The 119,857-nt window shown below is 44.6% G+C and overlaps 4 protein-coding genes, 2 long non-coding RNA genes and 1 other non-coding gene across 9 annotated transcripts; 3 read left to right on the forward strand and 4 right to left on the reverse strand.

The window, feature by feature from the left end:
• The first annotated feature begins 6,925 nt into the window (after positions 1-6,925).
• LOC140685851 (uncharacterized) lies at positions 6,926-25,761 on the forward strand. Of its 2 annotated transcripts, XR_012059283.1 has the most exons (5): positions 6,926-7,010; positions 7,046-7,128; positions 7,216-7,323; positions 14,243-14,417; positions 25,517-25,761. It is a non-coding gene; the product is annotated as an uncharacterized lncRNA (long non-coding RNA). The 2 variants fall into 2 exon arrangements; XR_012059282.1 differs by having other exon boundaries at positions 6,950-7,128.
• TRNAN-AUU (transfer RNA asparagine (anticodon AUU)) lies at positions 21,087-21,159 on the reverse strand. Its single transcript has one exon. It is a non-coding gene; the product is annotated as a tRNA-Asn (tRNA).
• A 4,177-nt stretch (positions 25,762-29,938) lies between the features above and the next one.
• On the forward strand, positions 29,939-66,374 carry PAIP2B (poly(A) binding protein interacting protein 2B). Of its 2 annotated transcripts, none has more exons than XM_072937583.1 (4): positions 29,939-30,140; positions 55,414-55,562; positions 59,494-59,637; positions 60,648-66,374. In XM_072937583.1, the coding sequence occupies exons 2-4, from the start codon at positions 55,425-55,427 to the stop codon at positions 60,702-60,704; spliced, it is 339 nt and encodes a 112-aa protein (XP_072793684.1). In that variant the 5' UTR covers positions 29,939-30,140; positions 55,414-55,424; the 3' UTR covers positions 60,705-66,374. The 2 variants fall into 2 exon arrangements, with proteins under 2 accessions (XP_072793684.1, XP_006201623.1); XM_006201561.4 differs by having other exon boundaries at positions 29,943-30,140; positions 59,494-59,670.
• Positions 66,375-69,243: 2,869 nt separating this feature from the next.
• NAGK (N-acetylglucosamine kinase) lies at positions 69,244-78,487 on the reverse strand. Its single transcript, XM_072937581.1, has 10 exons — positions 78,232-78,487; positions 76,331-76,415; positions 76,077-76,175; positions 75,131-75,272; positions 74,222-74,332; positions 73,421-73,533; positions 71,879-71,966; positions 70,800-70,897; positions 70,222-70,300; positions 69,244-69,581 (listed from the first exon to the last, which is right to left on the reverse strand). The coding sequence occupies exons 1-10, from the start codon at positions 78,258-78,260 to the stop codon at positions 69,391-69,393; spliced, it is 1,035 nt and encodes a 344-aa protein (XP_072793682.1). The 5' UTR covers positions 78,261-78,487; the 3' UTR covers positions 69,244-69,390.
• A 13,435-nt stretch (positions 78,488-91,922) lies between these two features.
• On the reverse strand, positions 91,923-94,948 carry LOC140685852 (uncharacterized). Its single transcript, XR_012059284.1, has 2 exons — positions 94,873-94,948; positions 91,923-92,279 (listed from the first exon to the last, which is right to left on the reverse strand). It is a non-coding gene; the product is annotated as an uncharacterized lncRNA (long non-coding RNA).
• A 2,085-nt stretch (positions 94,949-97,033) lies between these two features.
• On the forward strand, positions 97,034-102,948 carry TEX261 (testis expressed 261). Its single transcript, XM_072937585.1, has 6 exons — positions 97,034-97,193; positions 98,099-98,178; positions 99,340-99,493; positions 101,300-101,367; positions 102,048-102,150; positions 102,317-102,948. Exons 1-6 carry the CDS (start codon positions 97,124-97,126, stop codon positions 102,430-102,432), a joined length of 591 nt encoding a protein of 196 aa, XP_072793686.1. The 5' UTR covers positions 97,034-97,123; the 3' UTR covers positions 102,433-102,948.
• A 2,059-nt stretch (positions 102,949-105,007) lies between these two features.
• On the reverse strand, positions 105,008-111,162 carry ANKRD53 (ankyrin repeat domain 53). Its single transcript, XM_072937584.1, has 7 exons — positions 111,124-111,162; positions 110,492-111,044; positions 110,159-110,305; positions 109,703-109,902; positions 108,457-108,621; positions 107,944-108,064; positions 105,008-106,384 (listed from the first exon to the last, which is right to left on the reverse strand). The coding sequence occupies exons 2-7, from the start codon at positions 110,678-110,680 to the stop codon at positions 105,656-105,658; spliced, it is 1,551 nt and encodes a 516-aa protein (XP_072793685.1). The 5' UTR covers positions 110,681-111,044; positions 111,124-111,162; the 3' UTR covers positions 105,008-105,655.
• Between the last annotated feature and the right edge of the window lie 8,695 nt (positions 111,163-119,857).

A 119,857-nucleotide genomic window follows, 5' to 3' on the forward strand; every position in this document is an offset into this window, starting at 1 on the left:
TATTTTTAGAATAAAGTAAGCTAGAGAAAAGAAAATGCTATTAAGAAAACTATAAGGAAGAGAAAATACATTTACAGTACTATACCATATTTGATACTGTAACATCACATCTGTTTACAAGATGAATTGTCTGTCAGTACCTAGATCATATTATCTTATATGATACAAAACACTAGATTTTACATGTATTACTAACACTAGACATTAAAAATGAAAAGATAATGTGAAAAAGAAATTCATATTTATTTATACATAGAAATGCTGCAGAAAAAATGTGTTACAGCTCAGGGTTATAGCTCAGTGTTACAGCTCAGTTGTGACGGCAACCTGGATCCAGGCGAGAGACCAAGCAGCACTCGGAGAACTCAGGTTTATTACACCAGCAGGCCCAGAGGAGTTAACACTCCAAGCTCTGGACCCCATCTGCAAGTTTACACAGGCTTTTATAGGCTGCCAGTCTACACTTTGCAACGTCATATGCAAATAAGGTATAATAAAAGTTGACTAATTAGGAACAAGTTTTGTAGAAATGGACCAATCAGGAAGGAAAGAAATAACTGATCAGGAGTGAGCTCCATGTAAATGAAGTACTACAAATGGACCAATCAGAAGTTAGGGAGATGGACCAATCAGGAGTGAAGGAAATAACCAATCAGGAGTGAGCTCAGGGAACCAACAGAATTATAGGGATAAGTTCCACTTTCTTAGAAGTAAGCCATTTCAGAGGCAAAAAGTGAGATAGAGCCTCTGGGCCAGGGAACCAGATGGTGCTCGCAGGAGAGTAGTGGCCCTGCCTGGGGGTCCTGTCTGTCTTCTTATGGGGCTTCCCACCTCATAACAACATGCACTGATAATGAAGAAGCAGCAATATGATTGCTTTATGGTAGCCTAGTGTAATTAACATGATTGTTTGTGGAAACCTAGCCTATACACTAATAATGAAATCATTATAAATTTTTTAACATCTTTACAGTCATATTCATAATACAGTATTGGAAACACTGTTACACTTAAAAAAAAAAAACCACTTTCCTGTGATGATATGCTGATACACAGTTTCTCCAATTAGGAGAAAGACAGAAAGAGATGGGGGAGGGTATAGCTCAGTGGTAGAGCACATGCTCAGCATGCACAAATTCCTGGGTTCAATCCCCAGTACCTCCATTAAAATAATAAATAAATAAACCCAATTACCTTAAAAAAAAACTTACAGATAAAAGAGAGAGGCATACTGTATGATAATGTAATTCTTTGAAATCAAAGTCATAAAACAGTAAGAAAACTGATATATTATTAATTTCATATTAAATATCACTCATCTTATGCTTAAGGATAGACTAGTATTCATATGTATTTTATACCTTCACAACATTTTTTCCTTAATTTTTTCGATATTCCTAATCTACAAAGTTTCTCTGCAAGTGTTTCAAATTGTTGTAAATCTCCAAAAAATTTTCCAGCATATTCATTGAAAAAAATCCATGTAACAGAAAGAAGGAAAGGAAGAAAGAAAGGAAGGAAGAAAGGAAGGAAGGAAGGAAGGAAGGAAGGAAGGAAGGAAGGAAGGAAGGAAGGAAGGAAGGAAGGAAGGAAGGAAAAAAATAAATCTGTGTACAAGAGGACCCACGGAGTTTATCAGTACTCCAAGTGATTTCCTCTTCAGTCAGCAAGAAGGCCTTGTACTCAACACCCCAACCATGAAAAAAACTCTTCTTTTAATTGTCTCTTCAATGTTTTGATAAAGGTCCATCTTTTGACTTTATTTTCTCTTTCTGTGCTAATCATTTTTTTTAGAAAAAACTCTTTTTGAGGATGCTCTCTAGGTACTGATGTGAAATGCTCTCTATGATGACAGTACGTCAAGTGGAAAAAGCAATGGAAGAAACCTGCAGATACACCTAAGAAGGGGAAAATGTAAATCTATTGTGATGTGGAAACGCATGAACTATCTCTGGAGGATAAGCAATAAACTAGTAATAATGATTACCTAGGGCAGGCGAGTTGAAGGAATGGAAATGGAGATGAGGGACAGGGGAGAGAGGAAGACTCTCCCTTGTATACTGTGTATTAACTTTTTGATCTTTAACCCTGTGAAATGACTGCCTACTCAAATTTTTAAAAATATATTGTCATACTTCCTTATCTTGGTGTAAAATTAAAACATCATTATTTTCAATGTTTGGTGAAATAATGAAAATAAAGAAAATAATACCCCCAAACTCCATCTCTCCAGAGATAACTGCTTTTAATACTTTGATGCACATACAGTGCAATCTTATCATGTATTTGGAACTTGCACATTTACATGCCAACATGAGAACCTACCTGCCAGTCTCTTAATCCTCACAACAACAAAAAAAACCCCTACTAACCTATAATAAGATTATAAAGGCTTAAATAAAATAGAAAGTAGTAAACCTTGTGGATTAGCAGGGACACTTGAAAACTCCCCATTCATCTCTAGGGATTCGATGATTATTTCAAAGATACAAAGGTTTCAGCCTAGATATGTGAATACAGCCTTTCCTTTTTCCTTCTTGCAATCTAGCTCAAGGGTTTTTGTTTTTTTAACTAATTAATTTTTTATTGAAGTATAGTCAGTTTACAATGTTGTGTCAATTTCTGGTGTACAGCACAATGTTTCAGTCATACATGAATATACATATTTTGTTTTCATATTCTTTTTCACTGTAAGCTACTACAAGGTATTGAATATAGTTTCCTGTGCTATACAGTATAAACTTGTTTATCTATATATATCAGTCAGTATCTGCAAATCTCAGACTCTCAATTTGTCCCTTCCTACCCCCTTCCCCTCTGGTAACCATAAGTTTGTTTTCTATGTCTGTGAGTCTGTTTCAGTTTTACATGTAAGTTTATTTGTCTTTTTTTTTTAGAGTCCACATATGAGTGATATCATATGATATTTTTCTATCTCCTTCTGGCTTACTTCACTTAGAATGACATTCTTCAGGGCCATCCATGTTGCTGCAAATGGCATTGTTTTATTATTTTTTATGGCTGAGTAGTATTCCATTGTATAAATCTACCATAACTTCTTTATCCAGTCATCTGTCAATGGACATTCAGGTTATTTCCATGTCTTGGCTATTGTAAATAGTGCTGCTATGAACACTGGGGTGCAAGGGTCTTTTTGAATTAAGAATCCCTCTGGATAAATGCCCAGGACAGGATTGCTGGATCATATGGTAAACCTATTTTTAGTTTTTTGATGAATCTCCATCCTGTTTTCCACAATGGCTGCATCAGACTGCATTCTCACCAACAGTGTAGGAGGGTTACCTTTTCTCCACACCCTCTCCAGCATTTATCGTTTGTGGACTTTTGAATGATGGCCATACTGACTGGTGTGAGGTGATACCTCATTGTAGTTTTGATTTGCATTTCTCTGATAATTAGTGATATTGTAACTCAAGGGTTTTTAAACTTTACTATGCGGAAGAACTCTTAAAGTGGCAAGCCTGAATCAATAATAATATTTACTACAATTCAATCTTTTTATACTTCTTTTAACCAAAGTAAAATGATACTCATAATTTTAAAGAATTTATTATTTTTCCCCTGACATTATGACAACTTTTCATTTTGTCAAATTTCTTCCATAACATGATTTATAATGATTGTACAGTTTTACATTATATAAATATATAGTGTGAATTATTATAGTCTATGATTTAAATTATTTTATCATTTCCCTTTTTAGGGACATTTAGTTTTTCAAAGTTACATCATCATAAACAACATTGCAACAAACGTTCCAGTAACTAACCCTGTATACATAGCCTTTGTTATTTCCTGAGAATAAATTCCTAGAAGTGGAATTTCTGGGTCAAATGTATCTAAAAAATTAAGGAATTTTAATAAGTATAAGTGATATGCCTTCCAACAGCCTAATTAGCGATTACTGGGAAAGTAAATATAAGGTACTTAGGGGAAATGAGAGGATATTTTACTAATTCCATCTGTGAGTCTTCAGGTACCAAGTAAATTCCCAAATCTCAAACTGTAAAATGTTGCTCCTGTAACGTGTCAAAAAGTCAAAAAGGAAGGTGACAAACCTTGATATCAAAAACCACAGCTCTGATGTGAAAGCTGCAAGGAAAATCTTGAGGATTCAAAGAGAGATCTCTATGACAGAGAAAACTCTTTTAGCAATGACATGTCACTGAGAGATGACAGAAAGATTTAAATTCTCAAAGCCTTCCAATTTAATTCCATTTTTAAGAAACCCCAGCATTTAATGGTAGTGGTTATAATATTCAAAATTATTAAAGGGTTTTATCACCCCATCCCTTTCTTGAAGGAGAAAATGCCATAACAGTCTCTGCTGGGGCTGACATTTCAATGGAGAAAAATAACATTTTTAATAAGCCCCCACTCTCCCAAATTTCATATTGAACACTATTAACAACATTCCAAATTTGGAACCTGAGTATTTAGTTGTGGGTGAAAGCAGGCCTAAGTAAATTAGGAAAAAAACCTTTCAAAATTGATGATTCTAACAATATACATATTTTTTCTTTTTTTTTCTGTATTTGGCAACTTTTCTTTAAGAAAAGATAGTGTTATTACCATAAAATAAGAAAGCTCACAACTTATTATTTAAGAAACAAGTGTCTATTGCATTCCATTGACTACGGTGACATCAAAAACTATTTCAAGGTGAGATAAAAGCATACTATACAATTCCAGAAATCATAATGAACACAACGTAACTTTTTTCAAAACAGCAAATTCTTTAAATCATTCTATTCTCATGGATCAGTCCTAAATGAATTCTCCTGGCCACCACAAAATGTCCTCAGAAGCAAAAAGCAAAGATTCGCTACATTTTATAACTCCAACTCCCCTCCCTAAAACATACTTAAACCTCAGCTAAAAGTCACTCAGAATCCAGACATCTAGGAACAGTAAAACACAACTCAAGTCCTTAAAGCAGATTCAAAAGAAAGAAAGAAAGAAAGAAATGATAAATTAAGGGTCATTTTTTGATTTTACAAGGGAATTCACAGAAGCATTCACAGTTTTGAAGTGTGCATTTAAAACATTTCACTTTTCCTGATTACTGAATACGAGCACGGCATTTCTGTTTTCCAGCCCCTTCATAAGGACAATAATTACAGTATTCTACAATCTCCAATATGCCCTCATTTTTAAAAATCCATAATTTTCAGAATCTCTGAAGGAGGCAGACTAAATTCCAGCACCTTTTTCTCAAGCCAGCAATCCCCTTTCCCAATTCTTACGGGACAAGAAATAAGCATTCCTTTTGACTCAAACTAACCCACGGGGACTTGGAAAAGGGCAAAGCAGGCTGAAACAATGCCACCAGAACTTGGACTGGGAAACCAGCGCCAAGAAACATGACACAACATCACAGCGTTCCGTTCTGCAAAATGTGTATCATTCTCTTCACTCCCGGCTCTCATCAACTTGCAACAAATGGCACAGAGATTAGGAGAGGGCAGTTATGGTACTTGTATTTAGTATTCTGAGCAATTCACTTAATTACTCTAAGCGTCAGTTCTGCCTGCCTCCAGTGAAAGGACCAGAGGTCAACTCAGGCCACAGAAATGAAAAGAAATAGCCGATGCTGCGAAGTGACCCCCAGACTGAGACTTGAGCAGTGTCCTAAACTGGCGTGCAGCCCGGCTTCCTGGATTCTCTCGGAACATGCAAATCGCTGCAATCAACAACCGGGCCGGGCGGCTGTCCGGAACCTCTCCTGCTCTGGGGAATGACCCGAGTCGCCAGCGCAGCCGGGGTCCGGCACACGGCCGACATCCCTCGGCTGTCCAGTGGAACCCGGGCGGGGGCGCACACGCTTTTTACACCACTCCAAAATCGAACGTGGGTATGTGGTTGCAAGTAAAAGCAAGCCTAAGCAAATGGGGAGGGCGGGGGGCGCATGGAAACCCCTTAACATTGATGGCTCAAAACAGTATGCATGGTTTCTTCCTTTATTTTTCTGTACTTGAGAAATTCCTTTAATGAAAGAAATCTATTACTCGAAAGTAAGAAAGCTCAAAACCTATTATCCACGGAATAGAAGTGTCAGCGTTGTCTTCAAATGACTACCCTGACATCAAACACTATTTTTGGCTGAGATTCCGCATATTATGCAATTCTACAATGTAATTTTTTAAAGAACAATCTTTAGAAAGAGCCAAGTTCATCAGAGCTATTTCACTGACTTCGAAGCGAACAAGAGACTATTTGACGAGACCTCATCACCCTAACCCCACCCCAAAAGCCTGCGTGTAAAGATCATTTACTTAATCGTGGTCTCCCAAGACCCTCACGCAGAGCGCCGCGTCCACTGAGCGTGTCCAGGACCCGAGAAGAGTTACTGGGACCGCAAAGTCGAGCGACAAGTGCCAGTGAGGCGTTCCATGGCGAGCTGACCCACTGGACGCCTCCGCACACACAACTTGCTTAGCGCTAAAGACCAGCCGACTGGGGACTAACAGTCACGGGAGTGGGAGTCGGGGTGGGGGTCCCAACGCCGCGATGTGACGATGCCTTGGCGGGGAACCAGCCGGCCATCTCGCCCCTGCCTGTCCACCGCCTGCCAATTGCCCCTGAACATGGGAAAGGGCAGGGAGCCCAGGAAGTGCTCACCGCTTCAGCGGGTCCGTAGTCCGCAACGCCGCGGCGGTGGCGGAGACGGAGCTCGGAGCAGCGGCCCCGGCTGCCGCCTGGGTTGTAGTCCCGGCAGGAACGTTGTCCCGCGGCATTGCCGGCCGCGCGCGCGCCACATCCGCGCAGCTCCTAGCGCTCCGCGCACGCCGGCCGTTTGGTCCCTGGGCTCAAGGCACCCTGCAGTGGGGCCCGCCCAGCCCGAAGGACGGCCAATGGGCGCAGTCCATTCCCAAGGACCGCCAATGGGCGCGGAGCGCGGGAAGCCGGGGACGGGGCGGGAGCGGACAGGGCCGCCCAGCCACACTGCAGGCTCAGCGGTCCTCGCCCGCCCGCGGAGAGGCGTCCAGGTTTCCGCGTGGCCCAGCTTGGAAGTGTATTTCAGGTTTCCGCGTGGCCCAGCTTGGAAGTGTATTTCAGGTGAATGAGAAGAGGCGAGGAGAAACACATCCCGCAAATACAAGATCTGTGAGTGTCTGAGACGTGCAGGACTCTCTTCTGATTTTGCGGGGTCTCTTTCTATTTTTAATCAAACATTTCATCTACTGTTTACAGAGCACCGATTGAGGGCCAGCCACAGTGCTTGGGGACGCACGGCAATGAGAAACACCTCCTACTTTAAAGAATCCCCGAGTCGGTCAGATACAGGAGATAAGGAAACAGGTAATTAGAGGAGCCTGCATAAGGTGCATTCCAATTTCAAAAGTCCTGTTTTGCAATGGCGGTGGGAGGGAGATTTAGGCCAGGCGAGAACTGAAAATCATGCTACCCTGGAATTCTAGTGGCCATGATTAAGTGGAGAACAGTCCACACATCACTTATTTTCTTTTTTCTTTAAAGACGACTGGGTAGTATATGTAACAGTTAAAGTTTTCAATAGCCTCAAAAAAATATGACATGCAATGAAAAGAAAGTTTCCATCATCCACTGCCCCTAATTTTCTTTCCTTTTAGGCTACACTGTTAACTAATTTCCTGCATATCTTTTCAGAGACATTCTGTGCATTAAATATGCCTGTGTATGTGAATTTTTACTCTTTCCCCAATCTCTCTCTCTCACACACACACACCCACACCCACACCCACACACACCCAGTACTCCACACAGCTTTGCCACCTTGCTTTTTCTTCACTTACCACTGTATCTTGGATAACTTTGATTCTTTTTAATGATTGTATAGTATTCCATTAAAATATTGTTTCAGTTATGCTTCTGCAGCAATTTATCAGGGTACCTGTTTTACTGCATCTCTCTATACAGTATTTATCAAACAATTTTTTAAAATTTCATTTCTGTGAGCATTCTGTTCATATCCTTTGCCTGTTTTTCTATTCAATGTTAGTCTTTTTTCTTAATTGTTGAGATATATATATATATATATATATATATATATACAGAGAGAGAGAGAGAAGGCCTTTAGAGAGGTAACATGAGGTCATGGGGGAGGGGCCATAACCTAATATGCCTGGTGTCCTTATGAAAAGAGGAGGAGACACCAAGGATATGCACACACACAGAACAGGCCATGTGAGGACACAGTAAGCATGTGACCATCTCCAAACCAATGACAGAGACTTCAGGAGAAACCAAAAGTGTGGATACCTTGATCTGGGACTTATAATCTCCAGAACTGTGATAAAATAAGTTTCTGTTGTTTAAACCACTCTGTAATATTTTGTTTTGCCAGCCCTAGCAAACTAATATAGCAAGAATGTGGAGAAATTGGAACCCTCTTACACTGCTGGTAGGAATGTAAAATGGTGCATCTACTTTGGAAAACAGTCTGGTAGCTCCTCAAAGAGTTAGATGTAGAGTTACGACCAAGCAATTGCTTTCTTACATATATACCCCCAAACAACTGTGCACATAAATACTTGTGCTTGAATGTTTATAGCAACATTATAGTAGACAAAAAGTGGAGACAACCCACATGCCTGTCAGTTGGTGAATGGATAAAGAAATATGATATATCCATATAGTGGAATATCATTCATCAATAAAAAGGAATGAAGGAGCAGAGAGGGTATAGCTCAGCGGCAGAGTGCATGCTTAGCATGCACAAGGTTCTGGGTTCGATCCCCAGTACCTCCATTAAAAATAATAATAATAATAAATAGATAAACCTAATTACCTCCCCACTAAACAAAGTCAATTGTATCTCAATAAAATTGGGAAAAAACACAAATATTAAAGGAAAACTCCAGTGGTAAGAAAAACCTGACGTTCAACAATTTATTTAAAAAAACAAAAGGAATGTAGGACGAATACATGCTACAACATGGAAAAAGTTGGCAAAATTATGTTAAGTGAGAGAAGCCAGTCACTAAGAACCACATGTTATATGATTCCATTTGTATGAAATACCTGAAATGGGCAAATCTACAGAAACAGAAAGATTATTGGTACCTAAGGCTGGGGGTGGAATGAAAGGATTGGGAGTAATGACTAGAGGTAGAGGGTTCCATTCTGAGGTAGTGAAATGTTCTAAAATTTATTGTGATGATGGTTTCATAGCTCTGTGAATATACTAAAATTCATTGAATTGTACACTTTGAATGGATGAATTGCATGGGTTTGTGAATTATATCTCAATAAAAGTATTAAAACAGAATCAATATTTAGACTTCACTAGAGAAGGGGATCAAAGCATCTGACCAAATATTTCATACATGAAGAAACTCAGAGCTTAAGGAACTTAATCTTGGGGAAATGATTAGCCTTGCTGCAAGGCTAATTGAAAATTACAAAGGAGAATATTGGCAGAGCTAAGAAAAATGGTCAAACTCATAAACTGACAGTTATTTATTAGGACAACTGTTTTTGAAAGTACTGAGGCAAACACAAGATCTATGAAGTTATTCATATTTGTTCCATAATCCACATTTGGGGATATATTCCCTTAAAAGAATCCAAATGAGAATAATCAATTTTCACAAAATGTTTATAGCAGTACTATTCAAAATGCAAAACAAAATAAAACTGGAAATAACTCAAATACCCGATAATTGGAAGGGCACTTAATAACATAACAAACATGTACAATAAATGGGGGAAAGTGCATGCAAAATAATGAGAAAGTAGAATATAAATGTTTCTAAATTCTGATGACTGTACATTGCACATGGTTGAGTATAAAGAGGAGAAAATTTAGTAATAAATGTTACCAGAATTCTTCTTAGGAAAAACTGTCTTTGGGAAAATATTCCAATAAACTGTTTCTGGTATTAGGTGAGACTTTGAAAACATGGGTGTGAGCAGAAGCCCTAGCCACACAAGAAAAGTGGCTCTGCATGAAAACATGGAAGGAATCTCTTTTTGCTGCTGAGAAAGAGGGAGCGGGAGCTGGGAGAAGAGATGGGCCAAGCGAGGGAGGGATGGGAGAGGAGCTGAGAGGGGACTGAGAGCCTTACATAGGGACAGAGTGACGACATAAAGTCAGTCCGGGCTGCGTTGTAGAGGGAAGGCTGCTGGGAAATCGCTGGTGATTGGGTGGGTAGGAGATGGGACTATTAAAGGAACACAAGTGTCTGGTATACACATTTTAAGTTGTTTTCTCTGATCTTAAAATGTCGCTAAAGGTCTGTGGGAATGGAGTTTTGTAAAAGGGAAGGAAGAGACTGAAGTTGAGGTTAGGACAGTGAAAAGACAGCACCACTGGATGCAGGGGCTCAGGGCCAAAGAAGACGGAAGAAAATGAGCCCCTCAGAAATTACTGGGAATCTTGGGCTGGCCTCAGAACACCCAAACTGATGTTTGGGAGGATCGTACTTAAATTACAGAGGGAAGGGCCGCTCTAGCTGACACCTGCCTTACATAGGGATGGAACAATAACATAAAGTAATTGCAGGTGTTTTAAGTTTACAAGAGGCTTAAATGTATGAAGTTTTAAAAAGTTCCCATTTGTTCTAACAATACTGATCACCATCCACTGACTGAAACAGAATGAATGGATCCTGGCTAAGCCCCTGCCGTGGCAAGTTCCAGTGGAAGTGATGTTTAGGTGCACCCTGGATAATGGCTGAGGGGAATGGAAATGAATACACAAGATGAAAAAATTAACACCCAATCTCAGGTGGCAGCAGGGCTGGAGGGAATGTAGTTGGGCTGTCCAGCTTTTGAAAAAATTGTTCTATGTGTTTGTTGAAGTATCACTGGAGCAAAAATATGATCAAATGTTCAAGAACTGGCCTGTGAGAAAAGTTCACAGGGGAAAGGATTAATATGTAAAGGACTCTCGGTGAGCACATTGAAGTCCTTAATTGCCCAGTTCCAGAATTCAGGACTTCCACTGACTCAGCCAGAGGAGGGTTACTAACCAGCTCAAATTTACAGATGGCAGATCTGTGGCACAAGGCCTAGAAGTGATTTTTCCCAAGGTTACAGAGCTAGCCAGAGGGTGGGCTGAAAATAGAACTGGACCTCACACTCCCATGAAGGCTGTATGATAACTTGTGTACTGTCAGCAAAGAGCTGAGGAATGAATGTCCTGGAGAGATTAGCATAGCTTTATGGCGAAAGGAGTCTTGCTCAACAATTGCAGATGTAACCTGACAACAGCAAATGACCTACCTAATCCTATAAACAGTAACAACCCAAGCACTTAAGCAAAAGTTTCAGAAAAAAAAAATTCCCTTTGACCCTTGCAAGATTTTTAAAATGCACAGCTCCACTATTATGAAGCCTCTACTTGTGTGGAGCTTGAACTGCAGAGGTCACCTTTCACCCTCTCCCTCTAAAGACTAAACTTCCAAATAATAACTTGCAACACTGTAATACCGGCAAGCTTACAGGATCTTGCAAAAGTGTGTTAATGTTTTCATAGAGGTAGGGTTTTCTGGAGTCCCTCAGTGATAACTTTCTATAAGTTTCCTTACAGAATTAACAGAAGTGAAAAGTTGACTGGGATAGTCAGATAGTTAGAACCCCAGGACTTAGCTACTAAATTTACGTCTCTAGGTACCCAGGCCCTGGAGAGATTGCTCAGCTAGCTGCCGAGCTCTATCTGAGCTGCTCTGCTCAGAGTTTTATGCAAACAACTGTTAGGTGACTGTTCTCTAGGGTGCATTTTTATATTGCACTGATCCAGTTATTAGAAAACTTAAATAATTTATGTTTTCAGGAGTGTGGTTAATCCCATTCCCACTTTTCAGAAAGGATTCTTTGAGATGTTTGCTGTGTAAAGTGGGTTAATACTATCAGCCCGGGGGGGGGGGGGGAGCTGGGGGATATAGCTCAATGGAAAAAGTGTGTGCTTAGCACAGGTGAGGTCCTGGGTTCAATTCCCGGTACCTCCATTCAGGACCTCCATCACAAATAAATAAATAAAAGTTAAAAAAATTTTTTCAATCCAGCTCAGGTGGGAATATCACAAATAATCACAGGCTATGGATTTTTTGATTGCTAGTTTCCTCCCTTTCATATAAGGGGTTGCACTATTTCTGTGTTGTGCCTTCTACAAGACCCCGACCAGAAACATAAAATCTAAATGTACTATAGAAGAAAGGAAGTGATAGGTCAAGCAACTATTTCTCAGAGAGCTGTCATCTCACTGGTAAGAGCAGTGGAAGCCAATTCCCTTTCCATAGCATAACAGTGTATTTGAAAGCATATTACAGAAGCCCCATAAAAAGCAGGAACAATGAAACTATCTGGATATTTAAAGTATCCACCAATAAAATCAGGGTTCTTAGAAATGTTACCTTTTGCAGGCAATATTTTATTAATATGTTAACAACCCAGTTATCGTGAGGTGAAGAAATAATCCAAACATTCAAATTTGCATGAAACTTTTTGCTCCTTCGTCTCTTTTAGCATAAATATTTTGGTTGCTACCATTTTTTTTCCCTTTTAAGCAGCACAGTGACATAGGTTCAGATTTTCTGGTTAAATACACATAAATACATAGGTTAAATACATTTGGAGTGGGAGTGGATCTAGCTCTATTCAGATGCCTTTTATGCATTGTTGGCCATTCTGTCTAAATTCTGGCAAAGTGCAGGATTTATCTCTACTCACTCAAACATCACCTATGTTCCACACAGAAGGTGAAGAGTGTGAAAAACTCCAAGGGCTCAACAGTGTATCTGGATTCCTCCTTCACTCACTTCCACTCCTCCCTTTTCAGTTTGACCCATGCTCTGTTTTCCAGTTCTGTTTTATTTTCAACCCTGGTTTAGCAATTTCTGTATGCATAGTTCCAACATACAAACTATTTTAATTGATTCATGAGTTCACCCATCTATCTATTCACCAACATTTTTGTCACTGTAAGAGGCATAAGCATTCTTAATAAGGCTGCAGTTGAATAAGGGAGATAGCCAAGTGACAAACACAATGTAAGATATATGGAATATGCACCCCAGTGTTTGCAGCAGCACTATTTACATGGAAACAACCTAAAGTCCAGACGACTGGATAAAGAGGTTGTGGTATATTTATACAATAGAATACTATTCAGCCATTAAAAAGAATAAAATAATGCCATTTGCTGCAACATAGGTAGACCTGGAGAGTGTCATTCTAAGTGAAGTAAGCCAGAAAGAGAAAGAAAAATACCATATGATATCACTTATATGCAGAATCTAAAAAAAAAAGATACAAATGAACTTATTTACAAAACAGAAACGGACTCACAGACATAGAAGAGCTTGTGGTTATCGGGGGGAAAGGGAGTAGGAAGGGATAAATTGGGAGTTCGAAATTTGCAGATACTAGCTGCTATATATAAAATAGATAAACAACAAGCTTCTCCAGTATAGCACAGGGAACTATATTCGATATTTTGTAGTAACCTATAATGAAAAAGAATACGAAAATGAATATATGTATGTATATATATGACTGAACCTTTATGCTGTACACTAGAAATTGACACAACATTGTAAACTGACTATATGTCAATAAAACATAAAAATAAAAGAATATGTGACATAAGTGTTAGAGGTAAGCCATGAGGTCTGAAAGACTTAAGTTCAAATCTAGCTCTGCCATTTACTAGCTGAGTGACCTTGGTCGAATTATTGACCCTCACCGAGGTTCAGCTGCACTATTTGGGAAAGTGAGTGTGGCAGCTGTCTTTGAAGATGGCCCTCAGTGATCCCGGGATTCATGCCCTTGTGTATCTGCTTGCCTTGACTGAGGGCTGGACCTAGTGACTTACTTCTAACAAACAGAAAACTGCAATTTTTTTTCTATGATGGAGATTCAAAAAACTGACTTACGTCTTACTGGATTTTTCTCTATTGCCTTCTTACTTCCACGCTTTCATGAAGTAAGCTGCCGTGTTAGAGAGCCCCATGTGGCAAAGAACTGAGGGCGGCCTCCAGCCAAAAGACAAGAAGGAACTAAATCCAGCCAACAATCATGTCAGTCAGCCTGGAAACAAATTGTTTCCCGATTGAGGCTTGTGATGGCCATAGTCTCGTTCCATACCTAGATTGCAGCCTGTGAAGCAGGGAACTCAGCTAAGCCAGCCCAGACTCAAACTAAGATAATAAATGTTGTTTAAAGCCACTAAGTTTTGGTGGTCATTTGTTACATAGTAGTGGATAAGTAATACAATGAGATACCATGTTCCTTGCAGAATTATTGGGAATCAAAATATATATGAGGATTATGATGATGATGAAGATGATGAAGGCAACCGGAGGGGACCTAAACTAAGCTTAAAAGAAGACTCGGAACCTGGCAGAAATGCTACAAATGTGAAGAAGATGTTTTTAGTGCTTGAGCCTGAGAGGTGTACAGGAGAGATGAAGGTATGGAGAACAGGGTATTGTATTTCTCATTCAGGCCCTGACTGTGTCTGACTGATGAAAGGGACTTGTGAAAAAACTACAGTAGCAGATGTGTGAGGATTGGCGAACAAGAAATGGTTCTTGGGAGCCCAGGTGACAAAGTTTAGCAAAGAACTAGGGTAAGGTGCATTCTCACACTTCTGCTCAGATTGGAGCGTGGCTCCAGCTATACAGTGAGAACCAAAAGGCAAGGACTTCCTGCCTTGGGAGCATGTGGAGCAGCACCCTTGGCAGGGAGGAAGGGTTCTCTTGGGGGACAGTGGCCATGGTAGAGATATCAAGACCCTCCCACCTCTACTGAGATTGGTGCATAGCTCTTCCTGTGTTTGTGGCTGGTGAACAATAAGAATGAGACTGGGGCGGGGGATAAGTTTCTTCTGTATAGCACAAGGAGCTGTATTCAATATTTTGTAATAACCTTTAATGAAAAAGAATATGAAAACGAATATATGTATGCATGTGCATGTCTGGGACATTGTGCTATACATCAGAAATTGACACATTGTAACTGACCATACTTCAATTTAAAAAATAATTCAAAGAGAAAAAGAAAGAGACTAGGGAAGCGACCCAAGTACACTTGATTCTGGGCAGCTTCTGAGATAACAAAATGCGCTTAAAAAAATAAAAAATAAGATGCTCTTAAAAGAACGGGAGGACCAGCATTACCGTAAGCAAGTGGAATTTGGATTTTAGCTGTCTTAAAGGATGTGCAGGATTCTGACAAAGAAAGATAAACAGACACTCTATACGGAGGGAACAGCACAAGCAAAGATTCAGAGCTGTGAACAGAAATCATTAAGGAAAAGCAAGTAGTCCCGTGTGACTAGGGAGAAGAGTACAAACTAGTTAACATTTCCTATTCTGATTCTGATTTAGTCCCCAGAGCAGTGATTCTCAAACTTTTTGGTGTCAGTTTCCCTTCACACTCAAGAATTATTGGCGACCTCACAGAGCTTTTGTTTATGTGAGTGATATCTTTTGAATATTTACTGGATGAGAAATTTAAATGGATAATTTTTTAAATATTTAGTTTGAAATGATCTAAAATAGCAATAATTAATATGTTAACATAAATAGCATGTTTTATGAAAATTATTTCCCAAAACACAACAAAAATAAGTGAGAAGAGTGGCATTCTTTTGTATATCTGGAAGTCTTTTCTGTGTCTGACTTAATAGAAGACAGCTGGGTTTTCATATTTGTTTCTGCATCAATCTGTTACAATATTACACGTCACATTGCTTCTGGAAAAACTGAGAATGAAAAATACGAATCATGTTTTTTGTATTATGAAAATAGTTTTGATCTCCCAGACCTTCTGAAAGAGTTTCAGGGACCCACAGAAGTTCCTGGACCAACCTTAGAAAATCACTGTCCTAGAACTTTCTCTGAGAGAAAAAGCCAGAATTTACTAATGTAGTAATGATGATGATGATACTAATAGTATTACTGATAATGAACACTTACTGGTTGCTTACTATGTGCAGTTCTAAGTACTCACAAAAACCTAAGAAGTAGGGGGAAGGTATAGCTCAAGTGGTAGAGCACATGCTTAGCATACACAGGGTCCTGGGTTCAATCCCCAGTAACTTGTCAGAAAGTTAATAAGCCTATTTACCTACCCCCACCAAAAAAAATAATAAAATTAAATAATTTTTAAAAAAACCTAAGAAGTTCTTAAAATTATACTTTCCAGATGAGGAAACTAAGGGCAAAGAAGTTAAGTAACTCGCCTGGTTTACACAGCTAGTAAGCGGTGGTAAAACTGGGATGTTCACGCAGGCAGCCTGGCTCCAAAGCCTGTCCTAACCATTGCACCATCGCGCGTCCTCAGCGGACAAAGGCCTGCAGTATAAATGACAAAGGGTTGAGTCATCCCACTCGCCCACCCCTACTCCCTCCTCTCCCTGCCATTTTAGATCTCAATGTTCTTTTCTCTTTCCCTCCCCGTTTAGGGAACTCATGTTTCTTTTCACTCTGCAGTAAGTCCTTGTCCATTGCCCGTTGTTCATTATTCCCACCACTCCATAGAAACTGCTCTCTCCTGAGGCACCAGCGGCCTTATAATTACTAGATTCTGTTGCCAGTTTTCAGTCCTCATCCTCATTGCTGTGAGATGTGGGATATTTTTGACCATTTTCTTTTATATGAAAATTCTCCCTTTTATTGGTTATTCTGACACCAGACACTTTTATTTCTTTTACCACTTATCCAATAAAGAATATAAAAATAAATAAATAAACTGGTAACACCAATCCTTCATTGAGTAAATGCATTGTAAGTATCTTCTTCCAGTTCATGGTCTGTCTTTTCACTCTTTTTTTTCTTTTTCTTTTCTTTCTCTCATTCTCTCTCTCTCTCCCTTTCTCTCTTTCCTTCTTTCTTTCCTTCTTTCTTTCTTTCCTTCTTTCCTTCCTCCCTTCCTTCCTCCCTTCCTTCATGGAGGTACTGGGGATTGAACCAAGGAACTTGTGTATGCATGCAGTCTACCACTGAGCTATACTCACCCTTAAGAATTTTCTTTTAATTCTTTATGAGGTCTTCCTCCTTGGCTTGTCCCTTAAATATCTTCATTCCCCTGTACCCTTCTCTGATGTCTAGTGTTCTGTCCTGACCCTTCTTTCTTCTCATTGTATAACTTCTCAAACTGCCACATCATTCACCTCCAAGACTTTAGTTACTAAACATACACTGTTAACTCCCAAAGACATTATTTACCACCCAGGCCTCAGTCATATGTCCAAATGATGCCTAGACATTCCTCAGACATCTGAAACTTAACACAGACACATACTGACCACCATCTCCCCCCTCAAACTAGCCGCTTCTCTTATGGTCTCTGACCTGGGGAGTTACACCACCATCCTCCCACAAATTGAGACAAAGAGTACAACCTGCTTGGAACCCACTTACCCCATCTAATGTGCACAGGAAAGGAGAACTAGTAAGGACTAAATTGGAGCAGTTAGCTCACTTTCTATCAGTTAGATGCCACCAGTGTTTGAAAGGGAAGTCAAGATGCAGCCATCCTCCAAAAGATAAGTAACAGTCCCTCAGTACGTTCCACTGCCCTACACGCACTCGAATTCTCCCAGCTTCTGGATTAGGTTAGAATGATCAAGAAGCGTGTGGATATCTCCTTTTTGTCTGCCCAATATCCCTTTTTCTATAGGAGAATGTTCTCTTCCCCATCCTTAGTGGTTCTGGTAGTATTCTCAATCATGGTGCCTTCCCCACTTCCTGGTGCAGGGGTGGGAGGGTGACCTAGGCCTAGACAATCGTGGTGCTTCCACCTTCTGTCCCCAGCAGTTAGTCAAATGAATGGGTATATGACACAACTATAGCCAATCCGAGTCACTCCATGAGATGCACTAGACCATAGCTGGAGAGCAAGGCTCTGTCTTTTTCTGGAATTGAAAGTTGTGAGAATCATAAATTCAAAAGCTGCATGTGTCCATTGTTTCTACCAGAGTGAAAGAACCTGCTTAACAATGAAACTACCATAGAGGAGAGCAGAGCAGGTAGAGAGAAGGAGAAACAGGGCCTAATGACATCGTTTGAACCCCTGGATCCAGCCATGCTTGATGCTAATCCTGAGGCTTTCCAACTAAGCAAACCAACAAATTCCCTTTTTGCTTAAGGGAATTTCAAGTTGGTTTCTGTCAGTTGTATCTAAAGAGTCTTGACCAGCAAAGGGCACTGCTGATGTCTGTATCTTGAAATCTGTGAAAGGGAGAACACTAATTATTCACCCTTATCTGGAAAAGATACATTCATTTTTCACAGCCCTTCAGCATCAATTCTAGGAGAGGGTAAGGAGGATGGAGCAATTCTCTTAATTTTTCATGTGGAGTTTCTGGAGAAAGAGAGATGAGGGGCCCTCTGATAAGTCAGTAACTATTCAATTCAAAATATATACTGAGTAGAATTATATAATTAGCACTATGCTGGCCATTACTGAGAGTACAAGATATTCACCGCCATCAAGTAAGGAATTTCGGAGAGACGATTTATATACATGTAACACCTAAATAGCCATCCCAGCTCAACACATTTTACAGGCCAAAATAAAACACGCAAGTGGCATGTACCATAAACATTTGAGGAATTTTAGGATGTCCTGTTCAGATGATGGAAAGCCTCAAAGAGGAGTCTTGGGAAGTATTTGCACGATAAAGCGGTTGGGAAATTTGGCTCCTGAGGGCAAAGGGGCAGGTGGAAACTGGAGACCCACAGTTTATTCCGCTGTTATTTGTATGTTCTCTCTCTGCCCCATAGAGTCTGAAACCTGTCGTTGCTCTTATTTATATTTTGGTCTTTCCCTCTCATTGTGTGTCCTTCAAAGGCAAGAACCATGTCATGTTCACCTGTGAGTCCCCAGCACCAAGCTTTGCAGCTGGTGTAGAATAAGTGGTCAGTAGGTGGGCGATGAGTGGAGGTGTGAATGGATGAGGCAGCATCACCTAGATTCGAGCCCTGGGAGACCCACAGACCGTTCCTGTTTTTACCTCCTTCCTGCATTTTCTATCTAACTTTCCTCCCTACCATATAGGTTTACTCAATACATACGTCATTTGCCAGGATACAGGATGCCAATAAGTGCTGGGGAAGTAACAAATTAGAGCTCTGTCCTACCCATTTCCCTAGGCCCTGAAGTCCTGGCTCTGCCAAGGGCTCCCTGCCCAGTGACAGAAGCTGCGCTCTCTTGCCAGCTTACTGTGCTGACAGCTCTAATTGCTAAATGAACAATCTGCGTTTCTAATGGGGAGAGAGCTTCTCAAAAGAGGATTTGGGCTCCTGCAATCTTGGGAAGGGAGCACACTATTGTGCAATCAGAAACTACCACCTCAGTGGGAGAGGTCAGCCCTGGATTTTCCATTACAGGATGGGTAAATTTGGAAACTGGAAGCATTCTTGGAATTTCGATTCCCAGAGTATGGTGGAACCCTTCTGTCATGGGGAATGTGCATGAGCTTTGCTTTCAGAACACAAACTGCTATATAAACATAATGGTTTGCAAAAGATAAACTGGGTGTGGGCTCTGCAAATGTGTTCACAACATGAATATTTAAAATAAATCCATAAATAAATACTTGTTGGGCACATGCATGTGGGGGAGAAAAATCAAGAATATTAATATATGACCCTTAAAGAGGTGGCAACTTTACTGAGGAATAAATCAGGCAGTCACAATGACATAATTTAAAATGCTAGACAAAAAAATGATACAGATCCCATCATAAATACAAGTACTCAGGAGAAGAAAAGAATCATTACTCCAAATGTCCTTAAAATGGAAGAATTTGCAAATGAATATTTAAATCATTGAAATCAGACAGACCTAAGAAACTGCTAGAGAAATTCATTCAGAGGGCAATGTGATTTGTTAGGTCCCGGAAATTACCCTATAATCCAGAGGCTGCCGGCTCTGAACTTGTCTGAGCCAGTATGGTATTTTATAGACCCTTAGCTTGTAACAAAGTTATGGCGTTGACTGTATCTCAGTGGGGAGGTCAAGTCTGGTAACCTCTACCCTGTGCCCATTTCTCATGGAAGATGACCCCAGTCAAGGTCAAATATTATCTCCAGAAATGGGAATTCCAGCCTAAAATCAACTTTTAGTCACGGTTTCCTAAGGGCTCACATTTAAGGCTAGGGCACACATCCCATCATAGCCTGTAGCATCTGCCACATGCAGAGAATTTCTGTTCACACCAGGCAGCCGCCTCTTTTGAATGGTCTGAGTTTTCAGTCTAGACAGCCGAAACTGCCTGTGTTCAGGGAGCACGTGTTCAGGTTGCTGCTGTGTCACTGCGCTTCCTGACTAGTTTTAATTAGCCCTGAATATAGTCTACAAAGTATAGAATAAAAAAATGACATCCTGTGCATTACTACTACCTGAGACTTCCATCCTGAGGTCAAGGAACACCTGGGAAGTGAGTGCATCCTCTCCAACTCCCAGTGCTTCCTTGCATGTTTTTGACCCAACCTCTCATCATGGACATTTTCCATTATTATCCCCTATCTGCACCTCAATGGCCAATCTGTTAATCAGCAAGGTCATCTTCCTTCAGAGACATTTGACTTCTGACCTAGTCCCCAGTTCGTGTCTCAGTTCTGAAGGGTACATCCTTGTCCACCTGAACGTTGCCCACCACACACCGTGATGACCAAATAGAACATCTCATTCAAAGGCTCAAAGGGAACCAACCATCAACATTGCTGTGCCTCTGCAGAGCTCCCTGTCACTGCAGGGTTTGTGTTCAACAGTTTGTTCCCTCTTTCTAATCAGAGCACCCCCACCATGTTCCCACATCCCCCTGCACTTCCAACCTGCATAGTAATGATGCTCTCATGTCCACTTGACCTGGAGCCTTCAAATCCACCAGACTAGCCTGTGGATCAGAATTGAGAGAATAATAAAGACAAAGATTGCTCACTTTCGGTTCTTTCCCTAGAAATTAACTAGCATCCTCTGAATTTTACTTCCAGCTTTTTTTAAAAAGTACGTACGTATGTATGTATGTATGTATGTATGTATGTATGTATGTATTTATTTTAAAGTGGCAGTTGCTTTTTATTTATTTATTTTGGGGGGGCTTATTCAATTGGCTTATTTATTTTCAGTGGAGGTACTAGGAATTGAATCTAGGACTTTGTGCATAATAAGCACATACTCTACCACTGAGTTATACCCTCCCCCTTACTTCCAACTTGTGTTTATCCCAGCTCTCCTCAGCTCTTGACTCTTGACTTCGCCATCATTTGAGGCTCTGTTCGTGCCCTTTGGAATCACTGAATGAACTTGGTTTTCTGGGCTTAACCCATCGAGTTCTTAAAGACTCTGCCTTGTATTCATTGCTCTGGTATACCAGCCATGATAGGTTGGGTCAGGCTGCGGTAACAAACAATCCCAAGATCTCAGAGCCTTCATATAACAAAAGTCTGTCACTCATTCTATATGTCCAGGGTGAGGCAGCAGGGAACTCTGCTCACTGGAGTTACTCAAGAGACCCAAACTGATGGAGGCTTCATCTCAACACCTGTTACATGATCACTGTGGTAGGAAGAAGGTATGGCATGTAATGTGCTGGCTTTTAAGATACCTGTCCAGAAATAACACACATTGCTTCCACTCACATTTCATTGGCCAAAGCAAATAACATGTTAATGCCCAACATTTTTTAAATATTGATTTATTTATTTATTTTAATTTTTTTAAATTGAAGTATAGTCAGTTTACAATGTTGTGTCAATTTCTGGTGTACAGCATGTTTCAGTCAGACATATACATACATATATTCATTTTCGTATTCTTTTTTGCTATAGGTTACTATAAGAGATTGAATATAGTTCCCTGTGCTGTACAGTATAAACTTGTTGTTTATCTATTTTATATATAGTAGTTAGTATCTCCAAATCTTGAACTCCCAGTTTACCCTTTCCCACCTCCTTCCCCACTCCACCCCCAGTAACCTTAAATTTATTCTTTATGTCTGTGAGTCCATTTCTGTTTTGTAAATAAGTTCATTTGTGTCCTTTTTTTTTTTAGATTCCAGATATAAGTGATATCACATGGTATTTTTCTTTCTCTTTCTGGCTTACTTCACTTAGGATGACAATCTCCAGGTCCATCTATGTTGCAGCAAGTGGCATTTTCTTTTTTATGGCTGAATAGTATTCCATTGGATAGATATAGATATAGATATAGATACACCACATTTTCTTTATGCAGTCACCTGTCAATGGGCATTTAGGTTGTTTCCATGTCTTGGCTGTTGTTAAGAGTCATGCCCAACTTTAAAAGTGAAAGAAAAGTGCAACCTACCATAAGTCTACCAGATAAGCCCTTGTCTGCCTCTCTTCTGACAGCAGAGGCTTAGATACTGAGAGACCCAGACTTGCAGCTGGAGGACAAATACCAAAGCTGTGTCCAAGAAAGGGTGCCAGGGCTGAGGAACTCAGCCAAATCTAGTTGTCATGCAAGGAGCCAGAGGCAAGAAACAGGATCCTAAGAGAAGGTCAGGCAGCCAGGGAACATGAGAGTAAAAACCAGCAGAGCGGATGCTGCAAATAGAAACTCTGTAAACAAGATCCCAGACTCACACCTTTGGGTTTTCAAATTAAATCTCTTTAATCAAAATAGTGCTTGCACATATTTGACAAAATCAACTGGTTTTCCAAGGCTTTCTGGGAAAATCACATTTCGTCCTCCACCCCTGAGGCTACCTTTTCAACTTTCTTTACCTTTTCTTTTGATACATATCCTCATATATTCTTGGATTTGGTGGAGGGGGTGTTAGACTATCTATTTTAGTCTATTAGTTCCTTCCTGCTATGAAATAAGGGGAATTAGCTCTCTTACCCACTCACTGCATACTTTCCCTCTCCTTAGCATCCCAGTGTTAATCCACATTGAGTGTCAATGTGATTCTGAATATGTAAATATTGTCATAGAAGCAACACAGCATAATGAGTAAGAGTAAGAACTCTGGAGATAGATTACCTCGATTTGAATCCTGTCTCCACCCCTTCCTGTGTGTGATAGGCTAAGTAATGTCTCCTCAAAGATGCCCACTCCCTGATTTCCGAAACTTATGAATGTTTTACTTTACGTGGTAAAAGGGACTTTGTAGATGGAAGCACTGTGAGATGGAGAGATTATCCTGGATTACCAGGTGGGCCCAGTGTAACCACCAGGGTCCTATTAAGAGGAAGGCAGAAGAATCAGAAAAAGAGAAGATGTAAAGATGGAAGCAGAAGTCAGAGGGAGAGAAGATGCTACACTGCTGGCTTTGAAGATGGAGGAAGGCGCCAGGAGCCAAGGAATACAGGTGGCCTCCAGAAGATGGAAAAAGCCAGGAACTGGATTCTCCCTTAGAGCCTCTAGAAAAAATGCAGGCCTGCAGACACCTTGATTTGAGCTCATCAAAACTTATTTTGGATGTGTGTTATTTTAAACAATTAAGTTTATGGTAATTTGTTACAGCAAAAAGAGGAAATATAAGTACCGTGTGACTTCATCAAGGTACTTAACCTTTTTGCCACAGACTTCTTATCTGCAAAATGAGTTACTGTGAGAATTGAAAGAGTTAATAAATGTAAAATAGTTAGAACAGTTTCTTGCACACAGTAAGTGCTATATGTGTATTTCCTACTATTGTTTGTAGCTAAGCCACCAAGAGGAGTATGCCTTTTCTTTTGTCTTTTTCTGGCACTTATAATCCCTTAGTCTTCTATTCATTTATCACTAACTCATCTCCAGCTGTATAATTGCCTGTCAGTATGCCCATACATATAAATGACATGTCTATTCACTTTTTTCTGGGAGACGTCACTCCTGGAGCCCCGGGTTCGCCTCTCCACTGCAAGCAGGTCGCCCTCCAGGCCTGCCGCACGGCCACTGTCCCTTCATTGTCCTTCTGGGGACTCCCTTCAATCTTCTCTTCTGTTAGGTCTCCTGCTTTCCTTGGTTCTGTCTCTTCCTCTTTCTTTTTTGTTTTCACTCCACTTTTACTGAGATACAACTGTGTCTTTCTCTTTCTTATTTACTTTCTAACTTTGATGGTGTATATCCTCCAAGAGCTCCTGAAAAAAGGTACCTCAGAGGTAAATTTGCTGAGACCTTGATTGTCTGAAAATATTTTTGTTCCATTCTCACACTTAATTGATAGTACGGCTGGATACCGTTTCTAGTGCCATAAACTGAATGTTTGTGTTCCGCACCCTGCCCCCGCCAAAATTTATATGTTGCAACTTAATCCCCAATGTGATAATATGTGGAGATGGGATCTTGGGAGGTCTTGAAGGTAGAGTCCTCATGAATGAGATTAGTGTCCTTATGAAACAGGACCTAGAGAGATCCCTCACCCCCTCCCCCATGTGAGGTTACAGTGAAAACACTGCCATCTCTGAACCTGGAAGCTGACCCTTCCCAGACACTGAATCTGCTGGCGCTTTGTTCTTGGTCTTCTTAGCCTCCAGAATTACAAGAAATAGATTTCTGTTGTTTTTAAGCCATCCAGTTTATTTTGTAACAGCTGCCCGAACAGACTAAGACATCTAGATTAGAAATAATTTCCTGCATAATTTTGAATGTATCATTCCCCTGGCTCTGTCCTTCTGTGTTACCTATGGAAAGTCTGATTTTCTTGATTCCTGATTTTTTTTGTGTGACCTATTTCTTTCTGGGAACTCTTAGGATCTCCTCCTTATCTCTATTCATCTTTTACATTTGAATGCTGACAGATTTCAGTCCCCACCCCTCCCACTTCTCTTCCTCTGCATGTAGGCAAAACCATAAGCCCCATGGCCCCTCCTTTGGGAAGTTCAAACCATGCAACCATGTCTGTACATGAAAACTCTTACCACACCCCTACTCGCTAACTGCAATTGGAGCCAAAGCTAGTCATTCCTCCTGCCTCTGTCAAGATATTTTCTGACCTCCTTGGGAGCCTGGGGCATGGAAGACCTCATCATGTGCATAACAGACCTCTTCATGCCTTCTTGGTACATATGTGGTATCACTAGTGTTGACATCCAAATCCATTCCTCATCTGCAAAGAGACCACAACACAGCTTCACCACTTACTAGCTGAATGATCTTAGGTAAATTCCATACCCTTTCCCTGCCTCAGTTTATCTGTTTGTAAGTGGGAATAATTGCAGTATTCATACTGTTCTTTTAGAGATGAAATGGGTTAATACTTATAAAATGTCTGGCCCATAGTAAAAATTCAACAAATATCAGTTATTACTGGTGGGAACCATTTTTCTTCAAAGATTTGGGCACTTGTTGAGTTCTCTCAGTTAAGAGATTCAGACGATTTTAGCTATAAGCTATGCTTCTGGTATTGTTGAATTTATACCCCTCCCTCTGTCCTCTACTTCTAGAACGTTTCCTACATTTTGTCTACTGTTTTCTATCTTACTTTCTTTTTATTTCGCTTTATGGGCCATTTCATCAACTTTATCTTCGAGCTCTTCTGCGGCCTTTATATCTAGTCTCTCGTTGGTAATTAATAGTAGAATCCCTGTTTGTTTGTTTTTTTTAATAGCTACTTGGAGATCCAGACTGAACAGCTCATTTTCCAGCCTTCTTTGCAGCGAGGTATATCCATCTGACTAAGTTCTGAGCAGCGGAACGGGAAGGGAAATGATGAGTGAACGTCTCCTTGAAGTCTCTTAAAGAGAAGAAACATACTCTTCTTGTTCCTGTCTGCTGCCTACAATGTGGAAGCACTGGGTTTCTTACTTTCAGGCTTATTATATGGGAGAGCAAAATAAAACACTAAATTTTGAAGAGTTATTTATTTATTTATTTTTGTTGGAGAGGGCATAATTAGTTTTACTTACTTGTTTATTTTTAGGGGAGGTACTAGGGATTGAACCCATGATCTCATGCATGCCAGGCATGCACTCTACCACTTGAGCTATACCCTCCCCCAAAGAGTCTTACATTTTTAATTTCTGAAAAGTCTTTCTTATTCTCTAAATGCTTCTTTTTTTAAAGTAGCATTTTGTTCTCAGTTGGTGATGCAATGTCTTACCCTTAAAGGATATTAATTACAGGGTTTTTTGTTAGTTCGTTTTTTTTCTTTTTTTTTTTGGCTTCTTATATTGTCTCTATTTCTACTGAGTTTAATTGTTTCTGTTTGTTTATTTTGACCTTTGACTGTTATGTTAGAGGCTTTCCTTGATAGTCTGGTAATCATTGACTCTTCATATTATAGAATGAGATGCTGTAAAGATAACTGTGTGTAATGGGGTTTGATCTCTCCATAAGGAATAAAGTAAGACCCAAACATTTTTTTTCAGGATCTCCAAATGCCAATATCTGTATGTCTTTTACCCTGGGCTAATCAGTGCCCCTAAAGGAAGATCATTTGCCTATGGGAGTATAAGCCTGGCTACCTACAGTGGTCAGGCCATGGATGAGTGAATGATGGGAGGATGAAACCCGACAGGCAGTGTTGGAGAGGAAATTCCCCAGGATTGGTGTAGAAGTCCTCCCCATCTCTAGTATGAATGGATAGAATAACTATCTTGAGAGGAGAGGCAAAGAGTTCCTCCGCTTGAGCCCAGCACAGGGCTCAAGGGGCCACATATTCTTGACAATTGCTTCTTGGGGCCCCAGAAGATATCTAGGATGGTCTCGGGTGGCTCACTGCAGCTGGTCTAAGACCCAGCTGGTGTGCCCAGTGACTTCTTTACTTTAGTTCTCTAGCTGATCTAGTTTTCTCCAGGAACCTCTCTAGGTTGTGAAGGGAGAGAAGAAAAATGGATATCCACTCTGATATAAAGTTTTGTCTTATTAAGTCATTTAAATAGAACCTACAAGAAATGCATAGCTCCTTCAGAAAAAAAAAAATTGCTTGTCTGCATAATAGCCTCCACCATATCCTCCACGGTTTCTTTTCCTAAGGTGGCCTTCAGGTGCATGGTGAGAGATGGGCTTACATAATCTCATAGCTTTGGAAAATACATCCTTCAGATCCACATGGTGTTCTTGCACAATCAGAAATACTCTTTAAGTATCAAACGATGCTATCCACAGAGAAAAGGCAATCCACAGAATGGAAGAAAATATTTGCAAATCATACGTCTGATAAAGATTACTATCCAGATATATATACAGAATTTGTACAATTCAAAAGCAAACCAAAAAAAAAACTAATTTTAAAATGTGCAAAGGGCTTGTATATATATTTCTCCAAAGAAGATATACAAATGTCCAAAAAGCACATGAAATGATGCTCAACGTCACTAATAACTAGGACAATCCAAATCAAAACCATAATGAGATACCACTTCACATTCATTAGAATAGATTTTTTTTTAAAATGCAGAAAATAGCAAATGTTGGCAACGATGTGAAGTTGGAACTCCTGTGCACTGCTGGTGGGAATATAAGATGGTGTAGCTGCTGTGGAAAACAGCAGTTCCTCTAAAAATTAAACATAGAATTACCATGTGATCCAACAATTCTGCTTCTGGGTATATACCCAAAAGGACTGAAAGCAAGGACTTGAACAAATATTTGCACAACCATAGTAACATTACTCACAATACTCAAATTCTATTGGCAGATGAATGGATAAACAAAAGGTGGCATATTTCATATATATATGCAATTGAATACTGGTCAGCTTTAAAAAGGAATAAAATTGTGATTCATGCTATACTGTTAAAACATGGGTGAACCTTGACTACATTATGCCTAGTGAAATAAGCCAGGCACAAAAGGACAAATATTGTATGATTCCACCTATATGAGGTATCCATAGTAGTCAAATTCATAAAGACAGAAAGTAGAATGGTAATTTCCAGGGGATGAGGGAAGGAAAGTTATTGTTTAATGGGTATGGAATTTCAGTTTGGGATGATGAAATCATTCTGGAGATGGATAGTGGTGATAGTTGCACAATAATATGAATATACTTAATGCCACTGAACTGTAGCCTCAAAATGGTTAAAATAGTAAAAATTGTTATGTGTAATTTACCACAGTAAAAATAAAAGAGATATCCTTTAAGGTTGAAGATTTATCATCAGAGGAGCAGTAGGATGTCAGGGAGGGTTAGTGGACTCCTCTTGTCTCCCTCTCTCTAACTGACACCATCCCCTGTAACTCCATGATGGGTTGTTGTCTCCTTTCTGTCCCTTCGAACTCCTATCTAGTCTGCATACTACCACCAGGTACCCACAAGGCTGCCTCCCTCCTTCATTGTTTTTTGGCTTCCATGGTTTCCGATAAGTCCGATGTAATTCTTACCTTCTCCTCCAAAATGTATATATCTTTTTTTCTCTGCCTGCTTTTAAGATTTTCTCTTTATTATTGGTGATATCCAGTCATTAAGTTATGAGACAGTGTCAGAGCTAGGAAGCTAACACCAACCCTTCCAAGAGCCCACCAATGCTTCCCCACATCCCATTGCTATCCTGGTAATAAATCTTCAGCTTGAAGAGTATTTCTGATTGTGCAAAGATACCACATTGACCTGAAGACCCTGTTTTTCAAAGCTGTGGACTTATGAAGCCACCTTAAGAAAAGAAGCAGTGGAGGGTATGGGGAATTCATCTTGGAGACAGATTTTTGTTTTCTAAAAGAGGTAAGTGTTTCTTGTAAGATCTATTTAGTCAGATAAAGCTTACAATCCTAAAAGGATATATACCTAATAACACAAGTTGTAAATGCATGGAGCAATATGACTAGTGATTCTAGACTTGCGCAGCTTAACGGCCCTGGAGAGGGTACCCCCTTCCCACTCCTCACATTATTCACGTCTGAGTTCAATGATCCTTCTTCAAACAGCTCTTAAACACTTAAATCAAAAACAGCTATTCTTTCAACCATTCCTTAAACCTGCTTTATTTTTCTTTGTAGTGCTTAGTCAAAATATGACATTTTATTTTTTGGTTACCTGTTTACTGTCAGTTTCCTCAGCTGGTGAATAAGCACCCTGGGTGCATCTTTATTATGTTATTCATATCATATACCCAGAACTTAGATCAGAGTCTGGAGCATCATAACCTGCTCAATAATATTTGTTAAGTGAATGAATTTAATTATTTATATATTTACTTAATTCTTATATTTAATGTTACATATATATTTAAATTACTGTTATTTAATGAGTTTACTTAGCTATTCTTGTCATTTTTATCATGTATCCACTCATTTTGCAATGAATTAGTAAGCCTTCACTTTGTGTTATGTACATATTTAACATGACAGGTGGGGAGATACAAAGATGTATAAAGTAAGACTTCTATAAAGAAATCCCACTTTCTGAAGGATAAAATTCAACGTCCTTAGCAAGCAAAGACTGGACACCCTAAATCCAAGGGGGAAGTAAGGATTTAACAAAAAAATCCAAGAAGCTAAATTTGTCTCTAGAAATGTGGCGGAGTCCCTCTGCTTCCCTCCAGCCCCTCCTACAAGCCCAACTCCCGAATTTCCGCAACGGAGGGCGGCTTCAGGTACCAAGCCGGCCTTGCTCAAAGCACCTCCCTGGGTAATTGACAGCTGGGGAAATCCCACTGAGACCCGCCCCCAAGCCCCTCCTTGCTAGACTGAGTGGCGCAATCCGGTGGGAGTGGCTGCTGGCTCAGCCAATGGAAGGAAATGGGAGCAAGCGCTTGTGTAAACAAACTGAGAGGTGCTGCGCTTTGAGCTCCTCCCCCACGTGGGGGCCAGACGCATCCTTGGCCCAGTGCCTATCCTGGACTACCTTAGCGTCGTTTCAGCCAATCAGAGCCTGTGTCTCTCGCAAGGAGGCGCTCCACCCCAAGGGAAAGACCGAAGGGAGCAAAAAGACAGACATTGATACCAATCAGACGCTGGAACTTCTAAAGGAGTGGGCGGGAACTGCTTCACGTTTAGACCAATAAACAGCACACGTGCCCTTCTAGGTGACTGAGCGGCGTCCTCTTTCGTCCAATAGACGAATGGGGCGGTGCCCAGCAACCAATGGCTTGAGTTCCGGGGCGGGGTGAGGAGTCAGTGTGCAGTTAAGAGGTAACCTGGAGAGTGGTAACGGCGCTCCTCTGGTGCTGTGGCTCACGCTTTGGTACTGGAGGCCGAGACTGTTCTGACGACGGCGACCTCTGCGGCTACAGCTGAGGTTCTCGGAGGAGTGGCGGAGTACGGTCTGGAGGAGAGGCTTCTGGACAGCCCAGGTGGGCAGGGGCGCCCGGGCTGCCAGGGAGGGGACCCGCGGGAAGCGCCGCTCTCCCGGCTCTGGGGGCCGCCCTGCGCCTCCCTTTCCGCCGCCGTCGGGACTGTGAGGGGCATCGCGCGCCTGCCCGAGCTCCCGTGGGGAGGGTAAGCCGGCGGGTCCCACGTCGCGGCGGCCGGCGAGAAAGGGCGTCCGCTGGGGTCAGCCCCTGCCCCTCGGGGGCGCTATGCGGTCTTTAGTCCCTTTCTCCCCCCACTGGCGCGCTATTCTTACCCCACTCCCAGCTTCCCTGGACTCCCTCAGCCCCCTTGTAACACTCGGACTGAAACCTCAGGCTTGCGAGTCCCTTTACTGCCCCGGTGCACCACTGCTAGGCAAATTGACCAGTGCAGCCTCCTTCCGTACCCCACCCCCCCCAAAATGGGGAGGGGGAAAGAGTTGCGCATTATCGGCCCTCTCCCCTTCGCGGGCCCCCGTGCATTATTTGCGTTTCTGATACTCCCTCCGCTTTCCGCGTTACTCTAGCCCTCATTCTTGATACCTAATTTGAGTTACGGACCTTAGCCACTTCGCTTCATCCTTCCCCTCAACGAATGGGTCCTTTACTCCCTCCCACCCCCTAAATTTCATTCTCACCTCTCTTGGAAACTAACATTTTCCACTTGCCCCTTCCAGGCAGCTGGAAGGTGGACGCGAGAGAGGCAGAATACACTATAGAGGGAGCTTTGCAAGGCTGGAAACTTTAATCGGTTTTGTTCATGGTAAACCATTCTTGCCTTCCTTAAAATGGCATTTGATCATTATATCCTTTCTAGAATCTTTGTCCCATTACAGTTGTTTTGATGATAATTTTTGAAAATGCGAATGAGAAGGGTTTGCTGGCAGCAAGACATTTTAAAATGTTTTATTTTTCAAGTGGATAGGATTGGATTATACTTTAAACAGTTCAGCTGGAGTCTCCCAGAGTTTGCAGTGTAAGGGCCTGACCACCCTACTTTGTCATAAAATATAGGATATACTTTAGCTGTATAGCATAATGTGATTTGATCACACCCAGACTGTGGATAATATAGCATTGAATCTGTTTAAAAACAGCATTGTATTTATCTTCATAGTATCTTAGTTTGGGTTTCAATAGTTTTGGTTATAGCCATATGTTTCCAGATAAAAGTACAAACTTTGTTGTGCCTGAATAAAATATGTCAAGAATTTTACGGGGAAAAAGTAACTTATCATACTTAGTTTTGATTGAGACTTCAGAGTTTTGAAAATATTAATTTAGATATTGAACAGTGAGGATTTTGTTTGAGGGGATGGAGGAAATCAAAGTATTGGGATAAGCCTGTTGGGGCCTTTACCCTGTGTGCGTGGAAATGGGAGATGGGGGAGGGGAGAAAACACGGATACAAAGCCTTGTAGGTGCTTAGTTTCATGACGTTACATAAATTGGAATTATTTTTCTTAGTTCCTAGTGGGGAAATGTAAGCAGTGAGTTTAACATCATGTCCACTGTGTTTTGGCCAGAATTTCACAAACTTTTGTGAAAAATTCTCATTGTTTTCCTTATCCTATTTGTGACATATATATATCAATATGCTACCTTGTATTTTACTGCGGTAATACTGTATCTTGTATATAGAGAAATAGGTCTAGTAGAATGAATTAAAAGGAATCTTTACTCTGAGGAGGCAGCGTTGTCTAATGGACCATATGTTTGAGCCCTGTTAATACAAAAAATCACACTGAAAAAAGGAATATCTTAAAACTGTTGTAACAAATGCCCAGGTGTCTAGAACAATAAAAAGATTTATGACAGAATTATTACCAGTCATCAAATTAAAGTCCTAGACAAATTGCAAACCTATGTGTTAGTCACTATTGTGAGTTGGTATAAGGCTGCACTGGAAAACTAGTTATTTTTGTACAGTCTTTTCAAGTATGTTTATGCTTAGTAATTATTTCTTTGCAAATTTAGAGCACTGTGGCTGTGATTTCTTCCTAGATTCCTTGCCTTTAAGGAGCTCATAGTTTAATGGAAAAGAGACCTGTAAACCACGAATTAAATGCAGAGGGAGAGATTCTGCAGTGTAGGGGATGTACAGGACCCAGAGAAGCACTGTGGCCCTGTGTTCTTCCTCATCTCCTACTGCTCTAGACTTTCTAAAGTGCCATTGCCTGAACCTACCTGTTTACTTCACATACCTGGGCCTGTCTGCAGGCACTCTTCTCTCTTCTTTCAAGCCTTTTCCACACCTTATGTGCCTGATGAGGTCCGATTTCAAAATCATCTTGAAGCCTACCACTGCCTACACTCTATCCAAATAATTGTTTTCTATATATTTCTGTTATTTTGTTATAAATAATTAAGTTGACTCTCATTATTGACAGTGATTATGGTCTATAAAGTCACACAGAACTCTAAATTAGCAAATACTGAGCCGTTGTTCCTAAGGAAAATATGTACATTTCTCACATAGATTTTTATCTTAAATCCTGAATACAACCCATCCTGGTAGATTCTGTTTTCCTTATTTTACAAAAGAGAAAATGAGGTTCAGAAGGGTTAAGTGACTTGCCTGAGGCCAATCCCTAACAAGTGCGGAAGTTAGGGCTCAAACCCTGTCCTACTGGCCCATGAGCCCGAGCTCCTTGCACTGCACTACGCTGCCCCCTACTGTCTGTTTCTTAGTCACTCCCGTGAGAGCTGAAATGCAGAGCACTGCTTAGTTTGACCTTAGCTGGGAATGTGCTCCAGGAGTGACTTAAAATTTTTGCTACTCTGTGCCTATCCGTGAATGACTGCAAAGGCACCACGAGGATTGATTTTGGGGTTCAAATAAAATTTTAGCAAGTAAGCAGATTCACAAATAGAGCATACACAAATAATGAGGGTCAACTGTACTTGAAGATCAACCCTGGAGTCTTTCATGGTAACCGTCCCTGCAGTCCACTGTGGAATGTGCCTTTAGCGTCTTTGAGAATTTATTCACTTATTCATTTATTCAACAAATATTTATTAAGCACTTACTATAAGCCAGGTTCTGTTTTAGACTGTGGTGAACAAACTAGAGATTAAGCTGCTACCCTTATAGATGTTAAATTTGAATAGGAAAGACAGATAGCTAACAGCCTGGAGCTCAGGGAATTAGAGATTAATTTGGCCAAGGTGATACCCAGTGTGGCCCCTCCAGCTTCACATGCCCTAGTACACTGATTTCCTGAACAGTTGTGTTTTCCTCTGTGCATATGCTCTTCCTTTTGAGCCTCTCTACTTGTTAATAGTTGGTTTTGAGGTCATTTTTTCCATGTTACTGACAGGATATTCTAAAATAATCAAGTTAGCCAGGTCTTTGATTTCTGCCTTTGCCACCCAGCAACTGAGTGAATTTGGTCAAGCTGTTGAACTTTTTAAGCCTGTTTCCTAATTTCAAAAGTGATGATGTGATGTGCTAGGTCCCTGTGGGTTGGAAGAAAGAGTCACACACGTACTACTTTTGATGATGAGGGTTTAGTGTAAACTTTAGTGGGATATCATCTCAGCCACCATATTGTCCCTTGACCCTAGTGCTTTCAAAACCTTATAAAACAATAATTTAGCAGTATTTCAAATAGGATTTGAGCTCTGGAGACCAGAGCTTGTTCACCCAGAATTGTGTTTCCTATGAGGGAGCATCTGATTGGGTTGGTTTGTCACCTTTTAAAATGGAGGATCCCTACTGAGAAGAATTTTGAACCAAGCCATGTCCTAGGCAATCTCCCTTAAGTTCAAGCTGTGGATTGTCCTTAGAGCTCTGAGTCTGGTCCAGTGGCCAAAGTAGTAGAATTAGTTTCATGTATTTTTCTGTGACACAGACTGTAATATATATGAAAAGACCCCTTTGGAGACAGTTTCTTCAGAAAACAATTGAGGGTAGAGCAGTCCTTAGAGTTTCATGGACTTCTGCCCAATTCAAATACCTTTCTAACATGATTATAGGCAGTGTTTAATAAAACACCTAACAAGATAATTGACACATGTCAAATATTTAAAAGATCTTCGTTTTGGTGTTGCACTTAACATTATTATAGTGTGGTTATTTGTTCGTGTGGCTGTCTTACTAGACTTTGAGTTCCATGAGGACAGGATCAACATCTGTATCCTTCTATCGTTAGTTCAGTGCCTGATATATGGTAATAAATGCACAAATGCCTGACTTGAAGAATTCCCTAACTTCCTGAAAGGATGGAAGGATATGAAAGCTTCCCAGAGAAGGCATTGTTTAAGCTGGTTCTTAAGAATGAGTAGGAATGCTTTCCAGGTGTATAAATCCTTGAGGCAGCATTCCAAGTAGGGACCAGCAGGTGCAAAGGCACAGACTTATAAAAAGATAATGAAGTCTACAGAACGTTCCTATAGATTAAAACAACAAACAAAAAGCAAACAAACAAAAATCACCTAAGGGGAGAATTATCATTGGGCTTGGCCAGAGGGCAAGTCACGACTGAGTTAACCATGACCAAAGTTGCTCACTAACAGATGCAAATTTTAGGGAGAAAGCGTAATATTCTTAAGTTGTTGACGGGGTATCAGTAACAGTTTAGAAAACAAGCATTGACTTCTGGGAACTATTACACTGTAGTAAAATTATTTACTTCTTCATCATGAAGCTTATATGTGTCCCACACTGTTCAAGATGCTGAAAATGTAATCAGACTCATTGTCAAGAGGCTTACAAGCTAGTGTGGAGGACAGATGGATGAACTTGACTTATCACGTAAGTGTGGTATGAGAGATATGAATAAAATGTTACCTAAACCAGGAGAAAGGAGTAGTTAGTAATATGGAGCCATGGGGGAAAATTTCTCAAATGAGGTGATATTTGAGCTAGGCCTTGGTAGGTGAAGAGATAGGAGTTCACAAGACCAAAAGTAGGGACTTTATGAGGAATATTTGTGGTAGGAAAGATTGAGGAATTTTCCATTTTTGCTATATCTGTTGTGGGCGTTCAATTAATAATTATAGTTATTTCAGTAACTTCTCTGAGCGTAAGACGTGAGTAGCTATGCCGTAGCAGAAGAATTTTGTGTCAAAATATGCTGTGTTAAACAAAGATTTCTGTAATGCAGGACTGCTCTAGAGCTTTTATTTTAGTGTCCTTTGGATTGTGGATCTCCGAAAGGGGTACATTGTGTTTAACCATGGCTTCTCCTCTCCTCAACCCCCCACCCCACCCCCTGCAGCATACAAAAGATGTTTATCTTTTGGAGAAGAATTGCAGAGACATAGTTTGAGAAATGATGAATTGAATTAAAATATATCTTTACCAAACTAAGATTATTGATAGTGTCTATGTGCATTGTAAAATAGCATATATAATCTTGCAGAAAAGGAGAGACATTTGGAGAAAAAGAATACATTTCTACCGAAGTTATTATCATCTTGGTCAGTAAGTCCCAAACTTAGAAAAAATTGTTATATGATCACACCCCTCCTTGAAAAGTCTGGCTTATTCATATTTTGAAATTCTGTAAAGTGATCAGAGACACCCTGGGGTGTTGCGGAACCAGAGAAGGAGTCAACAGTGGTGGCAAAGGCAAAAGTCATCTTGAAAGTGAGACTCTTCCAATTTGAGGGGATGCTACTTTTATTCTGCATTCATTTTAGGCCATATTAAGCATGTACCTTGCCAGTTGGGTCTTTTATTTAAGAGCATATTTAAAATACACGCCCTCTTCTGACTCTGGAATTTTGAGGACTGTATGCCAGTGTTCCCTCTTTTCAGTAATACTTGATCATATAAGCATTAAGATCTGAGACTTACTGTGTAATTTTAATTCATTTGTCAAATTATGATTATGTGATTAACTCCCCAAAATATTGTTAAAATTAAGGAAGCAATGATCATGTTTTTGGTAGTGCATTGAATTTGAAGTCAGAAGATCTAGTTCTGAAGTCTGTCTCTGCCAGCTTTCTATTTGAATGACCTTGGGCACAACTGCCTAACCATCTGTGGCCTCCTTTTCTATTTTTTTTTCTTTCCCATTTTGACAAAATAAAAATGCATAGGGTTAGTGTAAGAATTAAATGATGCATATAAACATACTTTATGAATTCTGAAGTACTATACAAAGACAGGTGAAGGAATGTATCCAGCTTAATTTGAATCAATTTTGTTTTTAGTTTTTAATTTTATATTACAGAAATAGTGTGTATTTACCATTGTAAAATTAGAAAGCATTGCATAGGTGAAAGGGGAGAAAAACTAGAGCACCTCATAGATCTACCATACTGAGACAATGATTACCATTTTGATGGACATATTGAATGGATGTATACTTTCTGTACATGTTCTTGTGTGCGTATGCATTTCAATAGAAATGCGTTCATCTTGGGTGTTTTGTTTAGTCACTTTATTTTTATAAGTCCCCTAAGAGTACATTTGCTTGGTTCAAGGAATTGTGAAGTCTTTTACTACCTATTTTTGTATATAATGAGGAAAGGCGCTGCCTTCTCAGCCTGGTGAACGTGTGACCCTTGTGGTAATCTAATATCCTGAGCCATTTCAGAAGCTTCATGAAAGGCACGTTCAGAAATGAACTTGCTGTACGTATGCAGTTATGCTTGACATTTTTGTAATATCGTGCATGAAAAGGATGACTCCAGTGTGTCATCAAGGAACTGGTTAAATAAACATCCAAAGCGTGGAATATTGTATAGTTGTAAAAAGAATGAAGAAGAGAGAAAAAAGGGTAGAATGAGACTATACATTGCTTATAATTGCAAGAAGAAATTCTGAAATGATATATAAGAAACCAATGAAAGAAATAGGAGAAATGGGATTTTCACCATATGCCTTTATACATATTTACATATTAAAAATGTTTTTGAGTCATGTGTTTGTATTACCTTTTCAAAAAATGAGTGAATGAATGGTGAATTAAATGTAGTAAAGAGAGAGAAGAAGAAAGGATTGTTAGGGGCTGCCCATCTTTTTGGTACCAGGTGAATACATAGCAACAGTAGCAAAGATTGGAAGAGAGGCCCCAGGGAGGAGTTGGCAGCCTTATTTTTCTCCTTTTACTCAGTTTTGAATATTTAAAAAATATTTTGAGAAGAATGAAATGATTTAAAACTGCCAGAATGCAGTCCGCATGGCTTGAATAGCTGCTTTCTTTTTCATATTCACTTGTATTTTTTCATATGCATACAAATGAGTTTTCATTTCATTGCACTTTTAATATTTTTAAACTTATCTAATTAAATTTTTTTTCTGTGTTGCTATAGGAGGACCTTTAAAAAAAAAAAGTAGGGCAGGTTTGTCTCATGCACATCCCCAAAGTGGTCTCATCTACCTCAAGAGTCAAGAAATTCTAGCCGCCTATTCTATATGTGACATACTTACATGAGAAAAGATAAGAAAAAGAAGAGATTTAAATATATACAGATGAAAGTAACATATCTTGCAGATTATAAAAGAAACTACTTTTTTATAATTCAGAAAACAAAATATAAAGAAAAATGACCTTTATTTCCGCCACCCAAAACATTGTTTTTTTTTTCCTTTTAAACCTTTTCTAACGCATGTAAGCATTTTTAAGAATAGAATTATATTTATTTCTGGCAACTATTGAGATGCTCATGTAGTTTTTTTCTTTTCCTTTGCCTGTTAATATGATAAAATACATTTTCATATTTTTAAATTTTAGACCTTCCTTGCATTTCTGGGCTGAACCCTATTTGATCAAAGTGTTTTTGTTTTGCTTTAATTTTTAAATACATTGCTTGATTGTACTTGCTCATGTTTTATTTGAAATTATATGTTTCTAACATGGAAGTCGGTCTGTGGTTTTCTTTTGTATTATCTTTGTTCTGTTTAGTGTGCCGAGCTACCTGTATACTAATCATTGGACGGCTCTCTTCATTTGCTTGTCTTCTGAAACAGTTGCATGGGAATCACCTGCTTTTTGAAAGTAGGTGCTTTGTGGAGTGTAGACTGGTCTTGCCTATCCTTTAAAATACATTAATCTCAGAGGAAGTCAAATTTTAACACAGTGATTTGAGTGTAAACAAGAGGAGAACAGAATGTAATTACCTAGTGGGAGCTTGCTTTTGTTTGGAAGTGGTGGTCTCAGTGTCTTTTTGTTCCTTAGGCTAGTGCAGACTTTACACTTACCATCTGAGAGTTTACAAAGCCTGTGCTTTAATGTCAGACAGGTGTAACTGTCTAGTTCCAAAGCATTGCACGTATACAAAATGTGCCTACCAGGGCTCTGCTTTATCCTGACTAAAAGCGAGAAGTAATGCAGTAAAACTCTCCCTAGCTAGAAGCTTTTGAAGAATGGAATGTTCTGGTTTAATTCTGTTAACTTGGGGAGTTTAAAGGTTTAAAAAAATCCTAAATTTCAACTCCCTGTTGAATGCAGTTCTAATATGTAGCCAATAATTCCACTTTTCTTCTTTAGTAAGTTTGATATATTCAGACCTAGTTGATGTTTTATTATAGAATCCCTAAAGTGTGTGAGGTGCACAATAAAAAGATCCTTTTTTAGAACTTTAGATGTGAGAAGATGTAAATGGTATTGTGTGAAATCAGGCTGGATGGGAACCAATGCCTGTTAAGTATATATTTCAGTCTCAATCTCTGATTGCAGCTTGTTTTCTTATTTAACTCATTAAAATAAAACACACTGGATGGAGAGTGGGAGTTGTGAGGAAAGTATATCTTTTATTTGGATGTCTTTATTTCATATCAAGATAAAATATACAGTACCCCTGGTTTTGAACCCACAGAAGGAAACACGTTTTTCTGTTTGGTGTATACCAGTGGTGCTTCAGAAGCACCTGAAGTGCTTATTACTACCCAGATTGCTGGCCCCACCCAGGGTGCCTGATTCCCCAGGTCTGGCGTAGGGCCTGATAATTTGCATTTCTAACAAGTTCCCAGGTGATACTGATGGCTGCTAGGCCAGGAACTGAAGTTTGAAAGCCATTGCTGTATACTAACTGTAAATTCTAGAAATCTGGTTCTAGAAGAAAGCTAAGTTTGGTCTGGGAGTATAAGAAGCACATGGGTTATGGAGCAGATCATGAAAGGTTCAACTCTAGGCTGCTGCTAAGCATTGTGTTGAGTTCAGGTAAGGAGCCAGGTGCACTGAGGTGCCACAGTTCTTGTTTTATGATTGGAAATCTGAGCCAAATGTCAAGTGAGAAATACCGTTTCATTCACAAGGCTTAGAGACCAGGGGGATTCTGATCAAAGAGGATTACGTGAGAATGGGGGTTATTTATACCTCCGTTTTGTCTTCCCCACTTAACATTTAGCCTTGCTTTGGAAAGGCCTGATTTTATTTTTATGGGAAAGAACTTTGAGTGCCTATTAAATAGAAAGTTTTATGTATTTTAAAAGATATTAGCTATATTTATTCTTAAGCTTTTTTAAACAATATTTTAAGAGAATAAGAAATTTTTTTTTAAGAAATCAAAGAATTAAATTATGCTCTACACTGGAAATTGACAAATTGTAAACTGACTATAACTCAATAAAAAAAATCATTGGAATTATATTGTGTTGTAATATGTTGGAGCATATAGTCTGCTTCATAAAACATCAAGCATACGATGGATTTTTTTTTTAAGTGATTTGTCATTACATTGAGGTAATACTAGTAATTCTTGTAATCCCTCTGAAGGTGAAAAATGAAGGCCAAAATCACAGACTTGGCACAGAAACTGGAGACAGGAGACAGCTATGAAGGAATAGATAGATAGACACACACATTTACACACACGCATATATATATGCATATATAAAATACCCATACATACCCACAGTTTTTTAAATTATTATTTTTATTATTTTAGCTAAAGACAAAGATACCTGTGTTGAACTCAGGCATCAGCTCTGGAAGCCACACCTTTTTGTGAAGGAGTTTTGCTTCAACAAGTTTTTCTCACTTGTCTGCTACCTAATTTATGTGGTTCTTCTGCTGACACCGTCAGTTTTCAGGTTGACCAGCTGGTTCAGCATTGACTGTTGGAGGAAGAACTGGTATTACAGACAGTGGTTTGGGCAGATTCCCTACTTGGAAACCTTCCTGTTTTGCTCCCCTGACCCCTCCAGAGGAGAATTTGGAGAAAGAGGAGACTACAGACTAGAGCAGTTCTGAAGCTTGTTGCATCTGAGAAACAACCCTCAAGCTTTCTAATACACAGTATAGATTTTGGGGGTCTCACCTCAAGACCTTCTGAATCGTGATCTCCTAGAATGGAGCCTGGGGGCTGCATTTTTAACAACTTTCTGAAATAATTTTATGGAGCCCCCGGGCTCTGTGCCTCAGACCAGATGAGTGCTGGTCCTAGGTGAACTTTAACCAGCTGTGAAATAAAAAAATTAGGACCACATAGTGTTTTTCATAAAATTACATGTATTCAATATAAAGAATTGGTTTTTGCATTGAATTAAGGTCTTCTTGTATTTTTGGATGTTAAAATATCCTTTTATAAAATTATGTTGATAAGGATATTTTTATCATCCTTATTTAGTTCAAACAAATTGTCATCTTATGTTGTCCTGAAAATATTTGTGAAAATTTACTGGTCTGTGAAATCCTAAAGATTGAGTATCTCTGATCTATTCATTTTTGGAAATTAAGTTTTTAAAATACTTTGGAATACAGATCCACAGAAGATCCAAAATCTTTGGCTAGATAAGTTTTGAAATTCAGAATTTTTCAGATTTGAGAGCGATGCTTTCTCTGAGGGTTTTATAATATCTCAGTGGGTCTGGTGCCGAATCCTTAGTCACACACATTAATATTTCTCAGCGAAACAAGAGTATTCACACTAAGATAAATGAAGCTATATATAGCTTCACATCAGTTCAGGCCAAGTTTCACTGTCAACTGTGTTTTGACATGAAGCATATGGAAAATTTTTAGTTTTTAGAGCTTTTTGTGTTTTGGAATTGTGCATAAGAGATTATAGACTAATATGGGGTCTGCTTTCTCATCCTAAAAGTGCCAGCAAGCTACAAATTAAATGGAGCATTGTATGTTCATAGTAGGGAATACAATGTATTTTGATTTAACACACTGTTGTGTGATGTGACCTTATTTGTATTTTCCTTCCAAAGACCTAGTCCTTTGGTTGAGTGGCATTTTTCTTCAGCCTGGTTCTCCCACTCTTACTCGCAATATTTGAGAAAAATCAGAGTTTTATATCATAGCCATTCTGGAACTAAAGTGGGAAGTGTGAGAGTGTAGGGTAGTGATTAACAGCATGGGCTTTGAGGACAGAAAGACCTAAGTGAAGCCCCAATCCTGGCACTTACTAGATTGCACCTTCCTTTAACAAATCTCTGAACATCAGAGGATTCAGAGAATTCATCTGAAAAGCCAGGATAATAGCACCTACCTCAATAGGATTGTTGTGAAGGTGAAGAGAGAGAATGTTAGTGAAGTACTTAGAAGAGCTGTTACTCTTTTCTCATCTTCGTCCCCTGGTATTTGGCTGGGTTTCTTGCTTCTTCTGTGTAACTTGATTGTCTTATGGTACCCTCTGTTTCCCTTATAAATCTGGGTAAGCTTGCATCAAACACTTTCCCAATTCATGACCTAATTCTGTTCCACCCTTGCAACTTAGACATCACATCTGCCTCTCCACACCAAAAAATCCACAGGCTTCTAAGTTCAGTAGTTTTACTAAAAATGAGTGTTTTAGGAGTCCACATTACAAAATGTGAGACTTTTCACTGTCTGAAAGGTACTGCTCTTACTTTTTTCATCTTTACTTTGTTCCAGCACTGTGACCCCGCTAACCAGGGAACCCTTTCCCTTTCTCCCATGGAACAGTTCTGCTCTTACCTTGGCCCCTCAAGGACTCACTTTCCACCCCAAATTAATTTTCAAGAAGTTTCTCCCACCCTAAATAATATCTTTCCTAAAAAGACTTCCAGTGAATACAGTTTTCTCTTCCTCATTACACATATATTTAAACTGCTTAGCTCCCTTTTCCCCATTTTGCTGTGGAAGATAATTCTTTATTCCCCAGAAATATATCAAATAAAATGAGCATGTGGTCCCTTTTTTTGGTGATTTTTGTTGGGCTTCTTGGTATGGATTGCTTCCAGTTTAGATAATCCACTATGGCAAGATGTTATAGCTAGCCTGCAGGCCGTGAAGAGAGTGTTATAGCCACCTGGTGTTATTAAACGCTAAAATAGTAAACAGGAACACATAAAATATTTTCATGGACTAGAAGAGCCTTTTTTTCCCCTGAAGAGTAATTTAACCTGTCAAAAACAGATTCCTGAGTGATATTGTCGCTGCCTGTGGGGAGTAGCTGTTAATACTCAATGCAGAGTGCTCAGCCCACATCCAGGCCCCTAAGGGCATGCGCTTTCCTTCCTTTTAAGTGAGATGTGTGTGTGTGTGTGTGTGTGTGTCTCCATAGGTAAATTTATTGGAAATGAGATTTAGAATACAGCATTCTAAAAATGGCACTCCATCAACAAATTATTTATTGAAGACCTGGTGGGCACATAAAAGCATGCCAGAAAGTGAAAAGGACTTGATTCTTGCCCTTAAGAAACTTCTAAGTTTATATATAGACAGTTCTCAATCCACATAGTAATGCTTGCTCAAATATACGTACAATCAAACGTGAAACGGGGAGACCTTAGACGGAGATTGTATTTAGGCTTGTATGTTGGTACTTCTAATATTATTGTGCATTTGAAAAATAAGTTACACTGTCATCAGATCAGTCTAAGACATTTAGAGGCTGTTCTTTCGTTATTCAGAAAAGTTACATGTATTTCATATGTAATAATAACATAGGAATGTTTTGATGAATGTTATCTGCTAAAGATTCACAGTTTGCAATATTTCCATGTTAATAGCAAATAATACCTTGTTGGAGCTGAATATAGAGAAGTCAGGGTCCCTGTGATCACCATTTGATGTTATCCTGGGAAAACAGTTGATGAATTTTACCTGGGGAAGTAGAACTTAAGGGCAGATCTGGGTACAGAGAACTTGCCACTGACCGTAGTCAAGCATTGATTCACTATTTGTGAGTACCTTTAAATCCTTTATGGAGAGCATTTTATGTCTGTTCTGTACATTTCCAGTAAGATAATAGTAATATCACAGAACATCCTTAAAGCATTGCTTCTAAAACTTTTGTTAGTTGTTAGGTTTAAAATGTAATAAATAGATAATAAATAAGGCAGTTAATTATTGGGGAAATGCTTGGTAGTTAAACAAGACTTCTTAGAGCAATGAATTTACTTAATCATGGGTTTTTTTTATTAATTAAAAAATTTTTTTTGCAAAGAACGTTCACAAGACTGATGTTTTATAGAACACCAATTTTGGAACTGCTTATGTAGGAATTAGGGCAGTTGGGATTTGTACTGTTCCACATAGAGTTTGCCACTGTATTAAAGAAATTGTTCTCAGTCTTTAGTCTTTCTGTGTATCAGAATCACCTATAGCAGTTAATAGGCAAAAGTACAAATGTTGGACCTTGGCTCAGGCCTGCAAATCAGAGTATCTGAAAGACTCTGACTGTGGAAAAGCTTCCTGGTGATTCTGATGTGCTTCAGAGATTGAGAACCACTGAATAGGAAAATGCATTCTCTTCACTTACTAAATGTATTCTTACTCCTATTTAAGTATGCTTCTGTTTTGTATTCTTGGCTGTGGTCCAGGGACTAGACTATTGCAGTAATTAAGTTCAATATTATTCCTCCCAGAGTGTCTGTATCTAGATTTTCAGATTCCGTTTCATCAGTAGGGCAAATTTATAGGTCAGTATAGAACACATTTTAAATAATAGTAGAAAAGAGATTGTTTTCTATTTATATTGTCTTTCTAATCTGGCAGCCTTGAGTTTAATTTAGAAGATGCTTCTATTTGTAATTTACTTGGGTTTTTAATGTAGTTTACGATTAGGGAACTCAAATGATTTTCTTCTTGACAGCTAGTAAGCTTTTGAAAGCTTCTTGTCAACTTCTAATTGCAGGTAAGTTCAGTTTTCTCTGTGCTTAACAAGCATGATAACATTCTGTTGGCAAGCCCTTTTCTTGTATCCAATGGAAGATAGCTAATGGAGCATTTGTGTATTGAGGTCAAGACAGGAAAGCTTAGCAGAGTGATTACTTCCTTGTTTTCTGTTAAAGGCCATCCAGCTTCTCCGAGAATAAATGAAATGGAAATAGTAGGAACAAGATCATTCTAATTAGACATCGATCTGGAACCTATTTTTAAAATCTCTGTATATGTATCTTATGTGTCCTCCCCAACTACCTCCTCCCAAAGAAGTTGAACTATTCTGCTTTCTTTGCACCTTGATCTGACACCAAATGATGGAGAAAAGCTGATGGATTTATTTACTTAAGTAAAAGACTTTGTAAAACAAGGGGAGAGAGAAATTATTTTAGTGCAAAATATAATATATCATATAAAACTATGTTTTACATTATGAAAGGTAAATCAAAATGGAATCAGTATTGCTAAGAGAGCTCTTTCAAATGGAGATGGAAGCCATTAATGAAGTGTCAACTCAGCCTGGATGGAATCTGACCTTTTGACCTGATGAAGTCATCCAGAATACCTGCCAGAAACTTAAGATACTCTTCGGACCCTTAGCCTAGAATAACTGTAACAGTCTACCTACGCACTCACAGGACCCTTACCCGAAAACAACGTGTGCCTTAAGGACAAATAATCTCCAACTCAACGACAGTTCAGTCATGATTCTCACCAGGCAATGTTTTTCTTTTTCCAAAGTGAAGACTATAATATTCTCTTATTAGTCTGCATGTAACAAGTATAATACATACCTCAATCTTACTGGAATAGTAGAGAAATCTCTGGAGCCAATAGAAAAGAACTGGGAGCTCCATCAAGCGGCAGTAACAGGGTCATTTAGCAACAATTACCATTAAAGGCAAAACATGCATGCATAATTATGGAGGTGAGCTATTAAATAGTAAAATCATGACTTATTAATTATGATCAAATAAAAGTTAACATTGATTGCTTGTGATATGACAGGTGCTGTGCTGAACACTTTATTTTTTTAGTTGGGGTACAGTCAATTTATAATATTAGTTTCAGGTATATAACATAGTGAATCAAAATTTTTAATAGATTATACTCCATTTAAAGTTGTTACAAAATAGTGACTGTATTCCCTGCATTGTAAAATATATTCTTGTAGTTACTTATTTTATACATAGTAGTTTGTACCTCTTAATCCTCTACCTCTATCTTGCTCCCTGCTTCCCTCTCTCCAGTGGTAACCACTAGTTTCTTCTCTGTATCTGTGAGTCTGTTTCTATTTTGTTATAGTTATTCATTTGTTGTATTTTTTAGATTCTACATATAAGTGATAACATACAGTATTTGTCTTTCTCTGTCTGATTTATTTCACTAAGCATAATACCTTCCAGGTCCATCTATGTTGTTGCGGATGACATTTCATTCATTTTTATGACTGAGTAGTATTCCATTGTGTATATATACATCTTCTTTGTCCATTCATCTCTTTATGGACCCTTAAGGTTGCTTCCAGATCTTGGCTATTATAAATATGCTGCTGTGAACATTGGGGTGCATTATCTTTTCAAATTAGTGTTTTTATTTTCTTCAGATATATACATAGGGGCGAAATTGCTGGATCATATGGTAGTTCTGTTTTTAATTTTGGGAGAAACCTCCTGTTTTCCCCAATGGCTGTACCAATTTACATTCCCACCAATAGTGTTCCCTTTTCTCCACATGTTTGTCAACATTTGTTACTTGTGGTCTTTTTGATGATAACCATTCTGACAGTTGTGAGGTGCTATCTCATTGTGATTTTGATTTGCATTTCTCTGATGATTAGCAGTGTTGAGCATCTTTTCATGTTGGCCATCTGTGTGTCCTTTGGAAAAATATATATTTGTATCTTCTGCCCATTTTTTAATCAGGTTGTTTGTTTTTTTTAATATGAGTTGTATGAGCTGTTATATATTTTGGATATTAACCCACTTTAGGTCTCATTTGCACATATCTTCTCCTATTCAATAGGTTGTCTTTTCATTTTGCTTATAGTTTCGTTTGCTGTACAAAAGCTTTTCAGTTTAATTAGGTCCCATTGTTTGTTTTTGCGTTTGTTTCCTTTGCCTTAGAAGACAGATCCAAAAAAACACTGCTACAATTTATGTTAAAGAGTGTTCTGCCTATATTTTCTTCTAGGATTCTTATGGTTTCTGGTTGTATATTTAGGTCTTTATCTGCAATAAGCCATTAAAAGATACACATAACAAAAAGATGTAAAATATGATGTCAAAAACAGTAATCATGAAGAGAAGGGAGTAAAAATGCAGTTGTTAAAATGCATTTGAAGTTGAGAGATCAGCAACTTAAAACAACTATATATATATGTGTGTGTGTGTGTGTGTGTGTGTATGTGTGTGTGTGTGTGTGTGTGTATATATATATATATATATATATATAGCTATAGATAGACCTCATGGTAACCAGAACCCCAAAATCTATAATAGTTATACACAAGAGAAAGAGGAATCCAAATGTAACAGTGAAGATTGTCATCAAATCACAAAGGAAGAGAACAAAAGAAAGAAAGAAAGAAAAAAGAACCACAAAAACAATTAACAAAGTGGCAATAAATGCATACCTATCAAAGATTACTTTAAGTGTAAATAGACTGAATGCTCCAATCAGAAGACATAGATTGGCTGAATGGATACAAAAACAAGACCCTATATTTGCTGCCTAAAAGAGACTCACTTCAGATCTAAAGACACATGCAGACTGAAAGGGATGGGAAAAGGTAATTCCATGCAAATGAAAATCAAAAGAAAGTCAGAATTTCAATAGTTACATCAAATAAAATAGACTTTAAAACAAAGACTGTAACAAGAGGCAAATATATTACATAATAATCAAGGGACCAATCCAAGAAGAAGATATAACAATTATAAATATATATGTACCCAACATAGGAGCACCTATACATAAGGCAAATATTTACAGATATAAAAGGAGACCTCAACAGTAACACAGTAATAGTAGGGGACTTTACCACTCCACTTCCATCAGAGGACAGATAACCTAGACAGAAAATCAATTAGAAACACTAGCCTTAAATGACATATTAGACCAGATGGACTTAATAGGTATTTACAGAACATTCCATCCAAAAGCAGCAGAATATACATTCTTTCCAAGTGCACATGGAACATTCTTCAGGATAGATCATATGCTAAGCCACAAAACAAACCTTAGTAAATTTAAGAAAACTGAAATCATGTCATGCATTATTTATGACTACAACACTGTAAGACATAAATCTATGGGATGCATCATGACCAGGAAAGTTTATAGTGATACAAGCCAATCTCAGGAAATAGGAAAAATCTCAAATAACCTAACCTTACATGAAAGGGACTAGAGAAAGAAGGACAAACAAAACCCAAAGGTAGTAGAAGGAAATAAATCATAAAGATCTGAGCATAAATGAATGAAACAGAGACTAAAAAACAATAGAAAAGATCAAAAGAGCAACAAGACTAAGACCTATTTCTTTGAAAAGATAAAATTGATAAACCTTTTTTTAAACATTTTTTATTGATTTATAATCATTTTACAATGTTGTGTCAAATTCCAGTGTAGAGCACAATTTTTCAGTTATACATGAACAGGTATATATTCATTGTCACATTTTTTTCTCTGTGAGCTACCACAAGATCTTGTATATATTTCCCTGTGCTATACAGTATAATCTTGTTTATATATTCTACAATTTTGAAATCCCAGTCTATCTCGTCCCACCCCCTTCCTCCTTGGCAACCGCAAGTTTATATTCTGTGTCTGTGAGTCTATTTCTGTTTTGTATTTATGCTTTGTTTGTTTTTTTTTAGATTCCACATATGAGCAATCTTATATGGTATTTTTCTTTCTCTTTTGGCTTACTTCACTTAGAATGACATTCTCCAGGAGCATCCATGTTGCTGCAAATGGTGTTATGTTGTCGGTTTTTATGGCTGAATAGTATTCCACTGTATAAATATACCACATCTTCTTTATCTAGTCATCTGTTGGTGGACATTTAGGCTGTTTCCATGTCTTGGCTATTGTAAATAATGCTGCTATGAACATTGGGGTGCAGGTGTCATCCTGAAGTAGGGTTCCTTCTGGATATATGCCCAGGAGTGGGATTCCTGGGTCATATGGTAAGTCTATTCCTGGTCTTTTGAGGAATCTCCATACTGATTTCCACAGTGGCTGTACCAAACTGCATTCCCACCAGCAGTGTAGGAGGGTTCCCTCTTCTCCACAGCCTCTCCAGCATTTGTTATTTGTGGATTTTTGAATGATGGCCATTCTGACTGGTGTGAGGTGATACCTCATTGTAGTTTTGATTTGCATTTCTCTGATAAAAATTGATAAACCTTTAGCCAGTACTCAGCAAGGAAAAAAAAAGAAGACCCAAATAAGTAAAATCAGAAATGAAAAAGACGTTACTACCAACACCTAAAAGGATCGTAAGAAATTGCTTTCAAAAAGCTATATGCAAATAAAATGGTCAACCTAGAAGAAATGGACAAATTCCTAGAATATACAATCTCCCAAGATGAAACAAGGAAGAAACAAAAGGTGAAGAGACCAGTTACCAATAATGAAATTAAATCAGTAACTGAAAAAAAAAAAACAACAACTCAACAAAGTCAGGGACCAGATGGATTCACAGGTAAATTCTACCGAACATTTAGGGAAGAGTTAATACCTTTCCTTCTCAAACTAGCCCAAAAAATTGCAGAAAAAAAGGAATGCTTTGGAACTTATTTTACAAGACCAGCATCACCCTGATACCAAAGCCAGCAAAGATACCACACACACACACACAAATTAAAGGACAATATCACTGATGACCACAGAGGCAAAAATCCTCAATAAAATATTTACAAATCCAACAATACATTAAAAGGATCACACACCATAATCAAGCGGGATTTATCCCAGGGATACAAGGATGGTTCAATATCTGCAAATCAGTCAATGTGGTACACCACATTAACAAACTGAAAAAAAAAATCATGATCATCTCAGTAGATACAGCAAAAGCTCTTGACAAAATTCAACGTCCATTTATGATAAAAACTCTCCACAAAGTGGGTAAAGAGGGAACATACCTCAAAATAATAAAGGCCATATATAATAAGCCCATAGCTAACATCATACTCAATGGTGAAAAGCTGAAAGCATTTCCTCTAAAATCAGGAAAAGAACAAGGATGCCCACTCTCATCACTTACATTCAACATAGTATTGGAAGTCCTAGCCCTTGAAATTAGATAAGAAAAAGAGATAAAAGGACTCCAAATTGAAAAGGAAGGGGTAAAACTGTCACTCTTTGCAGATGACATGAAACTATATATAAAAAATCCTAAAGATGTCACAAAAAAACTACCAGAGCTTATCAATGAATTTGGTAAAGTTGTAGGATACAAAATTAATATACAGAAATCTGTTACATTTCTGTATACTAACATCAGACTATCAGAAAGAGAAATTAAGGAAGCAAATTCATTTACAATCACTTCAAAAAGAATAAAATACTTAGGGAAAATCTAACTAAAGAGATAAAAGACCCGTACTTGGAAAACTATAAGACATTGGTGAAAGAAACTGGAGACAACACAAACAAATGGAAAGATAGAACGTGTTCATGGGTTGGAAGGCTTTAAAATGTTCAAATTTGTCAGATCTGGGTCCTGAATCCTCTTCTCATCTCCCTTTGCCCTTTTTCCTTAGGCAATATATTCTAGTCCCATGACTTCTGTTACCATTTATGTAAATGACTACTCCAAATTTATCTGTTTAGTCATACCTCTCCTATTGATGCATATAGACAACCTACTTACATCACCATTTGAGTGTTTCAGAGGCATGACGCATTTAATATGTCCAAAACAGAACTCATCACCCTTTCTTCCTTCACTCCCCATCAGCACCCAAGAAAAGCTTACCCTTCCCACAGAGTTCCTTAGCTCCGTGAATGACATTACCACCCACCTGGTTCCTTGTGCCAAAGTTATCCTTGATATTTCCCTCACCCTGTCTCCCCTCATCCAGTTCCTCACAAAAACAACCTAAAATAGTTTTGGAATCTGCCTACTCTCTTCTTAATGCCATTATCTTAGTCCACATAGCTACCATTTTTTTTTCATCTGGATTTAGCACATTAGCTGCCTTACTGGTCTCCCATTATCCACTCTTGATCTCTCCAATCCATTTTCCATATGGCAGCCTGATTGGTCTCAAAATTTAAATTGAATTGTGTCACTGGGCTGCCGAGAACCCTTTTTAATGGTTTTCATTGCTTTTAGGGTGATACCCAAAATCCTTCGTGTAGACTCTGATGTCCTGCGTGATCTGGTCCCACCTGCCTCTGCAACCTCTTCTTTCTTCCTTGCCAGTTCTCCCACCAGTTCTCCTTTGACCCTGCAACTTTATACATTCCTATCTTCTTCAGTTCCTGAAAGTTCCCTCCTGCCTCCGAGTCTTCACACATGCTTTTCCCTCTCCTTCTCTGTTGCTTGTGCAGAGACACCTTTCCTAATCGTCCCCTACTCCTGGACTAGGTTGGGTCTTCCTATTGTTTTCTAATAGCCCCTTTCACTTCTCCTTTTAACTCAATAGTAATTATTCTTAATTATTTGCTTATCTCTCTCCTGAGAGAATGTAAATACTGCAGGGCAAGGACTGTGTACCCTGCCAAAGCACCAGTCACAGTGCCTGCGGTTGACAGGCACACAGATTTTAGTGAGCAAGTGCATCTCATTACCTGAGTTGCTGACATGTGACTGGGAAAAGACAAAAGCTGAATCTAGCGGCAGCATATTTGGAGTAAAATAAAAGTAAAATGTAAAGCTGTTTACATTAAACCACAATGTTTAATTTTTAAAATGATATTAACCAGACTGAATGAAGTTTACCAAACTATAGGAAACAGAATAGTAGAGACTAGTTTTTATATCAACGGCTCAAAAGACTTTTTCCCAGTAATTCATTCAAAAGTCCCAAGTATTCTTGACAGTCAAGCTGTTGTCCTGGGCACAATCTAGGTTTATAGCTTCTGAGAAATCTCATTTAGGTTCAAAAATAGCCAGTTTTTGGTATGAGCGTGTTGGATCTGAAAGTTGTGGCTTTTCAAAGTGTTGAACTGATGACGTTTGTATTCTAGAAATATCCTAGATATATTAAAAGTCCTGAAGTTCTTTATGGCTGGGAACCGAGGCCCCTGTTTCAAGCCAAATATCTTAAACACAAACCTTTGGCCATGATGAAGTGTTAAATCAAATGCTTGGCAGGAACTTTGCTTTGACCTGCTTTGACTCTGAACAGGACTACATGCTTTCCCATCTTCAGCCAAATGACATTGTTTTTTTTCCATTTTCTGCATATTTGCCACATGTATAAGAAGGAAAGTGAGATGGAGGAGGAGTAAGTTTCAAATAGTTCTTTGATTTCTTAATGCACTGTAGACACAGACCAGAGACCAACTCCTTTATGTACTGTTGAGGTCTAGTTCTTGAAGAACTTATCAAGCAATGACCTACTTCACACTGCACATCTGTCCTCTTAATAGGTAAGTGGAAAGATGTGGCAACTGGTGGTTTGTGTGACTGAGCTAGTTGTCAGTGTTTGTCGAATACCTACGTTAGTTATTTATTATTATATAACAACTTACCCCAAAGTTTAGCAGGTTAAAACAACAAACATTTATTATCTCACAGTTCCTCGGGGTCAGGAAGCTGGCAGCAGCTCAGCTGGGTGCCTCTACCTCATGAAGTCACTGTCAGGCTGTCAGTGGGAATGACAACCTCATCTGAAGGCTTGACTAGGGGAAGACGAACTTCTAAACTCACTCAGATGGTTGTTAACAAGATTGAGTTCCTCGTCCCCTGGGCCTCTGTGTCGTCCAGCTGACACCATGGCAGCCATTCTGATTTGTGATCCTAGAGACGTAACCACGCCTTTCCCCCATCTGTGGATGCTTCGGGGGTGTTTTCTTTGTCTCCACTACACTAGAATTTCGCAGCGATGTGCCTTGATATGGGAGGATCAAATGAAATAATGAAGGTGAAAGGTCAAAGCAGGGTAGTTTAGAGAAACACTGTGCGCTTGGCGGGTAGGCATGATGGACAGGGAGCTGGAGAGGAGCTGAAAACAGCCAATGGTACGTGCAGTTCTGGAAGCAGGAAGGTCAGGGAAGTTGCAGGCCGTGGTCCTCTCTTACCTGGGGTCTTCTCCAGGTTGGAAGGCATCCTGAATGTCCTGCCTAGGTGTTACCAATCTCCAGCAAAATCTCCCCATTCACACCTGACTGCTAAAGGCAAGGGGTGCATTAAATACCCAGTTCTCTGTCAGCCAGTCGTCCTACAGACCAGTACTGGTATTGAACTAACCCAGCAACTCAATTTGCTTAACCCCTGAACCGGTATCTTCTTTGGTCTTACTATAGCACTGTCTAGGTGTTTTTCCAAAGTGAGGTTGGGCAGATTATGTGCCATAAGTTACAGCATAGGTATGAGAGTGCTTTATAAATTGTTAAATACTATACAAATTAAGTTACTGGGTTGCTGCTATTTGGAGAAAGCAAACTTCCCAATTGTGTGGAAAACACAGGTGGACTGGTATAAAATACAAATCAACACTGTATAACCTACCACGAGAAGACCGCTCTTCTGGTGCTGACAGTCTCGTAGCTCAGCGTTTTCACCTTTCCTAAAGTTTTTGCGTTAAATTGGGTAACATCTCCATGTTGAGTTTCTGGTAATTTTCCATTCCCTTTCTCATGAGCGAGGGTACCCTGCAATTTAATTCTCTGTGTTTTGCCTTGCTCTTGAATTAGCCAGGTTATTCTGTTCTGTCTTCCTCTGCCTTCCCTTTTTCCCTTCTGGTCAGGAGCACTCAGGTTTTATTTTCCGGGCAAAGATAGATGTTTTAGAAAACCAAACTGTGATTCTCTGTGGATGACTTCCATAATGATGGGGAGAAATCACTGTGTTGGTGGTAGACACCTGCCAAATGAGTCTTTGGAAATAGAACTGTGTCATCTGCTACCCAGCAAGGTTCAAGACCCATAAGAGTCTCCGTGATCAAGAATATCCACTAAGGCAGTTGCCCTGGCATTTAGAGAGGCTTGCTACTGTCATTTTTATGCTGCAAATGGAAGTGGTAAAAATAAAGAACTACCCCACCTTTTAGAGCCTTTATGGAATTATTATTCTGAAACAGTGTTTGGAATAATCATTGATTTCTTTTGTCTGTATATAAATATGGTAAACTGGTATATTTCTTACTAGGGGCCCTATTTAAACCAACAGTGAATTAAATGGGTGCTGTCTTAAATTCTTTCTGAACTATCAGTGAATCGTTTTTCCATCTATTCATACTCTTTACAATTTCTACTTTGTCTTAAGATTAGATTTTCTACTGTTCATAACAGGTTAGAAAATTGCAAAAACTCTCAAGGGGAGTAAGCCAACATTTTTTAGCGTACACAGAAGCGGAGAAGGACTTTTTCATGAATGTTGCCAAGATAGAAATGAGTGAGGAAAGAACTTGTTAACACGTAAAGATGCCCCAGGGAGGGTGTGGGAGGGAATGGAGCTGAGATTGAAGAGACAAGCTAGAAAGGAAAGCGGCCTAACTAAACCTGGTGATCCACCTGTTTTTGGAGTTCCTAATATTTAGGTAAGTTACAAATGAATAAACCTCCATCTTGTATTTCAGGAGTTGGGAATCTAATTGGAAAGAGAAAAATTACACACATGAAACAACAATTAAGTAGTATTAACACCATGCTCACTGTGTACAAGAGCTTAGGGGAGGTAGTATAAAGACTGCAGTGGTTTTTGAAGAATAGTTAATATTTGAATAAAGAACAGGAAAAAAGACATATTCCAGATGATAGCAAACACATCAAAATGGATTTGGAAGTTAGAGTGAAAAACATGTACATACTTTAAAAGCCATACACAGACAGACACTCACACAAGCTGTAGACAAAAATTAAAGCCAGTAAAAACTGCCACCAAAAAAATTAAGCAAATACAATAAATAAGTAATTTTTATTTATAAATTAGTTTATGAAAAATAAAAATTATGACAGATGTAAAAATTCTTACAAAGATAAGGAAATGATATATACCCTGAGAAAAAAACAGGTGAAGTACTTTAGCAGAAAAATTACAAAATAAGATGTATGAACGGCTAGTAAGCTTACCTCAAAATACTCAGCCTCAGTAAAAATCAAAGAAATGTAAATGAAAACAATAACTTGCAAGTTTTCTCTTATTATGAGGTTGGCAGTGGTTTATAAAGAAATAACAGGAATGCAGAGACACAGGCACTTACATACTATCAGTGAGAATTTAAATTCATATGGCAGCGTGGCAATAAATCAAGTCTCCAAAAAAAATTCTTTTCAGTTCAGCAGTTCTATTTCTAAGAGTTATCCTAAGGAAATCAGAAAAGATGAACACAAAAAGTTCATCCAACCTTTATAATGCAGAACATGGGGAAAACACCAGATGACAGCACAGCTATATTAACATAGAAACGAGGAAAAGCCAGTGCTGGAGCGTCACGCTGTTACTGTACGAGTGGGCACCTGGGGAACGGGTCTGTGTGTATGCATCTGCATACACATAGGGGAAGTCAGGAGGGTTATATCCAACAACTTTGCTAGCCATTTTTTAACTCTGGATGGTTAGACAACTGTTACCTTACTTTTTTCCCTTTTGCTTTTAAATGCAGTGAACATGTATTATTTTTTTAAAATATGTTTTAAAGAAAAACAGAGCCTAAGAATCAGAATAAGATGCACTTGTTTACAGTGTTTCTTAAGAATGCATTTTCTCTCCCTGTTTAAATGTTAAGAAACTGTGTGATCTTGGTTATTTTCTAGAAGAACCTAGAGAAATTTGGCTTGAAAAGATTTTCCCCGCTGCCAACCCACTTGCCTAGAAAGGCTGACTGAGCCTACACATTTTTTTTCTTTTAACACTTAAAGAATTGTACATCTGTATAGTTGATAACTCCAGGATGTGGCTAGTTTTGTAACAGTCCCAGACTAGCAGTTTCTGTTTATCTGTAGTTAATAACTTTGATTTAGAACTGCAGAGGCATCTGGAGGAATGTGGCTGTTACAGGTTTTTCATTTCCTTTGATCCCTGTTATCATTTTATCCTTTTCTTTTTTGCTCCCGTTTAGGTTCTGTCATAATGAATGGATCCAGTGTGGTGAATACATCACCTAGTGTAAAATCCAAAGAGGACCAGGCGTTAAATGGGCACGATGAGAAAGAAAACCCATTTGCAGAGTACATGTGGATGGAGAATGAAGAAGATTTCAACAGGCAGGTAAGGAAGAGGAAGGTCACTGACACGTGTAACTCAACAGCTGTAATAATTTACTGTCAGTCTGTTCTAAGAGAATGGGTTCATTGGCGTTAGAATAACTTAAAAATACTCAGAAGCCTGATCTGGACTGACCAAGAAGCAATTTCAACTGGTAAGGGACCAGATTGAAAATAGCTTGGAGGAGGGTATTGAAATTTTTCTACCACACTGATTAAAAGAGGATCTAGTGGCGTGGTGTTCCAGTGTAGACTTCTGGGAAACAGCAGTTGTGTGCAGACAGGCCAGCGCAAATAGGACCTCGGGGACCGGCAGAATCCAAGTCTGAGATGGAGAAGTGTATCGTCGGGGAAGGCTAGACTGCTCCCACAAAGGTCCGGCAGTAATTGTTTGTCTTACATCTCTGTGATATTAACAGCCCAAGGTAAGCATTCCAGGTAGACCAGTGACTCTGGGAGCACACGGTTTCCCCCGTGATGGGGCTCTGCCACCCCCCGGGACATTTTATCAGCTGAGTAGGTGAAGGATAACAAAGAAAGGAAGAGAGCCAAAGGCAAAGGTGATGCCAAAGTGCTCATATCCCTTCTGGGGACATTACATGATCAATAGTTACATGGCCATATCCAGCATGGGAGACAGGAGATGTGAGGTTCTTTTTCTTTTTTTCAGGGGAGGGAAGGTAATTAGGTTTATTTGTTTAAATGGCAGTACTGGGTATTGAACCCAGGACCTCATGCATGCTAGGCAAGCACTCTACCACTGAGCTACACCCTCCCCTACTTGGAAACGTGGTTTTAACTGAACAGCCCTGTGCTCTGGGGAGAAGGAAACAAGTTCAGGGGGCAGCCAGCAGTTCCACCCCCTGTGGCTCCCTGTGTTGTGGTCTGTGTGATTAGTACATAGACCATGCTCCCTGTCACACCACTGGGTCCAGTAACCATTTTCTTGGACTGCGCCTGTGAATCAGGGTTGATTTAATACAGAGTCATTAACGCTCTTGGGGAGAGTTGCGGCAGATCTTGAGCAATCCCGTCAAATCTTGTAGTTTGGAAATATTTTCTAGTTGTTGGTGTTTTAAGTACCTCATAACTAACTTACTTGAGGTTAAAAAACAAAGTGTGGCTAATTGTAATGTTACTGAAATAGTATGTTTAAGTCTCGCTACCAGTGACTTTTCCTTTGAATTCATGAGGTTAAATGTATTGGTCAGTTTGAGTGATTATTTTTGCTTGACCAGCCCCCTAGTGGTGGCACCAGTGAGCCGTGACTCTGTCACCAGGCAGCCTGCAGGAAGTGGATGGCCAGACACGAAGCGGGAGGCCTGTTAAAACCACACTTACTCTCCAGAGTGAAGCATACTTTTTACTAAGAGTTATCTGTGCAAAGAAGTGTAAAGTATCCTAGCTATATGTTGCTTTAGTTTAGGGCAACCTCTAAGAAATATGACTTTGTTTCACTATTCATATTATTTCTTCTTGTTTTGAAAGAATACTACAATGATGACATCATTTTCTGTTGGTATGCCAAAAAGTGTTCTTTACATCTTTCTAAGGTTCTGAAAGTATTTTTCTCCGGAAGGGGCCTCATTCCCAGAAAAGTGGGCCAGAAGCTTAGAGTTGGTTTTGATTTAATCTCAGGTATTCAGGTCGCGGTCTAGTTACATAGTTTCTATACCTTCTTACTTGTCAGATGGGACATTTAAGGAGAATTGCTTCTTAAAAAGATTGAGAAAAGAATTTCAAGCTTTAAAATGATTTTCTCTAAGTGCCATATGAGTGGGAAGTATCTGTGTCATGTATCAGAGATGTCAGAAGATCTGTGAAGACCTGGAATTTCTGCTATTTTGAATCACTATTTCCAGTCTTATTTTTGAATGAATTTGGTTGAAAAAAAACTAAAAATTTTATTTTCTCTAGCCTGTCATTAGAAGCATTGTAATTCTTAGTCGATCTCATGGAAGATCTTTTTTTTTAACATTTTTTATTGATTTGTAATCATTTTACAATGTTGTGTCAAATTCCAGTGTAGAGCACAATTTTTCAGTTATACATGAACATATGTATATTCATTGTCACATTTTTTTCTCTGTGAGCTACCACAAGATCTTGTATTTAGATAAATCACAGAGAAAAAAAATGTGACAATGAGTGTGTATATGTCCATGAATGACTGAAAAATTGTGCTGAACACTGGAATTTGACACAACACTGCAAAATGATTATAAATCAATAAAAAATGTTAAAAAAAAAGATCTTGTATTTAGTTCCCTGTGCTATACAGTATAATCTTGTTTATATATTCTACAATTTTGAAATCCCATCTATCCCTTCCAACCCTCCATCCCCTTGGCAACCACAAGTTTGTATTCTATGCCTGTGAGTCTATTTCTGTTTTGTATTTATGCTTTGTTTTTTTGTTTTTGTTTTTTAGATTCCACATATGAGCGATCTCACATGGTATTTTTCTTTCTCTTTCTGGCTTACTTCACTTAGAATGACATTCTCCAGGAGCATCCATGTTGCTGCAAATGGTGTTATGTTGTCGGTTTTTATGGCTGAGTAGTATTCCATTGTATAAGTATACCACATCTTTATCCAGTCATCTGTTGGTGGACATTTAGGCTGTTTCCATGTCTTGGCTATTGTAAATAGTGCTGCTATGAACACTGGGGTGCAGGTGTCATCCTGAAGTGGGGTTCCTTCTGGATATAAGCCCAGGAGCAGGATTCCTGGGTCATATGGTAAATCTATTTCTAGTCTCTTGAGGAATCTCCATACTGTTTTCCACAGTGTCTGCACCAACCTGCATTCCCACCAGCAGTGTAGGAGGGTTCCCTTTTCTCCACAGCCTCTCCAGCATTTGTCATTTGTGGACTTTTGAATGATGGCCATTCTGACTGGTGTGAGGTGATACCTCATTGTAGTTTTGATTTGCATTTCTCTGATAATTAGTGATACTGAGCATTTTTTCATGTGCCTATTGACCATTTGTATGTCTTCCTTGGAGAATTGCTTGTTTAGGTCTTTTGCCCATTTTTGGGTTGGGTTGTTTGGTTGTTTCTTATTAAGTCATGTGAGCTGCTTATACATTCTGGAAATCAAGCCTTTGTCGGTTTCATTTGCAAAAATTTTCTCCCATTCCGTAGGTTGTCTTTTAGTTTTACTTATGGTTTCCTTTGCTGTGCAGAAGCTTGTAAGTTTCATTAGGTCCCATTTGTTTATTCTTGCTTTTATTTCTTCTAGGAGAAAATTTTTGAGGTGTATGTCATATAATGTTTTGCCTATATTTTCCTGTAGGAGGTTTATTGTATCTCGTCTTATGTTTAAGTCCTTGATCCATTTTGAGTTTATTTTTGTGTACGGTGTAAGGGAGTGTTCTAGCTTTATTGCTTTACATGCTGCTGTCCAGTTTTCCCAACAGCATTTGCTGAAGAGACTGTCTTTATTCCATTGTATATTCTTGCCTCCTTTGTCGAAGATTAGTTGACCAAAAGTTTGTGGGTTCATTTCTGGGTTCTCTATTCTGTTCCATTGGTCTCTGTGTCTGTTTTTGTACCAATACCATGCTGTCTTGATGACAATAGCTCTATAGTATTGTCTGAAGTCTGGGAAAGTTATTCCTTCAGCCTCTTTCTTTCTCTTCAGTAATACTTTGGCAGTTCTAGGTCTTTGATGGTTCCTTATAAATTTTATTATGATTTGTTCTAGTTCTGTGAAATATGTCCTGGGTAATTTGATAGGGATTGCATTAAATCTGTAGATTGCCTTGGGCAGTGTGACCATTTTAACAATATTGATTCTTCCAATCCAGGAGCATGGGATATCTGGAAGATCATTCTAACTGCAGAGTAATAACCTCTGAAAGAAAGAGGTGGAGAAAAAAGGTGTGAGTCCCACTGGGACAGTAAGTCTGAGCTCTTGCCCTTGCTTGCTAGGTGGAGGAGGAGCTGCAGGAGCAAGAGTTCCTTGACCGCTGCTTCCAGGAGATGCTGGATGAGGAAGACCAAGACTGGTTTATTCCATCGCGAGACCTGCCTCAGGCCATGGGCCAGTTGCAGCAACAGTTCAATGGACTGTCGGTCAGTGATGGTCATGATTCTGAAGATATTTTGGTAAGAGCATATGTAGTTCCACGTGTGACATAGCAAAAAGAGTGTGGGATTTGGAGTCGCAGGCTCTCCCTTCGGCCCTCCAACCTTGGGCAAGTTCTGGGGCCCTCTGAGCTGCTGTTCCTTCACTCATCACCTGTGCGTTAATAAGAGGGTACATTGAAGATGCACCACTCAGAGCACTGTGAAAGCGTCATTATTGCAACATCACCAGCTTTCATTTTCTCCAGTGGGCTTCTCAAAGCAGAACTGGGATTAAGGATAAAAATTTGAGCATGGAAGAGGTTTGGTTTCAGATTATCATCTGCTGCTGTCCTTTCCTTTTACTAGCCTGCAAATCTGTATTTATAGTTTTGAATGATGCTGTTAGAAAAACTGCCTGTTCATTGTGGAAGGAACATACTCCTAAGAGGCCATTTTTCACATATAATTAGAAGACCGGATAAATGAATTCCCTGCCTTCCACAGTTACGTAATGTCAGAATTCTCTAAGTGATATCATTCTCACACAACTCATGTTTTGAATGATTGTGCCCTGCAGTTTGCCAAGGTTTTAGATATGGCAACTCTCCAAGAGAGTAGATACCAAAGAGAATGCAGCAGAATGGAGAGGAAAAAAAAAAACCAACTAGGGATTGTGGTAACCAAACTGGCTTGCTGGAGTACTCTGATTTTCATTAAGCTAAGGTACTCAATGAATTAAAAAATTATTTTTAGAGTTGCAGTTAACAAGCCTCTAACGAAAGCACCATGAAGGGAACAGGAGTCTAAAGCAGGAAGGAGAGAATGAGGTTAGCAGGACTTAATACGTAGGAGCCACTGAGAGCATCCCAGCAGTGACAGCTGGAGTTGCAGGGAATTTTTTTTTTCCCTCTCCTTAAAGCAGAGAGGAAGGTACTGGTAATACTGGAAGCAGGAAGAAAATAAGTTTGAAAGTGCAGCTTGCCTTGGGATTTATCATCTCTTGGTTCTTATTTCAGAGCAAAAGTAACCTGAACCCGGATGCCAAGGAATTTATTCCAGGAGTGAAGTACTGAGCTGGAAGAAAGCTTTGAGGAGAACTTGTATGTCCCCACATCTGGGGATAGCGCTGCACAAAACGGCAGAGCTGAAGAGAGGGATGGGGTGGGCAAGGGGTGCGCAGCGGGGAAGGGGAACAGTGGTTTAACTTGGCACTGTGACTAGAGTTAACCAATGCGCTCAGTCTGACTCTACAAGCCTCTGAGTATTGCTCTTTTGTTCTACTGATTTCATTCGGAGCAATTTCCTATTACTGTTATTAGCTTTTTGACTTAAGGAAATTGCAGTCTTCTTTCCCCCTTCATCAGGAATGTTCTACTGTGTGTGTTGAAGCAAATAAGCTGACCGAGAAAGCCCAGGTGTTTAATTTAAGAATGCCCTTCTCACCCTGCTGTAAGCTTACTACCAAGGGCGGTGAACGCCTGCAGAACTACTTGTTGAGTCTGGGTGGCGAGAGGGACGAGCGGGAGAAGCAGGTGTTGGAACCAGAGAAAGCAGCTCCCCGACCCCGTGGGATTTCCTGCGATGAACTGGGATTACCATGGCCTGCTGAGCCCGTGCCTCCCTGCCCTGAAACCCATTCAGGAAAGCCCAGGCTTAAAGCGCTGCCTTACTGGGACTTCGGATGGTTAGTGAAGCACCCATTTACGGTAGGTGAACGCTGTAAATCCGAAGGAGAGGACTGGGCCGGTGATTATCACTTGGGTCATTCAGTTGCTGCTGGCCTGCTCTTAAGCCTCTCATTCCAGCTACCATCAGACTCATCACTTACAAGGTAAAAGAGCACAGGGGTGGGTTTGCCACTTCGTCCCTCATGTTGTCCGGTCCCCTGTCTCCTTTCCACACCAGCCCTACTCTGTTTTTAAGAAAAGATGTTGTTGCCAAAGGTATAGGAGAGGTGTGCTGTGCTGGCCATCAGCTTCCGCCTGGAGAAGTCATCTCTGAATCCTGCTAGTTGGAGCTTAAGTTTATTTTGACAGGTTTTTTCCAGCCTCATGATGAGTTGGTCCGCCTGGTATCCTTAGAAAGGTTTATGCACTTGTACAAGTAAATTTATTTTTCAAGACACTAACAAGAAGTTCAGTTTACACGTTGGATGCTTCTCCCCACCTGAGAGAATTGTGCAGAATAACTACACAAAAGCCTAGGAGAATGAGCCCCGCCTGACCCTGTGGCCCTGTGACCCACTGGGGCAGCTTTAGCAGTTAGAGAATTTTGCTGTTCCCACACACCGAAGCTTTTTGAGTTTTCTTGGTTGGACGTTCTGGGTACGTTCTTTCCTGCCTACAAGTCACAGGGTTTTTTTGGTTGTTAGTACTCGTAAGGAACTAAACCGGGCGCTAAGAGCTGCTTTTGTGTGATAGAGGTGTCAGCAGCAGAGTCAGAGCTGAAAGAGCGTATCCAGTCCTGCCCGTCCTCTCAGGACGAGGACTCGCAGGGGCCTGAGAAGGACAGTGGCTTCTGTATGACTGCTGCTGCCGCCGTGTGATCAGCCTGTCAGGGAAAGATGGTGTAACTTGAAATAAAGTCTGTAAATACAGTATGTGGATGTGGGACAGAGGTTGAAAGGAAAAGACTAGGGTTTGGAAAGCTTCAGAATTTGTCCTTTTTCTTATGAGCTCCCTTGTTGACTCTTTGAACGGCCACAGGCTAATGTCGGATTGAAAATATGAACCCACGTCGTTCCCTCATTCAAGTCTGTAGGATGGTGTCATTTGAAAGATGCCCTCCTCGTGAGGTCCCATGTCACAGGGGAGTGGCTTAGGGAGGGAGCTGGTATTGCCAGGTGTGCTCATGAATTCCCAGAGCCTCTACATCAAGAGAGTGAAACGCGCAACTCGTTTTCAGGGAGGGCTACAAATAAAGAAACATCTTAATTCCAGTGCAGCTTTCAGCTGGAGTTGTTACCTTTAATAAGGAGAGGGCCTTGGAAGTGCAGGCAGAGGCCTCTCCCTGCGGGGGCGGCTTTTCCCCCTCCCATCTCCATTCACTTGTCCAAGCTCAGAATTCTAAAGGCTGCTGGAAGTGTATCGGGACTGCAGAAAGAGGCATTTTCCAGCCGGTGGTGTCTTCCATCACAGACAGCATTGTGGATTCTTGTTGTGTGGCTCCTGGTCTGAGAAGTCCTAGAAGGGTCCAGATTAAGCCGTTCCTTCATCCTGGAGAAGGCTTGCTCTTCTGACACCAGGATAAGCGAAGGTGTGAGGTGCAGTCCACAGGGCTTGTCTTTCCACCTGCTGTGGGGTTTCGGCTTGGACGTCAGTCTTCAGCCCGGTTTCACAAGGCATGTTTGGTCAGGACGAAGAAAGCTTCCTGCCGGACGAGCAGTGGAGCCTGAGGGCTGGGCTTCCCAGTCCTGTGCAGAACCAGCATGCTGACTTCAGAATCAGAAAGCAGCGAGCAGTGTGCCCCCCTTTTTAACGCATGGGTTTGTGTTTCCAACGGTTCCTCTTGTAGCCTACTCGTTTCTCCTTCTATTTTACGTTATGAGGTGGGAGCACAGTTGTCACCCAGACCACAGGCTCAGCTACAGTCAGAGTTTGCCAGCTTCTCAGCAGAAAACACATGTGGGTCTTGTTGGCTCTTCACTCAGAAAGGCTGGGAACCTCTATCTCGGACTTTTCCTCATCAGAGAGGTTCTGGGTGCAAGGCAGGCTAGACCCTTTAAGGGTGACTGGTATTGCAAGTGACCCCTTTGATGTTGAGTTTAAGCCACTACAGTTTAAGCTGTTTTTATTGGCAACTAGAAGTTTAAGTATAGAAACCGAATATGTGTTTTTAACAATTGCCAATTCTGGCTGGTCCCAGTGTCAGTTTATTAGTGATTGATTTCTTATTTTTGTGTTTACTGCACTCTGAGACTCCAAAATGAAAATTATTTTATCTCTTGGTCTTCCAGAGGGGGGAAAAAAAAGGAAATGGCCTTTGAACTGTAGCAGAAAGCTTGATGGATGCAGCGTAGGCCTGAGACCTACAGCTGTGGGTCTTTGGACCAGTTTCTGACTGCAGCAGTTGACTTTTGGGGATCATACAAAGTCATACCCAAAAAGATCATTAGGAAAAGGCTGAACCTTACCAACACCTCTAGTTCCCAAAGCCAGAACAGCCAGGGTCTCTTTAATTAGGGTTCTAACGCTAAGAACGGCTTTAAAAATGTTTTTAGTGAAACAATCAGCATTTTTCAACTTGTGCATTGCTATAATCTCAAAATTTTGTCTTGATTTTGAAGAGTTTGGGAAGTAAGGATGTCAGTCAAACCCTGTGACCTCAGAGTAGAAATTAATATAATGTCAGAGAGGAAAGTTGTATGAAGAAGTAGCGAAAGGAAACAGCTTGACTGAATCTTCTTGTGTCAGTGCTGCTGCAAAACCCATGTCTGTATAAACATCAGGAGCCCAGGAGCCAACACCGCTGAGACTGGGGGTAGCAAGTGTTCTTTGATAAAAATCCTGGCATCACAGGTTAATAATGTTGCTTAGTTTCAGTGATGTTGAGGGGTGGGCTCAGGCAGAGGCCTGACAGATTTGACCAAGGTTTGGAGGTGTGCGCCTGGAAGACTGCATAGCCACTGTCCTCCAGGATAATTGCAGATCTCTTTAGTTTGGGAAGCGGGTGGAGAGAACAGAAGGATTGACCTGGATCCGGTCAGGACCCAGAGCTATCAGGAAACTTGATTTCCTCCTGCCTCTGCCCACAGTTCCCCACGTGAGTCATTTCCCCCCTCATTGCCCACAGAGACCATTAGTCCTTCTGGTCCCTGTGTGGTACACAGAGTACTTTTCTGCAGCCACTGCTCCGCTGCCTTGTGAATTTCATCTGTAGGCTTGGTTAGTTACAACCGCTGCCTTGTGAATTTCATCTGTAGGCTTGGTTAGTTACAATTTTGAAAGGGCTTTTTTTGCCCCTTTGTTTTTAATTTTGTTTTTGTTTCTCCCATCTTGAAGCTGCAATTAGTGACAAAGGACAGGGGAATAGGAGGCTGACCCAAGGAAACACTCAACTGCCCTGCTGGCTACTTGGCCTCCTGCCTCATTGCCCAGCACCTTCTGCTGTCCTCAGTCTAGACTTCGGGGGTGGGGGTGAGGGGATCATACAAATAGGACAGCTGAGTACACTGATCTCTACAGGATGCTGCCAAGAGACTCACCACCCTGTCCCCGGGGGACAGAAGAGAAATCGACAAAGGGACAGATGCACCATCTTTATTCTGAAAGAAAAAGCCCCCTTAGATTTTGTTACTAGGAGTCATTTGTGAGGTCGGCTGACCTTTCTTCCCCAATCCTACCTTCTGACTGGCTACTTTAAATATTGTAACTAATGAAGAACACTCTAAACTGTGTACTATGAGCTAGTACAGCGTTTTCCCTCTAGCGCAACACTGATAATCCTGTCCTGTTGGTTGGGAGCCTGCAGAAGTGTTTAATGCTTGATGGATCATTTGGGAGGCAAGGACTTTATTATTTTTTTTAAACAACTTTATTGAGGCATGTTTTACATATCATAAAATTCGCCCATTTCAAGTGTACAATTCACTGATTTTAGTAACTTTCTTGAGTGGTGCAGCTATACAGTTCTCAGTTTTAGAACATTTTTATCTCCCTCAATAAGATCCTTCATGCCTATTTACATGATAATACCTGTTCCTAGCTCTAGGCAACCACTAATGTGTAAATTTGCCTTTTCTGGGCATCACCTCAATGGAAACATACAAAATACAGTCTCTTGGATCTGGCTTTTGTCACTGAGTGTATTTTCGAGGTTCACCCATGACATAAAGCTTGTATTAGTAGTCTGTTCCTTTTTGCTGAATAATATTCCATTGGTGGATATTACCAGTTTGTCAGCAGAGAGTCTTTTAAACTTGGATTTCAACCTCTTGTGGTCTAAATGGAACCCTCAGAACACAGGACTCACGGGGAAGCGGCTGTGCATGTCAGAGGAACGGCTTATCAGAACCAGCTTTGTCATCAGAATCTCCACCTGAAGCTTCTGGAGCCTGAACTGCTGCAGAAATTTTTATAATAATTTTGCAACTTCTTTTTTATATGAAACTCCTGTGCCGTCTACACGTCAGGGCTTCCGAAGCATCTGACAGTTTAATAAGTACAAGCATGTGTTTGAGCGGACAAGAAAGTGAAACCATCAGTACTGTGTTGGATATTTTTTCCTCCCCGACTGGATGGGGGAATCTCTGAACTTTCTCAGTGCAGTGCCGTCTCCGTTACAAAGCTGAACCTGTATTAAAGATCGTGCTGCCTTTGTTGGACCAATTTGGAAGGAAAGAGGGCAGCCAGCAGAGAAGGTCAAGAGGAGAAGGGGAGTGGACTTTGTGGTACAAGGGGTCCCCAGAGGGTTTGTGTACGGCCCACGCATCTGCCGGCGAGGAGGGTAAAGTGCGGCCGGTGCCTGCAGCTGAGCACGTCCAGCGGGCCTGGGGCGGGGCTTTGGACCTTTATCCCTGTTTCTCAAGTTTTTAAAAGCTCTTTCTGTTCCTTTTTTTTCTTTTCCTAAGTAAACATTACATGGTAGTTATTAATACTTCTTTGGGGGAGGGACAGGGCTTTAAAACTGAAGAAAATGATTTTCATAAAAATATCAAAAATGGAAAAAAGTTACTTTTTAAAAAATTTGCTACACAAACCAAATGGCAGCTGTTGAAAATCTCATTAAAATGAGAATAAAATACATTTGCTGGCAGTGGTACCCTTTTTCCTACAGTTGGGTCCTTATATTACAGCGGGTGTATGGTGTGTGTTTTGTTTGGTTTTTGTCTCAATGTAGATCAGTTTTAGTTGTGTAATTCTCCATTGTAAATAGTGTTACAAAGTAGTAAAAGCATTGTCTTGGAAGTCACAGGCCTGAGTGAATCCTACCTCCACTACTTTGTGCCTTTGGCCTGAACCTGTTTATTTGTGATGGTGTAACACCTTCCTCCTGGAGTTATTGTGAAAATTAGGCTGAATTTAATTTCAGACTCCTGGGTCGCATATAATAGACACTCAATCCATGGTAGTAACTGGGGCAATAATGTGTGTAGCTCTGAACAGAGGTGGTAACAGGAAATCCTTGGGCTTGAAGGGAAATTGGATAGCTGTCGTTTTCCTATTGCTGGGCAAAACTGACTCCTGCCTAGAAAACAAAGGGGTTCTATATCTGCCTTGCAACCACTCAACACGTCTGAGCACCTGCTAGGTACCAAGCACTGTCCTAGGGGCCAGGGCTGCAGGGGTTAACAAGCAGACATCATCCGTGCTCGGCTTTATTATATGTAAAAAGATCACAGGACCAGACCATAGCCCATGGGTTTTGCTTTGAGGGCTGTCTTTTCTTTGCTTTTTTCCTACAATCAGGTTTTAAAAAACCTGAGCTCACTTGCCTGTTCACAGCTATAGTTCTGTTTATACAGGGCCTGGATTGGTCACAGCCTTGAAGAAGTGAATGGGGTATTCATTCATTTTAAATTGTCATTAAACTTAAGTATAATATACTACAGAAAAGTGCAGATACTGTAAACTGCAGTTCCATAAATTTTCAACCACTTTCTGTTGGTGTAAGGTGTAAGGGTACACTCATTTTTCATCCTTAGATTAAAACTCCTTAGAGCACTCATCACAGCTAGAAGACATGCAGTGAATGTTTGCTGAATGGTACAGACGAGGCTGTGCCGTCCACGAGATCACACAGGTAGATTAAGGCAGCGCTGGCCTCTTCAAGTCCTTTTCTTGCTCCAAGCTCTCCTGCCTTGTCCAAAGGCTGTTACAAGCTCAGATATGAATCGTATATCCAGCGCCTTGGTAGTGCGGCATCCTTTTCATTGTTCCTGGTATCTATAGGGAAGGAGGTTATACATTTTAAATTAAAGGGAGAGAATCTCATCAAACATCGCTTTATGCATTGCAACCTCCGTGTAATGGAGCCTGACTAGTTGGAGAAAAAGCCACCTCATCACATTTCCTTTGGTCACGGGAACTGGGAACACATCTGACCTTGTGCACGTTAATACCGCCTTCGTTTTTCCAACTAACGTTTAGTCAACACTTACATGTTGGCATTGAAAATCCGTCATGATGTGCTCCTTGCTGTGCTCTAAACCTCCCGTCCAACTGGAACAGCAGAGGCTAGGCGATGGTAAGGAAGTGATGGTTGTATCCTGAAGAACAGAAGTATGTCTCTTATTTATAAACTCATACAGTTTTAGATTCTAAATCCAAACTACTGCTTGATCCTGGTCTTGAGGCCACTCATTAGTAAAGTGTTCTTAGGACTGTCAGATCCTGCCGAGGCCCCTCTGCTGGGTCCCTGTTCTTTGCAAGCTTTTCACCATATGATGTACTGGGGATTCGCTGATAGCTGGCCCCCAGCTGTTGGGACCACACCTAGATGTGAAGAGGGCTGACTGTCCCCCAGGAAGGGATACGGCTTGAGTTCTTATTGCTGTGTTGAGCTAGAGCTGACGGGATGAGAGCCACCACCGTCCTGTTGTACACAGTGAAAGAACAGTGTCATTTGACTTGGGAAACGGGTATTCAAGAGCTGAATCAGAACTCTGAAGTTACCGGATAGAGCTCCCCCAAGTGCAGATCCTGGACCTCTGCAGCAGAAATGATGACCCAAGGTTATTTAGCAGAAATGACAATTTCCCATCTCATCTCATACTTGATCTACTGAATCAGACACCTTACAGAAGGAGGAAAAAAATGAAAATCAGAGTTTAAAACAAGTCTGTGAATAACTGATGCACAGAAGCTTGAGAACTGATGTTTAGGACACAATCCATGCCTTGTAACAGCTTCCACTCTGAACACCTGGAGAGGCAGCCGCTGTGGGTCAAGACTGTCTTCAGTCTTCACCCAGCAACACAGGCAGAACAGGAAGCCCCGGGCTTGTCTTTACTGATCAAACTACAGTATCCACAGGACAGGAATCCTATCTGCTTTCCACTGACGTTCGTCATTTCCGGTGCCACACAACAAATGCAAAGTTGTCATCCTGTAACCAGAGCCAGGCCGGCAGTCTCCAGGAATAGGTAGGCCACCCATTTGTGTCTAGTTGGCCTTCTGGGACCTCAGCCATCCTCATAACCTCTTAAGAACTCATTCATGAGAAAAACTGCAAAATGTGCCGTTTACCTGTAAGTACCAAATCCAGTGAGGTAAAAATTCTCCCAGATTAGATCTGTACCATCCCCGAAATCCTACTGGGACTATGAAGACAGGGTGTGCTATGTCTAAGGTTACTTCTGGGGATGTTGCATGGAGAACACTTAGTTTCACTAAAGATGGTCAGGCAGGGATCTTTACCCACTTGGACAGGGGAAAATTGAGATCACAGGTGAAGAGGCAGCCACACGGCATAGGAGTATGCTAATGTAGGGGGTGGGCAGCACACAGATAAATGACCTGCCTGGCTGCTGGGCGAGCAGACTGCGACCACAGGCCAAGTACCTCAAGTGGGGCTTTAAACCCTGAGCTAAAACCATTTCTGACCCTCTGGGATAACCTCCTGGCAGGTGAGCTGAGGCTGTACACAGCATGTGTGCCTGATAACACCATCCAATTGGGGAGTGGGTAAAGTGCGTTTATTTTCTTCTATATGTGTTTTTTTTTTTTTTAAAAAAAAGGAAAAAAAGAAAGAGCCTCCTCCCTTCCCTTCCAGCACCCAATGTCCATTGGGCTTGGAGGGGGTGGAGCCAGGGCCAGCCCCCTAGGAGAAGGTGTAGGAGTAGAAGGCAATGGCATTGACGCTGTAGTCCATGGGGAGCAGGTGCCCGATGTGCCTGGCCCCCAGGCTGGCCCCGCCCAGGGCGGAGGAGTGCCGCAGCTTCATCAGGGTGAAGCTGGAGAAGGAGTTCTGAGCCTGGATCTCTCTGCCCTGGGTCAGCGCCAAAAGGAAACCTGCAGGAAAGAACGCAGAGGACAGAGATGAGAGACCAGGGAGAAGGCGGGGACAAAGAGGGAGGGAAAGAAGAGGCCCAGGCCCTGAGGCTTTGCGTGGAGGTGCCACATGCCAAATCCCTAACGGATGGCGCCACCAGGTGTGGGAGCCCAGGGACAGCTGTGGGGCCCCAGCACCCAGTGCCACTCAAGGGCTCCAAGGGAGCATCAGAGGCCTTTGAGCTACTTCAGAATGTCTGATGGGAACCACACAGCCACCCAAAACAAGCTGCAAAGGTGCGGACAGCACATTTCTTTCCTTCTGGCCAGGATTATGGTGATGAGGATGTTGCCACATACTGGTCAGAAGTTCCAACTTCCAAAGTTACATTTGTCTTTAATTTTTAAAAGGTGGTGCTTATTTAGTATATTCTTTGGGAAAAAAGACCTTTTTGTGACTTCAAGGAAGCTGGATGGGATGTTGTAAAAGGGCTCCCTGGAAAAGTGAAGTTTGAGGGTCTTGGTTTGAGACTTCAGTGGCCTGTCCAGGCCTCAGTGCCCAGGTAACCAAGTCCTCCCTGCCCCAGTTCTCCCAGGCCACCTCCTTCCCAGCCCCACCCCTCACCCTTGCCCATCCCCACCTGCCCCCACCTCTTCTCACCTTCCTTCAGCAGCTCCCAGCTCTTCCACACAGAGCCCACACACAGGATGGGGAGGCCAATCTCACCCTGGAACAAGACCTGGGCAGAGAGCAGAAATGGAGATTGGGGGCAACCGAGCCTCTCCAGTGCCAAAGTGGGGAGTTTCTTAAGACCAGCCCACTCTAGCTCAATTCCTCCCCTCTAGCCAGGGACCAGGAGATGGAGTCAAGAATAAAGGGTAGAAAATAGGGAGATTCATACATGTGAGGGAGAGAAGGGAAAGGAAAAAGGAGGTTAACAGCAGAGGAAGGAAAGAGAAGGGAGGGAAACAGACAGAAGCATGACAGAGAAAGGGCGCAGCGCATTCACCACATTGAACAACTGACTCTACGTATACTGGCCTGGGACCAGCCAGAGGGGAGGCACTGAACCCAAGCACTTCTCTGTTACACACTTCCCACAGATGTTTTCTCATACCCAGAGTTCCTTTCAAATTATATCCCATTTACACAGTTTTATGGGAAAGTCTCACCCCTAATGGGAAAGGGTCAAATCTGGCCCAGCAGCTCCGCAGCTCTCATTTCCCACCTCAACTCACCGGGTCAATCTCAGGCAACACTGCCACCACGTGTCTGCCCAGCATCTCCCCAGCCTTCCTGAAGATATACCGGGAGAGGGGGTCTCCCTGCTGAGCACCTGGGTAGGGAGGAGGGAACAGAGCTGGTGAACACATGGGGAGCCACCGTCCTGTTACTCTCTCTCTTTCTCTGCTGTAGGGCAGCAACAGTGGGAGGTGGGAGTACCGAGAGGCAGCCAAGGTCTGAATCAGGAACAGATGCTCACGGCATGGCACAGGGCTAAGCCAGCCTCCAAAGCTGCCCCTCGTCCTTACTCCCTCGGCCCCCACCAGGAATTTCCACCTAGGAAGGGTGCCCTGTAGAGGTGGCTCATTCCAGGCACTTGAGAAGGGCGGCCCCCCTAGGGGGCACACTGGCACTGGAGGTCTGTACTCCAACTCACACTGAGTTCTTCAGTCGGTCCCTGAAGGTCTCTCAGCTCTGGGGACCCAGGACCCTACCTGAGCAGCTGGCCGGTACTCCTGTCGGGGCCCCCCACCCACCCTAACAGTCTGCTGGTGGTCAGCCCAGCCCCCTCCTTGCTCTGCTCTGAAGGGGCCTCAGACCAGCAGATCTCAGAGGGACCTACAATGCCCCGAGGCTTCAGGAATCCAAATGAAGGGAGTGTGGGCTGTATAATGGAGAAAGAAAAGTGCAAACAAACATGCCCTGTGGTTCAGCTTCTCCTGATACCCAGCCAAAAACGCCTCGCCTGTCCGGGATCCCCTAGTTGTGTGGGTATCATTGGTTAAAAAAGCAAGTTATAGATTTGCCCAAAGAACAACGGCCTCATACATTTCTCAGAAACAGACACACAGCCTGCACAAGCCATGACAGCTGTCAAAAGGACCAGGTCACATAAAACAATTGTCATTACAACCTGTGTGTCCTGCCTCCACCCCAAGGCCCACCAGTACCAAGGCCCATGGCGGCAGAAAACTGAGGTCACCTGGTCAAAGGGAAACTGGCTTCCAATCCCCATGTGACCCCTACTCCACCCTCCAACTGGGGAGGTCTTTGCAGAACAAAGCCAGATAAAGCCCTGCCCCACCTCTAGTACCTTCTGCAACTTTCCGGCAAAACCCAGCAAACCTGCATTTATCAAAGTCTCTGTACAGGTGGGTGAGAATTCCTAGCCGATCTGGCACCTGAGAGGCAGAAAGGGCACAAGACAGTCAGCAGCAGCACAGGAAGATCCCCAGTGTGCCCACCCAGTTGGCCTTCCTGATACCTCTACTGTTTGAAAAGCTGGGGAAATGTTTACGCTCTAGAGAGTCCAAGGATTTGAGATTTCTCATTTGAGAAAGGTCCGTTTTCCCCAACATGGACCCTGCTGCTCTTTAGAGGTTAGCTTGGACGCAACATAGAACACACATCTGTGCCCACCAGAGTATTCTGTACTTCCCCGAGGAGCTCTTGAAAAGATTTCTTGGGCCGAAGGAATCTAAGGACACCGCACACTGCACCCCTCTCTTAAGAGAGTCACAGGGCAGATCAAGGGCTCCGAGAAGTCCTAACCAGGAAATTGATTTGTTTCTCCCCTCTTATTTGACCACAAGATCCATCTTCTTCGTCAACCAGCTTACTCCCCTGTAACACCTCTGAAGGTCCTGAGGAACCAGAGATCCCCCGGCAAAATGGAAGGAAGAGGGGGTGGGGGCTAAATTGTGAGCATTTATGGCAACGTATTAAGCATGTTATACACACTGTGTCATTCGACCTTTGTAACGACCTAATGAGAATGACTAAAGGATAAGAGAGGGACTAGCAGACATGTCAGTGGAGCTTGGAACCAATCTGTTGCTTAACTCCACTTCCCACAGCAACTGCCATGAGAAGTGATTTCTCTTCCTGGCCCCTCCATACTCCTTACCTTGGCCCAAGCCAGAGTTCCTCTTCAATCGTCAATCCCTAAGCCTTGAGAATACAGGTCCTTCTTTCCAGCATCTCTACTCTTCCTTGACCCTGGCCCCAGCTCACCTAAGTGGCCCTCGTCCAGAGAGACGTCTATCAGATAAATTTACCTCTCTTCTCCTCTCCCACCTTTCACCTCTGCTTCAGCTCCAGGCAGCTGTTTCCTAATCCACTACAAATGAGCACAGCCCAAACCAAGAAGGGCGGTCAGTCCCTGATGCCTGGGGTAGGAGGCTGTACCTTCCTAAGAACCCTCCCCGCCCATTTCGAGAATGCGCTCTCCTCCGTGGCCTGTGCAGGTCAGACGCAGCTCACTGTCCAACACATCTGTTGACTTTCCCCGCTGTCCCTGTGTCTGTGTGCACCGCCCCCGATCTCACCCCGCCCTTCTCATTCCAGCCTAAAATGGCACCTGCCTTCACCTCTCAGCAGAGTCTAGCTGCCCAAGAGTGAAGTCTAGCTTGTCCCTACCCTACCCCCTCCTCATGCCCAGCACCCTCCTGGAATGCACCACCTGCCTCATTCTGAATCCTGTCCTCACCTATGACTTCTCCATCCTCCAGCTCTGACCCACAACTCACCCCGACCTCCCGCTGGCCCACCCAGTCCCTCTCCTGCATTCACCCCTGCGCAGTCTCCCACAGCCCTATCCCAGGTGTGCACGTTTACCAGGGGGCGGGGGAAGTACCTGGAAGTAGTTGAACATGGCCTGTTTGACATAACCAATGTCATGCGGAGCCGCCTCTAGGTTGTCGATGGAGTCAAACACTATTTTCACTGCTTGGTGTGCAATCCAGTAGGCTGCAGAGAGTAGAGAGGGCTAAGAAGATGGGGGCAATCTCCCCGAGCTCACAGGGAAGGAAACTCAGACCTAGACAGGGTTGGGTATTACAGAGAATTAGGTGCCCTGATTCCCAGCCTGGGGTCCTCTAACTAAACTGTGTCTGACTGACCCACATAATGGAAAGCTGGAGGGGGAAGACAGAACAGGTGAAACTGGGTCACACCAGCTCCTACCCCAGCAGACAGACACGGTCAGTCAGCTATCACACAAACCACCACGGTCACTGCCAGGAGCGGGGCCCTAAGGGCCCTTATGCAAACGTACACCTGCTACCCATATAGAGGTGGTGGTGGGAGCTTCCATCCCTCCTTCCCACTAGCAGACTGGTACGGCTACAGCCTTAACCTTCGTAGTGTCAGGTCCTTCCTAAGGACTCCAACAGTCAGCACAGATAGGCAACAGCTATTAGGCTGAGGCATGACTCTTGAGTCCTGGGTGCAAATCGCTGCTGAAGACCAAGGCCAGCCAGCAGTTCCACAGCTCCATCTCCATGATCTCAGTCATTACCCTGCCCTCAGATTCAGGAGGTGTCCCAGAGAGCCCCCAGGGGTCGGCAGGCCGAGGGGAGGCGGGGAGAGGAAGATGGGGAGCTGCAGGGAGGGAAGGGTCCAGGACCCTGAGCCACCCCAGTCGGCGTGCACTCACCTGAGCCCTCGTCTCCCATCATGTGGCCCCAGCCGCCGCAGCCGCTCTCTGAGCCGTCGGGATTGATGAGCCTGCAGTTGGAGCCTGTCCCTGAGATGAGCACGATCCCACCTGGGGAAAGGGCACGGGAGGCTCAGCGCGGCCGAGGCCCTGCAGAGCACAGAGCTTCCGACTGAGGGACGACAGGACAGACACCAGCCCCAAGCAAAGCGATCACCACCCGGTTTTGCAGAGAAAACCCAGCCCAGCTATTTTCCTGCCTGAAGGAGGAGGGCCTGGGTCTCAGAGAAACTCCAATCACATACAGCCCTTCTTGGGGAACAAGGAACACGAGTCTGTCTCCTTGCCCAGCCAGCCTTCAAGTGACTCCCTGCTTAACTGAGTCCCTACCATGTGCCAGGATTGTGCTAGACTCTTTTCACATTCATTCAATGCCCTGACCCACCTTATGAATCTAATTACCCCATCTCATGGATGAGGAAATTGAAACTCAGAGAGTTTCGTAACTTCTCCAAGATGGTACAGCTGGTAAAATGGGAGCTGAGATTCAAATGCCAGTCTCACAATGCCATCCTCTTCTGCACTGCCATCAGACTTCCTCCCATTTTCTTTTCCACACTTGCTGCTTTCCCTAGCCAGCTTCATCACTGCACTGCCTGGGGTGCCCTCCTCTGAAATGGAGTTTTATGCTGGACTCCATTCTCTGCTTCCCATCAAGATGCCCTTCCTGCCCCCCCCTCCTGCTGCCCAGTCCCTGCTCTGGCCAACTTCAGCTAATGAGAGGAGTGGGAGGTATGACTGAGGCTGCCTTCCAGGTATTTGCAAGTCAGGTTCTGCCAGCTAAACCTAAGGGGCTTCTTCCCCCAAGAAAACCACTTCTCAACCTCACCCCTCCCTCCACCTCCTCACCATCCGGCGTGGCTGTGGCGATGGAGCCGGCGGCGTCGGTGGTGATTAAGTAGCTTTCACTCAGGTAAGGAAATCGGTCCCTCAGCTCCTCCATCAGGATCCTCACCGCGTCCTCCTGATCCCCACCGCTCAGGGATAGGCCCTAGGCCACGCGGGAGGTGAGCGAGCAAGCAGGGCCCCAGACCCAGCTCCTTTCTCAACCCCCTCCCCTCCTGATGTCTGCCCCCTGCTTTCTACATCGGGGCATACCCCGCTCATGCGGCCCGGGTCCTTCCACCCCACACAGTGACTCATCAGAAGGCAAGAACCTGGACTAAGGATGGACAAGAGAAAGGATTCGACACTGCCAGGTTTGGAGCTGGAGAGGACACTAGCGCCCTTAACGAAAAAAATCAGGCAGAGGAGCAAGCTGAGGGGAGAGAAGCTTGGTCCAGAATACACGGGGTCTGGCTGTGCCTGCAGGACATCTCACTGAGGGTGTCCCGGCAGTAGCCGGAGCTACAGCAACTCAGGAGAACAGGCTGAGCTAGGAATAATGGCTAACATTCATCGGAGCTTATGGGCCAGGGTCCCTGCAAACGATTTTGGGATGTACCATGTCATTTTACTTCCCCAGCAACTCTGAGGTAGCTACTGTTATCTGCATTTTCCAAATGAGGAAACTGACGCTTAGAGAAGGTTAAGTAACCTGCTTAGGGTCACACAGGTGCTGAGTGACAAAGATTCAAACCAAGATCTCAGTGGCTCTCCAAAGCCCTGTGCTCTTCCAATCCATGCGGCTTAGGGGTGGCAACTGGAGCCACAAGAATGCACGGGATGAGGTGAATTTCCAGACCAGAGACTAGGCCCTCAAGGCCTTTCCCTCTGCAGTCATCAAACTCATCCAGTGCAAACTCACTATCTCAGTGCTGCTGTGATCTCATTCCCAAGCTCTACCCGGACTCACCAAGCTTCGTAGAGGTACCAGAGGATCCACCCCTGCTTTCCGTTTGGCCCTGTTCACCATCTCGTTGATCCTCTCCACACACTTGTCTGTCCCGATCAGCTGGCCCCGATCAAGGGAAGGAAAAGTTACAAAGGCTCACATGACCTGTGTTGCCCCTGTGAACTGCTAACTGAGCCCCCAGCCACCATCTTAACAGGAACTACAGAGAATAAAACCACAATCAAGCCCACCGGTCCCCTCAGTGTGGCCTTTACCCAGTGGTTTGTGCTGAGTCCATCCGCTTCTGCCAGGATCTGCCCATCCTCTGAGAGTAAAAGGACCTTGGACCGTGTGCCTCCCCTATAGAACACAAGGGGGCACTCAGTCTTGCTCAGAAAAACCTGCAGACACAGCTAAGCTTGTGCAGTCCTGGTCACAGGCAGAGCCCAGTGTGATGGAGACAGCTTCAGCAAACCCAGCCACCATTCCCAAATGCCCAGTTGCCACCTCCTCTGCAGTTTGGTGTTTGCTGTGTTCTTGGAATTCTGAAACACATTTCCCGTTCAGCCTCCCTTGGGGGTGTCCCACTTATCCTGCAAGACCTACTCATATATCACCCAGTCCTTGAAACCTCTGATGCGTGGCCCTCCACCAAAGCTCCATTAGTTCAGCCATGTCAGTGCCCCTACGAACTCCTCTGTATTAAAAGTGTGTTAAGCTGCTTTACTGTGCGCCTCTCTCTAGACTACAAACTCCACTGGGTAAAGCTCTGGACCATTTATTTACCTGCATGAATGGCACAGGCAACCCTCAGTAAATGTGACTGAAAAGAATGGCACGTCTCTCTGCTTCTTTCACAAAACCAAAGGCTGCCTTTAGCAGCTCCAGCTGCCAAGGCCTTCAAAACACTCTCGTGAGAAATGCTGACCAGATGGCAGGAAGTTAATACCTGCTTAAGCAACTGAAGGGTCAAATGCTTATTACTGGGGCAAATGGTAGTTTGGACGGAGGTCTGGGGTGGTGCAACGTATGTTTATTGATCAGTACTTTCAGGAATATCAGAAGAGGACACAGAAGACCTGCTGATCAAACTCACAGGTGACAAGAAGTTGCGAGGAGTAATTAATGCATGAGGTGGCTGATTAATCGTCCCCAAAAAATCTCTTGACAAGCTGGAAAAATGGGTCATATCTTACACCTGAATAGAACAGGGATGAATGCAAACTTCCGTACTTTTTTTTTTAGTGCAATAGATACAGGGCAGGAGAGATCAATCATAAAAATGCACGTGAAAAAGACAGACTTTGGGGTCCATGAGTCAGCAGTGAGATGTGACTGACCTAGGAATAATCCAATCTTAGATTCAAAGTGCCCTGTCTTGAGACAACAGCCACTCTCTATTATGCCCTGATTTGATACACCCAGAGTCACAAAATGTTGTCACTGGCAAGGGACTTGGCGATCATTCTGTTCATCCCTCTTCTGACTTGACACATGTGGTAACTGAAGCCCAAACAGGGCAAAAGTCTAGCCCACCGTCATACCGACGGCAAGAGCTACTATCAAAAAGTCCAGTAGACAAGCTTCTGAGCAGGAAATACGCAAGAATAACACAGGGTGGATCTAGAGTGAGGAGCCCGGAGTGCCGACAAGAATGGAAGGGCTTCTGGCAGCAGGACAAGCCAGCAGTCTGGCTCGTCCAGCTTCAGTTCCCAGTACCCTCCGGCAAAGATCTTTGTCCGGGATTCCACACGCTCCCACTCCTCTCCCCGAGTCCAGCAACTTCACACCTGACACCTGTTCTGCAAAACTCTCCCTGGGAGCAAGAATGTAAAAAAGGAGCTTCTTCAGCGGGGCCAGGTGGAGTGGGTCATCCGTGGGAGAAGGGGGCGTGGTTCCGCCGCAAAACACAAAGGACCCCCCCCAAGAGGTGTGGCCGTGGCACACACAGTGCCTGCAAGTCACACGACCGCGCGCGCGAGGGCACCGCCTGGCGTGTACACACTCCTCCACGAGGCCCGGCAGCCCGAAAGCCCAAAGTGGCGGAACCCTGACAGAGGCGGGAGGCCACCAGCCTGCCGGCCTGGCCACCGCCTTCCTTCCGCCCTGCCCAGGGAGCGGCCCAGGCCGCCCCCCAGGCGCCCCTCCCTGACTCCCTCCTCGAGGCCGCACTCACCCCTCTACACCCCCGTAGAGCGCGGCCATGCTGCTGCTACCGCCTCCGCCGCCGCGGATCCCGCCGTTTGCTTCCCTCCCGCCGGCGCTCCCCTCCCTCCAGCCCGCTCTGCACCGCCCCGCGTCACGTGAACGCCCGGCCGGTCGCGCTGAGGCCCACTGCGCCTGCGCGGGGGCGTGGTGCCCCTGCCCGCCGTCGGCCCCAGCGCGGCGGGCCGGGCGAGTCCGGCAGGCTGGGTGAGTGCGGTGCTTAGCTGCTCCTCCGGCCCTCCTCCCCACCTCCTGGGCCCCGCTTCTGGAGATGGATATGGGATCCCCAGCGGAGGAGCCAGAAAGGAGTATCCGGGTCGCATCCGCTAGACGCGTCACTGACCTGCCCGCCCCATCAGTGCCCGGAAGTGGCTGGCAGCCCCGTCTGGCGCGTGCGCAGTGCTTGTGAGCCACGTAGACTGTGGGTGAAACAGTGACGCGCGCGCGGCTGGACCCCCCAGCGGTGTGTGAGGTCGGGGAGCCGGGCACGCAAGCTGGGGGGCCGCTGGGACTCTTAAATCATTATTGCATTGTTCAGCCCAGCACCTGCCTGTCAGTGGCAGTTACACGTGCACACACAAGCACCCAGGCCGACTTTACTCTGCACTCGTGTGAATCTGCGTAACCCGGAGTAACCAGAAGTGGGCTGGGGAAGGGGAAAGCCCTGGAGGCTGTTCTTGTAAGCCCAGAGAAGGAAGCGGTGTTTTTACTACGCGCTTACAAAAAAAGTTTGGTTCTTTGTGGAGGATATTGGCAGAGACATAGACTGCTTGGCAAATTGGCAGGTATGCTTTGTGAAATAAAACATTTTTTTGACCAGGCAAAAATTTAAACAAACAAAAAGTTGTTCTTTGGCTCCCTCTTTTCCTGCGACTGTGCATAGTGTATCTGCATTATGCATGGAGCAAACCTTCCCAAGGCAGAAACACCTGCTCAACCAAAAGAGCAACATTCTCCAAGCATCAGTAAGAGAGCTCCTTAAAGGTTACATTCCTTCTTGATAAGGGGGTCACGTAGCGCTTAGATCTGGATTATGTAAATTGCCAGTAGTAACATCATTTAATGTACATCCTTCTCTCTCAAAAAACTTAATATAACTGTGACTTGACTTCTAAGGGGCAGAGCAGTACTCAGATAATTCTGAGGCGCTCCTCTGAGGTTATAATCCTCAAATTTGCCCGGAATAGAACTTCCTGTTTCTTTCCTAGGTCGGCTGATTAACTTTTCGTCGACAGGTTTTATAACCTTTTGTTGCCCTCCAGCCACCACTGCCTTCTTCTTCCTTCCTTGCACCAGGTCAGGACAGGGAAAGGTAGTGCAAAGAGGGAAAATACTAGCCAGGTCTGAAAATCAAGCCGGGGCTCCTCCTCCTCTGTGGGCTCATTTGGGGGGTGCTGGGGCCAGGAAAAGTAGCAACTCGAGCTAGGAAGGCAGTCAGCTGCACTTGGTGTCTCTTCAGGAACATCAGCCTAGGGAGGGGTCTGTCGCAGGGTGGTTCTCAAGCCTGTCCTCACTCCCCCATCCATCTCTCCAGTGTGCCTGCAATCTTCTTATACAGAAACCCTGCACTAGGAGCCTCTTTCCCTGACAGCCAGCTGGATCTGGTTATGCTATGCTGTGAACGCTTGGCGTGTATGTGCTTTTAAAACTGGAAGAGGAGTCTTTTCATTTCTTACCTACTTGGGACACAAAAACACTCCAATTTAACCCGCAAGAGTAATTAAAAAGTAAATCACATCACAGAGAATATCAGAAGGAAGGGTAGGATTTTTTTTTTTATGCCCACCTGTATCATTTACATCCATAGCATGTCAGAGCTGGAAGGTGCTTAATCCACACACACATATTTTTAGAATAATGGAAGTAATAGGTTCTGGTCAGATTAAATTGGCAGGATTTTTGAAAGGAAGGAGATTGTAGGTGGATTTTCAAAGGACGAGTAGCTTTTCATGCACTAGTGCAATGAGCCTTGGGGTCTATGTGTATGTAGTATTAAAATTTCCCTTTGTGTTTCCTGTTAAAAAAGGAAGCAAAAGAGAAAGGTTTGAAGATAAGGATTGAGCCCACCATTCACTAGCAGATGCTCTTTGGTGAATTACACATAATTGCCACTGCTTCTCCTCTACAAAGTGGAGATAATAAACATCCACCTACACAGACAGGATTTAAACATCAAAAGAGTTTTGGAAACCATTAAGTACTACACAGACGTTAGCTAATTTTTATTGGCATCACTAGTTAGTATGGGCTATCCAACCCAGTAGCTACATGTGACTACTGAGCACTTGAAATGTGGCTACTCCAAAATGAGATGTGCTATGAGTGTAAAATACAGGAGTGCCCAGATTTAGTACCAAGTTAGAATGTAAAGGATCTTCAGTAATTTTTATATGAATTACTTGTTGACTTACCTTTTGAGAGCTAGTGAGTTAAAGTATATATTATTGAAATCGATTTTGCCAGTCTGTTTTATCTTTTTTAATGTAGTTGCTAGAAATTCTTTAAAATTGTAGCATAATCAGTTTACAGTGTTGTGTCAATTTCTGGTGTGAAAGTTTTAAATTACACATGTGGCGCACCCATTTCTGTTGCACAGTGCTATTCTATATTTTGTTTCCTATCCATCCGGGCCAGACGATTTCAAAGTCATTAAGTGCCTGTTTATGAAATGACTGATTTAAAGAAGAAAACCACATTGAATAAAAGACTATATATTTGTGTTGTACATTTTAGTTCTATAAAGCTCTTTTATGTACCTTTATCTCATTTGATCATTCTAATAACCCTATGAAAAGATCAGATTTCTGACCACATATTACAAGTGAGGAAACTCTGAAATCAAAATAATTAGCCTAGGTTCACACCAATGAGAGATGTTGCTTATAATGGGTGTGGGTATTTACTGTAATGGGACGGAAATAAAGATGTTGCAATGCAGACAAGTGTTAACGACTATTTAGCTTTGTAACAGTTTAATGCCCCTTTGTACTGAGCTTGCAACATCCCAGCGGCTGCTCCTGTGATGCTTATGAGGTTGATAAATTCCTCTAAGAATCTGCAAGCCACAGTTTCATTCTCTGTCTTCTCTCCTTTGTCCCCATGACTCCAAGAAGGCCATATTTCCTTGGGGAGGGAAAGGGCAGGTAAGAGGGACAGTGGAAAAATGTCTTCCCTCCCAAATCCACTTAGAATTTCGGGGCAGAGGACTTTGGGGCCCAAGATCCTGAGCAAGTTATGTGGACTTGGTTCATGAAAGCAAAACTACATCTGTTTTTACTCACCACTGTACTTCCAGGGCTAACCTTGGTACCCGACACGTGCTGGGAAGTGCATGAAGAGTTTTGAGAGTGCTTCTAACTGTAAAGCACAGCACCACAAACATGACGGGTAGTAAATGCCTCACTGTGAACTAAAGAACGAAGCAAGCAGATTCTATGGCAGAGGCAACTGCAAATTAGGGAGAGGAAGACGTTTGGAGAAAATAGAAGTGAAATTGTGAACTGGGGAAGCAGGAGTTGGACAAGCGGTCAGGGGGCCTCAGAGGGACCTAGCCCTAATCTGTCCTGCATTGGAAAGTGGCCAGTACATGTGTGACCTCAGCACTGGGCTTCAGGATAATTAATCTGGCAGGTTTCTTATAGCAGGACAAATGGGAGGGAAGAGCCTGGAGCAGAGAGACATTTAGAAGTCAGGGGCAATGGCCCAGGCAAGAGATGAACAAGGAGGTGCTAAGGGACAAGGCAGAAGTCATGGGAAAGGATGCAAGTGGGGAGGCGGGGGGTGTCCTGCTGACCTCGTCCTCTGTTGATCTAGGATGATGGTAGAGACAGACACTGGTGTTGGCTTTCCCACAAGGAAAGAGAGGGGGTGAGGGGCGGCCTTACTAAGGGGTGGAGGGGGGCCTCTGAGGCTGGTAGCTGTAAGGCAAGAGCTCTTCCAGACCTACAGGACCACCAGGAACAACCCAGAAGGGGCGGGATGCACACAGAAGCAGGAGTGGATGACTGACTGTACACAGTCTGCTCTTCAAGTTTCCTCTGCTTTGATCTGAGGTGGTTCTGAAAGGGGCAGTCTTAGGCCAAGGCAGCAACCCCAGAAAATCAGGTGGATTTATTTCCTCTTCCTGGGCATGTGGGTGTTTATATATGTGTTTATGTGCATGTTTTGGCTTGTATCGCTCTCTGTGTAGATGTGTGTATATTTATTTACATACTTGAACTTGTCTTTGTATGTGTTCCTAACTTTGTGTCTGAACTTGTCTTTGTATGTGACTAAATGTGTCTACAAGGGCATGTATTTGAGATTACATCTCTGTGTATTTTTCTGTACTAGTGTATGTACAGAATTAGAATTAGCATTTCAGTTCTTAAAGGGACCTAAGCAATCCTGAATATTCAGGCACCTTTGAGCAGATACATAGTGCCCAAATGTAACTTTGCAGTTTGTGCTGGAGCTGGCTGGCACTAGCTCACAAAGAGCTAATTGTGCAGATCCTTCTCCTTGCAGATCTTTCTCCTTCCTTCAGTGATATGGTGTTGGTAGCTCTAAATTGCTGTGGTGGGAATGGTTGCAACACAGAAATCAGCAACTGCTACAGATCAGGTTGTTATTATTGTTGGTTTCCGGAAAGCCGGCTGTTAAACATTTACCAGCCCACACTGGATAGATGTTTCACATGCGTGAGAACATCCTTCGTCTGTGTATAGCAGTGTAGAAGTACAAAAATGGAAGTGTGTACTTGTGTAATTGAGACAGGGGAGAAGGGGGCAGGGCACAACCATTGAAGGAATGACACAGCAATTGAAGATAGGACGCAAACTGGTTAGAACCGACTCAGCCCAAGATGGTGGAAGATTCGACTTCCAGCAGTCCTTGAGCCTCATTGTAGGCTCATTGTAATACATTAGCATGCTAAATGACACACCCACAGGGACCATGACGATTCCCAGGCTGACTGTAAAAGGCCCAAAATGGGTGTGGCCCAGTTCCTGGAAGTCCCTGCTCCTTCCTCAAGATAATTGGAATAATCCTCCTCGTTAGCATATGAAATTACCCAGCCCATAAAAACTAACCACCCCACACACCCCAGGGCCTCTCAGGTTGGAGTGGGTTCTGTGGAACTCAGGGTGGGGTGGGTTATGTGGACCAGACCGGAGGTCAGATTCTCCCAGAACATGCCTCCTCTGGAAGAGGCCTGGGAAGAGGGGAGCCTCATCTCTCCCAGGCTCCTGTCTTGCCCCTTAGCAAATGTGTGGAACCCGGAGCCCCCCTTTTATAAGATTTATTCCTTTTTAATAAATAAATAATTGTAGCTTTTATTGAGACAATTGTAGATTCATATGCAGTTGTGTGAAATACTGCAGAGAAATCCCATTCCCCTAAAGGTAACATTTTGTACAACTATAGTACAATATTGCAACCCACATATTGACATGGATACAATAATCAATATAATTTCCCCAGTTTCACCTGTAGCCATTTTCGTGTGTGTGTGTGTGTGTGTGTGTGTGTGTGTGTTTAGTCCTGCAATTTTAGCACATGCATAGGTTCATGTATCCACCACCTCAGGCAAGAGACAGAACGGTTCCATCTGCAAAGGCTCCCTCAAGTCGCCCTCTATACCTGCCCTCCCTCCCCACACCCGACTCCTGCCCTCTGGTGACTACTAATTTGTTCTCCATTTCCAAAATTCTGTCATTACAAGAATGGGATATAAATAGAACCATGCAGTGTGCAACTTTTTCTCATGCAACATCATTCCCTGGAGGTTCATCTGAGCTGTGACATGTCCCAATAGCTCCTTTTCATTGCTGAGTAGTACTCCACAGTGTGCACGTTGTATATTTCTTTTTAGTGAAATATCTCACTCGAACAAAAATCTATGTAATGTACATAAAGGTCATAGAGTTGTGGCCTCTTATCTATGAACCCTTGAGTCTCACAGAAGAACATGAGAAATGAGGAGAAACTATGTTTTGGCACCAACCCTGGGACCCTTGCAGGTGGATACCCTCCCAGGGCCTGCAGGGACTGTTTGCAGAGAGAGGGGGCTGATGAGAGGGGGAATGGAGTGAGGAGTTAAACCGAGCCTGAGACCAGACTAGTGCCTATTTAGACTAGGGCCTCCCTTTATGCTCAGACCTGTCGGAGAAGAGGCTGGAACAGATGGCTGCCGATGGGAGCTGGGCAGACTCTCCTGAGAGCAAGTCACCTCCTGTTCTAGCACCATCTGTTACCCAGGGACAGGATGAGTCCAGAGCCAGTGCCAGTAGGGCTCCCTGGAGGTGGACAGAAACCTCTGAAGCTTTGTCCTCGGCTCCCGGAGCTGAACCTGTCTAGGACCTCCTTAGCAAGCACTAAGTCTCTACCTTTGGGGGTATGCAGGCAGCCCCAGCCTTGGACTGGTCGAGGCAGATGGGAGAGCCCAGCTGAAAGGAGGGACCTGGAGCCTGGGGAAGATGAAATGTGTGAGGAAAGCAGAGGCTGGGAGCCTTGTTCAGGGCATCATTACTGTCCTAACTGGCTCAGCCACTCCCTACCACAGGCCCCAAAGACTTGCCCTCCAGCCTGAGTTTTCTCCTCCCAGAATCCTGAGGGTTTGCAACCCATTTCCCAATTTATCCATCCCAGGGGCCACAGCTGCATCTTCGTGTGCTCTGTCCACCCGACCCTCTCAGGATCCTCCTAAGTGTGGACCCACACTGAAACTCAGGAGTGGGGAGGTGAGAAGGAGGGGCTGGGAGGGGTGACTGGGGCATTGGCTTCTGATCATCTCCATATGACTTGATCAGGCTAGGGGTGGGCAGACAAGGGTCTCACAGACTGGCTGGGGAGGCAAGGTGTCAACTCCTGGAGAGTTCAGTAAGCCCAGACATCATAAGGAGGCAGTAAATGAGCCCCGTGAGGACCATGGACTCTGGGTGCAAACAGGAGGCCAGCACAAGGATGTGCTGGAGCACCCAGGAAGGCTCCCTGGAGGAGGGATGTTAAGTGGGTCTTGAAAGACTGGTGGGACCTGGATGGGCAGACAGAATGGGCAGGAAGAACGCTGTGAGTAGGGGAGGAGGGTCTGTGCAGGGCAGGGGGCCAGGATGAGCAGGGTTCTTAGGGTTCCAGAGCCATGATTTCAAGTGCCACGTGTTGGGGTGGGAGATAGAGCCAGACAGCTTTCCTTCCCTTCTCCACCTGCCCAGGAGGCTCTGCCAGTGTGACCTGCAGGGTGAGAGACAGAAGAGGAAGGGCTGGCTAGTAGCTTAACCAGTTAAGCTTTCACGGCGCCCTGCAGGTCTCAGAGGGCTCCTCGGGCTCCTTGGAGACAATCCCTGCTGTTTCAATACCTGCTAAGAAATAGCAAGACCAATGGTCTGGTTTGCTCAGGACTGAAGGAGTTCCTGCCGCGTGGGACTTTCAGTTTTAAAAGTGGGATGACTTGGTCACCCCATGAAAAAAAACCCTTCCGGGGAGGAGTCCTAATGCAAGTCTGAGCGAATCATTCGCCTCAGTGACCCGTGGCAGATTGATTCTGTGGTTTGGTTTTCAGTTCTATAAAATTGTCTTCCAATAATTAAGGAGACCAGGATTTATATGTCACTGCAAATAACAGAAAGAGGTATCATTCCCCGGTCAGTTTAGCAGTGTTTCCCCGTGGTGTCCCCTCGGGGGATGTTAATTGGTTCTTCCAGAACAAAGTGCTCCTGTGGTCGCTGGGAACCCGGAGTCCTTTCAATCTTCCCACCCAGCCCTTACCTTGGAAAGTCCCTCTGCCCATCAGTACATTAAGGCTCAGAAAAGCCCCAAAGGAGAGAAACCCATTTCATCCTGTTTAATGGCTCAGTAAACAGTGTTATTTGCACCAAAGGAGTCTTGTTTCTCAAGAGGTATTAAGTCCCCAATATATAGATCTAAAGGATCACCTACTGTATGGTCCTGGAGACCCTAAAGCAACTCAATGACATGGACAGATTTTAAGGATAATCCAGCTGAAAGTGTAATTTCTATTCTTGTTCAATTTCCCTTTCTGTCTTCCTTCCTCCTTTTCTTCCTTCCTTTCAATAGTCTACTGGCTTTTCAAAGCTGGACTTTTTGACTCTCCAACACGCCTCACCCTAAAGCCTCAGGTCTGAACTTTGTTTCCCTCTGGGTGGAGCCACCAGCTGCCCCGACCACTTCCTGGGGCCAGGCCATCTCTGCTGGAGGCCGGAGGCCTGGGCAAGATGGACAAAACCGCGCCCCCGCAGGGTGGGAGGATCGGGGTGGCACTTCTCAACTCCTTCCTCTTACCTCCTTCTCTGGGGCCGCCTAGAATCTTCCCCAAGATACTGGCTCAGTAAGACGTTGGCCTGCCCCAGCCTCCTCTGACCCCTCAGAGGGAAGGGCAAGGTGGCTTTTGGACCCAGCCCAAGAGGTGTTACCTGTCTCTTGTGGGCCTCTCCCAGCATCCTGCCTCTCCCTGAGTGGGGGGCTATATCAAAGGAGGCCATTGGAGTTGTTGATCAGGTGGGGATTTTTTTTTTCAGTCATGAATCCCTTAGCTGGAGCATTGAGGGAAGAAAGGCATGCTATAGCCCAAATATGCCTGGAGCCCTGTAGTCCCATGAGTAGGGCAGATGGGGAAAGGACGGAGCCTTAGGTTGCAAGAGCAGGCCAGAGCAGCAGGAAGGGAGACTTGCAGGAGGAGGCAGGATCTGAGGATGGCTTGGAGAGTGAGAGTATGCTAGACCCAAACTGGGAGGAGGCCTGGGCCCTTGTAAAACTGTGAAGGCGTACACATTCGCCTCTGGAGTCATGAAAACTAGGAGCGAGGTGCGCACTCCTGGTTGGAAGCCAGGTTCTAAGATTTCTCAGGCCGGGGCACCACCCCAGTCTCCACCCTCAAGTCCCACTGGGAGGAAAATCGGATAAATCAGCACCCACGGAGGATCCGAGTCTGGGCTGAAGAAAAGCCACTTCATCTTCCCCAGATTCCTAACATCTGGGGATGGCAACAAGCTGGGGCAGCTGCTTCTCCTCAAAGTGGAAAATCTCCGGTAGGGAGGGTTCAGCTCAGGGGAAGAGCACATGCTTAGTATACATGAGGTCCTGGGTTCAAGCCTCAGTGCTAGCATTAGAAAAAATTTCTTTTGATTAAAAAAAAAATAAAGGAAATCCCTGGAAACATGGTGCCAAGGGCATAACGGTATGCAGCTTAGAGTCCTGACAGATGATAGACTCAGGATTAGGTGTAATATTTCAGTCAGTGGTGTTTCCTCTTCCCTTCCCACCCCACCCCCACCCCCATCAGGGGATGTGCACTTTAAGAGAAACCCTGAGGAAGAACAGGATGGATCCAGAGGACTGTCCTTCTAACGGTGGCTTTCCAGGCACTGCATCAGGTCATCCTGAATGGAAATTTGGGCTTGGGGTCTTCCTCATACCCTTGTCATCACACCACCCCCTCCTCAGGCAAATGCCTCGCCCCGCCCCAAGCCTGTCCTGTGTGCTGAGCAATCTCTGTTCTCTCCCAAGAGTGAGAGGGGCAGGGGCCACCATCAGAGGAGCTCGCTGGCCCGGCCGGTCCCACGTGGCCAGCCATGTGCGGTTCAGCGGCTGTCTGAGGTCTAAGCAGAGGGGACAGCAGCGCCTTTCCTGAGACAAGTGGGAAGAAGGTATTAGCCATGGCTGACCGAGCGGTGACCCAAGGCCCAACACAGAGCCAATTAGCAGCCATCACAGTGGTAGTGGACTCGCCGCGGCTTCCACGAGAAGCCCCACGTGTGACTGGCATGTCAGGCCGAGTTAGCACCGGGCGGGCTGAGCAGATCTGGCTGGAGGCTGCCTGCGTGGGGGAACAGTGGTGATAATGCTTCCCCTGGGCTCTGGGGAGCTGGGCCAAGCGAGATGTGGGAGCGTGCGCAAGTCAGCCCTAGAGACCCCGTGTGGGTGTCCGTGTGCGTGGTGCGTGCAACACTGTCTTCATCCAGGACTCGGGTGCCACCGTCGTGTGCATGCCTGCTCACCTCCCTGTAGCAGGATTAGTGTGTCCTTTGTGTGCCTACCTCGGGTGAGCAGGAAATTCTAGGACTCAGCAGGTCAAAGTCCCTGCCCTCACAGGGCTTACACTCTAGAAGGAGAGGCAGAAAAGAAACAAGTAAACATCTACTATATTGACGTGGGGTGGAAGGTGCTACGAGGAAAAGCAAAACAGGAAATGGGATGGTGGACGCTATTTTGGGTTGTGATCAGGGACGGCCCCACCGAGGAGGTGATCTTGACATGACAGAGGGAGCAGCTTGTGAGGAGGGCTGTAGGCAGAGGATGGACAGTAAGCAGAGCGGCCAGTGTGTGTGGTATGACAGGAGGAGAAGGGAGATCCCACAGCTGGGGTGACATGTGACAGCCAGGACATGGGGACAGCCCTCAGTGAGAACCTACTTGCCCAGCTTAGCTCTGAGGGGCAGCTCTGACCACCTCCCCAAATGCAATCCCACCGTCCAGCACAGAGAGTCCTCCTCTGCTTGTGCAGGGCCTGGGGCTGTCCCTGGGAGGGCCTCTCAGCACTGCTGATGTGACCACACAGCCACAAGAGGGGCCACTGGCGGGGAGAGGGAACAGGGCTCCCACAGCAGGCTCGCCCATGGGACCAGAGCCCGAAACTGGCCTTGAAGCTGCATCCCAGAGGCCGGAGATAAGCCCACCTGCGGGGACCCTGATGCATGGGACCCGCTGGCATGCGGTGTGTAATGGGACAGCCGAGAGGCTGCTAGGGGACATGGAGACCTCGGATCAGGCTCTCTCGGCCCAGACTTTCCCTTGGGAAGACTGGCAGAGTGCAGCCACCAGGGCTAGGCCTTGGGAAATCTGGAGGCCTCGCTCACTGTCCCATGCACCTCCTCTCTGTGGAAGGAGCAGAAGGAAGGTGCTGCAATCTGATTTCAGACATGGTCCTCCATTTCCCAAACCCCACGGCCCTGGACAGAGAGCCTCGAAGGCCTAGGCGGGGAAGCCTCCAGGAGAGGTCAGGTGGATGAAAGGAAAGGGAGGTGGTTGGGTAGGAAGCTCTTGTCACCACCCCAAACCAGCTGATGGCTCCCTGGGGCAGATGGATTCGGGCGTCTCAGGATGACGGCAGACGTGGAGCGTGTCTGAGTGTCTTGCTGGAGAACCTGCATCCTCAGGTCTGCTTGTACAAGTGCGTGCCGGGTGTTTGGGTCAGTCTGGGGCCTTCTTGGTTGTCTGTGTGTCTGTGAGCGAGTTCCCTGTGCCTCTGCGCCTAGATGTCTGCCCGTGGGCACCTCCGTGGCCCCCGCACGTGCCAGCTATGGGGGTGCCACTCTGGGTATGTGCTTTTCAGGGTGTGAGGGAGGGAGGTGTCTTGAGGTTTGTCGCCTGTCAGCCTCTGAAGCTCTAACACTCTGTTCCCTGGCGGGAGCCCAGGGCTCTTGGGGAGAAGCTGCCTGCTCCATTCCCGTCAAGGCGGCGGCTGGGGGAGGCGGGAGAGAGAGACGAGCAGCTCTGGGGAGACCTGGAGTGCTGGGCGGGTGGGCAGAGATCTGCACTTAGCTCTGCCTTCGCTGTCACTGCCCCCTGCTGCTGCATGGCTGGCCGGACTGGTGGCCCCAAACCGGTCCCACCCTGACTCTGGCCTCTTCCTGACCTCTGGCTGTGGTTTCAGACACTCGTCACTGCAGCTGCCGACCCCGAGTGGGCATGCAGCGTGGGGAGGTGAGAGGGAGGGCCTGGGAGGGGCAGCCAGGGCACTGGCTTCTGAGCATCTCCATGTGCTTCTCTCAGGGTTCAGCCAGGGCAGGGGTGGAAGACATGGGTCTCACAGATGGCTGGGGAGGCAAGTCGTCAACTCCTGGAAAAGTCATGGGGAGGCAGCAGATGAACCCAGTGAGGACTACAGAATCCGGGTGCAAAAAGGAGGCCAGAGAAGACATGGGTTAGAATGGGTTGGAGCACCCAGGAAGGCTTCCTGGAGGAGGAATATTAAGAGGGTCTTGAAGGACTGGCAGGAACTAGACGGTCAGAGAGAAGGGGCAGGAAGAGTGCTGTAAGTTGGGGAGGAGGGTCTGTGAGGGCAGAAAGCCCTGATGATCAGGGTTCTTTAGGATTCCAGAGCCACGATTCAGTGTCTTGTGTCGGGGTAATGGGTTGGGCTAGGAAAATGATGCCTCATATAACTCAAGGGTGGGGAGGAAGCTGGGATAGGAGGGGCCTGGAACTAGGGTCCGGAAGGTCTAGGCCACACCCCACTGACTGTGACTGCTCACATGTCAGCCCGGGGCCCTCTCACTACAGTCTGGCTTCTTTTGTTGTCATCCACATAGTGGCTCTCAAGGTGACCTTGTAATGGCTCAGTGCCACGGGCTACACACAGGCTGATCTAGCTTTGTCTCAGGCTGCCTTTTCAGTTCTGGAAAAGAGAATCTGGCTAGATTCTTTAGCTTGGATCAAGGATCCACCCCTCCAAGTGTGTAGTGGGATCTGGCTAAAGACGGCTGTAGGGCCAGGCCTGTAGGCGGGATGTGCTGGCGTGCCAGGCCCTGGCTGGGCACTGGGGAGGCAGAAATGAGCACATGCCCAGGGCTTCCGCAGGAAACATTTGAGCTGGGTCTTGAAGAAAGAGTAGGAGTTTATTTACAATAGCCAAGACATGGAAACAACCTAAATGTCTATCGACAGATGACTGGATAAAGATGTGGGTGTGTGTGTGTGTGTGTGTGTGTGTGTGTGTGTGTGAGAAATATGTGAAGAATGGCTATTCTGAGGCCGTGCATCCGTGCGAAAGGCATTCTCCTGTGTGCAGTCTGTCTCCCCTCCCTGGCCTGCATGAAAATGGACCTCAGGCTGGAACATCTCCTTGCCAAGAGACAAACAGCCCAGGCGGCCGTGCCGGCTTGTTGCCTGGGTGTGGGAATACCTTTCCCTGATTCGAGCTCAATGTGTGCTCCTTTGTTCAGCTTGTATCTGTGTATCAGTGGCCCTCAGGCACACCCACAGATTTCAGTATTTCAGACTGCATGAAGGAGGGGTCAGGGTCCTTCCGCAGCAGCACAAGAGAGTGTGCGCGGAGGCTAAGTGCCCTGCGTCTGCCGCGCCTGCCATCAGGGCCACCTGCTGGCCACAAGGGACCAACACCCACCCACTGCGGAAGCTGCTCCTGCTGTCTCTTCTCTATGGGAGTAAAGTGTTGTGCCATCAGCGCTTGAGTGGGTCGTGTTTTCCTTGACGATTGCAACACCAAGATGCCATGGGCAGAAGTGCTGGGACTTCTGTTCTGGTGGCTGACAGTGTGGTGCTCTTTGCTGCCCTCCATGTTGTTGAAGTCTTCCCCTGGCACTAGTTACCAGTACACGGTACTGTGGTTACGCATGTGGGTACTGGTGCCCGGAAGACTGAAGACTGAGGTGACCAATTGACCCAAGTTTGCCCATGACTTTCCTGCCCGTGGTCCTGAAAGTCCTGTGTCCTGGTTGGTCACCCAGTCTGGGACTAACTGGCTGTGTGATCTTGATCAAATTACCTAACCTCTCTGTGCCCCCAGATTCCTCCTCTGTAAAATGGGTGTGAAAATAATACCTACTTTTTAGAATTTTCAAGAGGATTAAGTGAAAGTGTTTCTGTAAAGGACCTAGCTCGGGGCCTGGCAGAAAGACGTGTTCAGCAAATATCAGCCATGAATAACCACATTATATTAGATTTATAGACTTTTTCTGGGGACTCCTACAGGGGGAAACTGGATCATTCCGTTCAGTAGAAGGAAATATTGCCTCACAGATTACAGAATAGATAGTTGCCAAGATGTTCAAATAAAGGCTGATGGTGGGCCTGCGCTGTGCGGTGGAACTTCCTCCTGGCCCCTTTATTTCTTAGTCTTTTGGTTGATTCATCTCAGCGTCCTCCTTTTCTCCTTGAGGAGGGCAGCAGGCTTGTCAGAGAGAGCTGTCCCTTTTCTTCTAATCAGGATTTCCTGCCATGGGAGGCCACTCGGAGCTGCTTGAATTGACAGGCAGACACTCCAGCCACGATTCTAGGGATCTGGGTTAGGCAGAGGCAGAGCGAACACAAACAGCCGTCTAATGGGGCTGCCTCCTCCTTGGAGAGGAGCTCCCAGCCCTGCCTGGGCCTCCATCAGCCAGCTGCTTCCCCACAACCCTGCTCAGGGGCTCTTCCTTGTGTGTGTGTGTGTGTGTGTGTGTGTGTGTGTGAGAGAGAGAGAGAGAGAGCGCGAGCTGCAAGGGTTTCCAGTGGTGTGTGCAAAGCCTCAGAGCACTCCCTCCCCCTGCCTTGTTCTTTCCCGTCATTCCCCAGCCTCACGCCTTCACAAGCCCCCTCCCCTCTTCCCAGTCCTCTCAGGCCCAGTAGCTTAGCTGAAAACAACGCTGAGGCAATTAACAGAGCCCTTTGAGGACTTGCCACCAGAAAGCTCTTTGACTCAGCCACCTGAGTTGGGCCCCCAGGCCTGTGATGGGATGGGGGAGGAGTGCCAGGGACACCAGGGCTTCCCGGGTGGGGACAGCGGCAGAGCAGAGACACAGGCTCAGGAGGCCCAGGTGACGTGGGCATATGGATTATGTGGACGTAGCAGTGGTCACTGTCCTTTATGGTTTGTGGCGTCTCTCTTCCTAGAATTTTACTCTGGCTGACCCGCTGCAGAATCAAGACTATGAGGTGAGATGCCAAACAGGAAAGCTGCTGACTACATGGACCATCACAGGACAAATTTTCCTCTAGGATGTGGGCACCTTAGAGAGGGGACATCATGTGGCGACACTGTATGTATTAGGGATAGAGCGGGAATGGGGCTGGCATGTGCCCTTAAATCTTCCTGCCCCAACACGGCGCTTCTGTTGTGGCTGCCAGGGAAAGAGGCAAGAGATAGCCAGGGGGAGAAGAGGAAGCAGAGAGAAGAGCGGCCTGGGTCTCCAGCCCTGTCTCTGCCTTCACGGTGTCTCTCACAAAACAACCACTGCTTGTAGCCAGACCAGGGCTAGCCCTCCTGGTCCTCACTCTAACACTGGCAGTGGGGCTCCCAGTTGTCTCTGGAAATTCCTTCAATAGGCTTTGAACTGGCCCTGGCTTTGGTCCTCTTCAGCTCCTCTGGATGCCACTAGGGGGCAGCAGAGAACATAGCCGGCTGGGGGAACTTGAGCCACACACTCCTACACTCCTACACTCCCCAGCCTTTTCATTCCACACTTCCCTGCCCTTCCCTGCTCAGGCCCGAGCCACTGGGACCACAGAACCAACTAAATGCCTGTTCTCGGCCTTGGGTGCAGTGAAGGTGTTAAGTCTGCGAGAGTGTGAGAAAGTTAGCTGGTGAAAACACTGGAGGGGACCAGAGGTGAAAAGAGGTGGCCAAAGCCAGAACCTGAGGTGTATTCATTAACTTCTATAAGGATAAAGTAGAGGGGTAAGAGAAAGAGCCAGGGGACCAGGCAGGGAGATGAAGCAGGGCCCAGCCCACTGGCCAATGGCATCTGAGGACCAGGCAGGCAGAATCGCCGACAGCAAAGGCACGTTACTTTAGGAGACCAGAGAAAGCCACAGTCAGACAGTCCAGATTCAAACCCCAGCTCCTCCAAGTACTAGCTGTGTGACCTAAGATAAGGTACTGAACCTCTCTGAGGCTCGGTTTCTTATCTGTGAAATGGAGACAGTAACAGCATTTTCTGATCCACTAGATGTGAGTGCTAAATGGGTTGAAACACAAATCACTTAGAACAGTGTCTGGCACAGAGGAAGAACACTATACATGCACTTGTGTGCATTTATAGAAACACTATAAAAAGAAACAAGAAGCAGTCACTGTTTTCTGCAGAAGAGATCCATATGATGTTGAAAGAGCTAGTTTCCCTAGAACATCCTCATGAGATGTATGGGAATGGGTCCCCACACTTGCAGGCATCAAATGGTAATATATGAGTGTGTGAGTCAGTCAAGTTAAGGGAGCACGTGTAACACTGGTGTAAGTGTATGGTGTCACTGAGGTCTGACAATGTGTAAATCAATAAAGCTTTGAATCTACAAATCTTTTCACTCTTGAGTCCCGTGAATTGAGCATGGGAGCCCTCCTGCTCCCTCCCATCCCTCCTTCAAGAGAGGCTGGGTTTTTTTCATCCTTATGACCTCCTGCCTGAGCTTGGGTCCCAAAGAGCATCCCTGAGCCTGCCTTGCCCTGCACTGTAGGGCCGGTGAAGCAGATGGGAGTCAGTGCCTCTGGCTTGCTTCTCACAGAGCACAGGCTTCTCCCTTCCTGCTGGCCCAGAGGAAATGCAAATCCAGGGGCCAGTTTTGGCTCTAAGATGATGGAGAAGTGAAAGTGCCCAGCTCTGGAATAACAATCCTGAATCAGTCATCTGAATGAGCTCAACATTTTTGGACCTCAAATTTCCTTATCTACAATTCTGGAGAGGGGAGGGAGGATACTTTTGTAATAATTTTCCTCCTTCCCTGGGAGGATAATGGTTAGGAAAAATTAAGACTGGTGGAGATTTTATTGTGCTTCTATTGACTGATGCTTCTATGTCTCAAATACAAACTCCCCAGTAGAAAAGACCTGACCATGAAGCTCCCCTATTGGGCCAATCAGAGGTGACTGGGTCACATGATCCAAGATTAGCCAACTTACCTGTAAGGTGCCACAGGCTTTTCTCACAAAGGGACTGAGCGATGACAGTTTGAGGCATCCTAGCAGGTCCAGCATACTACAAACATTTAAATATTCAACTTAATTTATGAGTAAGTAATATATTTACATAGTTCAATGTTTTAAGGATATATATATTGGGCATAGAGTGGAAACGCCCTCTCTTTCTCTTGAACCCCACTCTTTCTCTTCCTACCAAGCAAGCAAAGTTACTGTTTTCTAATGGATCCTTCTGGAGATATTCCATATAAAGAAATATCTATGCAGACAGATACTTCCTCTCCATTCTTTTGCTTTTTTCCAAGAGGGCATCCTTCTGATGTGGGTACATGAAGAACATCCCCAATTGTATTTGACTCTGCTTTATGATGTACCAAAACGCACTTGCCCAGTTTCCTATTCATGAACATTTAAGTTGTTTTCAGTCTCCTGGTTTGTTCTTTCTAGTGACCATCCCCCATCCTGCAGCTATTCGGGAGCCCAACAAGAGTCACCTCATTAGAACGAAAGATGCTCCCATCACCCAGGAAATTCCAAAAGATTTCAGAGCTCTGTGTCAGGAACTGGGGGCAAAGACCATATATAAGAATATACATATTCTTATTATGTCACTGGTAGGTAGTTATTAGGTTTTATGTTGGATCTGCTTATTTATGCATTAATAAAGAAGCATATATATTACTATATCAGTTTTCTAAAAAAAATTTTGATATCTGTATTTCAATATAATTCCTTTGTAATCTTATGTATTTTTTAATCATGGCAAACTATACATAACACAAAATTTACCATTTTAACCATTTTAAGTGTACAAATCAGTGGCTTTAAGTACATTCACAATGTTGTGCAACCATCACTACCATCCATCTCCAGAACTTTTTCATCTTAAAACTGAAACTCTGTACCCATTAAATAACTCCTTATTACCCTGCCCAGTCCCTTCCCCATCCCATCACCATCGTACTTTCTGTCTCTATGATTTTGACTACCCAGATGAGTAGACTCATACTGTATTTGTCCTTTTGTGTCTGGTTTATTTTACTTAGCATAATGTCCTCAAGGTTCATCCATGTTATAACATGTATCAGAATTTCCTGTATTTTTAAGGCTGAATAATATTCCATTGTATGAATATGCCATTTTGTTTATCCATTCATCTGTTGGACATTTGAGTTGTTTCCACCTTTTGACTGTTGCAAACAATGCTGCCATGAACATGGGTGAGCAAAAATCTCTTTGAATCCCTGCTTTCAGTACTTTTGGGTGTATACCCAGGAGTGGAATTTCTCGATAAGATGGTAATTCTGTTTAAATTTTTTGAGGAATATATATTTATTTTTATGCATGAAAGATATTCTGAGGTAAGAAACATACCAGACTCCCGTTTCACATACGTTGTTTTTGCATGCCTGTCTCCACCACTAGATGGGGGACTTCTTGATAAGGGCTGCCCTGCACCTTGGGCCCCCTCAGCTCTCCCAGAGGCACAGTAAACGCATTCAGCGCCTAGTGGGCGAACACAGCCGAGAGGGAGATTTTGGCTTAAGGATGACTCTTCAAAGGCGCCCCAATTTCAATCTGTGCCACTTCCTAGACGTATAACCCAATGCAAAGGAAACTTCCTTGGCCGCGGCTTCCCCATCCATAAAATGATCTACATCATCGGATTAATTTCCGTGAACTTACAGCCTGGCCTTTAGCACGGTGCCTGGCACACGTTAGGCACTCAACAGTTTTGTCACTGTAACCTGCGGTAGCAAGAGAAAGCGCTGAGGGCAGACCGCCTGGGGGCTTGCGGCCGGAGGTGGCTGGGGAGAAGGCCGGCGGCCCTCCCCTGCCCTGGACCCCACTCCGGGCTGGCGCGGGAGTGCATAGGGAGGGCCGGAGGCTACCTTCCGAGCTTCTGTACCAGCGCCGTGCCGCGCCCCGCCCCTGAGGACCTTCTAGCCTCCCCAGGGCCGCAGAGGCGACCGTCCCCCTCGGTGCAGCCCTGGGAGCCTGTCGGGTAGCGGGCGCGCGCCGCTCCGGGCAGCAGCAGTTGACCCTCCGCGCCGGCAGGCGGCGCTCGTCCGGGCCCGGCCGGGGGCGGTGCTCGGGCCGGGCTGCTCTCGGCGGCGGCGCACGGCCGTCCGCGGGGCGGGGACGCGGCGGCGGTGGCGGCGGCTCTGTGTCGCCGGGGCCCGAGCGCGCAGGCCCGTCCCGGCGGTCGGGGGGCGGGCGGGGCGGGGGCGCCATGTGGTTCATGTACGTGCTGAGTTGGCTGTCGCTCTTCATCCAGGTGGCCTTCATCACGCTCGCCGTCGGTGAGAGTGCGCGACCCCGGCCCGCGCGGGCTCCCGCCCCGGCATCTGTTCCGCCGGGGGTCGCATCACGAGGGCGCCGGAGCGACCCGGGGATCCCCCGCCTGGTCTTCCCGGGCGTCGCATCCCCTCTCCTGTCCCCCCTGGTCCTGCCCCCTCCTCCTGCCCCCAGCAGCCCAGCCTGACCGCGGGTGCGCCCCAGCGCTGCCCGGGAGAGGCTGACTCAAGTGCTCCTTGCCCGCGCACCGCCAACCGCTGCTGCGCTCACCCTCGCAGGGCCGAACTTTCCCCCGACACCTACCGCCGCCCTTTCGCCTCGGGCCCGTCGTGATTACTACACTCTCTGACTTTGACATGCTTTCCGCTTCTGGCTAGTTCCTACTCTTGATTTCAGCCGAGATCTCACCTCCTCCGGGAAGCCCTCCTTATGGGGTTTAATGGCTCAGCAGTGCCCAGTACTTTCCCTGAAGTAGCACTTGTCACGCTGGGATCGTCTGACTTCCCTCCGCCCTCAGCAACACCCTCCCAGCCCCCACTCCCGCTAAGCTGTGTCAGGGATGGTGCCTTGTCTGTCTCCTCGTCCTGTAGTCTCAGCACTTGGCCCACACTAAGTGCCAACAGATAGTTAATGAATGAGTGAATGAAATCCCTATTTATGGGCCAGAGGTTAGGTTCGTGCTGAGGCATCAAAAAGTGAGGTTTTCATTCACATTTATGAAATCTCTCCTTACTGCCCCGACAAAGTGTTACTTCAGACTTGGGAGGGTAACACATGGGTTGTTTAGTTTGTTCCTTAGTGGAGTCCATGAAGGGTGGGTGGGGACTCAGCTGCAGAGAGAGGGATGAGCAGGACGGTGGGCGTGACCCTGGCTAATGTTCTCCGTGCTTACCCCCCTCCCCCCCAACAGCGGCCGGACTCTATTACCTGGCAGAACTGATAGAAGAGTACACAGTGGCCACCAGCAGGATCATAAAATACATGATCTGGGTAAGTGGCAGCTTTCCCCGAGGAATCCCCCTCAGTCTTTTGCTCTGCCTCAAAAGGAGGAAGTGGGGAAAGTTTGGCATGGGTGATGAGACCTCTGTCCGTGCTGTTTCCTGAGGGTCCCACCCCCACCTCCCTGCCCTGTACCTTTTACCCTGGGTCTGCTCTCCTGGGCCCAGGTCTTCCCTGTCCTCCTTCCCCAGGTGGCATCGTTTCACTGCATGCCTCGTTCTTGGCTCCCTAAGGAGAGAGTGCCCGTTCTCTGTTGACAGGACTGTGGCTTTGCCTTTGCTTGGCCATCTTCAATTGTCTTAGCCCTCTGCTTTACTCACAGCGTTTAGAACTGAGAGGAACCCTAAGAACAGTTTTGAGTACTTGTTCATTGCCCTCTAATTGGATCAAATGACTTACTCTAAGAAGGAGACACCTTCCCTGGCCCAGGCCCTGCCCTGCCCAGGGCTCATGGAAGGCTTCTCTTCCTGAGGACACAATCCTTGTCATAGATGTCAAGGCCACGGGAGTGACTCCTGGTGGATAGATTTCTGCAGCTGCAGGAAAGGTTGGGGTGGGGCTGGGGGCACACTGGGACAGGAGGAGTCCAGTGCCTCTCAAGTCACCTGGTATAAGCAGCCACTTCCACTCTGGGCATGGCCTGGGGCAGGGAGTCAGTGGTGGAGACAAGACTGTAGCTCTGGGTTCGGAGGTCCAGGTCATGGGTGTTGGTGCAGGAATTAGACCTTCATTCAACCACCTGCCTGCTACTTGTTAAGCACTGACGACTATAAGTCCTTCAGAACAATGTTTTTCAAATTGCAAGTATGATTCATTATTGGGTTTGTGTAATCAGTTCAGTAGGTCATTATCAGCATTTTAAAAAAAAGGAATGGAAAAGACTTGAATTGAAATTTGAGATTTGATCATATATATGTGAGTGTGTGTGTGTGTGTGTGTGTGTTTTGAGATCACGTGTTTTTCTTTCTGTGGGTTGCTGTCAAAGAAACTTTGAGAATGGCATTAAAAGATGCTGCCCTTTGGGAGCTGAGAGACTAGTTGGGGAAACAAGGAGAGACTGATGCATGAACACAGTGAGTAGGCTGGGGTTAGTGAGTCCAGGAAGGCTGCCTGGAAGAGGCTCCCTGCACTGTGTGCCTCTGGTTGTTTCAGTTCTCCACAGCCGTGCTGATTGGCCTCTACGTTTTTGAGCGCTTCCCTACCTGCATGATTGGCGTGGGCCTCTTCACCAACCTTGTCTACTTTGGCCTCCTCCAGACCTTCCCCTTCATCATGCTGACCTCGCCTAACTTCATCCTGTCGTGCGGTGAGAGGGGACAGAATGGGGAGGCAGCTGAGGTGGTTGAATGTGCCAAGCTCAATCTGGGATGCTGAGGGGGACATAAAGACAAGAGGCAAAGCACTGAGGTTCCCCAGGAGGCCAGGCGGATTGGAGGATGGGGTTCTCACACATGAGAAGCTTAGAGCTCACTTTGTCACTAGTGACTAGAATTTAGGGGGATGGGATACTCAGAAAGAGAGGGCTTTCCCAGGGAGGTAAGTTTGATGAAGGGTTTGAGAAGGACAGAGAGGTGGGTTGGCTGAGAAGTTATAGCCCCTAAGAAACCACTTGACCGGAGACAGCCCAAAGCCCTTCCCCCGGCCTGCAAGCAGCTCCCCGTCCAGTCCTCTGGCCCACAGTTACGACTGAGACGAGCCTCATGGGGCCGTGGGTCTCCCTGCAGACAGCTGCCTGGGGGTGACAGGCGTGTTTGGAGGACCCTGGCCTTCCTGCCTTTCCTCTGCCACCGGTTTCTTCCCCCGGGGAGTCATCTCCCCTTTCTGACCTTGGCTTCTCCATCTGGTCAGGGATATTTGGGAGACTCATTGGGCCCACAGGTGCTTATAGATATTTATAGTTATTCCCAGGAAAGGTTCTAGAAAATACTTGGTTATCGAGATTGCCTTTTCTCCCGTTAATCATTATTAGTCTGGTTAAGACACCAGGTGGAATTGGGGTTTTCTTAGAGCTACTTTTCTGTTTCTGTGAGAGAACCTGGAAAGAGAAGGTTGCTCATAAGGAGGGCACAGTGTTAAAGCCAGGACTGAGTGCCCCGGTGCGAGGAGTCCTTCCCTGGAGACCAGACCCCTTTTGCATCTTCCCTGGGGAGGGTGTGCCCAGCAGTGAGCTCCCCCCGCTTCCCTTTGTCACTCCCCTGCCTTGCCCTCTAGATGAGGTATCTGAAGGTCTGCGGGCATCAGGCAGAGCCCCATCCTCCAGCACCCACTAGCCCCAGGTGGGCCAGGCAGGGTGGAGCTGCGGTCTTCGCCTTAGAAGGGGGAAGGCAAGCGAGGAGAAAAGAGAAAAGAGGCCTGACAGTCCGCTGTGAGGTGTGTGTGAGGGGGGTTGGGCTGAGGGGCTGCTTTGTTCTGGTGCCTGCCCTTCACCTCCCCGTGGGAACCGGAGGAGGGCCTGTCTCCGAGCAGCAGGTCCCCCGGATCTGTGCACGCATGCGCGCGCGCTCTCTCAAGTTCAGTTGCACACTAAGGGGGTGGGGAGGGGTCATCTAGAACATCCAGTTCAGACCAGTGAACCTTACCCTGGGGCAGGATGAGAAAGGACCCTCTTCCCCAGAATTTTGAGAAGCCCTAAGGCTGCACCCCGAAGCCTCTAGCCAGCTGCCCTTTATTCCTGAGGAGCGAGAGCCTCTCTGTTTGCTGCCCAGCTGGGAGTGTGCGATCTGCACACCCATGACTTCCTCCGCCCACTGCCCACGGAGAGCGCACCGCAGGGCTCACCCCCACTAAAAACCAGGTTAATCGGCACGGTGCTTCGGATTATGAACACTGAAGTCTCATTTCTACAACATTCAAGGAGCTTTTTTTTTAACCTACTTCTAACTTTGCTAATAAATTAGCCCTCTGCAGTGGGCAGGTGGGGGCCAATTCTTCCATTTTCACAAATGGGAAGCTGAGTTCTGGAGAGCAGTGTGTTTGGGCCGAAGCTATACCCTGAGTCGGGCGCGAAGTCAGGACTAAGACTGGGGCCTCCAGCGTCCAGGGCCTTGGGAAGGTTAGAGGTCCAGCTTTCCGCCAGCCCCCCGAACTAACTGGCTCTTCGTTCCCTCAACAGGGCTAGTGGTGGTGAATCATTACCTGGCGTTTCAGTTTTTTGCGGAGGAGTATTATCCTTTCTCAGAGGTAAGGAGTGCTCAGTACGTCAGCCTGTTCCCAGCGACAGAGGGAGTAAATGGCACTGGCGTGATGTCTTTGTGAACTCAGCTATGATTTGAAGCTGAGTCTTTTCAGGGATAACAGATTTTTTAAAAACAGTGTAGATGCTTTTTGAAGCAGTGTGGTTGGGAAGCAGGGATCCCTTTGGCTGAGGTGGGGACGACACTGCTCTCTCCCAGTCAGTCCTTTGGGTCTCCCAGGATCCCAGCCTAAGGTCCTGAGGTCAGGAAGGGGCGGTGAGTGGCCTGGTTGGCACAGACCTCATAGGGCAGGACTGGGCTGAGTTTGAACTCAGCTGCTGCTCCAGTTTGAACCTGGGGGAAGAACAAGGTCTCTTCTTTAGGGAATGTGGGTCAGTCATACTTTTGCCCTCCATCTGCCTCCTTCAGTTCAGAGGAGTTGCTGTCCTAGTGACCAGGATCTGGGGATCGTGGCCGCTTGGTCATCTTCAGCCTCCACCTTTCCCCACTGATTTTCTCCATGTCTGGGGATGTCCTGTCTCTGCTTCCTGGGCCCTGCCCCTTCACGGATCAGGTGTGGGCTCTTTGGTGCACGTTTAACCACCTCGCCGAGATGCACGGTGGCCACCCTTGGCCCACCCTTGGCACCCGCAGGGGTACCCTCTTCTCAGTGTCTCTTGTTGCCAGGTCCTGGCCTATTTCACTTTCTGTCTGTGGATAATCCCGTTTGCATTCTTTGTGTCACTGTCGGCTGGGGAGAACGTCCTGCCCTCCACCATGCAGCCAGGAGGTGAGAAGGGGTTTGTAAGGGGTCATGGTGGGAGGATGCCAGCGAGGCCTGAGTTGCTGGGGGAGCCGGAGCCCCGCCCAGGGATGGAGACCCTTGGACTCTGGGCAGGCAGAGCTGTGTTCACGATCAGGCACGCACACTTACCTCCCTGCCTGTGTCTCCACAGATGACGTGGTCTCCAACTACTTCACCAAAGGCAAGCGGGGCAAGCGCTTAGGGATCCTGGTTGTCTTCTCCTTCATCAAAGAGGCCATTCTACCCAGTCGGCAGAAGATATACTGACCCCAGGAGAGGGGATGCGGGGGCAGGATCAGGAGACTCAGGTCCCTGGGCCTCTGCACTAGGTGGGGGCCGTCAGCGGGAAGCAGGCCCCCCAGCCCTGGCCCTCTTTCCCTCGACTTCCCCTGACGCCCCCATCCCTACCCTCCTTGGGAGGCTCAGCTTGGCTCAGTCTGATGCTGCCAGAGGCTGGGACCTCAGAGGGCACCAGGGAGGGGGCGGTGCCTGCTTAGCCAGCAGGCCGTGGTCCACCTAGGCGCGCTGAAGCCGAGCTCCTGTGGCCCTCCTGCCCCCTCCTGTGATGGGGCAGGCGTTCTGGCTCAGCCAGGGCAGGCAGGGCGGGGGCCATGAAGCTGGAGAGCAGACAGTGATAAATTCACTGGGCAGATGGCTGTGGGGAGGGGCCATGACTTAGCACTTGCAAGGGAAGTTTTTGCTGTTGAACTGTGATTTCTGTCCAAGTGCTAATTTCCGTTTGAATAAAGATTCTAGGTGGCACTGTTTGCCTTAATGCCCTGATAGTTCATCTTCCTTTCTTCCTGCTGCCCTTCCGCCTTGGACTGGCTTTTCTCTGCCAGGGACTCCTTTTCTGGGTTTGGGTCTTGCCCTTCCGGAGGGACTGCTCTTGTGGCCCTTAGTGGGAAGGGGGCCGAGAGGAGTCGAGCTGGGGAGTCAGGGTGGAGGCAGCCTCTCTTAACCCCCGCCCCTTCCATCTCTTCTTTCCCGGAGGCTCCATGACTGTCAGGCTGGGAGCAGAGAGGGGCCAGTGTGGGACTGGGTTAGATTTTCAGAAGAACATCTACAGTATCCTATTTATATAAATCTTCCCTTGGGGAAGAGGAGCGGTTTCTGGCTGAATTCTATCTTAGGCTCGAGGAGAAACAGAATAAAACTTGGCTTCCAGGCAGCAGCCTGGGCTACAGCCTGTTCTTTGGGAAACGGGACTGGTGCAAGCAGCTGTTTGTCACTCCGAGACCTCACAAGGGCTGGCCCTCTCTTCCAATAGCAGGCAGGCCAGGTCCTGGGCCCAGAGCAGCATTTGTTGACTTTGCACTCCAACTGCAGTGCCTTGCAAGTACTCAGCAGTATGTGTGGGAATGAAGTCCCCAGGAGGGCCATCACTGGCCATGTCCTATACCTCAAAGCAGGGCTGGTAGGTGCAGAGCTGGACTGCACACATGTGGTACTTGTAAGCCACTGGGAAGACCCCTGTGCTTGAAAACCTTTTCTCTACATCCTGCCTCAAGTCCCACCAGAGCCCTCCTTCTCCTTGGCATAGGCACTCCCATTCTCTTCGGAATACCAGCCTCCCCCTTTCCTTTGAAGCAGTAGCATATTTTGACCTCTCAGTGGGACCAAGGCTGCCAGGCCCTTGTGTCCTATGCAGATGAGGGAGGACAAGTCGAGGACCCTGGGGGCCAGTGTTCTCACAGCCGGGCCAGCAGCTGGCCTTGCTCTCCCTTGCTGTCTATCTCTTTGTTCCTCTCCCCAGCGGTGTGGCTTGGCCCCTCCATTCACTCCACTGCCAGTGTCCGGGGGTTGCCAGTGGCCTTGTGCTAAGTCCAGCGGACCCTCTTCCTGCCTTCTCTTACTGGGTCCCTGCCGCACCCGGCAGGGCTGAGCACCCCCGGCTTCCTGAATCGCACCGCCCTAGCACTGCTGTGGCTGGTTCTCATCCCTCTCTGGCTGCTCCTTTCATGGTCCTGTGCAGGCTTCTCTGCTCACCCTGTGCACAGTGGCATTTCTCAGGGTTCTGTCGCGGGCTCCCTAGGGGAGCCCGTGCATGCCAGTGGCGTCAGTTGAGAGGTGGCCTCCGGCCCCAACATCCCTCTTGGTCATCTGAGCCACAGTTCTGCTGCTGTTGGGAGCACAGGCAACTGTCATGGCCCAGGTGGCACATGTTGCTGTCCTCTGCCAATGTGCCTCTTTTGGGTGCCTGCCTTGGCCCCAAGACCACTCAGGAGCCCGACCAGAAACCTGCTTTCTATGCCTGCTTTTCTGTCTCCCCCACATCCAGTCTCCAGAAACTGTCAAGTTTACCCCCTTAACATCCCTTGATTTGAGCGCTCCCACTTTTATCAGCTTTCACCTGGGTTGTTGTGACAGCCTCCTTCTGCTTCTCTGTCCCACAGCCAGAGCTGTCTCTCCCCTGCATAGCTGACCGAGTCACTCTCTGGCTTAAAACCTTCCATGGCTCCCCACTGCCCTCAGGATAAAGTCCAGACCCTTAGCATAGCTGTGAGACTTGTGAGGTCCTGGTTCCTGCTCGCCTCTCTGGTCTCATCACTTGCCACTTTGCACTCTGAGTTTCAGCCTCCTGTGTCCAGAGATGCCACTTTGATTCCCCTTTCTTCTACTCACCTGGGTACCTTCTCTGTCCATTCTCAACTTAGGTTTCACTTCCTCCAAGGATCTTTGAATTTCCCCTCTCCCTCCGGCACGCCACACAGATCACTCTGGACATATCTGCCTGCTTACTGGTCTATCTCCCCACTAGACTGTAAGCTCCTTGAGGGCAGGAACTGTCCTTCAGTTTTTGTATCAGCAGTGCCTAGCTTGGCACCTGGCACGTAGGAAGTACTCAATAAATGTTTGTTTAATGAATGACTTGAAGTGATGTGTACAGGGGACAGCAGGGGATCCAGGATAGCTTCCTGGGGGAAGTTCAAGTGCTTTCATAGTCTCAGACTGAAGCTGTAGGTCCTCCCCCGACTCCAGATAGGCTGCCTGTGCCTCCCTGCACTGCAGAAAGCCCAGTGGCAGCTAGGAGTGAAGGGAAGCCCGTGGCTGTGACACATAAGCTGCCTTCCCCATTCTGGATCTGCAGATGAAGAGTGAGGCCTAGAGGCTGCAGCAGGAAGGACATCATTTGAACAAGAGGCAGAATTTCCCAATGGTCCCTCATCCTGGAATCCATGTCCCTGATGAGTGTTGGAGGGGGCAGTAATGGGGACCCCAGGGTGTCACTTTTACAACGCAAGGGCCCAGGATAGAGATAGATCCCCACTCAGCCTGGGCCACTGCCCTAACTCGGATCTCCTGGGGGTCCAAGAGGTTCCTTTGAGGAGAGAAGGGAAGCCTGGGATCCGGTTCTACTGGGGGAGGTGGCTCCAATCCTTGAGCCAGGGAGTGGGCGGCACTCCTTCCCCCCTCCCCATCCGCAAATGAGTCACCACACCTTAGCCTTCACTGGGAAGCCTCAGGTCCAGAGGCTACCGAAGTAAGTTTAAGTGGGAGGTGGTCTGGGGGAGGGCAGAGTGGGGAGCCTTTGATGGGCTCGCACAGCTGCCAGGAAGGCTTCGTCACATGTCTCTCGCAGGCACATGGTCACAGAGTCGGTCCATAAGGTGCCATCACTACTTTCTGGACCCAAGCGCCGCTTCCGGGGGATGTCTCTCAAGGTGACAGAGAAAAAGTCCTGGGGCACCTTCATCCTGTGTGGCCGCACGGAAGGGAACAGCTCACGGATGATCACCTCTGAAGGCAGCCGAGGCACGGGCGCCACCTGGTGGCCGGACACGGTGTACAGGCTCACACCACCGTGCCCATGGGCCCTCATCTTCAGGAAGTTGCTGAAGTCTTGCTCTGGGCGGGGGTCGGGATGCACGCCCAGGCGGATGCCCTGCGGGTAGCCGATCTGGGTGGTGGGGGGCCTTGCAACTTTGTTGCTGGGATTCCACACCTTGGGCCGCCTGGCGGTGAGCTGCTTGCTGATGGCAGCGGGCGTCACTGAAGGCGGCTTGGGCCCCATCCGTATCAGGCGTTCCTTCGGGGAGAGGTGGAAGCCCTTGGGAGGCCACAGGTCCCCGCGCGTGGGGGTCTTGGAGAGGGCGGTGGCCCGGGGTGGGGTGTGGGGCCCTTGCTGAGTGCTGTGGACCAGGGAGTGTCGTTGAGGCTGCTGCTTGCGATGGAGCCACTTCTTGAAATTAGCTTCTCTCAAAATTTGCTGCTTTGTCTGCAATGTCAGAAGGCACGAGATAGTTATGGAGGGCTGCTCCCCTGTGGTTCTGTGCAAAGGCCCTGTGGCTGCAGCCCTGGAGACCTCAGGTCTGACTGAGTAGATACCTTCCTGCCCTGGTCTGGAGAGAGAAAGCCCTGCCTCGTGGGAGCCCTTGTTCTGATGGGGAGACAACTGTTGCCTGGAGGGGGCACCTGGGCTGGACAGAGCCTCTCCCATAGGGGAGACCCTCAATCTGATGGAGATACAGCCTCTGCTCTAGGTGAGGTCTCCAACTTGAGAGAGGAGACAGTCCCTGCCCTACAGAAAACCTTGAGTCTAGAGGAGGAGAGAAGCCTCCACCCCTGTAAAGGAGTTCCCAGTCTGATGGTGGAGACTTGTCCTCCCCTAAGAGAGTCTCTGGTTTGATGCGGAAAAAGGCACATGAGAAGTGAAACTTATCCTTGACCCGGGAAAGAAAAGCAGAAAAGTCTGGAAGGCCAGGAACTGGGTGGAGCTAAAATGGGCAGGCTTCCTGGAAGTGGTGGGCAATGAGATACAGTTGGCTGGCTCTCTAGGCTGGGTGGTGATGCTCTGTCCTTGCCTCCACCAGAGCTGAACCTTCAACTTATTGTCACAGAACCACCCCCTTCCTCCCTCCCAGTCTCAGTGTCACTTCCCAGACTGTTGCTAAACAACCAGGTGGTTTGGAGATTGACCCAGCTCCAGAGATAGGCTCTGATTAGGCTAAGCCAATCATAATAATTCCATCAGCCTTGCCCCAGACCTCAGTCAGTCAGCACGTGGCTTTCCTTTAGCTCTAGGGATTGGAACATGAATGGACACCTGATGCAATTGAGGCCAATACAAGGGGAGTTCTGCAAGGGGCTTCTGGGAAATTTTAGAGCTGCAAGGACAGATGGGCTTTGCCTCCTCTGGACACATGTGACTGTGAGGACTGGATGACAACACCCACAACAGAGGAGGGTAGGACAGAGAAAGCTGGAGAGGAATGCAGCTGGGACAGAGCTGGAGTACCGGATTTTGCCAGCCCCGAAGCCCTCCCCATTTCTGGGTCCACTTAGGATTCCCAGCATCTTCTTTTTGGGTTTTGTGGTACATGCATCCTATGTAGTTATACCTGCTTGAAATCCTTTACTCTCCTTTTCTTCCCCAGCCAAGGTCTGGCATTGATCTGGCTCCTGCCGGGGCTCTAGCTCGTCGGTGTCCAGCACACATCTGCTTCCCTGGCTGTCCTGAACTTGTACTTGTTGGCATACACTGCACTCTCATGTGCCCCTTTGCCTCTCTACAGGGCTGTGTGTCCCTTCCGCTTGGTCAGCCCTTCCCTGCTTCTTCCTATCACCAGCTGCTGCCCATCTTTAAAGACTTTCCTCAAGCATTATCCCTCTGACACCCTCCTCCTCACAGGAGGGGGGGGGCGAGGGAGGCTCTTTCTGGATGGGACCGCTTCTAGCCACTCTTCTAAGTAACCACACATGTGAGTCCCTGCCGCCCCTGCTCCCACACCTGGACCTCAGCTGGTGCCCGGCGGCCCTGCCTGCCCTACCCCTTACTTCATTCTCAGCCAGGAAGTCCTGCTTCATGAGGACCAGCTGGTCCTTGAGCCTCTTCAGTTTCCCCATTTCACGGGCAAAGACTTTCTTGTCCTTTTTCCACATGGCATCCTTCAAGAACCTGGTGCCAAGGTAGGGGCGTGTCACCCTCTCCCTACCCCCAGTGACTGCGCTTCACCCTGGGCAGCAAAGACTGGCCACAGCCAAGGGCCTAGGTGGGGGTGGGTGGAACTGCCAGAGACAAGATGAGCAAGATGGTCCATACCCACTGCCTGAAGCCCCTCTGACTAACTACTTCCTCTGCAATGAGAGAGGAAAGGGGCTGGATCACCACTCTCCAGCTGAGGAGCCAGGGGCCTCAGGGCAAGGAAGAAGGGAGATGCTAGCCCCTGGGAATAACATCGTGGGGAGGGGCCCCTTCCACAGATCATCCCTGGACGCTCTGAACTGCCCAGCCCTGGGTGAGGGCTCTGGGGAAGGGTGGCAGGCAGGGTTTGGCCTTTACACCCTCACCGGATACAGTCGCGGTGGTTCCATATTCTGCAGTAGTCAATGGGCTTGCAGCCCATGGCATCTTGGGCATGGACGTTGGCGCCATCCTGTACCAGCCGCTTCACGCAGCTCAGCAGGCCCTGGCGGGCTGCCAGGTGCAGGGGTGTGGAGCCGTCGCGTGTCTGACTGTGGAGGGCCCCGCCATGGGGAAGAAGACAGAAAGGAAGGGAAAAAATGGCATCTGCCCGTCAGGTGGGTCGGCAAACCAGCTTCTAGGCCCACTGTTAAATCACCCAGCCCCCTGCTCCTTCCCCACGCCTGGCTACGGCCTGCAGGGCCTGCACGACCCGGGCCCTGCTTCCTCCTCAGCCTCAGTCTCTGACCTCGGCCCACTGTCTCCCAACACGCGGCCTTTGCGCCTCAGCCTGGAACACTTTCCTCTGGCTCTTTGCATGGCTGGCTCACTCTCATCCTCTCCTCAGAGGTAACTGCCCCTTCCACAATAGATCTTCTGCCCATCACCCTGCTTATTCCCTTCATAACCACTTACCACGCTCCATCATTTCCTGCATGTATTCATTTGCTAATTGACTGATCCTGCACTACAGCATCAGCTTCGTGAGGGTAGGGGCCATTCTGTGTGCACTGTTGTAGCCCTCAGCTCTGGCACAGTGCTTAGCACATAGCACATGCGAGATATGTAGCATGGCTGCACGAGTGCATTCTCCTCTATAGCATCCTGGCACGTTTCATGCATTTCTCAATGGTCACAGTCGTCTCCTGCGATAGGCACTGTCATCCCCCTAGATTTCAGTTGAAGACACTGAGGCAGTAGTTCCCAAACTCTGCTGCAAGCTAGAACTGCCTGGGGGTCTTCTGAGTCTTCCAAAGCCCAGGCTACACCCCAGACCAATTAAATGACAGCCTTTGGATTGGAACACAGGCACTGATATTTCTGAAGCTCCCCAGTTGATTCCAGTGCATTAACATGTTTGGGAACCAGAACACGGAGGCTTAGGGTTGAGTGACCTGCCTGAGGTTTTGCTGTCTGCTAGGTGGCAAAGCTGGGATGTGAACTAGGTCTGTCCTCTGCCAAAGTCCGATCTCCTAACTAATACACCATGTGGGCTCTCTGCTGCTTTACGTGGGACCCAATCCTTCTGTCCCCGTAACCCCTCTACCCATCCTGCTTGGATCTGCCTGCCTGAAAGTGGGGTTTCTACCTGCTCAGCCTCCAAGCCACCGTCCCCACACAGGCTGGACTCACGTGTTGAGGGCCGCCCCTTGCGTAATCAGATAGTGAATGCAGGCGAGGGCCATGGCCTCGTTGTTCCATTGGGTGACAAGGTGCAGGGGTGTCTGGCCATTGTTGGTGGGCAGGTCCACGGGAAACTTGTACTCCTCTACCAAGACCTGCAGGCATGCAAGCCTGCCACTCTGGGCTGCAAAGTGGATGGCAGTGAAACCCTGTGGGGGCCAAGGAAGGCAGCAATTTCTTTGGGTTACCCTCCCCCTCTTCCTTGAACCCCTCGGGAACCACACACACCCCTTTCCCAGCCCCGTCTGTGTTCACCCTTCTTCGATCCCCCAAAATGGCCATCTACCCAGAAAAGGACGTCTCCAGATACTCCGCAGTCAGCTCTTCGCGCGGTAAGCGGTCTGTGCGGAGCTCTTTGAGGGGTGGGGGGACTTCCACTCTTGCGCCTGCTTTCTGAGGCCTTACCTTGTCATCCGGCCGCATGTCCCCGCGGTTCAGATTTAGACACATCCGCAGCCATTCCAGGTTGCCCAGGGAGGCCGCGAACAGCTGGGCGGAGCTCCCGATCATCCTCTGGTCGCATTCATCCACCTGGCTCAGCAAGCTGGGGTCCTGGGAGAGGAAGGCGGGAGTGAGCGCCAAGGCATTTTTGGAGCTGGGCCAGGGCGGGCTGGTCGGCAGGACGCTGGGGAAGGGAACCCAGGCCCCGGCCAAGCCCTGCCGGCTCCAGACCCCGCCCTTGCTGGAGGCCCCAGCGGTTCCCGCGCCCCGCCGCCCGCACACCTGGTCCCTGCGCACCTGGGCCCCTGTGCCAAGTTGTCGTGGGTGGCCTTCAGGGGGACTTTCTTCATGGTCCACGTGGAGTTCCCGCTGGCGCTGCGGACCCGGCCTCGGGGCCCAAGGGTAGCTCCCAGGCGAGGGGGCCGGCAGCTGGCCTCCCTGGCGGGGCGGAACCCACGTGCCTCCGAGCCCGCCCTCCCCGCTCATCCTGGAACCTCAGCAAGACTCCACCAGACTTAGCTCCCCTCTCCACCAGACTTAGCTTTTGTTTCTGATTATAACATTAGTTAAGTGCAGACCATCATCAACAGAAAAAAGGACAATGGTGATATTAAAAATCACAGTGCCGCCACCCACGGAAATCACGGTCTGTTAGGATATGTGTATACACGGCGTATACAGTTTTGTGCCTCTTAACATTATAAGCTAGCTGGTCAGTCCACATATTAAACGTATGACCCCACCATAGCCAACGTCATAATGGGTGTGCTGGCATGTCACAAGCGCTGCAGAAAACAAAATGGCTCATCTCTGGTGGTCTTCTCAGGATGCATTCCTAGCTGTAGAATTACTAGGTGAAAGGAATGAACATTTTTTAGCTGTTGCTATGTTTCCAAGCTGCCCTGCAGCAAGACTGTATATTCACTTACACTTTCACCTGCAGTGCAGCTGGTGAGCTGCAAATCAGCTGTGTGACTCTGGTCAAGTAGCTGAGCAATAAATGTTGCTTAAACCAGTGTTGAGTTTACTGAACCATCCACATTCTCACCCCTTCTCTGAAGAAAACAGACTCCAAGCTTATCAGAGGGCTAGTGAGGCCCCAGGGTCAATTCTAGGCGTATCTGGCCACACTGCCCACTTCTAACGACCTTCTCCCCTCTCCACCAGACGTTCCAGGCAGTTCCCCCTGGTAACCTCTATGATGGGGTGGGAAGGGACCACAGTGACCTGCAAGGAGGAACAAAAATGCAGATTCTCCACCCAGAAGAACCTCTCCCCCTTTCCAGGGAAACCTCCTTTGGTAGCCCACTTGCCTTCCAATCGCAGTGGTCAGAAAGAGGCAGCCCCACTCCCGAGCACCTCAAAACCCAGCAAATCCTGCTGGATGCTTGCCCCAGGTGGGACTCTAGGAACCGGCTTCAAATTACAATAAAGTGACAATGCTTTGCAGGGACAAAATTTGAGGATTTCCTAGAAGCCGAGGGATTCTTTGGGCTGTTGCTTCTGGGGCATTAGGGTCCTAACAATGACTGCAAGACACTATGTCTGCATTGGGGTTGGAGGGTGTGTCTCAGGACCTCTTCAAGTAAACCCTCTTTATCTTCACCTGGGGTGTCTTGTGGTCTCTAGACCACCAGTTGCAAACTTGGCTATACCTTACAATTACCTGGGAGAAAAATACCAATGAAAACTCTTTATTCAAGAAAATCCATTAAATCTCAGTTAAAACAGTGAGAGTCTGTGGCACTTAGGCCACAAACTGCTCCTTCCCTTCTTTCTCCCCATCTCAGAGCAATGACTAAAGCTCTGATCCAAGTGGGTGTGGCCAAGAAAATAGGGCTCCCTTCCCCCTCAGCTCCTAGTCAATCTCACTGGCATCTCGCTGGGAGGAGCAGGCTGCCAGCATCTTCCAACAATGTTTCCTCTCTCTGCTCCAAGTTGCAGAGGCTAAATTCCTGATGAGTGCAGCCAAGAGACTGGGGCTCCCTTCCTCCACCCAGCCTTCACGCACAGGGAAGAGGCTTGACTCCAGGCATGGCAGACTGAGAATACTGAGGCCCTGATCACCCTTGTCCCAGCTTACATGCTCATGGGGCAGAGGTTCTGCTTTGGGGACCAGAGGCTACCACCCCAGTACCCTGCTCATTAAGCAGGATGTCATTCTGAGAGATATGAACCACTGTCCCTGCCCTCAGCTCCACCACAGAGACTCAGATTCTGTCCAGTCAATCCAGAAAAACTGAGAGCTCCAAAGCACTCCCCCCAAATAACTGACTTTATTTGAAACAGAGCGTGGGGACATTCAAACTTAAGAATGCTCTGAAAACAATGGATATTTTGGTGGTAAGCAATTAAAAACAGCTAGCTGTAGGTCTGCTAGTTTGCTAGAGAGAACTAGGGCAAAAGACAGCTTAGAAGAGTCCTCCTGGGGTCAGAACAAATCTCAAAGACTGGCTTTAAAAACTATTCCCACGAAGAAATATTTGCAGAAGGAGAAGCAAGATGGCGGAGTAGAAGGACGCTTGTAGCTCACCCTCTCCCACAAATACATCAAAACTCACATCTACAGACCCATCAGCCAACCAGAGCACTTGCTGAACTCCAACAGAACATTGCTCTCTTCGAAAGACAAAGATGCCAAAAATCTGGTAGGAGAAAAGGAAAAAGAAAGAAGAAAAAGCAAAACAGTGTGGGACCGGTCCCGCGGGGAGGGAGCGGCAAAGGAGAATAGTGCTCCTTCGCTGGATCCCCCTAACCCCAATGGAGAGGCCAGCGGGACGGAGGGGGAGCCTCTGAGGCTCAGATCTGTCCGGAGCACCCCTTGACCCAACAGAACTAAGTTAAACAGGCACAAAGGGTCCCTGTGACACCCAGCCCGAGACGCGAGCCGGAGGATGGGGGCGGCTGCACTGACGCAGCCCCAGGGGACGGCAGGGGGCTGCGCGCTGTGGCTGGGAGGGGATACGGAGCAGAACAGCCTGGGCCGCCCATGAATTACGTTGAAAAAAAAAAAGCAAAGCAACACTACTGGTGTGCGCTGGGGGTAGGGGCGCCGTAGCCTTTGTCTCCTCAGACCCACTGCGCCATTACTAGTGCTTCTTGGGAGAAGAGAAGTGGGGCGCAGCCACAGCTGCCATACCCTCTTGTGTGCAGCGCCAGGGCGGGGGTGGGGCCAAGACCTGAATCCGCACCCGGGGACTCCGCAACCTCCTGGGCAGGGCTGAGACTTGTTAACAGCCCAAGGCAGATAGGATCTTTCTGCCCTAGTACTTCAGAGAATTTACCCTGCCAAGACAGACAAGGAGCTGAGTTTTGGAACGGAGCAGGGCGGGGCGGTTGCATGGTCTTCCCCGAGCCCACCTATGGAGCATCCACCCGAGGCAGAGCGGGCAGCTGCACAGAGCAGCAGAGCAACTGGCGCCGGGAGAGGGTGCGATCCACCAGCCTGCCTTCCCCCAGCACAGCATCTGACTGCGGCATCCAGAGGGGTAATGACCCTCCCGCCCACCGCGAAGGAGAGCAGCACCTGACCCAGAGGTGGGAGGCAGCACGATCTTCTTGCCAATAGGCACTGAGAGCAGCACAGACAAGAGCGGCAATGGAGGGCCTCTGAAAACAGCAAGCTGAGTTTGCAAAACAGGACGAAGACAGAAAAACTTCTCGATAAAACCATTAACAGCACACAGTCTCCAGGAGAACACATCCTTTTTTTTTTTTAATCTTTTTTCTATCTGTTTTATTTTCTATTACCTTTTTAATCTTTACTTTTTAAACAGTTGTATGTTTACAGTTTTAATCACTTTTAAAATCTTTTTATTATTATTTAAAAAAAATCCACCTCATTTCATTTTTAATTCTCTTGGTTTTGATCTCCTGTTATTGATTATTCACAGGTTTCAAATATTGTTTTTTTATTTTTTCTCCTTTTTATTAAGATTTTTAAAAGTCATCTCAACTTGATTGCTATTCTGCTTCAACTTGCTCTTCTATTATTGATTATACACTGTTTTCAAAGCTTTTTTCCTCTCTTAAAATTCTCCCTTTTATCTTTCGTTAAAATCTGTTCTATTTTCTATTACCTTTTAAAAGTTTACTTTTTAAACAATTGTATATGTCTCCAGTTTTAATCTCTTTAAAATTTTTCTTTTAAAATATTTTCCTTTTTATTTTAATTTTTATTACTTGTAAACATCCACCTCATTTCATTTTTATTTCTGTTGGTTTTGATCTCCTGTTATTGATTATACACAGGTCTCAAATATTGTTTTCTGATCTTTTCTCCTTTTTTTAAGTTTTCAAAAGATGTCTCAACTCAACTGCTATTCTGCCTCAACTTGCTCTTCTATTATTGATTATACACTGTTTTCAAACCTTTTTTTCTTCCATTCTTTTAAAATTCTCTCTCTCTCTCTCTTTTTAAGTTTTATTTCTGCTTAGGCTTTAGATAGATAAATAAATAAACTCCTTAGGGACCACAATAGATAACTGATACTCCTTAGGCCACAGTGCCAGAGAGATATGAGCAATATGAAGAGGCAGAGGAACCACTCCAAATTAAAAGAGCAAAAGAAATCCCCTGAAAGCACGATCAATGAAATAGACATTGAGGGCCTACTAGATCAAGATTTCAAAAATGGAGTGATCAAAGTACTGAAGGAACTAAAAGAAATAGTGTTTAGAGATTTAACATATGTAAAAAAATGAAATTAAAGCTATAAAGAAGAGCCAAGTAGAATTGGTAAACTCATTGGCTGAAATGAGAACTGATCTAAAAGCTGTACAAAGCAGGCTAGATAATGCAGAGGAATGAATAAGTGACCTAGAAGACAGGACAACAGAAAGCACCCAATCAAAACAGCTGAGAGAAAAATAAATAAAAAACAATATAAGGGACCTATGGGACAATATAAAGCATGCCAATCTACTCATAATAGGGGTTCCCAAAGGGGAAGAAAGAACAAATGGGATTGAAAAGGTATTTGAAGAAATCATGACTGAAAACTTCCCAAACCTAAAGAAGGAATCAGACATCCAAGTAAGGAGGCTCAGACGGCCCCAATAGGAAGAACCCAAACAGACCCACACCAAGACATATCATAATCAAGATGGCCAGAATCAAGGATAAAGACATGATCCTAAAAACAGCAAGAGAAAAAACAAAGAGTGAGTTACAAGGGAACCCCCATAAGGCTGTCAGCTGATTTCTCTACACAAACACTACAGGACAGAAGGGAGTGGAAATATATATTCAAAGTCCTGAATGAAAAAAGATGCAGCCTAGGATATTCTATCCAGCAAGGCTATCCTTTAGAATAGAAGGAGAGATAAAGAACTTCACAGACAAGAAAAAAATAAGAGTTTAGCAACACTAAACCCATGCTAAAAGAAATATTGACAGGTCTAGTCTAAATAGAAAAGAAGCAGGATGCTACAAAAAATGAGAAACTTATAACTGGAAAGGTGATAACTACCATGAATTACAAATAGAGTGAACACAAAATTGTAAAAGAAGACATCTAAATCATTAAGAGTGGGAGAGAGAAGCAAGGAAATATAGAGGTTTTTTTTTTATTTAAAATATTTTATTCTCGGTAGGATGGGTTTGAGATTATATTACTATCTGTTTAGTACAAACAGTTATAGTAATAGGTTAATAGACTTACAAAAATAGGTAACCACAAGCCAAAAACTTACAAGTGAGTCACAAAAACTAAATAAAATCCAAGATAATACAAAGGAAAATTACCAAACCACAAAAAGAAGAAAGGAACAAAGAGGAAATACCAAATCAACTGCAAATATAAGTTCAAAATGGCAATAAACACTCATGTATCATTAATTACTGTAAATGTTAATGGACTAAATGCTCCAGTCAAAAGATGTAGAGTGGCAGACTGGATAATAAAGCAAGAACCTTCAATATGCTGCATACAAGAGACCCACTTTAGGGAGAAGGACTCATATAGATTGAGAGTGAAAGGATGGAAAAGGATATTCCATGCAAATGGAAAAGCCAAAAAAGCAGGTGTAGCAGTACGGACTTCAGACAAAATAGACTTTAAAACAAGGGCCATAAAGAAAGATAAAGAAGGACAGGAACCTTACTTCAAAATGACACCTGACCCCAATGTTCATAGCAGCACTATTTGCAATAGCCAAGACATGGAAACAGCCTAAATGTCCATCAACAGATGACTGGATAAAGAAGATGTGGTATATTTATACAATAGAATACTATTCAGCCACAAAAAAAACAACATAATGCCATTTGCAGCAACACGGATGGTACTGGAGAATGTCATTCTAAGTGAAGTAAGCCAGAAAGAGAAAGAAAAATACCATATGAGATCGCTCATATGTGGAATCTAAAATAAATACATAAATACAAAACAGAAACAGACTCATAGACATAAAATACAAACTTGTGGTTGCCAGGTGGACGGGGTGGGAAGGGGCTGGGATTTAAAATGTATAATAGATAAACAAGATTGTACTGTGTAGCACGGGGAAATATATACAGGATCTTGCAGTAGCTCACAGCAAAAGAGAATGTGACAATGAATGTAAGTATGTTCATGCATAACTGAAAAATTGTGCTCTACACTGGAATTTGACACAACACTGTAAAATGACTATAACTTAATAAAAAAAAGTTAAAAAAAAAACTATTCCCTCAAAGGGACCCAGGTTTAATTGAATCAGACCCTAGAGCGATTTATGCCTTACAGCATTGTTGACAATAGAGCTGACAATTCACAGAGCATAAATGGTGGGTCGGATACCAGCAGAGGCAGACAGTTTTACAGAGAGCTCAGGGAAAGAGAGTGTGAGAGAGTCCTGCTAAAACTCCTACCATCCCAGTTACCCTGCGTATGTCCAGGGCTGCATCCTCTTAGCAGTCATATCAGTGCTTCACAATGAGGGGGCAAAATGCTTCACTAAATAGTCCATCCAAGTCACCGAGGGAGTAAACAAGCAAATGACAACAAACCCTGGAGAAAGGGGCAGGAAAATCAGTATCCACCATTGCTACAACATATTAATCAGAAAGTCTAATTTTCAACAAAAAATTATCAGACATACAAAGAAACAGAAAAACTATACAGAAAAACTATGACCTGTAGGCAGGGAAGAAAGCATACAACAGAAATTGTCTGTGAAAGGGCACAGAGAGAAGATTTAACAAATCAAGATTTCAAAACAGCCATTTTAAGTATGTTCAAAGAACTAAAGGAAACCATGATTTAAAAAAATAAAAGAAGGAATGTCTCATCAAATAAAGAATATCAATAAAGACAAACTATTTTTTAAAAAGAACCTAGTGAAAATTTTGGAATTGAACGATACAATAGCTGAAATGAAAAATTCCCTAGAAATTCTCAAGAGTAGATTTGAGCTTGCAGAATAAATAATCAGCCAACTTGATGATAAGCCAATAGGGATTATGTAATCCAAAGAAAAAAGATTAAAAAAAAAGAGTGAGAAAAAAATGAACAGAGCCTCAAAAAACTATATGGGACATCATTAGGCACACCGATGGCACATGACAGAAGTACCAGGATGAGAAGTGAGAGAAAGCAGGAAGTCATGACTGAAAGAGATTAATCTTTCACATTTAAGAAGCTCAATAAAGTCAAAGTAGGAAAACACAAAGAGACACACACCATCATACTAAATCATACTAAAAATGCTGAAGGGGAAAATTTTGAAAGCAGCAAGAGAAAAGTGATTCAGTACATACAAGGGGACTCAAAAGATAAAAAGCTGACTTTCCATCAGAAATAATAAGGCCATAGGGTGGTGAGATGACACAGCCAAATGCTGAAAGAGAAAGACTACCAATCAAGAATCTTATATACAGCAGAACTATCTTTCAAAAACGAAGATGAAATAAAGACATTGCCTACTCCCTCCAAAAAGAAAAAACAAAAACAGAATTTTTTGCTAGCAGCCCTGCCTCACAAGAATTACTAACTGAGGTTCTTTAGACTACTAGCAAGTGATCCTATGCCATATTTTGGATCCGTATAAAACAAAAATAAAACAAAGAAAAAACCCAAAGAGCACTGGTAAAGGTAGTTATATACTTATAAAAGGCAATACAGATGAGTATTTCTTTAAAAAGGATACTATGAACAAATGTACAAAACAGAAACAGACTCATAGACATAGTAAATAATCTTATGGTTATTGGGGAAATGGGGCAGGAAGGGATAAATTTGGGAGTTTGAGATTTATAAATGTTAGCCACTATATATAAAAATAGATTTAAAAAAGTTTCTTCTGTAGAGCACAGGGAATTATGTTCAATATCTTATAATAACCTTTAATGAAAAAGAATCTGAAAATGAATATATGTATGTATATTCATGACTGGGACATTTTGCTGTACACCAAACATTGACATGTTGTAACTGACTGTACTTCAATAAAAAAGAAAAAAAAAGTGAAATAAATGTGTATTTCTTTTCCTTTTAACTGATTTTAAAAGAAATTATAAAAATAATATATACATAAAATTATACTGTTGGGCCTATAATGTATGGAAATACATTTCACAATAACAACACACAGGAGGTGGGGAGCAAAGCTGTATGGAGTAAGGAAATAACACTGGATTTTAACTTGAATTCACAGGAACAAAAGAAGAGGACCGTAAATGGTAAATTAGAAGATTAACATAACAAAATCTATAAATATATACTGTTCTTCTCAGCTTCTTTAAAGGACATAAAATTACATAAAGCAATAATTGTAGCAAAGTATTATTACATATGTTACATATACAGATGTAATATGTATAATAATATCACAAAAAGTGGAAGAGAAAATAGAGAGCTATAGGATATACAGAATATATATGATGTTCGGTATCTCCTTGGAATTAATATAAGTCTAAAATAGATTCTGCTAAGGTGAGACGTATATGGCAAGCCCTAGAGGAAACACCAAGAAAACAAATAAAAAACAAAAGTGAAAAACATAATTAACAGAATTAGAATGTTACACTACAAGAGATTCACTTAATGCAAAAGAAAGCATGAAAGGAGGAACAGAGAAACAACAACACGATACATACAGAAAATGACAAGTAAAATGGCAGATGTATATCCCACATAGCAGGTATAACATTCAGTGTGAATGGATTTAACAATCCAATCAAAAGGCAGAAGTGGTCAAACTGAAAAAAAGTAGAGATACAATTATGTGCTGTCTACAGGAGATGTACTTTAGATTCAAAGATACAAATAGGCTGAAAGTAAGAGGATGGAAAAAGATACATGTTGCAAGCAGCAACCATAAGAAAGTTGGAGTGGTTATACTAGTATTAGACAAAATAGACTTTAACACACACACACACAAATACTATTACAAGAGATAAAGAGAGCCAATTCATAATGATAACAGGGTCAATCCATCAGGAAGACATAGCAGTTAAACAGACGTGCACTTAACAACACAGCCCCCAAAATATGAAGCAACAACTGACAGAATTGAAAGAAGAAATCGATCACTTAACAATAATAGTTGGAGACTTCAATCCTCCACTTTCAATAATGGATAGAACAAGAAGATAGAAGTGCAACATGGAAACAGAAGACTTGAATAACACTGTGAACCAAACACTATCAATATAGAAGACATGAACAACACTACAAATCA

The sequence above is a fragment of the Vicugna pacos genome, chromosome 15, assembly GCF_048564905.1.
Source record: "Vicugna pacos chromosome 15, VicPac4, whole genome shotgun sequence".
Taxonomy (NCBI): Eukaryota; Metazoa; Chordata; class Mammalia; order Artiodactyla; family Camelidae; genus Vicugna; species Vicugna pacos.

Bases quoted from the DNA above. Each gene is read 5' to 3' on its own strand.
- PAIP2B (XM_006201561.4), top strand. From the start codon at position 55,425: ATGAATGGATCCAGTGTGGTGAATACATCACCTAGTGTAAAATCCAAA. The intron at 55,563-59,493 runs GTAAGGAAGAGG...CTTGCTTGCTAG, and splicing joins AAGAAGATTTCAACAGGCAG to GTGGAGGAGGAGCTGCAGGA. The intron at 59,671-60,647 runs GTAAGAGCATAT...TTCTTATTTCAG, and splicing joins ATGATTCTGAAGATATTTTG to AGCAAAAGTAACCTGAACCC.
- NAGK (XM_072937581.1), bottom strand. From the start codon at position 78,260: ATGGCCGCGCTCTACGGGGGTGTAGAGGG. The intron at 75,273-76,076 runs GTGAGTCCGGGT...CGCGTGGCCTAG, and splicing joins TGGTACCTCTACGAAGCTTG to GGCCTATCCCTGAGCGGTGG. The intron at 73,534-74,221 runs GTGAGTGCACGC...TACTCTCTGCAG, and splicing joins GATGGGAGACGAGGGCTCAG to CCTACTGGATTGCACACCAA.
- TEX261 (XM_072937585.1), top strand. From the start codon at position 97,124: ATGTGGTTCATGTACGTGCTGAGTTGGCTGTCGCTCTTCATCCAGGTG. The intron at 97,194-98,098 runs GTGAGAGTGCGC...CCCCCCCAACAG, and splicing joins CTTCATCACGCTCGCCGTCG to CGGCCGGACTCTATTACCTG. The intron at 101,368-102,047 runs GTAAGGAGTGCT...TCTTGTTGCCAG, and splicing joins AGTATTATCCTTTCTCAGAG to GTCCTGGCCTATTTCACTTT.
- ANKRD53 (XM_072937584.1), bottom strand. From the start codon at position 110,680: ATGAGCGGGGAGGGCGGGCTCGGAGGCACGTGGGTTCCGCCCCGCCAG. The intron at 110,306-110,491 runs GTGCGCAGGGAC...TTCCTCTCCCAG, and splicing joins AACTTGGCACAGGGGCCCAG to GACCCCAGCTTGCTGAGCCA. The intron at 106,385-107,943 runs GTAAGGGGTAGG...CTGACATTGCAG, and splicing joins ACTTCCTGGCTGAGAATGAA to ACAAAGCAGCAAATTTTGAG.